At 44.2% G+C, this 113,107-nt stretch overlaps 3 protein-coding genes and 2 pseudogenes across 3 annotated transcripts in view; 4 read left to right on the forward strand and 1 right to left on the reverse strand.

Moving 5' to 3' along the window:
* LOC129520787 (cytochrome P450 4X1) overlaps nucleotides 1-18,204 on the reverse strand; it is a 37,564-nt gene extending 19,360 nt beyond the window's left edge. The window contains exons 1-6 of the mRNA XM_055341991.1: nucleotides 18,028-18,204; nucleotides 9,421-9,562; nucleotides 7,479-7,523; nucleotides 5,981-6,108; nucleotides 3,675-3,802; nucleotides 3,436-3,590 (exon numbers count right to left, since the gene is read on the reverse strand). Of these exons, the coding sequence (XP_055197966.1) occupies nucleotides 3,436-3,590; nucleotides 3,675-3,802; nucleotides 5,981-6,108; nucleotides 7,479-7,523; nucleotides 9,421-9,562; nucleotides 18,028-18,204 (775 nt within the window). The remainder of the gene's footprint in view (nucleotides 1-3,435; nucleotides 3,591-3,674; nucleotides 3,803-5,980; nucleotides 6,109-7,478; nucleotides 7,524-9,420; nucleotides 9,563-18,027) is intronic.
* A 2,902-nt stretch (nucleotides 18,205-21,106) lies between these two features.
* On the forward strand, nucleotides 21,107-28,911 carry LOC129520483 (cytochrome P450 4A12A-like). Its single transcript, XM_055341483.1, has 4 exons — nucleotides 21,107-21,146; nucleotides 26,064-26,128; nucleotides 26,267-26,343; nucleotides 28,743-28,911. The coding sequence occupies exons 1-4, from the start codon at nucleotides 21,107-21,109 to the stop codon at nucleotides 28,909-28,911; spliced, it is 351 nt and encodes a 116-aa protein (XP_055197458.1).
* Nucleotides 28,912-43,288: 14,377 nt separating this feature from the next.
* LOC129520755 (cytochrome P450 4A11-like) lies at nucleotides 43,289-67,221 on the forward strand (annotated as a pseudogene).
* Nucleotides 67,222-70,969: 3,748 nt separating this feature from the next.
* Nucleotides 70,970-94,957, forward strand: LOC129520757 (cytochrome P450 4A6-like). The gene is made up of 12 exons (XM_055341950.1): nucleotides 70,970-71,210; nucleotides 74,400-74,541; nucleotides 75,383-75,427; nucleotides 82,865-82,992; nucleotides 83,965-84,089; nucleotides 84,442-84,596; nucleotides 85,040-85,146; nucleotides 85,236-85,426; nucleotides 85,522-85,655; nucleotides 87,346-87,410; nucleotides 87,551-87,627; nucleotides 89,850-94,957. Exons 1-12 carry the CDS (start codon nucleotides 71,016-71,018, stop codon nucleotides 90,016-90,018), a joined length of 1,533 nt encoding a protein of 510 aa, XP_055197925.1. The 5' UTR covers nucleotides 70,970-71,015; the 3' UTR covers nucleotides 90,019-94,957.
* A 79-nt stretch (nucleotides 94,958-95,036) lies between these two features.
* On the forward strand, nucleotides 95,037-112,673 carry LOC129520758 (cytochrome P450 4A11-like; annotated as a pseudogene).
* The last annotated feature ends 434 nt before the right edge of the window (nucleotides 112,674-113,107 follow it).

The raw sequence follows: 113,107 nt of genomic DNA on the forward strand, positions 1-113,107 counted from the left end.
TTCATCAATGTCGAGACACATTCAGTTGCTACAACTATCAGAGTCATACTGGCATCGAGTGGGTAGGTGTCAGGGATGCAGCTAAGCATCCTACAAGACACAGGACAGCTCCCCACACAACAAAGGCTTATGCAACCCAAACTGTCATTAGAGCAAGGGTTGGCATACCCTAGAAGAGGGGGAAGGCTATTAACTACTATTTAAAGTCCAGATGCAATAAAAAATTTCATAAATTTGATGACATAAAAATAAAAATTTTGAAAAAGTTTTATTTTGAACAAATTTAAATTTTCCCCAGTACTTTGCATTTTGTTTTTTTAATCATCATTATGTAATATAAAAAAATAGTAAAGAATTTTTTCACCAAGTACATTGTAGATGCCCCCAGATACATTCTAATGAACCATACAAATTTAGCATTTTCTGTGTGGGCAATGATATGGACAAGTCTGGAACTACTGCTGTATATAATGCCAATCTATGTCTTAAATGGTTAAACTAACCTGCTTCTCTGAGTCTACTCCTTATAATATCTACATTCCTGTGTGTCTGTGTGTGACTGTGCATGTGTCAGTGTGTGTTGCAAATTTCCTTGAGGCAAATATATTCGCTAAAGTAAATATATATGTGTGTGTATACATACATATATATATTTTTTTTGAGAGAGAGAGAGAGAGAGAGAGCAAGCATGAGCAAGCAGGAAGGGCATAGGGAGAGAGAGAGGCATGCTCCCTTCAGAGCATGGAGCCCGAAGCAAGGCTCATGGGATCATGACCTGAGCTGAAGGCAGACACTTAACCGATTGAGCCAACCAAGTGTCCTAAAGTAACTATTTTTATTTTTAACACTTATTCAGTGCCAGGTATTGTCCTAAGCCCTTTTTGTATCCCAACATATTTAATCATCACTGCAAACCTAGAAGATAGCTCCTTTTAATCCCCATTTTACAGATGACACTGAGACAAAGCAGTGAATAATATGCCAAAATCACACTGCTAGTAAGTAGTAGAGCCAAGGAAGGTTTATTAACTACTTGATAAATATTCTCTATTATGATGTTGATGAAAAGTAATGTTGAATTGCTTAAAAAGCTTAATCTATTTCAACTTTTATGTTTATGTTTTGCCAAAACTCTCTTTGAATGAAGCTTCTTTTTTTTTTTAAGATTTTATTTTTAAGTAATCTCTACAACCAACCGACATGGGGCTCAAACTCATAACACTAAGGCCGACTGAACTACTGACTGAACCAGCCAGGTGCCCCAAATGAAACTTCTTTTTTAATTTATTTTTTTATTGTAGTAAGATGAGATTGGGCACATTCAGGATGGTGTGGCCATGGACTGTTTTATTTATTTATTTTTTAATTGTAGTAAAAACTCTTAACCTGAGATCTACCTACTTAACAAACTTTTACATGCCCAATACAGTACTGTTAACTTACAGGCAGATCTCTAGAACTTCTTATCCTGTGTAACTGAAAGTTTATCCCCACTGAAAAACTCTCCATTTCCCCCTTCTTTTGAATGCATATCCGTGCTCACTCTGCTCTGCTCCTACATTCATTTCTATATTGTGTGAGTGTTTTTAGTTTGTCATTATTCCTTTATTACTGCAAACACTGTGCAAAGAGCCACATGCCCTGTATGCTTTGAGATATTAAATGTCCCCTTGTTATATTTGTATTATTAACAATTGTACATAATGACCAAGGTGTAGCTAACTTCTGACAGGACTACTACTATGGATGTAGCAAATTCTTTTTTTTAAAGATTTTGTTTATTTGTTTATGGTGAAAGAGAGTGGTCTAGTTTCATTCTTCTGCACGTGGATGTCCAATTTTCCCAGCACCATTTATTGAAGAGACTGTCTTTCTTCCAGTGGATCGTCTTTCCTACACAAAGATAAACTCAAAATGGATGAAAGATCTAAATGTGAGACAAGATTCCATCAAAATCCTAGAGGAGAACACAGGCAATACCCTTTTTGAACTCAGCCACAGTAACTTCTTGCAAGATACATCCACGAAGGCAAAAGAAACAAAAGCAAAAATGAACTATTGGGACTTCATCAAGAAAAGAAGCTTTTGCACAGCAAAGGATACAGTCAACAAAACTAAAAGACAACCTACAGAATGGGAGAAGATAGTTGCAAATGACGTATCAGATAAAGGGCTAGTTTCCAAGATCTATAAAGAACTTATTCAACTCAACAGCAAAGATACAAACAATCCAATCATGAAATGGGCAAAAGACATGAAGAGAAATCTCACAGAGGAAGACATAGACATGGCCAATATACACATGAGAAAATGCTCTGCATCACTTGCCATCAGGGAAATACAAATCAAAACCACAATGAGATCCCACCTCACACCAGTGAGAATGGGGAAAATTAACAAGGCAGGAAACCACAAATGTTGGAGAGGATGCGGAGAAAAGGGAAGCCTCTTACACTGTTGGTGGGAATGTGAACTGGTGCAGCCACTCTGGAAAACTGTGTGGAGGTTCCTCAAAGAATTAAAAATAGACCTGCCCTACGACCCAGCAATTGCACTGTTAGGGATTTACCCCAAAGATTCAGATGCAATGAAACGCCGGGACACCTGCACCCCGATGTTTCTAGCAGCCATGTCCACAATAGCTAAACTATGGAAGGAGCCTCGGTGCCCATCGAAAGATGAATGGATAAAGAAGATGTGGTTTATGTATACAATGGAATATTACTCAGCCATTAGAAACGACAAATACCCACCATTTGCTTCAACGTGGATGGAACTGGAGGGTATTATGCTGAGTGAAGTAAGTCAATCGGAGAAGGACAAACATTATATGTTCTCATTCATTTGGGGAATATAAATAATAGTGAAAGGAAATATAAGGGAAGGGAGAAGAAATGTGTGGGAAATATCAGAAAGGGAGACAGAACATAAAGACTCCTAACTCTGGGAAACGAACTAGGGGTGGTGGAAGGGGAGGAGGGCGGGGGGTGGGGGTGAACGTGTGACAGGCACTGAGGGGGGCACTTGACGGGATGAGCACTGGGTGTTATTCTGTATGTTGGCAAATTGAACACCAATAAAAAATAAATTTATTATAAAAAATGATTTTATTTATTTGTGTGTGTGAGAGAGAGAGGCAGAGACACAGGCAGAGGGAGAAGCAGGCTCCATGCAGGGAGCCTGATGTGGGACTGGATCCCGGGACTCCAGGATCATGCCCTGGACTGAAGGCAGTGCTAAACTACTGAGCCACCCGGGCTGCCCTAGCAAATTCTTCTAAAGCAGCATTGTCTCTATAACTCCATTAAGAACAAGAATGTTTTCTTTTCTCACAATGAAGCCTATTCTTTTTTTTTTTTGAAGCCTATTCTTCTGGACAGACACAACACAATTATGACCGCATATGGATGCGGGCCACCCAAATGCAAGAAGTACCTGTGTACTGGTGGAGAATTTTGACCAGCTCCTGTAAGCGATGGCCCTGAGGGCTGAATTTGAAAATTATGTCCTGGTGATGTAAGAAACTGTACAAGCGGTAAAAGATTATTTTGCTGGCTTCAAACGTTGTTTTAACATAAAGATCATGGGTGCTAGGAGAGAAAGAAGGGATAATATGTCAATGAATGACTTAGAGGATAGCCAATAGGTGTCTTTCTTGCTTTCCTGTCACTGACCTGCTTATCTGGCAGTTGGTCTCCTGGCTGAAAGCGCATTTCATCAGTACATCCAAGGTCATCAGGTTGATGTGCTCAAAGACCTCCACAACTGTGTCCTGAGTGCCACAAATCTTCTCCCACTTACCCTGGCATAGGAGGTCAAGATCAACAACATCACCATCATCAAAATGCCTTTACCTGAAAGCTCCTCTCTGACTCTGCTCTTAGGACATAAGGTAGAGAGCCCTGACCTAGAAGAAGCCATCGTTATATATGTAAATTAATCAAGTGGCATGAAGAGGGGAAAACTGCACCCAGCTGGGTGAGAAAGAGCATGGAGCAACCCAGGTTTCTGGAAAATGGCTGAGTTAAGTATCTTCGGCCTTTCGGTTATTATCATAACTCTGCTTTACAGCAGATCAGAGTCCCAGTAAAACAGACCTATAATTACAGAGGGTCTCTCCAAGGCTTCTTCCATCTTCAGTCCCCAAATTGCAAGACAATCCACCCTATCACTACTGCCAACCACCATAGCCACATTTAAAATAAACTTGGAACATTGTAAAACACATTTTCAATTCCGGGGCTCCTGGGTGGCTCAATCGGTTAAGCATCTGACTCTTGATTTCAGCTAAACTCAGGATCTCAGGGTTGTGAGATAGAGCCCCTGACGTGGGACGTGTTGGGTGTGGAGCCTGCTTAAGATTAGCTCTCTCCCTCTCCCTCTCCCCTGCCCCTCCCCCCCTTCTTACAGACCAAAAACAAAACCCAAAGACATTTTCAATTCAGAAGTGGAGGACAGAGAGAAGCTATGAAAGGAGCAGTTTCGGGGAGTGACTCCCAGTCAAGTGCTCCTTCTGTCCACTTCCCCCCCCCCCAAGTGACCTACTTACACTACATCCGAGATGTTTTGTGGCTGAAACTGCCATATATGAAAATGTATTTGTCATAATAGGCATTCATTGTGTAAAACACAAATAAATCTGAATGGTTAAAGTCAGAGCAACCTACATTTGTTGAACACCTACGCCATAGCTAGGGGGTGCTATGGATTTGCAGGTCTGGATGGGGGTGGGGTGGAAGGCAGAGATTTTTTTTTTAAAGCCTTTACTCAAATGTCAATTGTTCATTCAATTGTTTTCATCTTTAATTATATAAGTTTAACTGAGTAAAAAAAAGTAAATTTAGAAGAAATGAGAGCAAAGGGGAAGCTCAAGGCTGGAGGCACTTCTGCATAGTTCAGCAGAGGGAGGAACTATGGATGGGGTCTCAGGCACAGATGGGACAGAGAAACAAGGAAGACAGAAGTGGTTTTATTGAAACAGAGTTAAACCCAGTACCATCACTGGCTAATTTGCAATTGTGCACAAAACTGCACAGAATGGAAATAGCATGCTCCCTGCCGGGCCCCCTAGCCTGCCCTCTGGTTTGCTGCCAAGAATGAGACAGGGGTATTTTCACCTCAACAAGGGCAACTGATGTTAAATCCACTTCTGTGAGAACCCAGTTAATCAGCTGGTAACAGCAGGTCTTTCTTGGGAAAAGGGATGAGTTTACAGATGAAGGTGGAGGGAAACTTTGACTTTGTGGGGTTTGAAGTTTATATTAAAACTTCTATTAATGAGTTACTTGTCTGATTTTTAAACAAGTACAAATTTAAAAAATTTAAATATGTCATGTACAAGTGAAGTTTTGGAATGGAACTCATTTATAAATCATGCCCATGGGAATATTCTTCTGCCAGCATCTTCCTGGCTCTTTGAAAAGGCTCAAATCAGCTCCTAATGATCCTCCTACTATCCACTAGAGGAAACTCACATCTGCGACTTTAATGTAGACACTTAGCCTTTCTAGGGTCTTTGTAACCATCAGGCAAGTTCATCCTAACTTCCACACCTTTGTTCATGTTAACTCACTCTGCCTAGAATTCCCTCATCTGTATTATCCACATAATCAAGTCTTGTTCATACTTCCTGGCAAATCTGAGTCCCCTCTGCATCTGAAGCTACTATAGCTGTTCCTGGTTCCATCACTTGTCAGTTATAGCACTTACCATCTGAATCTCACTACTTGGTACTTGGTTTACTGCCATAGGGTCTCAAAATATATCCAAGTCATATGACCAGATCTTCATCATTTTTTATCACCCAAAGAACCAAAGCAAAGGCTTACACAGACACCTCTTGCTCAGCTGGTAATTGTACATTGGCTAATTTCTAGGAGCCATCCTCCTTTGACTTTCACTACCCACTACAGATGTGAAATACATCCCTTTTTGGAAACATTCTGGAACACATCAGAGCACTCTTTTCCCCTTCACTTACCAGCATTATATTCACAGAATGGGCCATCACCTTGATGTATGATTTCAAGATGTTAACATTGAACCCAGGAGTTAGTAGGTAGCGGTGCTGGAACCATTTGGATCCTTCCAGACTCACTAGTCCGTTTCCTTGAGAAATAAAAGGGATAAAACCTCATGCCACTTTATTAGATGAGATGACAAAGGAGAGGTGAGAAACACAACATCATGGGCTGACCATGGCACACAGGTAGTTATAATAGAGTGGAAATCAGAGCAGGGCTCATATATTAAGTTGGAAGTTAGTTTTGATGCTTACATCTGGGATGGATGTATTCCACACTGTGAGGAAGACACACCAAGTTTTGCAGCCTGATGAGTATGCCGATCCTGAAATCACCAGCTACTGTCTCTGTAGTAACTGAATAAGTTACCTAACCTTTCCAAGGTTTGGCTTTCTCAATGATGAAGTGTGATAATAAGCATCTACTTTACTGTGTTGCTGTGAAGATTAAATGAAAGTGTATATATGAGGCAAATAGCATGGCCTGTAACTTGATGTAGAAACACAACAAATATTCATCTCTCTTGACTCCAAACCAACCCATAAACTATGCTGTGAATACAAAATTTACAAGGAACTAGACCCGAGTATTTACTCTGTCCCCAAATGTCTCGTCTTCGAGCCCTAGTCTGTGCTTTACACCCATAAATGATATGAAGTGGAAACTCTCAGGAAGGCCAATGCTTCACAACCTTTTGTTGCAAGAAAGGTCATTAAAGATTTGGTTTTAAAATGACCGTAAAGTTTATTAATATGTAATTTCCATCATTCATTGAGTGCTTACATGTCAGGCTTGTGACACATGGTCCAGCACTGGTACAATGCCAGCCATTATACTAAGTGTGGGAAATATGGGCTTCACTTAATTCTCACAATGGCCCAGAGATGTAATGCTTATTGGATGATTTCCCCCAAATCACATTCAATTAGTCAGTGGGAGGCAGTGTTCAAATCCAAGTAGCTCTGAACCCCAAACCTACAATTTTTTCATTTAATTCCTTCTTTGTCTAACATAAATACCAATTACATGACTAAAAGTCTTAATTTATCTGCTAATGGAATACTACAAACAATACTTCAGAGCAAAACTACACTGGTTTTCAAATGGAAATAAAGGAACTCCAAAAAGAAAGGGGAAGAACCAAGAAAACAAGAGGGAAGAAAGGATAAAATAAAGGATATAGATGTGAGGCTACAGTTTTAAAGACAGAGATGGGATGGATTCACACACATGTGCCATAAGAATGAGACTTTGGGGAGAGAAATGGACAAAGAGGGCTCCTGAGAAGTTGTGCTGTGTTGGCTTAGCACTCACTCTTGATCTTCCCCCTAGAAAACTTGCAGTATAGATTTATCACTCTCTTAATGCTTTCGAGCATTCTGATTTGTTTCTTGGAATGCTCTGCTATAGCAAGGGGACCTCAGTGTGTCACCCTGCTCTGTTGTACATACATACCAAGACATGGAATCAAGAACTTGTACAGGTTCTTGGACTTGGGATCTGCAGAGTCAAGCAGAAGAAACAAATGACAACATTAGAAATTACCAAAGTTGGTGAAGTTTCTTTAAACTTGCCTGCACTAACCATAAATAACAAAAAATGAGCCCAGGACTCACCCCCTATAGCCTTGGTAGGCCTAGGAAAACTACAAGTCTCGGTTGAGAAACCAGAGAATAACAAACCCCAGGAGGCAGACAGGTACACATACCCAGATTTTCCCCTTGCTTACACTTTCTCCAACAGAAGTAGAGATTGCCTAAGGGTTACCAAGTTTCCAGAACAGGATTTCGGACAGTATATTATATCCTTTTTGGAAAGTAGGTTAGTGATTAGAGTAGGGGCTGGCAAACCACAGAGAATGGGGGACAAATGCTTCTTGGGGTTCTTGTGAACTCTAACGTGGAGGTATTTTACAGTTCTTGTCCTTTAAAGGGTAAGCAGGAAACAAATTAGGGCTGGGGGCATGGGGAACATGGAGACTTTTAGGGAAAAGCTGTTTTCCTTTATCAGGTTTTACTGAAAGTAACAGAGACAGTGGACAGGGAAAAAAGATTAGAATATAAGATTGTATTTAAAACTAAGTTAGTTAAAACATAGATGATGGAGCAAAAACCAGATATTTTAAATTTGTGCTATGAGATGATCCACCATGGATGCCTTGAAAAAGGCTTGGATGGGGGAATTAGATGACTTGTCCATGCCCTAAAAGGAAACACAGGTGAGAAGTATGCAGAAAGCAAAAAATAAATAAATAAAATTTGGACCACAGTCAAGAGGTTATACTGGTAAATTAATGATCTAGCAGTCAGGTATATGTACTGAACCAACAGAGGCAGAGCTACTTCTGAATTCTTGAAAGACTTATGCTCAAACAGGGGGCTGGGGGTGGGAGGTATTGCTGATGTGAAGTCACAAAACCAAGAGGCAAAAGAAGTCCTTGGTGATCTGTTGGTGCCAACTGGGCTTTAAGATATACCCTCAAGGGCCCATGGGAGTCTGAGCTGGACAAAGGACTGGGTGGGGTGGGAGGAGTGGGAATCTCTTTCAGGGTTGGTCAGAAACTCCTCCTCACTTTCTCCAGGTCTCTCTCTCTCTCTCTCTCTCTAAGATTTTATTTATTCATGAGAGACACACAGAGAGAGGCAGAGACATAGGCAGAGGGAGAAGCAGGCTCCTCGCAAGAAGCCCGATGCAAGACTCGATCCTGGACCCCGGGATCAAGATCAAGACCTGAGCCACTGAGCCACTCAGGCGTCCTCTTTTCTTTTCTTTTCTTTTCTTTTCTTTTCTTTTCTTTTCTTTTCTTTTCTTTTCTTTTCTTTTCTTTTCTTTCTTTTCTTTTCTTTCTTTTCTTTTTTTCTTTTCTTTTCTTTTCTTTTCTTTCCTTTTCTTTCTCTTTCTTTCTTTCTCTTTCCTTCTTTCTTTCTTTCTTTCTTTCTTTCTTTCTTTCTTTCTTTCTTTCCTTCCTTCCTTCCTTCCTTCCTTCCTTCCTTCCTTCCTTCCTTCCTTCCTCCTTCCTTCCTTCCTTCCTTCCTTCCTTCCTTCCTTCCTTCCTTCTTTCTTTCTTTCTTTCTTTCTTTCTTTCTTTCTTTCTTTCTTTCTTTTTCTTTCTTCTTTTATTCCAGTATAGTGAACACAGTGTTATATTAGTTTCAGGTGTACAGTGTAGTGATTCAACACTACCATACATCACCCAGTGCTCATCACAAGTGGCCTCCTTCATTCCCATCACCTATTTCTCCCATCCCCCTCCCCTCTGGAAATCATCAGTGTGTCTCTAGGTCTCTTAAAGGCCAAATACTAATCTTTGCTTCAGGATTTCTTTAGAATCCTGCCTGTGAGTTTTGCATATCACTCTTAGGAGGATTAGGTTCATGAGATTCATCCCTTTTCTTACCTGTTCTGCCCAGAAATGTCTTTGCGTAGTCTGGGTCGTAGATATAGAAAAATGCCTGAAAAGGCCCAACCCAGTAAGGAAAGGCACAAGGGTATTTTTCAACAAGCTCCTCAAGTTTCTCTATTTTACCATCCTGAAGTAACTGCAGTGAAAAAAGAGTGAAGGAAGTTAGAGGAACCAGACAGTCTGGACTCAACCCTCTTACAGAGGCAAGCTGATCTAGGGCCTGGATAAGGTCACACAAACATGCATTCCTTGGCATTTCCAAGCTTGGAGTATAATTTTTAAATATATTAATTAATTAATTAATTAATTAATGAGAGAACTGGGGGGAGAGGCAGAGGGGGAGGGAGAAGGAGAAAATCTCAAGCAGACTTCCCCCTTAGCATGGAGCCCAATGCAGGGCTTTTTCTCACAACCCTGACATCATGATCTGAATTAAAACCAAGAATCAGGGCAGCCCCGGTGCGCAGCGGTTTAGCGCCGCCTGCAGCCCAGGGTGTGATCCTGGAGACCCTGGATTGAGTCCCACGTGGGGCTCTCTGCATTCTCCCTCTGCCTGTGTCTCTGCCTCTCTCTCTCTCTCTCTGTCTCTATGAATAAATAAATAAAATCTTAAAAAAAAACAAGAATCAGACACTTAGCTGACCATGACATGCCGGTGCCCCAGAATATACTTTTCTAATGAAGGTCAGGGCATTTATCTTCTCAATGTAAATGTATGTTGTATCTCCAGAACAAGCCCCTGTCAAATGTCGAATGACATCTATGGTGAACTGTTTTCCCAACTGAGAAGGTGAAGAGAATCTCATCTGCATCATCTGCTAACATCTCACATTTTGATTAGGAGTGGAGTCAAAGCTGAGAAAGATTTTTTTCCTATGGGAAGCTAATTGGTGATAGGCTGAACATGACCCATGATCCAGTTCACAATTTCCTCTCCCTTTTCCTTTCTCTAATCATTGAGGAGTGATTTTTTTCTTGTGACTTCATAGTAAAAGCTCCTCCCTAAAAACCCACCCACTCCATCTATGAAGAAAATCTCATTCTCTTCCCTTACTACTTGGAGGCTCATTTTGAAGTTTGAAGCAATGTTTAAGTAAAAAACTCCCAGCTTCTAACATTTATAAATCAGAGTATAAATGCCATAATCACAGATGAACTTTTTACTTGATAAGTAGTTTACTAATGGCTCATTTAAAAAATTCCTCTAAATCACTGACAAGAAGATTCATTTATATCCATTTATTATATAAAGTGGGAGTGTGTGTGCACCTGTATGTGTGTGTCTGTGCATGCTCAGCGACACATGATTGTGGGGGTCCTGACTTGCAAAGAAACCCTAAGGCTGGCAAACTCTTCTTTGTGTGACCAATCATACAGAGTTTGCCATGGTATTGCTTGTACCCTCAGAAAAGATGGAAAACTCTGGCTCCCAATTTCCTCTGTTATCAACCAGCATTTTTATCCCATGAAATGTTCCCTGGAAAGTTGAGGGCCCCTAGGAGGTTGAGATTCTTAAAATCTAGCTCCTGAAATGGTACAGACTCATTTTTGCTAACGTTCCCACAATCAAGCCAGTGACAAGCACCCACTGACAATGCAAATGATGTTTTGCAACAAAGCAAAGGTTCCTTCATTAATTCATTTGTAAACAATAGACAAATGATTATTTATTAAGTGCCTACTATATATGCCAGGCAATAGAGATGTAGGGAAATATAAGACAGTTAAGGTCTTTGCCCTCATGGAAATTATAGCCTAATATGAGGATTATTTATTTAGGTTGGAAATTGTCATGGACACCCTCAGCCACAAGCATGTGGTTATACTTTGAGTAACTTCTGTCTCAGCAAAAAGAAGAGAAAGCCATTGTGAGTCGCACAATATATGAATTCATATTTCTTCATCCACAGTAGTATCTTAATATATTTGAAAATACGTCTTATACATATTTAGGAAGTATTGTTTAGAAATATTCAGAAAGTGCTTAGTCCCCAGACAAATAATAATAGCTAACACTTACAAAGCACTATTATGAACTAGGTGCTGCCAAGATCATGCTTTCCATGATGTATATTGTTTAATCTTTATACCAGGAACCCTATGAAGCAGATATGATTAGAATTTACATTTTACAGATGAGGAAACTGAGTCTCAGGGAGGTTAAGGAAAATAGTTTCAGCTGTTCTTTGTGACTGAGTGACGAATTGTCAAAAGAAACATAAAGGGTAGGGGCACGTGGGTGGCTCAGTTGGTTAAGTGTCTTTGGTTCAGGTCATGATCTCAGGATCCTGGGATTGTGCCCTGAGTCAGACTCTGTGCTTAACATGGAGTCTGCTTGTCCCTCTCTGCCCCTCCAGCTGCCTGTTCATGCTTTCTCTCTCTCTCTCTCAAATAAATAAATAAAATCTTTTAAAAAGAAACGTAAAAAGTACAAAAAAAGATAAATAAGCAGGGTTGGTAATATTAGCCAGCTTGATATATCAGCCATCGCTCATCTGCAAAACTCTGATAGGGGCCTCTCTAAAATACACAAAAAATAATTTAGTGATAGTCAAGATGACTATGGACTTTAAAACATTATGAATGCAATAAACAATCTGAATGAAAATAAAACCATTCTGTTTACAACAATATCAGAAAGAACAAAACATTCAGAAACAAAAAGAGACAAATATAAGACTTATATTCTGAAAACTACAAAACATTGTTGAAAGAAATTTTTAAAAACCTTAAGTAAATGTAAAGATATCCCATGTTTATGAATCAGAAGACTTAATATTGCTAAAATGACAATAATTCCCAAATTGATCTACAAATTCAATGTAATCCTGCAGAATCACACCTGGCTTCTTTGTAGATGACATTCTCAAGCTGATCCTAAAACTTATATGGAAACCAGAGGTATCCAGAATAGCCTAAATAATCTTGAAAAAAAATAGGAGGATTCATGCTTTCTGATTTCAAAACTTACTATAAAGCAAAGTAAGACAGTGTGGTATTGGCATAAGGGTAGACACATAGATCAATAGAATAGAATTGAGAATCCAAAAATAAAGTTCATGTTTATAGTCAACTGATAGTAGTGTTTTTTGTTCTAATGAGGTGGTTCTTGGTGGGCCCTTGGATGGGGGCTGGTCACCAGAAAGACCAAGCCATAATTAGAAGCTTGGGATTTTCAACCCCATTTCCCATTCTCCAGAGATAGAGAGGGATTGACAATGGGGTTAATGTTCAATCATGCCTATATGAGGAAGACTTTGTAAGAATTCCAAAAGTACAGGGTTTGGAGACCTTCTAGTTTGGTGAACATGTGGAGGTACTGGTAGAGTGATGCATCTGGAGAGGGCATGGGCGCTCTGTGCCCCTTCCCAGATAACTTACCCTGTGCATCACTTCCAACTGCATGCTCATCTGTATCCTTTATCCTAACCACTTTTAATAAACTGGTAAACAGTAAATTAACTGTGTTCCTGAATTCTGTGAGCTAATCCCACATATTAACCAAACCCAAGGAGGAGGTTATGGGAATCTCCAACTTACAGGTGATTGAACATAGTAACAACTTGGACTTATCATTGGCACCTGAAGTGGGGAGGGGATAGTCCTGTGAGGCTGGATTCTTAATCTGTGGGATTTGATGATTTCTCTGGGTAGACAGTCAGAATTTCATTAAGTTGTAGGACACTCAGTACCACAAAATTGCTTGGTTGCAGGGGCACTCACCCAACATCTGGTGTCAAAAGTGTTTTGAGTATGGCCATAATGTGAGAGAAAAGGGGAAACACAGGAGGAAGAATGGGTTTTTCCCACTCAGGTGCCAAAACAATACAGTGGGGTGGGGGGAAAGAATAGTCTTTTCAACGAATGGTGCTGGGATATAACTAGATATCCACAAAGAATAAAATAAAGTTAGACCCTTACTTTATACAATATGCAACAATTAACTTAAAGAATCAAATATCTAAACAAAAGAGGTAAAAGTATAAAACTCTTAGAAGAAAACACAAGGAATTAACCTTAGACTCAATAGTCAGTTGCATTTCTACACTAAAACCAGCTGCATTTCTAACAAACAATCTGAAAAGAAAATAATGAAAACAAGTCCATTTACCATACATGAAAAAGAATAAAATATTTAGGATGTGAAACCAAGTATTGGAAAACCAAGTATTCCCAACCAACAAGGTGAAAGACTTGCACAGTGAGAGCTAAACATTTCTAAAGAACTTTAAAAAGACATAAATAAATGGAAACACATCTCATATTCATGGATTGGGAGATTTATTATTTTTAAAAAGATTTATTTATTTATTTATTTATTTATTTATTTATTCATGAGAGACACACAGAGAGAGGCAGAGACATAGGCAGAGGGAGGGGCAGGCTCCCAGGGAGCCTGAGGCAGGCCCAGTCCTAGGACCCCAAGATCACAACCTAAGCCAAAGGCACACGCTCAACCACTGAGCCACCCAGGCGTCCTTGGAAGATTTATTATTGTTAAGATGTAAGTACTACCCTAAGTGATCTACAATTCAATGTAATCCTTACCAAAATCCCACTGATGTTTTCTGTAGAAATAGAAAAATCATCCTAAAATTTATATAGAATATCAAGGGACCTTGAGTAGCCAAAACAGTCTTAAATTACAAAGAAGCAAAACTGAAGGACTCACATTTCTTGATTTCAAAACTTATTACAGAGCTACAGTAATCAAAACAGTGTGATTCTGGCACAGAAATAGATATATATATAGGCTAATGGAATAAAATAGAAAGCCTAGAAATAAATCCTCAAATATCTGGTCAAGTGATGTTCGACAAAGGTGCCAGGACCATTCAATGGGAAAATGATAGTTTTTCAACAAATGTTGCTGGGAAAACTGGATATCCACATGCCACAGAATAAAGTTGGGCCCTTCCTTACCAAAACGCCATATACAAAAATTAACTGAAACTGGTTCAAAGACCTAAATATAAGACCTAAACCTGTAAAACTCTTAGAAGAAAACATAGGGCATAGGACACCTGGGTGGCTCAGCGGTTAAGTGTCTGCCTTTGGCTCAGGGAGTGATAGTGGAGTCCTGGGATCAAGTCCCACATTGGGCTCCCTGCATGGAGCCTGCTTCTCCCTCTGCATGTGTCCCTGCCTCTCTCTCTCTCTGTGTGTCTCTCATGAATAAATAAACAAAATCTTAAAAAACAAAAAAGGAAAAAACAAGGCAAATTCTCCACAGCATTGGATCTGGCAATGACTTCTTCAATATGACACAAAAGGCACAGGAAAAAAAATATAGAAATTGGACATTATGAAAATTAAAAATTTTTGTTCATGAAAAGAAAAGACAGTATAACAGAATAAAAATTGAAAAACACAGAATGGGAGAAATATTTGCAAATAATATATCTGATAAGTGGGATTCCACTTATTCAGAACAAATAGAGATCTTAAACTCAACAACAAAAAACAAACAACCTGATCCAAAATGAGTAGAAGAGTTAACTAGACACTTCTCCAAAAAAGATATACAAATGGCATTGAGCAGATGAAAAGACGCTTAAGGGATGCTTCAGTGGCTCAATGGTTGAATGTCTGTCTGCCGTAGGCTTGAGTTGTGATCCAGGGGTCCTGGGTCCAAGTCCAGCATCAGGCTCCCCACAGGAGCCTTTTCTTCTTCTGCCTATGTTTCTGTCTCTGTGTCTCTCATGAATGAATGAATGAATAATTAAATAAATAAATAAATAAAATCTTAAAAAAAGGGAAAAGATGCTTAACATCACTAATCATTAGGGAAATGCAAATCACACCCATTAGGATAACTACCATCAGGAAAAAAAAAACCCAAAACAGAAAACAAATGTTAGTAAGAATGTGGAGAGATTGGAATCTCTGTGCACTTCTGGTGGAAGTGTAAAATGGTACTGCCACTATGGAAAACAGTGTGGCTGTTCCTCAAAAAATTAAAAATGGAATTACTATATGATCCAGCAATTCCATTTCTGGGTACTTATCCAAAAGAATTGAAAGTAAGGTGTTGTACACCCATGTTCACAATAGCTAAAATGTAGAAACCACCCATGTATCCACTGATGGATGAATAGATAAATAAAATGAAGTATATAGGGCCAGTGAAATATTATTCAGTTTTTAAAAGAAAGGAAATTCTAACATATGCTACAGAATGGATGAATCCTGAGGACATTACGTTAAGTGAAATAAGCTAGTCACAAAAAAGATAAATACTACACGATTCCACTTATACAAAATACTAGTAGTCAAAATTGTAGAGTAGTCAGAATTACAGAGACAGAAAATAGAGTGGTGGTTCCTGGGGGCTGGGGAGATAAAGAAATGGGGGACTATTGTTTACTGGGTATATATTCTTTTTTTTTTTTATTTATGATAGTCATACAGAGAGAGAGAGAGAGAGGCAGAGACATAGGCAGAGGGAGAAGCAGGCTCCATGCACCGGGAGCCCGACGTGGGATTTGATCCCGGGTCTCCAGGATCGCGCCCTGGGCCAAAGGCAGGCGCCAAACTGCTGCACCACCCAGGGATCCCCTGTTTACTGGGTATAGAGTTTCAGTTTAACAAGCTGAAAAGAGTTATGAAGTTGGATGGTGTTGATGACTGCACAACATTATGAATGTATGTAACATCACTGACTTGTACACTTTTAAAAATGTTTAAGATGGTAAATTTTATGTTATGGGCATTTTACTACAGTAATGATGTTGGGAAAAAAATCAGAAATGTGTCAGAATTTTCAACAGTCACCTTGAAAGCTAGAAGACGATGGAATGTTGTCTTCAAAATTCTGAGAGAAAATTATTTCCAAAGTCTAATTCTATACCTAGCCAAACTATCAACTAAGTTATGAATTTTAACAGACATTTTCAGCCATTTGAGAGCTCAAAGAATTCACCCGACATTCCTCCACTCAATCTCAAGAAGCTACCCATAAAAATAATAAAATAAATCAGAAAAAAGATATACTATCCAGGAAACAGAAGATATGACACAGAATAGCACATTATCTGTGTACCGGGCCTAGAGAGCAACCAGTCCAGGTTAGAATGGGAGGAGAAGTCTTTGGGAGAAATGCCTCCAGAAAAGTATATGGACTGATAGATTGTTTGATATCTTTCAGTATTTGAAAATGTTGTTGAGATGTGTTTGACAGATTAAAAACATTTGGGAAAAAAATAGTGATAGATTTTGAAAAACTAAGCATACGAGAAAAGGACATTAATAACAACATGAGAGAAGAAAGTTCTATGAGAGAAGGAACAAAATCAACCATTGGATCAGTGGTAAGTAAGCATTTACATAATCAAAATAATATAAGTACTAATTTTTCTCTTTAACCAAAAAATACCATGTAACTATATTGGGACAGTAAAAGATGAGGTATAAGTGATTATTCATCATAAAGTAGTTAATAAAAGGATATCTAAAATTATTAAATTAAGAAATGCAACATAGTAATATTTTACCAATAAGGATTGAAAGAAACATGTAAAACAGTTGAGAGTGGTTGCTTTTGGAAAGAAGGATTAAGGGGAGGTGGGCGGGGGGTGGGGGTGACTAGGTGACGGGTACTGAGGTGGGCACTTGACAGGATGAGCACTGGGTGTTATTCTATATGTTGGCAAATTGAACACCAATAAAAATAAATTTATATTTTTTTAAAAAAAGAGTGGAGCTGAAAGATCATGCAGCAGCTCTGCAGGGGACACCCTCCCCACCTCAACCATCCTTTAAAATTCTGCCCAGACTTTCACAGACTTTCCTTCCTCCCCTAGATAGAGACACCCACTTCCTTCCAAGATCCCCTTGTCCCTAGGTCTCTATCAAAGCACTCATTACCCTGTATCTGTATCTTCTCTTTGTAGTCTAAGTACGCATCTGCCTTGGGCTTCTGAAGGTAGGTACTAGTCTGCTCTCTGCAATTCCAGCATCCACCACACAATTCCACTCAAAGCTGGCTGAATGAATAAAACAAGTAATCAGGGGTGAGCATGGATGTGGAGAACAGGAGGAACAGAAGGTAAAGGTCTCCCTTTTACACGTTGCAATTTGCCATCATTTTTTGAGTGGGTGGTGGGGGCTGCTCTCTACTTCACAAGAATCTTGGGAAAAGTTCATTTTCTCTGGTGGTAACACACTAAGGGTGGCAACTAACTGTGTTCGATTTTGCATATTTTCTGCAAGTAATAAGCACTATTTAGAATAACGTAACTATCTTTTAGCGATCCGTGTGGAAGGTTTTTCAAGATGCAGTACACAAATGCAAGAGCTCGGTGAAGCAGCTAGACCCAGCCCTGAGTTACAGCACGCTCTTTTTCTGTGCTCACTCTGCATAGGCCGTCCCAGCCCCCCAGGCTTCCTCTCCAGAGGCTCCGGGCTGGTTGCCTTTTCCCTGCAGCGCTGTGATGGAGCAAGCCCAGAGTTCATGGAAAGATGCCCAGAGCCCCAGGCTGGGCCAGAGAGGTAAGTGCAGGATGCAACGCTGAGAGGGAAGGGAGGAGACAGCCCGCCCCACCGCCCGCCCGCCCGCCGGTCTCCTCGGCAGCATCCTTCTCCGCCCCTCCCTTCCGATACCTTCTGGTGCCCGTAGAACCAGTGGGTGGGGGGCGCGGGGAAGGGGCACAGGTCTCGCAGCAGCCGCAGCCTCCGCAGGTAGAGCTTGATGGCCTGCAGCAGCCCCAGGGCCAGGCAGAAGGCGAAGGCCAGGTACAAGGGCCGCGCCCAGCGCGTCTCGATCCAGGACGACTCCATCCCTGTGCACCAGGCAGGGCGCGCGTGAACTCGGGGCCCGGGAGGGGGGAGCCCTCTGCGCTCGCCGCCGGGAGAGGTCCCCAGCCCACGGCGACTCCGTGCCCTCAACAAGCTCCTTCCTCCCCGGGAGGAGGGAGAGCTCTGGGAGGGACAGCTCGGGCTTGGCCAGCGGAGGCAGGCACGAGTTCCCGGGTTTCTAACCCTTTATCTTTAAAAAAAATTTTTTTTTAATTTCTTTTTATTGGAGTTCAATTTGCCAACATATAGCATAACACCCAGTGCTCATCCCATCTAACCCTTTATCAGTAGAGAGCAATCTTCATTCAGGGCGACTTCTTAATGCCCCTCTGGAATGTCACACTTCAGCTGTGACAGTTTTCAATCATGGGAAGTCAGAATTTAGGTGTTGAAATAATTCCAAGGCCGAGGCCATTGTCTTTCTTCGTTGCCACAAATAAATGGTAAACTGCTATGTTTAAAAAAAAAAGACCAATAAAGAATAAAGTTATTATTAAAAAAAAGAACAAAATAAAACATCCCCAAACTAAAAATCTCCCCTGCTCTGAAATTTTGTCAAAACTCATGGGGATCTTGGGGCTGGGGATGGATATGTGTAGTTATTATACTCATATATGGCTTGTCCGGTGGTGTGCTGGTAAATGTTCAACAATTGGTCCTCACTTGGATTTCTAGCATTTGCCAATGTCCATCATGTACTATTTTAAACTGCAGAAGACACTACAGATACAATCAGGGCCCACTACATAATTTGGATCCCAGTGCAAGAAAAAATGTGGGATCCCTTGTTAAAAAGTTATTAACAATTTCAAGGTGATGACGGTAGAGCATTAAACCAAGCATATGCCCTTCTGAGTATGGGGCCTTGTTCCGGGCCCATGAAGCCATCCCTGGATACAAGGGACATAAATAGCCTTGAGAACATAGATAATAGGAAAATGTAGTAAGATAATTAGAAAGTAATGTGGTTTAGGTATTTATTACCTAAGAGGTGGTGAACTAGGATCCAACAGATCTGACTTCCCAAGCTGCTATTCCCCATTCCCAGCCTTCCTTATAGGCATTCCCAAAATTCATTCATTCATTCTTTCATTTATTTATGCTAAGAAAGGCACATGTTAGCTGTTGGATTTACAGCCTTGAACAATAAACTCAATCTCTGCTACAACTCCCTATTTTCTTCCCTGTCACTGCCCCCAATACTCAAGCCCCCACCCCAGTCTCCATTGCCAGGTTTTTTGCTAAGTTAATAATTAAGACAGACTCCATTGGTGATAACTTCATATGGACTAAGTACCAACCCCTGGAATGTTCCACTATGTCCCACACATTAAATGTTACAGCTCCCTCTTCCCCAGACCTTGCCTTCTCCTGCCTATCTCCATTCCTCAAGTAGAAGTTGTTATTTGACTGTGTCTCAGAATCTTCTGGTTTATACAGTCTCCTCTGGGTGACTCATAGCATTTTAGTTTCTTCAGATTCTTCCTCTGTACCCTGCCCCTTCCCCAAATCATGATAAATATATAATGGCTTTCACATAACCACATCATGGTGACCAGGCTGAGGACCTCAGACTCATGTTCTGCCTTGGGTCTAGCCAAGCTAGTCTTGGCTTCATGACATCTAGTCTGCTCTGGTCCTGGGGTCCTCTGGGCTGACTGACAAATAGTAGAGTGGAGTTCGTGAACTTCCAGTTAGTTGTCTCAGCAGGGTCGGGACCTGGGGACTAACCTAGTCTTATTCAGACTCTTGCTAAGGATGTAAATCCCTTCTGAGACGTGGCTGGTCCATCCACTGTATTCTGTATACTTCCTTGGAAAACAAATAATTTTGACACTTTTTGTACTATACCCAAGAGCTTAAGAGAGGCTTAAGGGTGCTAGCTCAAGTCTTCTCTCTGCTTCACTGCCATTTTCACTCTGGTTCCTCTCCAAAAGGAAGCAAAGCAAAATCTATCTAAATCTCTACTTCCAGAATTTTAGCCTAGAGGGAGAAAATCAGATGCTCTCCTGACCTCGGGCTTTACCACTTCTGCTAAAATTTACCCTGGTCCACGAGGCTGGAAGAGGTGGGCTTTTTCACAACTTCCACTTATAAGGTAGAAACTTCCTTATGATACAGTCTGTGTCCTCTCTACCCCTGATTGAGACTTAAAATCTACAGCCTACTCCAATAGGACATGCTAATGGGACATACAGGAAGTTAGAAAATTATTCTGGCCAAAGACTGGCTTTCAATACTAATTGCAACATGAAAATCCCACTTTGGAGACCAATAGCAGAACATGTATCCCTTCCTTCTTTTGGCAGACCTGTGCAAATGTCCATTGACTTGAATTTCCTTGGCTGGAGGACTGGGGATAGGGACACTGAAAAAGCCTAGAAACATGGTCAGCCCAGGTTAAGGAGTTCAGATTTTACAAAAAGTGATGGGAATCCACCAAAGGGACTTAAGATGGGACGTGACATAGGTAGTAGATCATAGCTATTTGGGAGATAATAATAGGCAAATATTTATTGGGTGCTTACTTAGTGTCAACTACTATTTTAAAATGATTTACATGTAGTAACTCATTTAGTACTCATAATAAAAATTTGAGGTAGCTATTACCATTATCCCTATTGTATATATATGGAAACTGACACACACAGAGATTATGAAGTTTGCCCAAGACATCAGAGGGTGAGAATGGGGATCAGGATTTAAATCTGGCCATTCTCAAGAATCCAGGTCCTAGGATCTTAACAAGGACAGGAATAAAGGATATGTGTATGGAGTGGGTGAAAGACTGGCACTAGAAGACCACTTCTGACACTTTTGCAATATTCAGATAAGGTGTGATAGTGGCCTGGCAAGGGGGAGTGCCATGGAACAGAGAGGCAGAATGAGTGGGAGAATATTGGAGAGTGTTTTTGATGGAGTTGGTAATCAGATGTGCACCCAGTAGGGAAGAAATCTAGGATGATCCCTGTGTTTCTCCACATTGAGATAGAGCAAGAAGAATCACTCTTTTCTCTTGCTCTGCCTCCAGCCCCCTTCCATGTGTCTTCTGTTCTTCTTGAACCTGCCCTTAGGACTTACCTCCTCAGGAATGCTTCTCTAACCATCCAGCCCTTTGGGAATCTATCCTATGAACAATCGAAGCACTCATTTTCATACCTCTCATTTGATACTTCATTTATTCATATTTTCATTTATGACTCATTCCATAGTTAGCAATTCTATGCACCTTCATTATATATCTCTTTTCATGTTTGACTTATCTTCCTGGAAACTCCATGATGGTGCAAACATTTCCTCTCCTCATCTCTTAGATTCCTTTGGAGCCCAGCTCTGAGCTAGGCACATAGTAGATGCTTTACTAATAGTTATTTAATATGCTTTAGAAATAGCTATTCACTTGAACTGGACAAACTTTTTGAGGGCTTTTAGGAATGAGCAGAATGAGGAATGTAAAATGTAGGTATATGACCTACACAAGAGGACAACAAAGAAACGGAGACATCCTAGGTCAAGGGATTTGTCTCCTAAGACAATAACCATCAGGCACGGTGTGGGAAGGGAGGTGAAGAGAAGAAGAATGAAGTAAAATGACAGCTGTTTTCATAGTGGGGAAAACACTCCCTTAGTGTTCCTAAGGGAGATAGTGCTGATAAAGAGGAAGAATAGAAGGTGCTGAGAGAAGGGCATTGAGAGAAAAAATAGGGCCAGGGGATGAGTAAGTTGTTGAATAGAAGGAATGAGCTGGATGGGGTAGGGCATAGAAACCTCATAGATGTCAAGTCCCAGACAGCTTTATGAAAAATTTGAGACTATGCAGTGATCTCTTCAGTCTGTTTTTGACAGCACGTAAGTTACAATTTTGAAGACATCCAGCTGGGAAGACCAACGCATTAGAGGCATAGGAGGCAGGATGGGGGGGGGGGGCGTGGGCAGCTTACATCTCTGATGCCAGATAACCTCAATTTTCTCAGAGTATTCTGAGGCATCTTCTGCCCTGGCAGGGGCAGAGAGGACTGAGTGCCTGAGCAGGGCAGGGATTTGGAGCAGCTGCTGTGGTGATGCTGAGGGCATCGGCAAGCAGTTGTTAAGTGGAATTTACATAGCAGGTTCATGCAGAGGGCCCAGGACACATGATTCCATTATGTATTTTCTCCCACAACAGTCCAGAATAAGAGAATGGAAATATTCAGAAAGGAAGCATAGAGCCAGTCTCTATCTTCATTGCTGCATCCTGTACATCAGCCAGTGCTGGGCAATGCCAGGATACAAAGATGGATCGAGTGTACACCTCTTCCTGGGACAGCTCACAGCCTTGGGGAGGGGACAGATATAGTACAATGGATAGCTGATATGACTGGAAGGATCTTTATGGATTATCTCGACCTCATCTAGTCTTATGAATAAAGAAATTAAGTAAAAAAAAAAGCAGCTTTTCCTGAGCCCCTTTCTCCAGGCTGAGAATTCCAAGATTTTCTCTCCTTTCATCTTTGCTGCCTGTGTGCCACACCAGTTGTGTTGATCTCTCCACCTCTTCACTCCTTCAGATGACACAACCAGTGAGTCAGGAAACCATTGATTGTGTCTAGCAGTGTTGGTGTGTTACCTTAAGTGATTTGAATATTTTAAAAACTGAGTCTAGAGCTGTGAGCTTCCAGAGGAGGAAAAGGAGCAAGCAGAGAGATTCGGAGGGACATGAGGAGCACCAGGTGTTGTGGGATACAAGGAGACAATGCTGAAATACTTTATTTTTTTTATGATAGTCACACAGAGAGAGAGAGGGGCAGAGACATAGGCAGAGAGAGAAGCAGGCTCCATGCACCGGGAGCCTGACATGGGATTCGATCCCGGGTCTCCAGGATCGCGCCCTGGGCCAAAGGCAGGCGTCAAACCGCTACGCCACCCAGGGATCCCTGAAATACTTTAAATGATAGCCAGATGTTGAGTGGTCTTGAGACAAGGATCGAGTTTGAAATGTGTTTCTTGGAATCAGTGACATGGAAGTCAGCTATAACCATAGAAAGAGTTGTTAAAGTAAAGTGATGGATATCCATTGGAAGAAAGACAGTCTCTTCAATAAATGGTGCTGGGAAAATTGGACATCCACATGCAGAAGAATGAAACTAGACCACTCACTTTCACAATACACAAAGATAAACTCAAAATGGATGAAAGATCTAAATGTGAGGCAAGATTCCATCAAAATCCTAGAGGAGAACTCAGGCAACACCCTTTTTGAACTCAGCCACAGTAACTTCTTGCAAGATACATCCATGAAGGCAAAAGAAACAAAAGCAAAAATGAACTATTGGGACTTCATCAAGAAAAGAAGCTTTTGCACAGCAAAGGATACAGTCAACAAAACTAAAAGACAACCTACAGAATGGGAGAAGATAGTTGCAAATGACGTATCAGATAAAGGGCTAGTTTCCAAGATCTATAAAGAACTTATTCAACTCAACAGCAAAGATACAAACAATCCAATCATGAAATTGGCAAGAGACATGAAGAGAAATCTCACAGAGGAAGACATAGACATGGTCAACACGCACATGAGAAAATGCTCTGCATCACTTGCCATCAGGGAAATACAAATCAAAACCACAGTGAGATCCCACCTCACACCAGTGAGAATGGGGAAAATTAACAAGGCAGGAAACCACAAATGTTGGAGAGGATGCGGAGAAAAGGGAACCCTCTTACACTGTTGGTGGGAATGTGAACTGGTGCAGCCACTCTGGAAAACTGTGTGGAGGTTCCTCAAAGAATTAAAAATAGACCTGCCCTACGACCCAGCAATTGCACTGTTAGGGATTTACCCCAAAGATTCAGATGCAATGAAACGCCGGGACACCTGCACTCCGATGTTTCTAGCAGCCATGTCCACAATAGCCAAACTATGGAAGGAGCCTCGGTGCCCATCGAAAGATGAATGGATAAAGAAGATGTGGTTTATGTATACAATGGAATATTACTCAGCCATTAGAAATGACAAATACCCACCATTTTCTTCAACGTGGATGGAACTGGAGGGTATTATGCTGAGTGAAGTAAGTCAATCGGAGAAGGACAGTGTATGTTCTCATTCATTTGGGGAATATGAATAATAGTGAAAGGGAATATAAGGGAAGGGAGAAGAAATGTGTGGGAAATATCAGAAAGGGAGACAGAACATAAAGACTCTTAACTCTGGGAAATGAACTAGGGGTGGTGGAGGGGGAGGAGGGCGGGGAGTGGGGGTGAATGGGTGACGGGCACTGAGGGGGACACTTGTCGGGATGAGCACTGGGTGTTATTCTGTATGTTGGCAAATTGAACACCAATAAAAAATAAATTTATTATTAAAAAAAAGAAATAGTGAAAGGGATTATAGAAGATGGAAGGAAAATGAGAGGGAAGAATTAGAAAGGGAGAGAAAATATGAGAGATTCCTAACTCTGGGAAACAAACAAGGGGTAGTGGAAGGCGAGATGGGCGGGGGGATGGGGTGACTGAGTTTCAGGCACTGAGGAAGGCACTTGACAGGAGGAGCAGTGGGTGTCATATGTTGGCAAATAGAGCTTCATTAAAAATATATTAATAAAATAAAATAAATGGGAGTTCCCCTTTGTACCTAGAGAGAATATTCTCTATCTGTTCATTCTCCACATAACATGAATATGTGTCTCGATTCTTAGATGTCGAAGGAATAGAATCCTAAGTTCTCTCCTTATCCACGACAAACATTCAAACCCCAAGGGTTCCATCATTTTATGATGCTATATTATTCCCATTGATGGCACTGACATTTTGTAATTTTAAGCTATCTACTCCTATTCCCAACTCCAAGAACATAACTCCTGCAGGATTTCTGTCTTTATTGATACTCCTTTTGGATATCATCCGGATTTGATGTAATGATAAGATAACTCCTTGTTGACAACTGCAAAAAAATATATACCGGCCAGTTAAAATAATGACTCTGGGGCCCTACGTGGCTCAGCACTGGTGTGTATGTCTTGGCTTAGGTCATGATCCTGGGATTCTGGGATGGGGCTCCCTGCTCAGTGGGGAGTCTGCTTTTCCCCCTGCCACTCCCCTGGTCATGGGCTCTCTCACTTTCTCAAGGAAATACAGAAACATTTTGTATAAAAATAATGATGACTCAGTACATTGCACCTTCTCTACAAGGAGATGTTGGCTTCAGGAAGAGGCTCAGAAATACCATACAATTCTAATTCCCAAGATTTGATCGCTAGAGAGGGAGAGCCCTGGAGCAGGGAGAGTTCTTCTTTCACCCTTACGGGGTTGAGTACATCAAGTATATCAGGAAACCCACTCTCATTCTTCAGATGGCCCACTCCCAGGGAGCCCTCAGGTTGATGGAGAGAGCAGCTGGTGACCACATCTGAGGTCCCTGCCATGGTCTAGTCTACCTTTTAGCTCACCTCTGCTCTGAATCCCAGCCCTGCCACATCCCAGTCATAGGCAAGTTGCTCAGCCTCTCTGAGGCTTAGGTGCTCAGGTGAACAACGGGCATTGGGCCTTCCTTGGAGGGTTGTTGTGAGATGGATTAGTCAATGCATATTCCCCTAGGGCTCATGGATAGTACTTGGTAAACGTGAGTTGTCCCTTGAGCTGCTCTCTAACATAAGCCTCCAGTTCTTTCTGCTTCTCACCCTGGTCTGGATATCTACTAATCTGGTCACATGTGCTGTGCCATGTCTGCCTCACCTCTCCTGCTACACTATCATTCCCCTCAGAGTGATGAGAAGCGACTCTCATAGCAGCTGCCAAGCTGTGTGAGCAAACACCTGGCCCCGCAGGCAGGTATGGCCATTCTTCCCTCTTCTGCCCCACAGGATTCTTAGTCTTGCTCTCCTTTTATGCCCTTCACCACAACCCAAATGTGTGGCCAAACCCAGAGGTATGATGGCCTTGGGAGGATGGTATGGGGGAATCTCTGCATGCCAATCCTTCCTCCTGTTCCATTTCTGGGTGTGTCATGAGATTGAGAGGAAGAAGGAGCTGGCCACACCACCCTGAACCTGGGGTTGCTGTACAGGTGTTTGACCCTTCCCGCTTTGCACCAGATGCCTCTCGACACAGCCATGCTGTCCTGCCCTTCTCAGGAGGATCAAGGTGAGGCACTTGTACTGGGATGGGAGGAGGGGCTGTTTACTAGGGACATTCCTGTTGTTTGTCACTTCCTACATTTCCATGGGTGTTGCAGATATGCCCTGACATGTTGGTGTGCTGGGAAAGAGGTGTGTGTCTCTATGCACGATAGAAATTTGGTAATCACTGCAGGCTATGGAAACTTTGACCCATTTGTCTCACTCAGTCTCCAGCCACAGTTCAGTGTCAGTGGCTATTCAATGGCTCTAGGCATTCTTGTTATTTCTTCACTTTATGAGAGTGACTTTAGTACTGGATATTGTCACATGTAGTTTTCAAGTGTTGTCAAAGTCAAATCAGGGTATAATAAAAAGATTTCTTTTGCACACATTCTCAAACCAGCCCCTCTCTCCACTCAACCCTCACACTGCACCGATGCCTAGGTGCATGTGTTTCCATCCTCAGCTGCCTCACGTCTGAAATATTTAAGCCTACAGAGGAAAATATCCTGCGATCTCTTAAGGGCCTCAGAAGTATTCAACTTGTGTCTCCAGTATTTTAGCCTCTATTCAAAAGAATTTTGGACTGCATGGAAATGATCATGAATACTTGACAGTTTTCTCCGTTGTGAAATCAGTACATACTGGGCTCTACATACCTGAATATTACACTTTGAGTCCAATTATCCAATAAGCAAGTATATAAAATGAGGATATTAAATGGCTTTTGAGAGAAAATCCACAGTTTTGTATATGTACATGACAAGTGGCATTTGAAAGTTCATGGCATATGAAATAGAAAGGACACTTGAAATGGCTGTTCAGCTGCATGACTATCCTCCTGAGTGAAGTCCTCCTGGGCTGCTGAAATTGTCCTATAAATCATATATAGTAACTTCTGTAAACTTTTTAAGTAGTTATTAGAAAAATGCATTTTAGCAAATATATGAATCTTCAGTCCTTCTGAACTAAGTGAATCTACTCTCCAGAATAGGCTTTAAGCAAACTATTCTCCAGATACTGGGCCAGGATTTGGTTTCCTCCTGGGATTACCTCCTTCCTCCTAGACATTGGTGCAAGTCATGTGGTTGTCACTAGAGATAGGAGAGGGGTAGACAGCTCAATTCCTAGCTCAGAACTAATGGAGACTTCTGTTTATTCCTTTCTGCTTTCCTATTCAATTCGGTAAACCTCATTCAATATCTAAGAATAATTATTAAGCCGAACTCTGTGCCAAGTCTATGCTATGAGATGGGAAACTGCCCTTGATTCAGGGAGTTCTCAGTCAAGAAATAAATGCCTCTACTCAAAAGACACATCATGCATTCATTCTTTCTTGCCCTCACTCATTTACTAATTGACCCTACAGCAGGACGTTCCATGTTTCTGGCACTGTCCTGTACTGGAAAGTGACGTGTCCTTGAGTAAAATACCATGTGATTCAGGGTCCAGGAATGAAGAGGCACAGCCAATGGTGGGTGGGTTGTGTGTGGGGTGGCTGAAGGCAGAGTTGGCATTGCCCTTAGCCTTGGGTATTTGGCGGGCAGAGGTGGAGAGAGGGCATTCTCTTGGATATCCTCAACAGGAGCTGGGCTGGGAGACAGAACTGGATAGGTGACCTGTGAATGTGTCAACAACCCAGAGAGGGCTTTGATGTTCGCTGAGCCCTATGGGCATGCTTACCTGTGATGGAGGACATGGGGGGTTCTGAGTATAGGAGGGTGGGGTATCAGGAGAGGGACCAGAGGCAGGAGACAGAAAAGTCCAGTTGAGCAGCAGCTGAGGGATGATAGGCAGGACACTTCTGCAGTAGAATTGGAAGGCAACAGCAGCTGGTTGAATGAGGGGCTGATGGGCAGGTAGGAGTCTGGACCCAAACTGGGAGGCAGATGGTGCAGCAGCTTGAGCATCCCTAAGGCTCTGCGCCTGCAGGGAGCTTCCCTGTTGGCATCCTGACTTCCTTACCCGACTCCATCTTGTCATTTCTATGAGAATCTGGATCCCCGTGTGCCCGCGGGATATGGTTAGGACCTGAAGTGTGGCCCAGCCCACCCCCTCTGGTGCCCTGGCCTGGCCTCCACATTGTGAAACCAGAAATGGCTGATTCAGAGAGCAAAGAACCTAATGATTAACTGTTGTAGTGATCACTTGACTTGGCTCTGAGGCTCAAAGTGTTGACCCTCCTGTAACAGGGTTTCAGGCCTGCTGAGAGCAGAGGTAAGAGGAGGAGCTAATCCTGAGGAGTGTAGACTTTTGTCAGAGGTCAAGGGGAGAGTGTTAACAAAGCAAGGCTTGGGGTAGAGATGTGCATGTGTCCTGAGGGAAGGGGATCAGGGCTGGGCCCATGCAGGCTGGCCCTGAAGGGACTGTTCCTGGCAGGGGCTTTGAGGCCACTCCTCATTTCCTTTTCCCTCACTGAACCAGGAACTGCATCGGGCAGCACTTTGCCATGAACGAGTTGAAGGTGGCTGTGGCCCTGACCCTGCTTCGCTTTGAGCTGGCACCAGATCCCTTCAGGATCCCTGTTCCTACTCCAAGAATTGTGTTGATGTCCAAGAATGGGATCCACCTGCATCTCAGGAAGCTCCTCTAACACTTGTGGGGACAAGGATGAGCCCCCAGGGCCTCCTGCCTGCCATTCTGTCTTCCTGTCAGTCTCTCCTCTCTGCTGGCTTCTGCTCACTTCCTGCTTTCCTCTGCCCACCTGCCAGCCTTCCTGCTCTCCTGCTCTCCTGCTCTTGCACATGAGATTGTGTTTCTGTGTCTCACCCTTTTCCATGATTCCTTCTTGTTTGTCTGTTGCCTTTCTCCTAATGAGCTGTCGCTCTGACTGTCCACATAAATCGTCATGGCTGATTATTTTTCAGGCTCTGAAAGTGTGTCCTCTCCCTGTTGTTGTTTCTGGCTGCTGCTCCACTGTCCCTATAATGTTTTCTCTTACTGCTTTACCGTATTACACAAACTTAGTTCTTTCAAAGAGCACAAAGGGATAATCTTGTGTTTTAGGAGTCATAAATCTGAAATGAGTCACTGGGTCGCAACGAAGGCAAGTAGATAATCTAAGGGATAATCTCTTCTCTTGTATTTTCCACCTTCTCAGAATCCACTCTTAAGGCTATTCAATGAGGGGACTAGGCCTCCTGATTTCTCATGGAAATATCCTTTTCTTTAATTCTGCTGAGTCAGATGTTAACCATACCTGTCAAATTTTTAGTGCAACATCTAGAGTTTTGTTTAATTGAACAAGGGTACTCCAGCCAATCCAAGTGCACCCGTAATGCGAGACATGTCAGTCCCCCTTTTGTCCTCTTGGCATTCACACTTTCCCTTACACCATACTTTGTCTCCAACCAAGTAAAATAAAGTCATGCTCTACCAGCTCAGCTGCCTATGACTGAACCTGTGTAGTCCCTTTTCCCCAAAAACAAAGCCCAAGTTTTTGGAAGGTCTTCTCTCTTCTCCCCAAAATGCTGTAACCTAAGTGCTATGACAAAAAGTTAACTACTAGTTTTACGTGTTACATTTGATGTGCAGGTTATAAAACAAGGAAGGAAAAAATCAGACCCACATACCTACACATGCATAATCATACTCATAACAAGTAAGGGAAAATGCTAGAAAGCATTACACTCCTTATTTCTATAACATGTGACATAGCCATCATTAGCATTTAAAAAATTTTTTTATTGCAGTTCAATTTGCCAACATATAACATAACACCCAGGGCTCATCCTACCTAGTGCCCCCTTCGGTGCCAATCACCCAGTCACCACAACTCCCTACCCATTTCCCTTCCACTACCACTTGTTCATTTCCCAGGGATAGGTGTCTCTCATGTTCTGTCTCCTTCACTGATATTTTCACTCATTTTCTCTTTTTTCCCCTTTATTCCCTTTCACTACTTTTTATATTTCCAAAATGAATGAGACCATATAATGTTTGTCCTTCTCCGATTGACTTACTTCACTCAGCATAATACCCTCCAGTTCCATCCACGTCGAAGCAAATGGTGGGTATTTGTCATTTCTAATGGCTGAGTAATATTCCATTGTATACATAAACCACATCTTCTTTATCCACTCATCTTTCGATGGGCACCGAGGCTCCTTCCACAGTTTGGCTATTGTGGACATTGCTGCTAGAAACATCGGGGTGCAGGAGTCCCAGCGTTTCATTGCATCTGTATCTTTGGGGTAAATCCCCAACAGTGCAATTGCTGGGTCGTAGGGCAGGTCTATTTTTAACTCTTTGAGGAACCTCCACACAGTTTTCCAGAGTGGCTGCACCAGTTCACATTCCCACCAACAGTGTAAGAGGGTTCCCTTTTCTCCGCATCCTCTCCAACATTTGTGGTTTCCTGCCTTAATTTTCCCCATTCTCACTGGTGTGAGGTGGGATCTCACTGTGGTTTTGATTTGTATTTCCCTGATGGCAAGTGATGCAGAGCATTTTCTCATGTGTATGTTGGCCATGTCTATGTCTTCCTCTGTGAGATTTCTCTTCATGTCTCTTGCTAATTTCATGATTGGATTGTTTGTTTCTTTGCTGTTGAGTTGAATAAGTTCTTTATAGATCTTGGATCCTAGCCCTTTATCTGATAGGTCATTTGCAAATATCTTCTCCCATTCTGTAGGTTGTCTTTTAGTTTTGTTGACTGTTTCTTTTGCTGTACAAAAGCTGCTTATCTTGCTGAAGTCCCAATAATTCATTTTTGCTTTTTTTTCTCTTACCTTCATGGATGTATCTTGCAAGAAGTTGCTGTGGCCCAGTTCAAAAAGGGTGTTGCCTGTGTTCTCCTCTAGGAATTTGATGGGTTCTTGTCTCACATTAGATCTTTCATCCATTTTGAGTTTATCTTTGTGTCTGGTCCAGTTTCATTCTTCTGCATGTAGCTGTCCAATGTTCCCAGCACTATTTATTGAAAAGACTGTCTTTTTTCCAGTGGATAGTCTTTCCTGCTTTGTCAAATATTAGTTGACCATAGAGTTGAGGGCCGGCCCACTTCTGGATTCTCTATTCTATTCCATTGATCTATGTGTCTGTTTTTGTGCCAGTACCACACTGTCTTGATGACCACCGCTTTGTAGTACAACCTGACATCTGGCATTGTGGTTCCCCCATTCTCTGGTTTTCTTTTTTTAAAATTCCCCTGGATATTCGGGGTCTTTTCTGATTCCACACAAATCTTAAGATGATTTGCTTGAAATCTCTTAAGAAAGTCTACTTTGATAGGGATTGCATTAAATGTGTAAATTGCCCTGGGTAGCATTGACATTTTCACAATATTAATTCTTCAAATCCATGAGCATGAAATATTTTTCCATCTCTTTGTGGCTTCCTCAATTTCTCTCAGATGTATTCTGTAGCTTTTAGGGTGTATATTCTTTACCTCTTTGGTTAGATTTATTCCTAGGTATCCTATGCTTTTGGGTGCAATTGTAAATGGGATTGACTCCTTAATTTCTCTTTCTTCAGTCTCATTGTCAATGTATAGAAATAGGCATTGATTTTGTATCCTGACACACTGCCAAATTGCTGTATGAGTTCTAGCAATCTTGGGGTGGGGTCTTTTGGGTTTTCTATATACAGTATCATGTCATCTGCGAAGAGGGAGAGTTTGACTTCTTCTTTGCCAATTTGAATGCCTTTTATTTCTTTTTGCTGCCTGATTGCTGAGGTTAGGACTTCCAGTACTATGTTGAATGGCAGTGGTGATTGTGGACACCCCTGTCGTGTTCCTGATCTTAGGGGAAATGCTCTCAGTGTTTCCCTATTGAGAATGATATTTGCTGTGGGCTTTTCGTAGGTGCCTTTATGAAGCTGAGGAAAGTTCCTTCTATCCCTACACTCTGAAGAGTTTTGATCAGGAATGGATGCTGTAGTCTGTCAAATGCTTTCTCTGCATCTATTGAGAGGATCATATGGTTCTTGTTTTTTCTCTTGTTGATATGATCTATCACATTGATTGCCTTATGAGCATTGAACCATCCTTGCATCCTGGGGATAAATCCCACTTGGTCATGGTGAATAATCTTAATGTACTGTTGGATCCTATTGGCTAGTATCTTGTTGAGAATTTTTGCATCCATGTTCATCAGGGATATTGGTCTATAATTCTCCTTTTTGGTAGGGTCTTGGTGGTTTTGGAATTAAGGTGATGCCGGCCTCATAGAACGAATTTGGAAGTATTCCATCTCTTTCTATCTTTCTGAACAGCTTTAGTAGAATAGGTAAGGTTTCTTCTTTAAACGTTTGATAGAATTCCCCAGGGAAGCCATCTGGCCCTGGACTTTTGTGTCTTGGGAGGTTTTTGAGGACTGCTTCAATTTGCACCCTGGTTATCGGCCTGTTCAGGTTTTCTATATCTTCCTGTTCCAGTTTTGGTAGTTTGTGATTTTTCAGAAATGTGTGCATTTCTTCTAGATTGCCTAATTTGTTGGCGTATAGTTGCTCATAATGTGTTTTTAAAATCATTTGTATTTCCTTGGTGTTGGTAGTGATCTCTCCTTTCTCATTCATGATTTTATTAATTTGAGTATTTTCTCTTTTTTTTTTTTTAAGGCTGGCTAGTGGTTTCTCTCTCTTATTCTTTCAAAGAACCAACTTCTGGTTTGTTGATCTGTTCTATAGTTCTTCTGGTCTCCATTTCATTGAGTTCTGCTATATCCTTGTTAAGTCTCTTCTGCTTGGCATAGGTTTTATTTGGTGTTCTTTCTCCGGTTCCTTTAGGTGCAAGGTTAGCTTGTATATTTGAGTTTTTTTTCCAATATTTGGATGGATTCTTGTGTTGTGATGTATTTATTTCCTTCTTAGGACTGCTTTTAGTGTATCCCAAGATTTTGAATGGTTGTATCTTCATTCTCATTAGTTTCCATGAGTCTTTTTAATTCTCTAATTTCCTGGTTGACCCTTTCATTTTTTAGCAGGATGCTCTTTAACCTCCATGTGTTTGAATTTCTTCCAAATTTCTTCTAATGATTTAGTTCTAGTTTCAAAGCATTATGGTATAAAAATATGAAGGGGACAATCCCAATCCTTTGGTATTGGTTGAGACCTGATTTGTGACCCAGTATGTGGTCTATTCTAGAGAAAGTTCCACGTGTACTTGAGAAGAATGTGCATTCAGTTGCGTTCAGATGTAAAGTTCTGTAAATATCCGTGAAATCCATCTGGTCTAGTGTATCATTTAAAGCTCTTGTTTCTTTGGAGATGTTGTGCTTAGAACATCTCTCATTTGAGAAAGCGCCATGTTGGAGTCTCCCAGTGTTAGCATATTATTATCTAAGTATGTCTTAACTTTGGTTATTAATCTATTAATGTACTTGGCAGCTCTCACATTAGGGGCATAAATAGTCATGATTGTTAGGTCCTCTTGTTGTATAGATCCTTTAGGTATGATATAGTGTCTCTCTTCATCTTTACTACAGTCTTTGGGACGCACTTTAGTGTACCTGATATGAGGATTACTACCCCTACTTTCTTTTGTGGACCATTTGCATGGTAAATGGTTCTTCAACCTTTCATTTTCAGGCTGTAGGTGTCCTTAGGTCTAAAATGAGTCTCTTGTAGACAGCAAATAGATGGGTCTTGCTTTTTTATCCAGTCTGAAACCCTGCGCATTTTGATGGGATCATTTAGCCCATTCACATGTAGAGTTACTATTGAAACATATGAATTTGGTGTCATCATAATACCTAGTCAGTCCCTTTTTTTGTAGATTGTTTCTTTGGACCCCCTCTTTATTTTACAGGGTCCCCCTTAATATTTCTTGCAAGACTGGTTTGGTGGTCACATATTCTTTCAGTTTCTGCCTATCTTGGAAGCTTTTTATCTCTCCTTCTATTCTGAATGAGAGCCTTGCTGGATAGAGTATTCTTGGCCGTATGTTCTTCTCATTTAGGACCCTGAATATATCCTGCCAGTCCTTTCTGTCCTGTCAGGGCTCTGTGGAGAGGTCTGCTATAAACCTAATACTTCTCTCCATAAAGTTTATGGAGTTCTTGTCTCTTGCTGCTTTAAGGATCTTCTCTTTATCTTTGGACTTTGCAAGTTTCACTATTAAATTTTGGGGTGTTGTACGGTTTTTTTTTATTTTTAAGGGGGATCTCTCTATCTCCTGGAAAAGCACCAATTGAAGAAAACCACAGTCAATTTAGGGAACTTGTTTGGATTCTGTTTATGTTAAAAACATTCTTGGTACCAAAATTTATCTTAATCAGCATTCTTCCAGAAAAACAAAACCATTAGAATGGAAGCTTCTCCAATGTCAGAGTTAAAAAAAATAAAGGAACAAACAACAGAATCAGAAGTACAATGTATCTGAGCTCCAATTTCTGACGACCCAGTAGCTTTCTTATGTTCTCCCTGTGTTCTTACTGAGGAGCTGAAGTAAGAAAGGGCACTAGGGGACCAAGTAGTGCAGTTTATGAGATCCCTGACTGAGTGAGGTCACAGCAGGGAAGGAAAGGGGAGGGAAGGGTCATGTTCAGGAAGCACCAATGTTTTGGGAAGTGTCAGGCAAGGAAGGTCGGTGCCCACTCAGCAATCCACGGGAGGAAGAAATTAAACACACTTGGGGTCACGGTATTTGTAGAGAAAAGATGATCAGGTCATGCACAGACTGAGAGGTTCGCAGAGGAGGCTTGCAAATAAATAGGATATGCATGGACCTCAGCTCCCCAAGCTCGAGATGCAGGCCCCAGGACTCCTTCCCACATGGTGCCTGAGCATTTTGCTCTCAAGAAGCCCTACCATCTCCTGGGAATGCTGACACCCTCAGCTGTACCAAACTTTAGAGAAGTCAGGCTCACAGATGTTTAGGAAGCCGAGGAAGGGTCCAAACCAGAGAGGGTGGGCATAAGGGAACTGGTGGCCCAGGACCCAACTTTGTCCAGGCTCCCTGTCTACTGCCTCAGAAATGTGAGTGAATGCAAGGCCCCTCCGGAGCCTACTGTAGCAGCCAGGCCCTAAGTCCTTGGCCCCGGGAAAGAAGGGGCTACCCAGGTAGATCCTTGGAAAGTCCTCCTCTCCTCATCCAGCCCCTCCTAGACAGTCATGGTCCTAGTCCCCTCTCCAGTCCCAGAGCTACCACTCTAAGCCCAAGCCACCCTCTTCCTGCACCTATATGAGCTCAATAACCTGCTTCCACAGGTTACTGTCATCAACCCTCCATCTATCCTGCTCTCACAAAGAGATGTCTTTCTATGCTGTAAAGCTGTTTTCCAGAGAGAGAGACAGAGAGAGAGAGAGAGAGAGAGAACATCAGCTTGCCGTGCAATGCAGAAATATGGTCAGTTGGGCCCCTGTTATGTCGTTGGACTCAGTTTTGAGGACCCACTATGTGCAGGACATTATCTAGATGTCTTGGGTCATGAGACATACCTGGCCCTACCCCTTTATTCTATGGGGCTGACCAATGCAACTAAACAATGAAGGAACATGAACGCGAACTTGTTGTGGCCTGTTAATGGTACCAGGAAAGCATCCAGGAATAAAAATACGCATATCCCTTTAAAATATCCCAACTCCCCTGGAACCTGGTCTTTTGAGACAGTGATCCTATGATCCTATTCTCCTGCCCTATTGTTTGTCAATCAGTAGGACTGGGGTCTTTCTATGTTTTTGTGATTGTGGACATTGTTGCTATAAACATTGGAATGAATGCATGTGCCCCTTCAAATCACTGTGCTGGTTTCCTTTGTGTAAAAACCTAGTAGTGCAATTGCTGGATTGTAGGTCGCTCCGTTTTCACTTTCTGAGGAACTTCTATATTGTTTCCACAGCGGCTGCACCAGTTTGCATTCCCACCAACAGTGTGAAACAGTGAGCCTCTTTCTGCATCCTCACCAGCATTTTTTGTTTTCTGAGTTGTTAATTTTAGCCATTCTGACTGGTGTGAGGTGGTTTTGACTTGTATTTCCCTGACGCTGAGTGGTGTTGAGCATTTTTTCATGGTCTGTTGGTCATTTGTATGTCTTCCTTGGAGAAATGTCTGCTCGTGCCTTCTGCCTCTTCCTTGACTGGATTTTTGTTTTGGGGGTATTGAGTTTGATAAGTTTTTAAAAATTTTTATTTATTTTAATTTTTTGTCAGAAAAAACCATAATTTGGTTTTGTAAAAATATATTTTGGATAAGAGCCCTTTACCTGATAAGACATAAGCTAATAACCTTCTCTCATTCCATCAGATGCCTTTTAGTTTTGTTGATCATGTCCTGTGCTGTGCAGAAGCTTTCTGATCTTGATGAGGTCCCAGTAGATACTTGCATCTGGAGGCATGTCTAAAAAGAAGTAGCTGTGTCTGAGGTCCAAAGGGTTGCTGCCTGTTTTCTCTTCTAGGCTTTTGATGGTTCCCTGTCTTACATTTAAGTCTTTCAACCATTTTGAATTTCTTTCTGTGTATGGTGTAAGAAAGCGGTCCAGTGTCTTTCTTCTGCATATCACTGTCCAGTTATGCCAACACCATGGTATAACTGGTATAATATCTTTGTTGAAGAGATTGTCTCTTTCCCACTGATATTCTTTCCTGCTTTGTCAAAGATTAGTTGGCCATATCGTGTGGGTTCATTTCTGGGTTCTTTATTCTGTTCCATTGGCCTCTGTGTCTGTTTTTGTGCCAGTGTCCTATCCTGTTGATGATTATAGCTGTGTAATACAGCTTGAAGTCTGGGATTGTGATGCCCCCTGCTTTGCTCTCTTTTTCAACATTACCTTGGCCTTTTCTGATTCGATATAAATTTTAGTGTTGTTTTTTCTAGCTATGTGAGAAATTCTGGTGGTATTTTGATAGAGATTGCACTCCATTTCTTTGTGTCTTCATCAATTTCTTTCATAAGTGTTCTATAATTTTACCTTTTACCTCTTTGGTTAGGTTTATTCCTAGGGATCTTACAATTTTTGGTGCAATTGTAAATAGGATCAATTCCTTGATTTCTCTTCCTGCAGCTTCATTATTGGTGTAGAGAAATGCAACAGATTTCTGTATGTTGATTTTATATCTTGCAACTTTGGTGAATTCATGTACCAGTTCTCATAATTTTTTGGTGGAGAGCATCATGTTATCTATCAAGAGTAAAAGTTTCAGTTCTTCCTTGCTGATGTGGATGCCTTTTATTTCTTTTTGTTGTCTGATGCCCGAGGCCAGGAATTCCAGTATTATATTGAACAATAGTGGTGAGAGTTAACATCCCTGTATGTTCCTGACCTTAGGGGAAAAGCTCTCAGTTTTTCCCCATTGAGGATGATATTAGTTGTGGGTCTTTGGTATATGGCCTTTATGATGTTGAGCTATGTTCCTTCTATCCCTATTTTTGTCAAATGCTTTTTCTGCATCCGTTGAGAGGATCATATGGTTCTTATATTTCTTTTATTAATGTGGTGTATCACGTTGATTGATCTGTGGATATTGAACTACTCTGGAGTCCAGGAATAAAACCGACTTGATCATGTCAATAATTCTTTTAATGTACTGCTAATTTGAGTTGGTAGTAACTTGTTGAGAATTTTTGTAGTTGTGTTCATCAGGGATAGTGGTCTTGTAATTCTCCTTTCTAGTGGGGTCTTTGTCTGGCTTTGGAATAAAAGTAATGTTGGCCTCAGAGAATGGGTTGGAAATTTTCCTTCTGTTTCTGTTTTGTGGAACAGTTTCAGAAGAATAGGTGTTCCCTCTACTTTACATATTGGTAGATTTGCCCTGGAAAGCTCTCTGGCCCCAAGCGCTTGTTTATTGGAAGATTTTTGATTACTGGTTCAATTTCTTCACTGGTTATGGGTCTGTTCAAATTATCTGTTTCTTCCTGTTTCGGTTGTGGTAGTTTATATGTATATGTGCTAGTATGCTTCTAGTCATTTATCCATTTCTTCCACATTGCCCAAATTGCTGGCATAGAGTTGCTCATAATCTTCCCTGATAAGTGTATTCCTGTGGTATTGGTTAGGATCTCTCTTCTTTCATTTGTGATTTTATTTATCCAGGTCCTTTCTCTTTTCTGTTTGTTAGGTCTGGGTAGCAGTTCATCAGTTTTGTTAATTCTTTAAAAGAACCAGCTCCGAGTTTCATTGATCTATTCTACTGTATTTTTTAAAAAAATATTTCTGTATCATTTATTTCTGCTTTAATCTGTATCATTTCCCTTCTTCTGCTTGTTTTGGGCTTTATTTGCTGTTTATTCTGCAACTCCTTTGGGTATAAGGTTAATTGTGTATTTGAAATACTTTTTGTTTCTCAAGGAAGGCCTGGGTTGCTATATACTTCCCCTCTTATGACCACCTTCACTGCACCCCCATAGTTTTGGACTGCCATTGTTTTCATTTTCATTTGCTTTCATACATATTTTTTTCTTCTTTAATTTTGTGGTTAATCTGTTCATTTTTTTAATAATAAATTTATTTTTTATTGGTGTTCGATTTACCAACATACAGAATAACACCCAGTGCTCATCCTGTCAAATGCCCACCTCAGTGCCCACCACCCAGTCACCCCCACCCCTGCCGACCTCCCCTTCCACCACCCCCAGTTCGTTTCACAGAGATAGGAGTCTATGTCCTGTCTCCCTTTCTGATATTTCCCACTCATTTTTTCTCCTATCCCCTTTATTCCCTTTCACTATTATTTATATTCCCCAAATGAATGAGACCATATAATGTTTGTCCATCTCCGATTGACTTATTTCACTCAGCATAATTCCCTAAAGTTCCATCCACATCGAAGCAAATGGTGGGTATTTGTCATTTCTTTTTTTTAATATTTCTTCTTCTTCTATTATTATTATTATTATTATTATTATTATTAATGATAGTCACAGAGAGAGAGAGAGGCAGAGACACAGGCAGAGGGAGAAGCAGGCTCCAGGCACCGGGAGCCCGATGTGGGATTCGATCCCGGGTCTCCAGGATCGCGCCCTGGGCCAAAGGCAGGCGCCAAAACTTTGCCCCAACCAGGGATCCCAGTATTTGTCATTTCTAATGGCTGAGTAATACTCCGTTGTATACATAAACCACATCTTCTTTATCCATTCATTTTTCAATGGACACCGAGGCTCTTTCCACAGTTTGGCTATTGTGGACATTGCTGCTAGAAACATCGGGGTGCAGGTGTCCCGGCATTTCATTGCATCTGTATCTTTGGGGTAAATCCCCAGCATGCACATTAGCTTTTTGATAGTTTTTATACATTTTTTCTATGGCATGAGGGAAAAATAACCAAAGCTCATCATGTACAGTTCTTACATGTTTTTTGATTTTGTGAACAGTATACTACATCCTTCTGTTTCAACAGAAATACATTGCAATAAACTGCTTGCCCTTAAGTTTATAGTCCCAAATTTTTCTTGTGCTTGGCTTCAAGTTTCATAGCATTGAAACTAGTGGCTGGAAAATATGCATGGTATCATCTCACTCCTTTTGTTTTGTTTTTATAAATTTATTTTTTATTGATGTTCAATTTGCCAACATTTAGAATAACACCCAGTGCTCATCCCATCAAGATCTCACTCTTTTTGTAGAGGTGGAGGCCTGATATGTGACCCAGTGTCTAATCTATTCTAGATAATGTTCCATGCTCACTCAAAAATAATCTGTATTCTGCTGCTTTAGGATGAAAAGTCTGATGACAACTGACCCAGTATGTCATTCAAAGCCACTGTTTCCTTGTTGACAATGTTTAGATGACCTGTCCATTACTGTGAGTGGGGTGTTAAAGTCTCCTACTTTTATTGTATCTTTATCCTTGAGTTTCTTTAGTTTGTGATTAAATTTATATATTTGGCTGCTCCCAAGTGGGGGACATAAATATTCACAAGTATCGGATTTTTTGTTGGATAGACCCCTTTATTATGATATAGTGCCCTTCTTCATCTCTTATTAAACCTCTTTGGTTTAAAATCTAGTTTGTCTGATATAAGTATGGCTACTCCTGCTTCCTTTTGTTGTCCATTAGCATGATAAATGGTTTTCCATTCCCTCACTTTTGATCTGGAGGTGTCTTTTTTTAAAATGTATTTATTTATTTTTTATTATTTTTGTATTTATTTATGATAGTCACACAGAGAGAGAGAGGTAGAGACACAGGCAGAGGGAGAAGCAGGCTCCATGCACCGGGAGCCCGATGTGGGATTTGATCCCGGGTCTCCAGGATCGTGCCTTGGGCCAAAGGCAGGCACCAAACCGCTGCGCCACCCAGGGATCCCCTGGAGGTGTCTTTGAGTCTAAAATGAGTCTCTTGTAAGCAGCATATCCATGGATCTTGTTTTTTGTTTTTTATCTATTCTGGTATCCTTCGTCTTTTGACTGGAGCATTTAGTCCATTTACATACAGACCAATTATTGGTAAGTTTGAATTTAGTGCCATTATATTACTTGAAAGTCGCTGTTCCTGTAGATCGCCAATTTTCTTTCTGCTTTTTTTGGTTTTGGTCTCTCTTTGCTGCTCCAATGGTCTCCCTTAATGTTTCTTGTGGGGTAGTTTAGTTAAAGTCCATGAACTCCTTTTGTTTTTTGCTTGTCTTGTAAACTCTTTATCTCTCCTTCTATTCTGAATGACAGCCTTGTGGGATAAAATATTCCTGGCTACTTACTCTCCCCCTTTGGCATGTTAAATATATCATACCATTCTCTTCTGGCCTGCCAAATTTCTGTGGATAGATCTGCTGCTAACCTTATGTTGTCTGCCTCTATAGGTTAAGTACCCTTTGTCCCTAGCCGATTTCAGAATTGCCTCTTTATTTTGTATTTTCTAAGTTTCACTGTGTTGGTGTTGACCTGTTTTTGTTGATTTTGAAGGTAGTTCCCTATGCTTCTTGGACTTGAATACCTGTTTCCTTCCCCAGATTAGGAAGTTCTCAGCTGTGAGCTGTTCAAATTATCCTCTGCTTCTTTTTCCTGCTCTTCTCTTCTGTGACTCCTATGATATGAATAGTATTGTGCTTTATGAAATCGCTGAGTTCCATAAGTCTACCTTCATGATCTAATAATTTGCTCTATTCTCTCCAGCTTCATTCTTTTCCATAATTTATCTTCTATATTGCCTATTTTTACCCTTCAAGGTACAAGGGGCAGTGTTGGGTGTAAGCACCTCTGCCTCCAGTGGAGGCACGATATTTCTCTCTGAAGTCTGACTATGTTGGTGGGCTGGAGTGTGGGGAGTTGAGGTGGGGTGAGGGGAATAGTGATGTCACCCCACTCACTGGTTTGGAGGAGGTGGTATTGCACCCACTCCTGTCCAAGAAGCCCTCACAGAAAGCAAATAATCTCCCCTCCTCTGTCCCAGGTCTATATCAGATCCTTGCCCTCACTCCATCTGTGATCGGGTTGTGGATACACCTGGTGCCAGAGTTCTCTATTTTATCTCAAGCACATGGATGGGATTAGAATATCCAAATCTTAAAAGACCTGGACCATCCTGGACCCACTCCCTTCCCAAAGACGGGAGTCTCACCACCTTGAGAATTAAGATTTTTTTTTTAAAAAATCTGTTTTTAGGGTTGGTTGGGGAAAACTTACCAAGCTCCTCACTCACTGCATAGAATATGGTAAGTGGTCACTAAATACTAGCTATGACCAAGCATTAGGCACTCAGTTCTATAGAGGTAACCAAGGACCCAGGGAGGAAAACATGGAGTTACACTCAGAATTGCAACCCAGATGGTCGCACGTCCAAGCACTTCTACAAATCCCCTCATGTGCTAGGTTCAAAGCTGGTGATGGGCCATGTGAGGGAAAGAGTTAGGCTCCAGAATCTCTGATCTGAGGCCAGAGAGGGTGGGAAAGTATCTACAGAACTCAGGAATATTGAGAGGCATGGGTAAAGTGGTTATGGCTCCCTGGGTTTGGAGAAGAGCCAAGGATTAAGGGGAAAAAAGAAAGAACTCTGACCACACAGGTTGTGTAATGCATCTCCTATCACAAGGTCAGCCACAGGAGGAGGGCATAGGAGTAATAAGGTAGATAGTGAGGAACAGGGCAGAAGAGGGAGGCCCCTCAAATGTGCCTTCCAAAGTACTCCTCATGAAAACATCTTGGTCTCCATTTGAGTAATGGGCTTGGAGTGGGTTTGGGGGGAGAAAACCAGGAACAAAGTGAAGGTGAGAAATTAAACTGTCCTCCTCAGATGCACATTCACACGATCTCTATGAGCTGTAGCCCCCCCACCCCCACCCCCGCCCCTGTCTCCCGAGGACTCTCCAACCTGATGAACTCTTACCCTTCAGGGTCCCATCCTTGTTTGTAGTTTTCTCCTTCCCTGGATGGGCCCAGCTCACTATTCACTCTTTCAGTACAGGCCTTACCAAGTTTTCCTGTACTGCCTTAGTTTTCTGTCTTTACCACCCAGAGCGTGAGCTCAGGAAGCATTTGCTGAGTGCATCAGTGACTGACTCAATGAGCATTCCTGGGAGGAACTTGGCAAAGGAATGTTTACTCCCCTTACAGAAGGAGAATCTGAGGCACAGAGAGTGTGATTGCCTGGCTTTGTATGTCCTGAGCGAGCCCTGAGGCTGGGCCTCCTGAGTGTGAGGCCAGTGCTCTGCCTGCCAGCACAGTCAGCCCAGGACACAAGTGAATGGTGGCCTGGACAAGTGTGGGGAACAGTGCAGAGGCAGCTGGGGCCGAAAGTTTGGAGGCCCCCTGATTCTAATCTCAGTTGGCCCTCTCAAAGTCAATTTTCCTCTGGCCACATCCCTATAAGTGTTCTTTTCCCAGAAATGGGATAATCATCAACCCAAGCACACCTCCTGAACATTTGGTAAACTAGGCTGTACATTTTTTGCAGTCACGGTTCATGTCTGTTTTGTTGGCCACTGTGGCCTGGCACGTAGCACACTGTTGGGCACAAAGTAGGTGCTCCTGAAATAATTGATGAATAACAGGGATAAGGGCAAAGGGGAATGTGCCTGGGCATTATCACTGTCTGTTCAGAAGGTTTCCTTCCTACCGATTCCTAAGGTGCATCCTCTCAGTTAATGAACTCTGGAATCCCAGTCTAAGCTCTGCCCTCGTGCTTCACTTCCCCTCCAGATGGGCAGGGCCATCCTCCCCTGATGGACTAGGCCGGGTGCTCAGAGGATTTCAGCAACACTCAGGGAGAGTCAGTGACCCAGCAGCACCTGAACATGAGTGTCTCTGTACTGAGCCTCACCAGACCCCTGGACACTGTGTCTGGGCTCCTGCAGCTGGCTTCCCTGCTAGGCCTGGCTCTGCTGCTGCTCAAGGCAGCACAACTCTACCAGCGCAGGCAATGGATGCTCAAAGCTATTCAGCAGTTCCCGTCCCCGCCTTCCCACTGGTTCTTCGGGCACAAGCAGGAGGTAGGAAGGGGCTGAACTGGGGAGAGGGAAGGCAGGGTGGGCCAGGGCTCTGGAAGCATCAACCCAGTCAGAAGATTCAACCCACGGAGACCCCTTGTGTGATCAGGACATGGGCCTTGGCAAACACCCAACTTACCTGCCAGTTCTTGGCTCCTCACCCCAATTCCAGGAGCTCCCCAACTTGAAGGTAGCCTGTGCTGGAGCCCTCAGGCCCATCTGACCCTCCTTCCTTAGAGAGATGTTCAGGTGATGGTGCAGCCCTGAACCTTGAGATGAGTGGCTGTTCCTTCCTAAGTCTTCCCCCTCCAGGCTGAGCAGTCCCAGCTCTTTTCTCAGACACACATCCTGATGCTTCCCTGCCCCAGCCATTAAACCCCATCCTCTCGTCCTGGCCCTGGCTGGCCTGGGAATACACAGCAGTGTGTTCATGGGCTACGGAGAGAGTGGACAGGATTCAGGTGTGAGGTCACAGGAAAATAGGCTCACTTGCTGGACTGGGGGGTGATGTCTGTCAGGTGCAGGGACCAACTGGTTAGGTTTGCCCAAGACTATGGGATGTTCCAGACTGGTGACTTCAGGGCTAAAACCCCAGTAAGTCATTGGAACACATGACAGAAGGTTGCCAGATTGGGGCAAGGAAAGAGTATTGACAGTGAGTTGCACCAGTAACCGAATCGGTTTCCCCTCCAGTTGTTCCCCCAAATCCTGGTACTGTGAACTCCTTGGGCTGAGGATGCCACCCCCTTCCAGCACCACAGTGACCACCACAGAGCTGATCCCCAAGGGATGCCTGACCAGGCGATGCAGTGAAGAGGAAGGAGCAGCTAGTGGTTGCATGGAGACAGTGCCTACCCTCCAGCTCTGTCAGTACTGGTCCCCCAGAGGGGGCACCAGCAAGGGGGGAGGGCAAATGAGGAGGGGCTGTCTAGCGCTGTGTGAACTCAGGTAGGAGGAGGTGTTATAGAGGAGGAGGCCAAGCAATTACAAAAAAGCCAAAGACAGAAACTTCATGTCAGCCATAGGGAGACAGCCAAGGGCCACTTTCTTCCCACAAACTGTTGCTTGATAGATTTCCAGAGTCTATGTCCATTTTGAGAAACTGTGAACTTTTGTCACAACTCTGAGTTAGGATTTGATCCTATCATGAATAAAATTTCCTCCACTGCCGTTCCCATTCAAGGATGGTATAGAGAGTCAGTAAGCAGACAAGTTCACTTAGGTAACTCATGTAACTGAGCTTCGGCCAGCTGAACACATAGTGCAGCCATATTTTCCTGCTTCTGCAAATCTGAGACTTTCTTTACTCGGTACCTCTGTTACTCGATAAGCCAGGAGTAGATTGCCACATGTAGTAGGTTAAAGCTAATCTTTCAGGGGATCCCTGGGTGGCGCAGCGGTTTGGCGCCTGCCTTTGGCCCAAGGCATGATCCTGGAGACCCGGGATCAAATCCCACATCGGGCTCCCGGTGCATGGAGCCTGCTTCTCCCTCTGCCTATGTCTCTGCCTCTCTCTCTCTGTGTGTGTGTGTGTGACTATCATAAATAAATAAAAAAAATTTTTTTAAAAAGCTAATCTTTCAGGCCAGGTGACAAGTGATAAGTGGGACAGGGAAGCATGTGGGCTCAGAGCCAAGGTACTTAGATTCTATCCCAGCTCTGCCACGTACTTCAAATGAACTTGCTCTGTGCCTCTGTTTCCTCATCTGCAAAATGAGGATCATGATGAGGAGTATAGCCTCATGGGAGTTTTACTAATCTCTGAATGTTGCCTGGCACAGATAAAGATCACAGTTACACTCTAATTTATAAAACTTGAAGGTCATAGTAATGCTCATGAAGGACAAACATGTTCGTAGGTTAGCAAACTTGCTGCAGTAACTAGGGCTGAAATTGGTCAGAATTATGAAAGAGGAGCACTTCTTTCACAGTGTGTGAAATCCAGGACCCTACAGTCCTACTTGACCTCGGGTCGTCCCTTCTGCCTCAGGCAGACCCCAGGCCAGCACAGCCCACAGCCTCTGAAGATGGAGTGCCTGTGCTGCCTCTTTATTTCTGTCCACTGTCTCTCCTGGTTTCTCTTTGGGACATTTTTGGTGGCCCCACTTCCAGAAGGAGCCAGGTGGGAGCAGCTATAATGGAGCATTGCCTGCATGACTGGCCACAGCCTGAAAAAAGTCCAGTGGACACCGGGTATTTGCCTACAGGGTTACCATGGGCACACTTGTCTACCAGAGTCTCACCGGGCCCTGACCAGCCCTGTTCAGGCTGAGATGGAAGTCCCAAGAAATTTTCTGGAGGGCCATCAGATCAGTGGGGGGTCAGAGTGACCCAGAAAGAGGAAGAGCCAATCAGAGCACCGTTTAGCTCCATCGCGACCCCAGAAGAACTATTGACACTCCCCAGGAGCAGGAGTTTCTGGAAGCTTGAAGAGTAAGCAATCAGAAAGAAGGCAGGCAACTCTGCTGAAACAGGATCCCCCAGAGGCCTCTGCTAAACAGGCTTGAGGGGATCCTGGAGGATGAGGTAACATAACTTTGACATAAGAGGCTCCCACTAGGGGCAACTGCGTGGCTTAGTGGTTCAACCACTAAGTCTACCTTTGGCTCAGGTCGAGATCCCCGGGTCCTGGGATTCAGGCCCGCATCAGGCTTCCTATGGGGTCTGTCTTTCTCTGCCCGTGTCTCTGCGTCTCTCTCTGTTTGCTCAGGAATAAATAAATGACTCTTTATATATAGGCTCCCACTAGGGAGTCCCTGCACTGCATCCAAGGAGAAGGGTGGTCCCAGTGATGGAAATGACCTGGGGGCTCAGAGTACCTCCTCAAGTGACTGGAGAACACTACTCAGTGTATGGCCCAAGGATGTCCCCCTCCTCCACTCCCACTAGAACATAAGTTCCATGAATCTGGATCCTGATCAGAGCTAGCTCATCAGACAGTTCCAAACTCCTAACTGCTGCCAATATCCAGAACTCTCTCCATGGGGCCATCCTGTCCTCCACCACCACTCCAAGCTATGGACCTAATGAGGAAGCAAGGTAGTATTGAGTTGTATTTCTCTGGTACAGTTCCTAACGTGTCAGGAGCTGCAAGAGCTGAAGAAAAGGACAGAGAAATACCCTTGTGCCAGTCCTCGTTGGCTATGGGGAAGCAAAGTTATCCTCATAGTCTATGACCCAGACTACATGAAGATGATCCTGGGGTGATCAGGTGAGAGCTAAACTTCTCCTCATTCGGAGTGGCCCTTCCCTCTTAGATGCATTCCTGGTGCACTGTGACAGTCCAGGAGGGACTGTTGCCTCAGTCCATCAATATCTGACCCTCTACCTGTGATCTTTCCAGCCTAAGAGCTAGGGCAGGGCCAAATACAATTAGTCAATTGGAACGCTCAAACATCTGTGATAATTACCACTTTCTTTCTCTCTCTTGTTTCTTTCTGTTTCTTTCTGTTTCTTTCCTTTGCTGCTTTCCCCTTATTCCTTCTTACCATTCTCTCCTCTATGTGTCTATCTTTATTCACCACAGTGGTGTGATCCTACACTGAAGCCAAATTCCTATCCATGATGCCTGGGGTGGATCCCCAGGCCCAAGCCATTGCCTCAGCTGGGATATAGGAACTGAGCCCTGATTTTAAAAAATCACCATAATACTGGCATTCTATGTGCACTGAGGACAGAAGCTAAATTTCTTACTGAATCAAATTTCTGTTCCGTATGGCTTTGCTATGGGACACTTATTCTTCAATTCTGTGCCCACAATGTCTATCAGAAAGAAAAAGAGTCAGGGTTAGGCGGCAAGTGGGAGGTGGCTGGACACAAACTGCCAGCTGACAAGCATTGGCAAGGGATGGGGGCCAAAGGTCTATATCATAGCTGACTTTGGGGCCAGCCTGAATTCCTTGGTTACCTCCAGTTTGCTGTCATATCCTTCTTCATTTCAGACCCAAAATCTGAGGGTGCCTACAGATTCATGGCTCCCTGGATAGGTAAGTATGTCTAACTAGGACTATGGTCCACCGTCTGCTTAGGTTTGTTACCAACTAAACATTTGGCCCAGAAACAAGATGAGACCAGCACCACAGTGACTCCACTAAACTCTGAATTGAGCCCCCTTATCTCCTGATAAAACCCTCACCCCCTCCGAATGGTGGTGGAGCCCTCCTGTAGCTCAGCTTCTCCCACATTGCTTCTCAGCCCTCACCAACAAACTCAGCTGACTTCTGACAGAAGTCCTTGTACGACCCATCCCCTGCTCTGTTTCAACCTCCATGTCACAGCTGTCATAACCACTTCTGGCCTGAGGCTTTGGGAAGTCCCCTTCTTGACATGCACTGGCCTTTCCTGCTTTGCCAAGGGTGCCCTTCTTCTGACACCCTGTGTTCCTCCCAAATTGTCCCAGGATAACTCGGGCAAGGTTCCTTCCCACCCAACTCCCAAACACACTGTGGTCCAGGGTATGGTTTGCTCCTGCTGAATGGAGAGACATGGTTCCAGCACCGACGGATGCTGACCCCAGCCTTCCACTATGACATCCTGAAGCCCTATGTGAGACTCATGGCTGACTCTGTCCAAGTGATGCTGGTAAGTCGAACCCTACCTCACCTGCACACTCACACCCACAGCACAGTTCACAAAGTCCATTCTCAGACAGCTGTGTCCTTCAGAAATGCATTAGTGTGGCCCTTGGAATCACACACTTACACCCTGCAATGAGACATAGCCCCAGGAGTGTGGACAGGACTGGAAAGCACCCTGGCACCCACTTTCATCCACTCTTTGCTCCCTGCCCACAGGAGAGAGAAACACGGTGGAGGCAGGGTCCCTTCTCTCCCACTTGCATGTCCTTGGCTTGGATAGGAAGAGTAGTCAATACCCCAGGAAAATAGGACAAGCTGCCCCTGGCTAGCCTGGGAAGAAGCAGCTTCAGTGGCAGGGGGGACAATGCAGGATGTCACTCAGGTGTGCTCTGGTGTGGGATTGAAAGCATCTATTATTTTAGGATTTATTTATTTATTCAGGAGAGACACAGACTGAGAGAGAGAGAGAGGCAGAGACATAGGCAGAGGGAGAAGCAGGCTCGTCACAGGGAGCTTGATGTGGGATTGGATCCTGGATCGCAGGATCATGACCTGAGCCGAAGGCTGTCCCTCAACCACTGTGTGACCCAGCCGCCCCTGGATTGTCGGGTTGGATTTTAGCTGCTCCATGGAGGGAAATGGAGACCAGGTCTCAACCCCCAGGACTGGGTCCTGCCAGAATATCAACTCTGAGCATGACCCTATTGCTGACTCACTGTACTCAGCTGACATTTGCTGAACAAGAGGAACTGGCATCCCTGATACTCCTTTCTTAGGAACCCCTGTACTAGCCCCTTAACCTTTCTCTTGCCTTGACCCTTGTTCCTTAAATTGGAACTTCATTTATTTCTGTGTAGGTCAGTCCCAGGGCAGAAAAGATTCCCCTTTATATTCTGAGAAACAGTGTTTCTCTTCTATTTTGTTTCAATTTTTGGTCTGCTAAAAGGTGGTTATCATCATAATTTATACTGAAGTCAGCCTCTAGAGATCATTCTTTTTTTAAAATTATTTTTATTGGAGTTAAATTTGCCAACATGTAGCATAACACCCAGTTCTCATCCCACCAAGTCCCCCCCTCAGTATTTATCACCCAGTTACCCCAACCCCCCGCCCACCTCCCCTTCTACTACCCCTTGTTCATTTCCCAGAGTTAGGGGTCTTTCATGTTTTGTCACCCTCAATGATATTTTCACTCATTTTCTCTCCTTTCCTTTTATTCCCTTTCACTAATTTTTATATTCCCCAAATGAATGAGATCATAGATCATTCTAAATAAAATAAAGAGACATGACAAGTGAATGTGGTACTTGATCTTGTACGGATACTATACTTGAGGGGAAAAAATGCTATATAGGACATTATTAGGTGAACTGATAACATTGGAAAGGACTGTATTAAAGTATATCAATGTAATATATATCCCTGTTCTTAGTAAATACACATCTGGGTGTTTGGGGATAAACAGGGCCATGAAATATGTAATTTACCTTTAAATAGTTCAGAAAAGAATTATGTGTTTATGTATACATATGCCCATACACACACAGAGCATGTAAACACAAATGATAAAGAGAACGGGCAAAATGTTAGCAAAAGGTGAATCGAAAGAAATGGTATGTAGATATTCTTTTTACTGCTTTTGCTTGCAACTTAAAAAAATTTGAAATAAAAAAAACAGTTTCTGAGAAAGTACTCAACATATCACAAATATTCAGCTCTATGGTCCTAAATCGATGAAACACAACTGCTTTAGAAAGTGAGGACATGTCATAAGAGTATGTGGAGAAGCAGAGAGAGAGCCTAGCCTCGTCATCCGGGGCCTTCCAGAGCTGTAGAGAAGGATCAATGTGTCGCCTCTACACAGGACAAGTGGGAGGAACTCCTCAGCTAGAACTCACATCTGGAGATCTTTGAACACGTCTCCTTGATGACCTTGGACACTATTATGAAGTGTGCCTTCAGCTACCAGGGCAACCACCAGGCAGACAGGTCAGTTAAATGCTTAAGGCCGGGTCCTATTTCCTACCAACTGGTGTGGAATCATCTGGAGGCAGTTCCAGTAGTTGTGATGTTTACCAACCCAAAGAGTCACATTCTGCAGAGCCCCAGTCTGACAGTCAAATTCACCCCACACCAAACCTACATTAGGCACAGACCCTGATCCTTGCCTCAGGGAGAAGCGCGGCTGCCCAAGTCCCTCATAAATGGTTGGAGGTTTCCAGGGCACAAGACAGAAATGTCAGACGCCTAGGTCACCTGCACCAATGACTGAGGAAACCTCCACCCACAGCCCACTCCATTCCAGTTCAGATGCCTCCCTCCAACTCGAGCCCTCTGCACCATCCTCCTTCATGAACTCCCAGTCCTACATTCAGGCCATTAAAGATCTGAACTACCTGGTGTATTCCTGGGTGAGGAATGTTTTCTACCAGAAAGACATCTTCTACTGGCTGACCTCGAAGGCCGCAGGAACCACAAGCCCTCCAGCTTGCCCATCAACACACAGGTTGGACTCTGCCCTCTGGGCACCTCCCTTCCTTCATTAGGCACATCCCAAAGGGATAGGCCCTGACCGTTAGACAGAGGCCTGCCCCTCACTGCCCCTCCAGAACCTGGGACAAACCCACTCTGGGTTTCCCCCCGGTGTAACTGTCAGGGTGCCCGGTTCTTGCAGGAAGCTACATGCGTCACAACAGGGGTGAAGGTTGAATGAGCCCCCCTGCCAGCCACATACAAGTAGAGCCTCCTTGGGCTGTGCTGTTGAGGGGAGCACTGACATGCAAATACCTGGTGCTAGAGCTCTCACCCTGGCATGCACACCCATTGCCAAACTCCTCCTGATCCCCCTGGCACCGTGACTGTGGCACAGGGGACAGGTGGGCTAAATGGCTGGCTATGCCTGGGCACTCAGAGCTCTCAACTCTGCCTGGGAACACTGTTTGGGCAGACCGAGTGATCAAGCTGAGGAAGGCTCAGCTACAGGAGGAGGGAGAGCTGGAGAAGGTCAGGAACAAGAGGCACTTGGACTTCCCGGACATCCTCCTCTTAGCCAAAGTGAGTGTGGCAGGGGAGGCCTGAGCATTTGCCCACAGGTGGGGAGCAAGGGTGAAGACTCAAAGTCTGCCCTCTCTGGGTCTTCCCAGATGGAGAATAGGAGGGGCTTGTCTGACAAGGACCTCCGTGCAGAAGTGGACACGTTCATGTTTGAGGGGCATGACACCACAGCAAGCGGCATCTCCTGGACCCTCTATACTTTGGCCACACACCCCGAGCATCAGCAGAGGTGCCGGGAGGAGATCCAGAGCCTTTTGGGGGATGGTGCCTCTATCACCTGGTGAGTGTTCATGAGACGGGAGGGCCCTGATAGGGTCCTGCTTCCTCAATTAGGGAATACACTGGTTGCCAGGGCCTTGTCTGCCCTTCAAGGTAGCTTTGTTTTAGGGAGCACCAGGACGAGATGCTCTACACCACCATGTGCATCAAGGAGGCACTGCGACTCTATCCACCAGTTCCAAGTGTTGGGAGAGCTCAGCAAGCCCATCACCTTCCCTGATGGACGCTCCTTGCCCAGAGGTATGGCCTTCACCACTCTCACTCTGTAAGCAGTCCTGTGGGATGCATGGGAGGTCTGAATCCACATGTCCTGGGGCAGTTCTAATGTTTGCCGCCTCATTTTATCTACAAAAAGTGGGGATGAGGTTGTAGTTTGGATGAGGTTTGGAATGCTTGTCACGGAGTCTGGCCACATTCAATGTATATAATAAATAGTCAAAGGGATTATAGGGGAATGGAAGGAAAATGAGAGTGAAGAATTAGAGAGGGAGACAAAACATAAGAGACTCCTAACTCTGGGAAAGAAACAAGGGGTAGTGGAAGGGGGGATGGGGTGACTGGGTGACGGGCACTGTGAGGGCACTTGATAGGAGGAGCAGAGGGTGTCATACTATATGTTGGCAAATCGAACTTCAATTAAAAGAGTAATTGAAAAATAAAATAAATGGGAGTTCCCCTTCGTACCTAGAGAGAACATTCTCCACCTGTTCATTCTCCACATAACATGAAAAGTGTGTCTGGATTTTTAGATGTCGAAGGGATAGAATCCTAAGTTTCTTTCTTTTTTTTCTGGCTTATTTTTTTTAAATGGAGTTCAATTTGCCAACATATAGCAAAACACCCAGTGCTCATCCCATCAAGTGCCACCCTCAGTGCCCGTCACCCAGCCACCCCACCCCCAGCCCACTCCCTTTCCACCACCCATGTTCGATTCCCAGACTTAGGAGTCTCTCATGTTCTGTCTCCCTTTCTGATATTTCCCACTCATGTTTTTCTCCTTTCTCCTTTATTTTTTTAAAAATATATTTTTATTGGTATTCAATTGTCAACATATAGAATAACACCCAGTGCTCATCCCATCAAGTGCCCACCTCAGTGCCCGTCACTTAGTCACCTCCAACCCCCTCCGACCTCCCCTTCCACCACCCCTAGTTCATTTCCCAGAGTTAGGAGTCTTTCATGTTCTGTCTCCCTTTCTGATATTTCCCACTTATTTTATCTCCTTTCCCCTTTATTCCCTTTCATTATTATTTATATTCCCCAAATGAATGAGACCATATAATGTTTGTCCTTCTCCAATTGACTTATTTCACTCAGCATTATACCCTCCAGTTCCAACCACGACAGGGCAAATGGTGGGTATTTGTCATTTCTAATGGCTGAGGAATATTCCATTGTATACATAGACCACATCTTCTTTATCCATTCATCCTTCGATGGACACCGAGGCTCCTTCCACAGTCTGGCTATTGTGGACATTGCTGCTGGAAACATCGGGGTGCAGGTGTCCCGGTGTTTCATTGCATCTGTATCTCTGGGGTAAATCCCCAGCAATGCAATTGCTAGATCATAGGGCAGGTCTATTTTTAACTCTTTGAGGAACCTCCACACAGTTTTCCAGAGTGGCTGCACCAGTTCACATTCCCACCAACAGTGTAAGAGGGTTCCCCTTTCTCTACATCTTCTCCAACATTTTTGGTTTCCTGCCTTGTTAATTTTCCCCATGCTCACTGGTGTGAGGTGGGATCTCATTGTGGTTTTGATTTGTATTTCCCTGATGGCAAGTGATGCAGAGCATTTTCTCATGTGCATGTTGGCCATGTCTATATCTTCCTCTGTGAGATTTCTGTTCATGTCTTTTGCCCATTTCATGATTGGATCGTTTGTTTCTTTGCTGTTGAATTTAATAAGTTCCTTATAGATCTCAGATACTAGCCCTTTATCTGATACGTCATTTGCAAATATCTTCTCCCATTCTGTAGCTTGTCCTTTAATTTTGTTGACTGTTTCTTTTGCTGTGCAAAAGCTTCTTACCTTGCTGAAGTCCCAATAGTTCATTTTTGCTTTTTTTCTCTTCCCTTCATGGATGTATCTTGCAAGAAGTTACTTGGCCGAGTTCAAAAAGGGTGTTGCCTGTGTTCTCCTCTAGGATTTTGATGGAATCTTGTCTCACATTTAGATCTTTCATCCATTTTGAGTTTATCTTTGTGTATGGTGCAAGAGAGTGGTCTAGTTTCATTCTTCTGCATGTGGATGTCCAATTTTCCCAGCACCATTTATTGAAGAGACTGGCTTTCTTCCAGTGGAGAGTCTTTCCTCCTTTGTCGAATATTAGCTGACCATAAAGTTGAGGGTCCACTTCTGGATTCTCTGCTCTGTTCCATTGATCTATGTGTCTGTTTTTGTGCCAGTACCACACCGTCTTGATGACCACAGCTTTGTAGTACAACCTGAAATCTGGCATTGTGATGCCCCAGATATAGTTTTCTTTTTTAAAATTCCCCTGGCTATTCAGGGTCTTTTCTGATTCCACACAAATCTTAAGATGATTTGTTAGAACTCTCTGAAGAAAGTCCATGGTATTTTGATAGGGATTGCATTAAACGTGTAAATTGCCCAGGTAGCATTGATATTTTCACAATACTAATTCTTCCAATCCATGAGCATGGAATATTTCCATCTCTTTGTGGCTTCCTCAATTTCTTTCAGAAGTGTTCTGTAGTTTTTAGGGTATAGATCTTTTACCTCTTTGGTTAGGTTTATTCCTAGGTATCTTACGCTTTTGGGTGCAACTGTAAATGTGATTGACTCCTTAATTTCTCTTTCTTCAGTCTCATTGTTAGTGTATAGAAATGTGACTGACTTCTGGGCATTGATTTTGTATCCTGCCACACTACCAAATTGCTGTATGAGTTCTAGCAATCTTGGGGTGGAGGCTTTTGGGTTTTCTATGTAGAGTATCATGTCATCTGCGAAGAGGGAGAGTTTGACTTCCTCTTTGCCAATTTGAATGCCTTTTATTTCTTTGTGTTGCCTGATTGCTGAGGCTAGGACTTCTAGTACTCTGATGAATACCAGTGGTGAGAGTTGACATCCCTGTCTTGTTTCTGATCTTTGAGGAAAGGCTCCCAGTTTCCCCATTGAGAATGATATTCCTGTGGGCTTTTCGTAGATGGCTTTTAAGATGCTGAGGCATGTTCCCTCTATCCCTACACTCTGAAGAGTTTTGATCAGGAATGGATGCTGTATTTTCTCAAATGCTTTCTCTGCATCTATTGAGAGGATCATACAGTCCTTGTTTTTTCTCTTGCTGATATGATGGATCACATTGATTGCTTTACGAGTGTTGAATCAGCCTTGCATCCTGGGGATAAATCCCACTTGGTCAAGGTGAATAATCTTCTTATTGTACTGTTGGATCCTATTGGCTAGTATCTTGTTGAGAATTTTTGCATCCATGTTCATCAGGGATATTGGTCTGTAATTCTCCTTTTTGGTGGGGTCTTGGTCAGGTTTTGGAATTAAGGTGATGCTGGCCTCATAGAACAAATTTGGAAGTATTCCATATCTTTCTATCTTTCTGAAAGCTTTAGTAGAATAGGTATGGTTTCTTTTTTTTAATTTTATAAATTAATTTTATTGGTGTTCAATTTACCAACATACAGAATAACACCCAGTGCCCATCCCGTCAAGTGTACCCCTCAGTGCCCGTCACCCATTCACCCCCACCCTCCGCCCTCCTCCCCCTCCACCACCCCTAGTTCATTTCCCAGAGTTAGAAGTCTTTATGTTCTGTCTCCCTTTCTGATATTTCTCACACATTTCTTCTCCCTTCCCTTATATTCCCTTTCACTATTATTCATATTCCCCAAATGAATGAGAACATACACTGTCCTTCTCCGGTTACTGTGGCCAAGTTCAAAAAGGGTGTTGCCTGAGTTCTCCTCTGGGATTTTGATGGAATCTTGTCTCACATTTAGATCTTTCATCTATTTTGAGTTTATCTTTGTGTATGGTGCAAGAGAGTGGTCCAGTTTCATTCTTCTGCATGTGGATGTCCAATTTTCCCAGCACCATTTATTGAAGAGACTGGCTTTCTTCCAGTGGATCGTCTTTCCTCCTTTATCGTATATTAGTTGACCATAAAGTTCAGGGTCCACTTCTGAGTTCTCTATTCTGTTCCATTGATCTATGTGTCTGTTTTTGTGCCAGTACCACACTGTCTTGATGAACACAGCTTTGTAGTACAAACTGAAATCTGGCATTGTGATGCCCCCAGATATGGTTTTCTTTTTTAAAATTCCCCTGGCTGTTTGGGGTCTTTTCTGATTCCACACAAATCTTAAAATAATTTGTTCTAAGTCTCTGAAGAAAGTCCATGGTATTTTGATAGGGATTGCATTATACGTGTAAATTGCCCTGGGTAACATTGACATTTTCACAATATTAATTCTGCCAATCCATGAGCATGGAATATTTTTCCATCTCTTTGTGTCTTCCTCAATTTCTTTCAGAAGTGTTCTATAGTTTTTAGGGTATATTTTGAGAACCATTTGAATGGTAAGTGGTTCTCCAACCTTTTATTTTCAGGTTGTAGGTGTCCTTCTGTCTAAAATGAGTCTCTTGTAGACAGCAAATAAATGGGTCCTGCTTTTTTATCCAGTCTGAAACCCTGCGCCTTTTGATGGGGTCATTAAGCCCATTCACGTTCAGAGTTACTATTGACAGATACGAGTTTAGTGTCATCATGATATCTATTTAGTCCTTGTTTTTGTGGATTGTTCCACTGAACTTTTTCTTAAAGGGGAGTTTTAAGAGTCCCCCTTAAAATTTCTTGCAGAGCTGGTTTGGAGGTCACATATTCTTTCAGTTCCTGCCTGTCTTGGAAGCTCTTTATCTCTCCTTCCATTTTGAATGAGAGCCTTGCTGGATAAAGTATTCTTGGTTGCATGTTCTTCTCATTTAGGACCCTGAATATATCCTGCCAGCCCTTTCTGGCCTGCCACGTCTCTGTGGAGAGGTCTGCTGTTACCCTAATATTCCTCCCCATGAAAGTCAGGGACTTCTTGTCTCTTGCTGCCCTAAGGATCTTCTCTTTATCTTTGGAATTTGCAAGCTTCACTATTAAATGTCGAGGTGTTGAACGGTTTTTATTGATTTTAGGGGGGGATCTCTCTATTTCCTGGATCTGAATGCCTATTTCCCTTCCCAGATTGGGAAAGTTTTCAGCTAGGATTTGTTCAAATACATATTCTGGCCCTCTGTCCCTTTCGGCGCCCTCGGGAACCCCAATTAAGCGTAGGTTTTTCTTCCTTAGGTTGTCATTTATTTCCCTTTATCTGTCTTCATGGTCCCTTAATTGATTGTCTCTTTTTTCCTCAGTTTCCCTCTTTGCCATTAACTTGTCTTCTATGTCACTCACTCGTTCTTCCACCTCGTTAACCCTCGTCGTTAGGACTTCTAGTTTAGATTGCATCTCATTCAATTGATTTTTAATTTCTGCCTGATTGGATCTAAATTCTGCAGTCATGAAGTCTCGTGAGTCCTTAATGCTTTTTTCTAGAGCCACCAGTAGCTGTAGAATAGTGCTTCTGAATTGGCTTTCTGACATTGAAGTGTAATCCAGATTTTGTAACTCTGTGGGAGAGAGGGCTGTTTCTGATTCTTTCTTTTGAGGTGAGGTTTTCCTTCTAGTCATTTTGCTCAGTGCAGAGTGGCCAAAAACAAGTTGTATTGGAACACGGGGGAGTATCACTGGTCCGTCTAGCTGGTCTTCTGGGGGAGGGGCCTGCTGTGCTGATTTTCAGGTGTTAGCACTTGGGGGAGCTGCTCTGCCCCTGCCTGCTGCCGGGCTCAGCGGGGGTTGTTTACCCCGTGGGGCCCCAGGAGGAACAGCCACAGTTGCTATGGCAACTCTGGAAGCCTGGATTTAGCCTCCGCAGGAACTACGGGGCTCGGGGCTCTCGGTTCTCCGTCTGCAGGGCCTGGAGGCTCCGGGGCGGGGCCGCTGATCTGCTCAGCTCGGGGCAGGAGCGTCCTTGCTGTCCTGGGCCCTCCCGGCCTCTGCCTGTCCCGGAGGGAGGCCGGATCCTGGGCTGTGTCCCGGCGCCCTGTGCTCCGGGGCCTGTGCTGTTGGATTCGCGCTCCGGCCCTGCAGCCCTCTCCCTGGAGCCGCGCCCGAGTCCCTCCGAGCTGCTCCGGTCCCGCCGTGCGCGCTGCAGCCCTTAGGGAGCTCGGCGCACTCTCCCGGGGCGCAGGTGTCTGTTAGTGTCCCAGGGAGCCTGAGGGCATCCCCGCTCTCCTGGGTCCTGCTCTAACTCCCTGTGAGCCCCTTTCCGCCCGCCCGGGAAGGTTGGTGCAGCTCCTGCTCCTCCGGGACGGGGCTCTCCTGTCCTGGGGACACTCGCCCCAGCCTCAGCCCGGCTCCTCGCGGGGCCCCTCCCCCTCGGAGGCCTTTTGTTTCTTTATTTCTTTTCCCCCGTCTTCCTACCTTGATAGAAGCGCGAACTCTTCTCACTGTAGCATTCCAGCTGGTCTTTAAATCTCAGGCCGAATTCCGGTATGGTTTCTTCTTTAAACGTTTGATAGAATTCCCCAGGGAAGCCATCTGGCCCTGGACTTTTGTGTCTTGGGAGGTTTTTGAGGACTGCTTCAATTTGCACCCTGGTTATCGGCCTGTTCAGGTTTTCTATTTCTTCCTATTCCAGTTTTGGTAGTTTGTGATTTTTCAGAAATGCGTCCATTTCTTCTAGATTGCCTAATTTGTTCGCGTATAGCTGCTCATAATGTGTTTTTAAAATCGTTTGTATTTCCTTGGTGTTGGTGGTGATCTCTCCTTTCTCATTCATGATTTTATTAATTTGAGTCTTCTCTCTCTTCTTTTTAATAATACTCGCTAATGGTTTATCTACCTTATTAATTCTTTCAAAGGACCAACTCCTGGTTTTGTTGATCTGTTCCACAGTATTCATCTCGATTTTGTTGAGTTCTGCTTGAATCTTTATTAACTCTCTTCTTCTGCTGGGTGTAGGATCTATTTGTTGTTTTTTCTCTAGCTCCTTTATGTGTAAGGTTAGCTTTTGTATTCGAGTTCTTTCCAGTTTTTGGATGGATGCTTCTTTTGCGATGTATTTCCCCCTTAGGACTGCTTTTGCTGCATCCCAAAGATTTTGAACGGTTGTATCTTCATTCTCATCATTTCCATGAAACTTTTTAATTCTTCCTTAATTTCATGGTTGACCCTTTCATCTTTTAGCAGGATGGTCCTTAACCTCCACGTGTTTGAGGTCCTTCCAAACTTCTTGTTGTGATTTAGTTCTAATTTCAAGGCGTTATGGTCTGAGAATACACAGGGGACGATCCCAATCTTTTGGTATCGGTTCAGACCTGATTTGTGACCTAGTATATGGTCTATTCTGGAGAAAGTTCCATGTGCACTTGAGAAGAATGTGTAGTCAGTTGAGTTTGGATGTAAAGTTCTGTAGATATCTGTGAAATCCATCTGGTCCAGTGTATCATTTAAGGCTCTTGTTTCTTTGGAGATGTTGTGCTTAGAAGACCTTTCAAGTATAGAAAGAGCTAGATTGAAGTCACCAAGTATAAGTGTATTATTATCTAAGTATGTCTTAACTTTGGTTATTAATTGATTGATATATCTGGCAACTCCCACATTCGGGGCATATATATTGAGGATTGTTAAGTCCTCTTGTTGGATAGATCCTTTAAGTATGATATAGTGTCCCTCTTCATCTCTCACTGTAGTGGTCTTCGGGGTAATTTTAGTTTATCTGATATAAGGATGGCTACCCCTGCTTTCTTTTGAGGACCATTTGAATGGTAAATGGTTCTCCAACCTTTTATTTTCAGGCTGTAGGTGTCCTTCTGTCTAAAATGAGTCTCTTGTAGACAGCAAATAGATGGGTCCTGCTTTTTTATCCAGTCTGAAACCCTGCGCCTTTTGATGGGGTCATTAAGCCCGTTCACATTCAGAGTTACTATTGAAAGATATGAGTTTTGTGTCATCATGATATCTATTCAGGCCTTGTTTTTGTGGATTGTTCCACTGAACTTCTTCTTAAAGGGGAATTTTAAGAGTCCCCCTTAAAATTTCTTGCAGAGCTGGTTTGGAGGTCACATATTCTTTCAGTTCCTGCCTGTCTTGGAAGCTCTTTATCTCTCCTTCCATTTTGAATGAGAGCCTTGCTGGATAGAGTATTCTTGGTTGCATGTTCTTCTCATTTAGGACCCTGAATATATCCTGCCAGTCCTTTCTGGCCTGCCACGTCTCAGTGGAGAGGTCTGCTGTTACCCTAATACTCCTCCCCATGAAAGTCAGGGATTTCTTGTCTCTTGCTGCTTTAAGGATCTTCTCTTTATCTTTGGGATTTGCGAGCTTAACTATTAAATGTTGAGGTGTTGAACGGTTTTTATTGATTTTAGGGGGGGGATCTCTCTATTTCCTGGATCTGAATGCCTGTTTCCTTTCCCAGATTAGGAACGTTTTCAGCCATGATTTGTTCAAATACATATTCTGGCCCTCTGTCCCTTTCGGCACCCTCGGGAATCCCAATTAAACGTAGGTTTTTCTTCCTCAGGCTGTCGTTTATTTCCCTTATTCTATCTTCATGGTCTTTTGTTTGTCTCTTTTTTCCTCAGTTTCCCTCTTTGCCATCAACTTGTCCTCTCTGTCACTCACTCGTTCTTCCACCTCGTTAGCCCTCATCGTTAGGACTTCTAGTTTGGATTGCATCTCATTCAACTGATTTTTATTTCTGCCTGATTGGATCTAAATTCTGCAGTCATGAAGTCTCTTGAGTCCTTTATGCTTTTTTCTAGAGCCACCAGTAGCTGTATAATAGTGCTTCTGAACTGGCTTTCTGACATTGAATTGTAATCCAGATTTTGTAACTCTGTGGGAGAGAGGACTGTTTCCGATTGTTCTTTTGAGGTGAGGTTTTCCTTCTAGTCATTTTGCTCAGTGCAGAGTGGCCAAAAACAAGTTGTATTGGGAAAATGAGAAAAAGAGAGGAGAGAAAGAAGGAAAGAAAAGAGAAAAAGAAAAAAGAAAAAAGGAAGAAAAGAAAGAGAAAAAAGAAAGAGAGAGAAAAAAGAAAAAAATGGTTGGGGGAAGCAAACAGAAAAATAAATAAATAAATAAATAAATAAACAAACAAACAAACAAATAAATAAATAAATAAATAAATAAATGGGAGTATCCTCTGATTCTGTATAGTGTAAGTCCCTCGACTTCCCCTGGAACTTTCCAGTGCTGCTTGGTCAATAACTTGCTTTTCCCCTGTCCGTCTAGCTAGTCTTCTGGGGGAGGGGCCTGCTGTGCTGATTTTCAGGTGTTAGCACTTGGGGAAGCCGTTCAGCCCCCTGCATGGTGCAGGGCTCAGTGAAAGATATTTAAGCTGTTTATCCGGTGAGGCCACTGTGAGGCTCAGTGGGGGTTGTTTACCCTGTGAGGCCCCAGGAGCAACAGCCACAGTGGCATCGGCCAATTTTGGAGCCCTGGATTCAGCTCCCGCAGTAACTACGGAGCTCTCAGTGCAGGGGCCTGGAGGCCGGGGGCGGGGGGGGGGGGGCTGCTAATCTGCTCAGCTCGGTGCTGGAGCGTCCTTGCTGTCCTAGACCCTCTGCGCCTCTGCTTGTCCCGGGGGTAGGCCGGATCCTGGGCTGTGTCCCCGGCGCCCAGTCCTCCCGGGCCTGCGCTGTTGGATTCGCGCTCTTGCCGCGCAGCCCCCTCTGCGCGGAGCCTTCGCCCGAGCCCCTCTGAGCTGCTTTGGGGCTGCGCAGCCCCCTCCACACGGAGCCTCTTCCTCTGCCCAAGGCCCTCTGAGCTGCTCCCGGAGCCGCGCAGCCCCTCTGCGCGGAGCCTCCACCTCTGCCACCTCGGAGCTGCTCCCGGGTCCAGCGGCGCGCTGCAGCCCTTTAGGGAGCTCAGCCCGGGGTGTGGCGCGCTCTCCCTGGGGCGCAGGTGTCTGTTAGTGTCCCAGGGAGCCCGAGGGCATCTCCGCCCTCCTGGGTCCTGCTCTAACTCCCTGCGGGCCCCTTTCCCTCCGGGAAGGTTGGTGCAGCTCCTGCTTCTCAAGGCGGGGCTCTCCTGTCCTGGGGGCACTTGCCGTGGCCTTAGCCTGGTTCCTCGCGGGGCCACTCCCCCTTGATGCCTTTTGTTTCTTTATTTCTTCCCCCCCCCCCCCCCCCGTCTTCTACCTTGATAGAAGCGTGAACTCTTCTCACTGTAGCATTCCAGCTGTTCTCTCTTAAAATCTCAGGCCAAATTCGTAGATTTTCAGGATGGTTTGAAGGTTATCTAGGTAATTTGGTGGGGACAGGTGACTTGGGGACACTACTCTTCCGCCATCGTGCCCCTCCCTGCGGGTTCCATCATTTTATGATGCTATATTATTCTCATCGATGGCACTGACATTTTGTGAGTTTAAGCTATATATATCCTATTCCTTACTGCAGCAACACAACTCCAAGGATTTCTGTCTTCATTGATACCCCTTTTGGATATCATCAAGATTTGATGTAATGATAGGATAACTCCTTGATGACAACTGCAAAAAACTATATACCTGCCAGTTAAAATAATGACTCCGGGGCCCTAAGTGGCTCAGCACTGGTGTGTATGTCTTGGCTTAGGTCATGATCCTGGGATCCTGGGATGGGGCTCCCTGCTCAGTGGGGAGTCTGCTTTTCCCTCTGACACTCCCCTGGTCATGGTCTCTCTCACTTTCTCAAGGAAATACAGAAACATTCTATATAAAAATAATGATGACTCAGTGCATTGCACCTTCTCTATAAGAGATGTTGCCTTCAGGAAAGGGCTTCAGAAATAGCATACAATTCTAATTCCCAAGATTTGATCGCTAGAGAGGGAGAGCCCTGGGGCAGGGAGAGTTCTTCTTTCACCCTTACGTGGTTGAATACATCAAGCATATCAGGAAACCCACTCTCATTCTTCAGATGGCCCACTCCCAGGGAGCCCTCAGGTTGATGGAGAGAGCAGCTGGTGACCACATCTGAGGTCCCTGCCGTGGTCTAGTCTACCTTTTAGCTCACCTCTGCTCTGAATCCAGCCCTGCCACATCCCAGCTGGGTGGTCATAGGCAGTTGCTCAGCCTCTCTGAGACTTAGGTGCTCATGTGAACAATGGGGATTGGGCCTTCCTTGGAGGGTTGTTGTGAGATGGATTAGTCAATGCATATTCCCCTAGGGCTCATGGATGGTACTTGGTAAATGTGAGTTGTCCCTTGAGCTGCTCTCTAACATATGCCTCCAGTTCTTTCTGCTTCTCACCCTGGTCTGGATATCTACTAATCTGGCCACATGTGCTGTGCCATGTCTGCCTCACCTCTCCTGCTACACTATCATTCCCCTCAGAGTGATGAGAAGCGACTCTCATAGCAGCTGCCAAGTGGTGTGGGCAAGCACCTGGCCCCGCAGGCAGGTATGACCATTCTTCTCTCTTCTGCCCCACAGGATTCTTAGTCTCGCTCTCCTTTTATGCCCTTCACCACAACCCGAATGTGTGGCCAAACCCAGAGGTATGATGGCCTTGGGAGGATGGTATGGGGAATCTCTGCATGCCAATCCTTCCTCCCATTCCATTTCTGGGTGTGTCCTGAGGTTGAGAGGAAGGAGAAGCTAGACCACACCTATCCTGGCCCTTGGGTTCCTCTGCAGGTGTTTGACCCTTCCCGCTTTGCACCAGATGCCTCTCGACACAGCCATGCTTTCCTGCCCTTCTCTGGAAGATCGAGGTGAGGCACTTGTACTGGGATAGGAGGAGGGGCTGTTTACTAGGGACATTCAGATGTTTGTCACTTCCTACATTTCCATGGGTGTTGCAGATATGCCCTGACATGTTGGTGTGCTGGGAAAGAGGTGTGTGTCTCTATGCACGAAAGAAATTTGGTAATCACTGCAGGCTATGGAAAGTTTGATTCATTGCTCACTCAGTCTCCAGCCACAATTCAGTGTCAGTGTTGATTCAATGGCTCAAGGATCCTTGAGATTTCTTCACTTTATGAGGATGAGTTTACAGAATTGGACATTGTCATATGTAGTTTTCAAGTGTGTCAATGTCAAGTCAGGATGGAATAAAAATATTTCTTTTGCATACATTCTCAGACCAGTCCCTGTCCCCACTCAACCCCCACACTGCACCATTGCCTGGTGCATGTTTCCATCTTCAGCTGCCTGCACGTCTGAAATATTTCAGCCTACAGAGGAAAATATCCTTTAATTTCTTAAGGGCTACAGAAGTATTCCACTTTTGAACACTTCAACTTGTGACTCTAGTATTTTTGCATCTATGCAAAAGAATTTTGGACTGCATGGAAATGGTCATGAACACTTGACAGTTTTCTCCATTGTCAAATCATTACATATGATCTGGGCTCTACATATCTGAATATTACACTTTGAGTCCAATCCTCCAATGAGCAAGTATATAAAATGAGGACATTATGTGGCTTTTGAGTGAAAATCCACGGTTTTGTACATGTACATTAGAGGTGGCATTTGAAAGTTTCCTGGCATGTAAAATAGCACACTTGAAATGGCTGTGCAGCTGCATGATTATTCTCCTGAGTGAAATCCTCCTGGCTGCTGAAATTGTCCTATAAATCATATATAGTATCTTCTGTAAACTTTTTAAGTAGTTATTAGAAAAATGCATTTTAGCAAATATATGAATCTTCAATCCTTCAGAACTAAGTGAATGCACTCTCACAGAATAGGCTTTAAGCAAACTATTCTCCAGATATTGGCTCCAGGATTTGGTTTCCTCCTGGGATTGATTCCTTCCTGGTAGACATTGGTGCAAGTCATGTGGCTGCCACAAGAGACAGGAGAGGGATAGACAGCTCAATTCCTAGCTTAGAACTAATGGAGACTTCTGTTTATTCCTTTCTGCTTTCCTATTCAATTCAATAAACCTCACTCAATGTCTAAGACTAATTATTAAGCCTGACTCTGTGCCAAGCCTATGCTATGAGATGGGAAACTGCCCTTGTTTCAGGGAGTTCTGAATCAAGAACTGCATGCGTCTACTCAAAGGAGACATCAGGCATTCATTCTTTCTTGCCTTAACTCGTTTACTAATTGACCCTACAGTAGGAAGTTCCATGTTTCTGGCACTGTCCTGTACTGGTAAGTGACATGTCCTTGATTAAAATACCATGTGATTCAGGGTCCAGGAATGAAGAGGCACAGCCAATGGGCGGTGGATTGTGTGTGGGGGCTGAGGGCAGACTGGGATTGCCCTTAGCCTTGGTCATTTGGAGACAGAGGTGGAGAGAGGGCATTATCTTGGATCTCCTCAGCAGGTGCTGGGCTGGGAGACATAGCTGGATAGGTGCAGGTGAGTGTGCCAACAACCCAGAGAGGGCTTTGATGCCAGGCTGAGCCATGTGGATATGCTTACCTGTGATGGAAGACGTGGGAGGTTCTGAGTATGAGAGGGGGGTGAATCAGGAGAGGGACCAGAGGCAGGAGACAGAAAAGTCCAAGTGAAGTGGCAATGAGGGATGATAGGCAGGGACACTTCTGCTATAGAATTGGAATGGGACAGCAGCTAGTTGAATGAGGGGCCCAAGGGAAGGTAGGAGTCTGGACCCAAACTGGAAGGCAGATGGTACAGCAGCTTGAGCATCCCTAAGGCTCTGCCCCTACAGAAAGCTTCCATGTTGGCATCCTGACTTCCTTACCCAACTCCATCTTGTCATTTCTATGAGGTTCTGGGGCCCTGTGTGCCCCCCAAATACGGTTAGGACCGGAAGTGTGGCCCAGCCCAACCTCTCTGGTGCCCTGGCCTGGCCTCCACATTGTGAAACCAGAAATGGCTGGTACAGAGAGCAAAGAACCTAATGATTAACTGTTGTAGTGATCACTTGACTTGGCTCTGAGGTTCAAAGTGTTGACCCTCCTGTAACAGGGTTTCAGGCTTGCTGAGAGCAGAGGTAAGAGGAGGAGCTAATCCTGAGGAGTGTAGACTTTTGTCAGAGGTCAAGGGGAGAGTGTTATCAAAGCAAGGCTTGGGGTAGAGATGTGCATGTGTCCTGAGGGAAGGGGATCAGGGCAGGGCCCATGCAGGCTGGCCCTGAAGGGACTGCTCCTGGCAGGGGCTTTGAGGCCTCTCCTCATTTCCTTTTCCCTCCCTGACCCCGGAACTGCATCGGGCAGCACTTTGCCATGAACGAGTTGAAGGTGGCTGTGGCCCTGACCCTGCTCCGCTTTGAGCTGGCACCAGATCCCTTCAGGATCCCTGTCCCCACTCCAAGAATTGTGTTGATGTCCAAGAATGGAATCCACCTGCATCTCAGGAAGCTCCTCTAACCCTTGTGTGGAAAATGATGAGCCCCAAGGGCCTCCTGCCTGCCATTCTGTCTTCCTGTCAGTCTCTCCTCTCTGCTGGCTTCTGCTCACTTCCTGCTTCCTGTCTGCCCACCTGCCAGTCTTCCTGCTCTCCTGCTCTTGCACATGAGACTGTCTGTGCTTCACTGTCTCACCCTTTTCCAAGATTCCTTCTTGTTTGTCTGTTGCCTTTCTCCTACTGAGCTGTCGCCCTGACTGTCCACATAAATCAACATGGCTCTTGTTTCTTGTTTTTCAGGCCGTGTGCCCTCTCCCTGTCGTTGTTTCATGTTGCCTGCTTCTCTGTCCTTATAATGTTTTCTCTTGCTGCTTTACCATATTACACAGACTTAGTTCCTTCAACGAGCAAAAATTGATAATCTTGTGTTTTAGGAGATCAGGAATCTGAAATGAGTCTCACTGTGTCACAACGAAGGCATGTAGATGCTCTAAGGTATAATGTCTTCTCTTGCATTTTCCACCTTCTCAGAGTCTACTCTTAAGGCTATTCAATGAGGGGACTAGGCCTCCTCATTTCTCATGGAAATATCCTTTTCTTCAGTTCAACTGAGTCAGATGTTAACCATACCTGTCAAATTTTTAGTGCAACATCTAGACTTTTAATTAAACAAGGGTACTCCAGCTAATCCAAGTGCACCTGTAAAGCTAGACATGTCAGTCCCCCTTTTGTCCACTTGGCATTCACACATTCCCTTACACCATACTTCGTCTCTAACTAAGTAAAATAAAGTCATGCTTCCACCAACTCAGCTCCGTATGATTGAAACTGTGAGGTCCCTTTTCCCCAACAACAAAGCCTAAGTTTTTGGAAGGTTTTCTCTCTTCTCCCCCAAAATGCTGTAACCTAAATGCTATGGCACACAGTTAAGTATTAGTATTACGTGTTACATTTGACGTGCAGGTTATAAGGAAGGAAGGAAAAATCTGACCCACATGCACATGCATAATCATACTCGTAACAAGTAAAGGGAAAATGCTAGAAAGCATTACACTCCTTATTTCTCTAACTTGTGACATAGCCATCGTTAGCATTTATAACACACGTCTTCCTTATCCATTTCAGTTTCTTTGCCCTCCGAAAGCACCTCAGCCAGTTTTGGTTTGTTTTTGTTTTTGTTTTGTTTTGTTCTTTGAGTTGTGTGATGACCCAAACCTTTACTCTTGAAGGTTCTGGGTCATTACCAATCTTTCCTCACCTGGCCTGTGGCATTATTCTCTAAATGACACGGCATGTGCAGTGAAACGCCGGGACACCTGCATCCTGATGTTTATAGCAGCAATGTCCACAATAGCCAAACTGTGGAAAGAGCCTCAGTGTCCATCGAAAGATGAATGGATAAAGAAGATGTGGTCTATGTATACAATGGAATTTACTCAGCCATTAGAAACAACAAATACCCATCATTTGCTTCGACGTGGATGGAACTGGAGGGTATCATGCTGAGTGAAATAAGTCAATTGGAGAAGGACAAACATTATATGGTCTCATTCATTTGGGGAATATAAAAAATAGTGAAAGGGAATAAAGGGAAATGAGAAAAAATGAGTGGGAAATATCAGAAAGGGAGACAGAACATGAGAGACTCCTAACTCTGGGAAACGAACTAGGGGTGGTAGAAAGGGAGGTGGGCAGGGGGTGGGGGGGACTGGGTGATGGGCACTGAGGGGGGCACTTGATGGAATGAGCACTGGGTGTTATTATATATGTTGGCAAATTGAACACCAATAAAAATAAATTTATAAAAAATAAAAAATAAATTAATAGTAAAAAAAATTTTAAAAAATGATGTGGCATTGTAGTTCTTTTTTTTTTATAAATTAATTTTTATTGGTGTTCAATTTACCAACATACAGAATAACACCCAGTGCTCATCCCGTCAAGTGTCCCCCTCTGTGCCCGTCACCCATTCACCCCCACCCCCCGCCCTCCTCCCCTTCCACCACCCCTAGTTCATTTCCCAGAGTTAGAAGTCTTTATGTTCTGTGTCCCTTTCTGATATCTCCCAAGAGATGCTCTATGTACTTCCTACACTGCAAGTAACTCTTGTTTTTCTTGCATTTGTTTCCTAGGAAACTGCCAATTTCCCTGTTGGTAATCATGATCAGTCTAGTATAGTAACTCCTGATGAATCATACCCATGAGTAGCCCAATGCAGCCTGAAATTATATTCATGTAGTCATTCTTGTGTCTCCTGATGGAAGCACTTCTGCCTTTGAAAGTAAGACCAGTAGCACTAAGGACCATAAGGTTGCAGTGAAAATTCCCTCAAGTTTTGCTAATCTGATCACTAGGGATAATCATGAGTGTTGCCATTCCTATTTCCATCCCTGAATCCTGGATGGGTGAATCCTGGCTATGGAAGAAATAGCACCATATATTGTACAGTGATTTAAAGCATATACAGCATCCTGGAGAGCCTTCCTTCAACCGTGTAAGTTATTGCCACCTCGCTGCTGGCGTATACCCAAACCTACACTGAGGTTATTTCTCTGGATCTGGAATGCATAACTATAATGGATATGCCATCTCCAGCTGGCTAAAAAGACTCGGTAGCATAGAGGGGTTTGACGGCATCAGCTCCATGGGGATCTTCCCATATGTCCCTATTCCAATAGTCAGGCTCCCATTTTTCAGTGTCCTCATTGTAAAGGATGACAGGCTGTACCTTATGGAATTCACTTTCCTGATAGTACATACACAGGCAGGGTAATCCTGGGTTTTGTTTAATAAATCTGAGCCTGTGGCTACATGTCAGGATGATCTTCAATGCAGATGTTGATTCTCAGGTCACTTATTGTCCTTTTTAAAGATTTTATTCATTTATTCATGAGAGATACATACAGAAAGAGGCAGAGACATAGGCAGAGGGAGAGGAAAGCTTCTTACAGGGAGCTTGATGTGGGATGCCATACCTGAACTAGGATCACGACCTGAACCGAAGGTAGACTCCACCACTGAGCCACCCAGTCATCCCTTGGGTCAGTTATTTCTTTTTTGGTCAGAGAATTTTAATCCTCCACATTACTCTTTCCTTTTCCCACTATCTCCAGTACAACATGGATATCCAGTCAACCTTCTTATGCTCCTTAGTTTGACTAAAATGTTTTAAGGCATCAAATACATACTGACCAGAACCTTCCCTTTAACAAGTCTCTGATTACCAGTATCACTGGTGATGTCCTGTGTATTGCAGCATCAGGCCCTGGGCTACCAGTGTCCTCTTTACCTTTGGGAGTTGGAGTCATCAGTGTCTTTCCAACTAATCCTCTTGAAGCACCAATTCAAGAAATCCAGAGTCAATTCAGGGAAATCATTAGGAAACTGTTTCTCATAGAACCATTCCTGGTACCAATATTTATCTTAGTCAGAGTTCTACCAGAAAAAGAAAACCATTAGCAAAGAAGCTTCCTTGGGGTCAAGAAAAAAAAAAAAGAAAGGAACAACCTGAGAGACCCAGAAGTACAATGTATCTGAGCTCCAATTTCTGACCACCCAGTAGCTTTCTTATGTTCTCCCTGTGTTCTTACTGAGCAGCTGAAGTAAGAAAGGGGACAAGGGGACCAGGAAGTGCTCATTCCAAGTTGATGGGATGCCTGACTGAGGGAGGTCACAGCAGGGAAGGAAAGGGCAGGGAAGGGTCATGTTCAGGCAGCACCAATGGTCTGGGAAGTGTCGGGCAAGGAAGGTCAGTGCCCACTCTGCAATCCATGGGAGGAAGAAATTAAACACACTTGGGGTCATGGGATTTGTAGAGGAAATATGATCAGGTCATGCACAGCCTGGGAAGTTCCCAGAGGAGGCTTGCAGATAAATAGAACATGCATGGACCTCAGCTCCCCAAGCTCGACGCAAGCCCCAGTACTCCTTTCCACATGGTGCCTGAGCTCTTTGCTCTCAGGAAGCCCTACCCTCTCCTGGAATCCTGACACCCTCAGCTGTACCAAACTTTAGAGAAGTCAGGCTCACAGATGTTCAGGAAGCCAGGGAACAGTACAAACCAGAATGGGTGGCATAATGGAACTGGTGGCCCAGGACACAACTTTGTCCAGGCTCCCTGTCTACTGCCTCAGAAATGTGAGTGAATGCCAGGCCCCTCCGGAGCCCACTGTACCAGCCAGGCCCTAAGTCCCTGGGCCCGGGAGAGAAGGGGCTACCCAGGCAGATCCTCAGAAAGTCCTCCTGTCCTCTTCCAGCCCCCCTTAGACAGTCATGGTCTTAGTCCCCTCTCCAGTACCAGCCCACTATTCACTGTTTCAGTACAGGCTTTACCAAGTTTTCCTGTACTGCCTTAGTTTTCTGCCTTGACCTCCCAGAGCGTGAGCTCAGGAAGCATTTGCTGAGTGCATCAGTGACTGACTCAATGAGCATTCCTGGGAGGAACGTGGCAAAGGAACGCTTACCCCCATTACAGAAGGAAAATCTGAGGCACAGAGAGTGTGATTGCCTGGCTTCGTATGTCCTGAGTGAACCCTGAGGCTGGGCCTCCTGAGTGTGAGGCCAGTGCTCTGCCTGCAAACACAGTCAGCCCAGGACACAAGTGAATGATGGACTGGACAAGTGTGGGGAACAGTGCAGAGGCAGTTGGGGCAGACAGTATGGAGGCCCCCTGATTCTAATCTTTGTTGGCCCTCTCAAAGGCTATTTTCCTCTGGCCACATCATGTTTGCTCCCCGTAAGTGTTCTTTTCTCAGAAATGGGATAATCATCAACCCAAGCACACCTCCTGAACATTTGGTATACTAGGCTGTACATTTTTTGCAGTCACGCTTCATGTCTGTTTTGCTGGCCACTGTGGCCAGGCACGTAGCTCACCGCCAGGCACAAAGTAGGTGCTCCTGAAATAATTGATGAATAATGGGGAGAAGGGCAAAGGGGAATGTGCCTGGGCATTATCACTGTCTGTTCAGAAGGTTTCCTTCCTACGGATTGTTAAGGTGCATCCTCTCAGTTAATGAACTCTGGAATCCCAGTCTAAGCTCTGCCCTCACCCTTTGCTCCCCCTCCAGGTGGGCAGGGCCATCCTCCCCTGATTGGCTAGGCCAGGTGCTCAGGGGATTTCAGCAACACTCAGGGAGAGTTAGTGACGCAGCAGCCCCTGAACCATGAGTGTCTCTGTACTGAGCCTCACAAGACCCCTGGACACTGTGTCTGGGCTCCTGCAGGTGGCCTCCCTGCTAGGCCTGGCTCTGCTGCTGCTCAAGGCAGCACAACTCTACCAGCGCAGGCAGTGGCTGCTCAAAGCTGTCCAGCAGTTCCCGTCTCCTCCTTCCCACTGGTTCTTTGGGCACAAGCAGGAGGTAGGAAGGGGCTGGACTGGGGAGAGGGGAGGGCAGGGCAGGCTGGGGCTCTGGGAGCATCATCCCATTCAGTAAATCCATCCCACAGAGGCTTCTTGTGTGACCAGGGCATGGGCTTCGGGAAAACCCAACTTACCTGCCAGTTCTTGGCTCCTCACCCCAGTCCTGGAACTCCCCAACTTAAAAGTAGCCTGTGCTGGAGCCATCAAGCCAGTCTGACCCTCCTTCCTTAGGGAGATTTCCAGGATCTGGTACAGCCCTGAGCCTTGAAGACAGTGGCTATTCCTTTGAGTCTTCCCCCTCCAGGCTGAGCAGCCCGAGCTCTTCTCTCAGACACACTTCCTGATGCTTCCCTACCCCAGCCATTCTATCCCATCCTCTCGACCTGGCCCTGGCCGGCCTGGGAACACACACAGCAGTACAATCATGGGCAAGGGAGAGAGTAAACAGGAATCAGGTGTGAGGTCACAGGAAAATAGGCTTACCTGCCAGATGGGGGGGTGATGTCTGTCAGGTGCAGGGACCAACTGGTTAGGTTTCCTCAAGAATATGGGAAGTTCCAGATGATGACTTCAGGGCTAAAACTTCAACAAGCAGATGGCACACATGAGAGGAGGGTGCCAGATTGAGGCAGGGAAAGAGTTTTGACAGTGAGTTGCACCATTAACAGAATCAGTTTCCATCCCAGTTCTTTCCCAAACCCTGGTACTGTGAACTCCTTGGGCTGAGGATGCCACCCCCCTTCCAGCACCACAGTGACCACCACAGAGCTGATCCCCAAGGGATGCCTGACCAGGCGATGTAGTGAAGAGGAAGGAGCAGCTAGTGGTTGCATGGAGACAGTGCCTACCCTCCAGCTCTGTCAGTACTGGTCCCATAGAGGGGGCACCGGCAACGGGGAAGGGCACGTGAGGAGAGGCTGTCTAGTGGTGTGTGGAATGAAGTAACAGGAGATGTTGCAGAGGAGGCGGCTAAGCAATTACAAAAAAGTGAAGCCAAAGACAGAAACTTCATGTCAGCCACTGGGAGACAGCCAAAAGCCACTTTCTTCCCAAAAACTGTTGCTTGAATGATTTCCAGCGTCTTTGTCCATTTTGAGAAATTTGCACTTTTGTCACAACTCTGAGTTAGGATTCAATTGAACAACCACTAAAATTTCCTCCACTGCCGTTCCCATTCAATGGATGGTATGGAGTCAGTAAGCAGACAAGTTCACTTAGGTAACTCATGTTACTCAGCTTCAGCCAGCTGAACACATAGTGCAGCGAAATTTACCTGCTCTAGCAAATCTGACTTTCTGTACCTCTGTTATTGGCTAAGCCAGGAGTAGATTGCCACATGTATTAGGTTAAAGTTAATCTTTCAGGCCAGATGACAAGTGATAAGTGGGACATGGAAGCATGTGGGCTCAGAACCAAGGTATCTAGATTGTATCCAGCTCTGCCACTTACTTCAAATGAACTTGCTCTGTGCCTCTGATTCCTCATCTGCAAAATGAGGATCATGATGAGGAGTATAGCCTCATGGGAGTTTTACTAATCTCTGAATGTTGCCTGGCACAGATAAAGATCACAGTTACACTCTAATTTATAAAACTTGAAGGTCATAGTAATGTTCATGAAGGACAAACATGTTCGTAGGTTAGCAAACTTGCTGCAGTAACTAGGGCTGAAATCGGTCAAAATTATGAAAGAGGAGCACTTCTTTCACAGTCTGCGAAATCCAAGACCCACCAGTCCTTTCTGACCCTGGGTCGTCCCTTCTGCCTCAGGCAGACTCCAGGCCAGGACAGCCCATAGCCCCTGACAATGGAGTGTCTGTGCTGCCCCTTTATTTCTGTTCACTGTCTCTCCTGGTTTCTCTTTGGGGCATTTTTGGCGGCCCCACTTCCAGAAGGAGCCAGGTGGGAGCAGCTATAATGGAGCATTGCCTGCATGAGTGGCCACAGTGGACACCGGGTATTTGCCTACAGGGTTACCATGGGCACACTTGTCTACCAGAGTCTCACCTAGCTTGGGCCAGCCCAGTTCAGGCTGAGATGGAAGTCCCAAGAGGTTTTCTGGAGGGCTGTCAGATCAGTGGGGGTCAGAGTGACCCAGAAAGAGGAAGAGCCAAGCAGAGCACCGTTTAGCTCCATCGGGACCCCAGAGGAGCTATTGACACTCCTCAGGAGCAGGAGTTTCTGGAAGCTTGAAGAGTAAGCAATCAGAAAGAAGGCAGGCAACTCTGCTGAAACAGGATCCCTCAGAGACTTCTCCTAAACAGTCTTGAGAAAGGAGAAAAATAAGTGGGAAATATCAGAAAGGGAGACAGAACATGAAAGACTCCTAACTCTGGGAAACGAACTAGGGGTGGTATAAGGGGAGGTGGGCAGGCGGTGGGGGTGACTGGGTGGCGGGCACTGAGGTGGGCACTTGATGGGATGAGCACCGGATGTTATTCTATATGTTGACAAATTGAACACCAATAAAAAATAAATTTATTAAATAAAAAATAAAAAAATAAAAAATAATAAAAAAAATTTAAAAAATTACCAAAGGATGAATATCAGCCCATCAAACATAAGAGCACAATCTATTATAAAAAATAATGGACAGGGATTAAAAACAAACGTGGAAAAAATAGTCTTGAGGGGATCCTGTAGGATGAGGTAACATAACTTTGACATAAGAGGCTCCCACTAGGGGCACCTGCGTGGCTGAGTGGTTGAGAATCTGCATTTGGCTCAGGTTGTGATCCCCGGGTCCTGGGATTCAGGCCTGCATCAGGCTGCCTATAGGGACTGTTTCTCTCTGCCTGTGTCTCTGCCTCTCTCTCTGTTTTCTCAGGAATAAATAAATGACTCTTTATATATAGGCTCCCACTAGGGAGTCCCTGCACTGCATCCAAGGAGAAGGGTGGTCCCAGTGATGGAAATGACCTGGGAGCACAGAGTAGCCTCCTCAAGTGACTGGAGGACACTACTCAGTGTATGGGCCAAGGATGTCCCCCACCTCCACTCCCACTAGAACATAAGTTCTATGAATCTGGATCCTTATCAGAGCTAGCTCATCAGACAGTTCCAAACTCCTAATCACTGCCAATATGCAGAACTGTGTCCATAGGGCCATCCTGCCTTCCATCACCACTCCAAGCTAGGGACCTAATGAGGAACCAAGGTTGTATTGGTTTGTCTTTCCTTTGGTACAGTTCCAAACGGGTCAGGAGCTGCAAGTGCTTCAGAAATGGACAGAGAAATACCCTTGTGCCAGTCCTCGTTGGCTATGGGGAAGCAGAGTTAGCCTCGTAGTCTATGACCCAGACTACATGAAGATGATCCTGGGGCGATCAGGTGAGAGTTAAACTTCTCCTCTGTTGGAGTAGCCCTTCCCTCTTGGTTACATTCCTAGGGGCACTGTGACATTCCAGCGGAGACTGCTGGCAAAGCCATCAATATTTGACCCTCGAGGTATCATCCTCCCAGCCTAAGCAAGCAGAGGGCCAAATGCAGTTACTCAATTGGAATGCTTAAACATCTGTGAATAATTACCTATTTCTCATCTCTCTGATTTCTTTCTCAGTCCTCTACTTTTCTCTTCATTTCTTTCCACTTCCTTCCATCCTTCCTTATTTCCTTCTTTTCTCCTCTGTTTCTTTCTCCTTTTTCTAAACAGGAATTTATTTATTGCCTAGGTATACATGAAATAGATCAATAAGTATTTATCCATTGTATTTTCAGTAAATGGACACATCTCCTATGTTTCTATCTTCCTACCACAGTATTGTTATTCAATTATTCCTAGAACTGAAGACAATTTCCTAACCATGATGGCTTGGGTAAACACCGCTGGACCCCCATTGGGTCATGGGAAGGCTGAGCCACCAGTAAAAAAACCAATTAGCTTCTGTTTTTTTTATTGGCAGTGAAGAAAAAAGCTAAATTTCATGCACCTTCATACTCCATAGTGCTCTTCTGTGGGACACTGAGTCTGCCATCCTGAGTCCAAACTGATTATCAGGAAAGAAAAAGAGCCTGGGTTAGGAGGGAAGTGGGAGGTGGCTTGACACAAACTGCCAGCTGAGGATTATCGACAAGGGTTGGAGGGTAAAGGTGTGGACAACGGCTGTCTCCTGGGGACAGACTGACTTTGTTGGTCACCTCCAGTTTGCTGTCATGCCTTTCCTCCTTTCAGACCCAAAAGCTGGTGGTTCCTACACATTCATCACTCCATGGATAGGTAAGTACCTTAAACTAGGACTGTGGTCCACCTTCTGCTTAGGTTTGCCACCAACCATCCATTTGGCCCAGAATAACAAGAGGAGACCAGCACCACAGTGACTACACTAAACTCTGAATTAAGCCCCATTTTCTTCTTCTTTTTTTTTTTTGTATATCTTTTATTGGAGTTAGATTTGCCAACATATAGCATAACACCCAGTGCTTATCCCATCAAGTGCCCCCCTCAGTGCCCGTTATCCAGTCACCCCATCCCTCTGCCCACCTCCCTATCAACCACCCCTTGTTCATTTCCCAGAGTTAGGAGTCTCTCATGTTCTGTCTCCCTCACTGACATTTCCCATTCATTTTCTCTCCTTTCCCCTTTATTCCCTTTCACTAATTTTTATATTCCCCAAATGAATGAGATCATATAATGTTTGTCGTTCTCCGATTGACTTACTTCACTCAGCATAATACCCTCCAGTTCCATCCACGTCGAAGCAAATGGGGGGTGTCGTTTCTAATGGCTGAGTAATATTCCATTGTGTACATATACCACAGCTTCTCTATCCATTCATCTATGATGGACACCGAGGCTCCCTGCAAATTTGGTTATTGTGGACATTGCTGCTAGAAACATCGGGGTGCAGGTGTCCTGCCATTTCACTGCATCTGTATCTTTGGGGTAAATCTGCAGTGCAGATTTAGTTTTACAGAGTGGCTCTACCAGTTCACATTCCCACCAACAGTGCAAGAGGGTTCCCCTTTCTCCACATCCTCTCCAACATTTGTTGTTTCCTATCTTGTTAATATTCCCCATTCTTACTGGCGTGAAGTGGTATCTCGTTGTGGTTTTGATTTGTATTTCCCTGATGGCAAGTGATGTGGAGCATTTTCTCATGTGCTGTTGGCGATCTCTATGTCTTCCTCTGTGAGATTTCTGTTCATGTCTTTTGCTCATTTCATGATTGGATTGCTTGTTTCTTTACTGTTGAGTTTAATAAGCTCTTTATAGATCTTGGATACTAGCCCTTTATTTGATATCTTGCAAATATCTTCTCCCATTCTGTAGGTTGTCTTTTAGTTTTGTTTACTGTATCCTTTGCTGTGCAGAAGCTTCTTCTCTTGATGAAGTCCCAATAGTTCATTTTTGCTTCTGTTTCCCTTGCCTTCGTGATGTAACTTGCAAGAAGTTGCTGTGGCCAAGTTCAAAACGGGTGTTGCCTGTGTTCTCTTCTAGGATTCTGATGGATTCTTATCTCACATTTAGATCTTTCATCCATTTTGAGTTTATCTTTGTGTCTGGTGTAAGAGAGTGGTCTAGTTTCATTCTTCTATATGTGGCTGACCAATGTGCCCAGCATCATTATTGAAGAGACTGTCTTTTTCCAGTGGATAGTCTTTCCTGCTTTGTCAAATATTAGTTGGCCATAGAGTTAAGAGCCAACTTCTGGATTCTCTATCCTATTCCATTGATCTATGTGTCTGTTTTTGTGCCAGTACCACACCATCTTGATGACCACAGCTTTGTAGCAAAACCTGACATCTGGCATTGTGATGCCCCCGGCTCTGGTTTTCTTTTTAATATTCCCCTGGCTATTCGAGGTCTTTTCTGATTCCACACAAATCTTAAGATAATTTGTTCCAACTCTGTGAAGAAAGCCCATGGTATTTTGATAGGGATTGCATTAAATGTGTAAAGTGCCCTAGGTAGCATTGAAATTTTCACAATATTAATTCTTCCAATCCATGAGCATGGAATATTTTTCCATCTCTTTGTGGCTTCCTCAATCTCTTTCGGAAGTGTTCTGTAGTTTTTAGGGTATAGATCCTTTACCTCTTTGGTTAGGTTTATTCCTAGGTTTCTTATGCTTTTGGGTGCAATTGTAAATGGGATTGACTCCTTAATTTCTCTTTCTTCAGTCTCATTGTTAGTGTATAGAACTGCCACAGATTTCTGGGCATTTATTTTGTATTCTGCCACACTGCTGAATTGCTGTATGAGTTCTAGCAATCTTGGGGTGGAGTCTTTTGGGTTTTCTATGTACAGCATCATGTCATCTGCGAAGAGGGAGAGTTTGACTTCTTCTTTGCCAATTTGAATGCCTTTTATTTCTTTTTGTTGTCTGATTGCTGAGGCTAGGACTTCTAGTACTATGTTGAATAGCAGTGGTGAGAGTGGACATCCCTGTCGTGTTCCTGATCTTAGGGGAAAAGCTCCCAGTGCTTCCCCATTGAGAATGATATTTGCTGTGGGCTTTTCGTAGATGGCTTAAGATGCTGAGGAATGTTCCCTCTATCCCTACACTCTGAAGAGTTTTGATCAGGAACGGATGCTGTATTTTGTCAAATGCTTTCACTGCATCTATTGAGAGGATCATATGGTTCTTGTTTTTTCTCTTGTTGATATGATCTATCACATTGATTGTTTTACGAGTGTTGAACCAGCCTTGCATCCCGGGGATAAATCCCACTTGGTCATGATGGATAATCTTCTTAATGTATTGTTGGATCCTATTGGCTAGTATCTTGTTGAGAATTTTTGCATCCATATTCATCAGGGATATTGGTGTATAATTCTCCTTTTTGGTGGGGTCTTTGTCTGGTTTTGGAATTAAGGTGATGCTGGCCTCATAGAATGAGTTTGGAAGTACTCCATCCCTTTCTGTCTTTCGGAAGCTTTAGTAGAATAGGTATAGTTTCTTCTTTAAACGTTTGATAGAATTCCCCTGGGAAGCCATCTGGCCCTGGACTCTTGTGTCTTGGGAGGTTTTTGATGACTTCTTCAATTTCCTCCCTGGTTATCGGCTTGTTCAGGTTTTCTATTTCTTCCTGTTCCAGTTTTGGTAGTTTGTGATTTTACAGAAATGCATCCATTTCTTCTAGATTGCCTAATTTATTGGCGTATAGCTGCTCATAATGTGTTTTTAAAATCGTTTGTAGGGGATCCCTGGGTGGCGCAGCGGTTTGGCGCCTGCCTTTGGCCCAGGGCGCGATCCTGGAGACCCGGGATCGAATCCCACATCAGGCTCCCGGTGCATGGAGCCTGCTTCTCCCTCTGCCTGTGTCTCTGCCTCTCTCTCTCTCTCTCTCTCTCTCTCTCTCTCTCTCTGTGACTATCATAAATAAATTTTAAAAAAAATTAAAAAAAAATATTTAAAAAAAATAAAATAAAATCGTTTGTATTTCCTTGGTATTGCTGGTGATTCCCCCTTTTTTATTTGTGATTTTATTCATTTGAGTCTTTTCTCTTTGTTTTTAATAAGGCTGGCTGATGGTTTCTCTCTCTTCTTAATTCTTTCAAAGAACCAACTCCTGGTTTTGTTGATCTGTTCTGCAGTTCTTCTGGTCTCCATTTCATTGAGTTCTGCTCCAATCCTTATTAACTCTCTTCTGCTGCTTGGTTTAGGTTCTATTTGCTATTCTTTCTCCAGTTCCTTTAGATGCAAGGTTAGCTTGTGTATTTGAGTTTTTTCCAGTTTTTGGAGGGATTCTGATACTCTGATGTATTTCCCTCTTGGGACTGCTTTTACTCTATCCCAAAGATTTTGAATGGTTGTATCTTCATTCTCATTAGTTTCCATGAATCTTTCTAATTCTCTAATTTCCTGGTTGACCCTTTCATTTTTTTTTAAATTTTTATTTATTTATGATAGTCACACACACACACAGAGAGAGAGAGGGGGGGGGGCAGAGACACAGGCAGAGGGAGATGCAGGCTCCATGCACCGGGAGCCCAACGTGGGATTCGATCCTGGGTCTCCAGGATCACGCCCTGGGCCAAAGGCAGGCGCCAAACCGCGGCGCCACTCAGGGATCGCGACCCTTTCATTTTTTATCAGGATGCTCTTTAACCCCACATGTTGAGTTTCTTCCAAATTTCTTCTTGTGATTTGAGTTCAAGTTTCAAAGCATTATGGCCTGAAAATATGCAAGGGACAGTCTCAATCTTTTGGTATCGGTTGAGACCTGATTTGTGACCCAGTATGTGGTCTATTCTGGAGAAAGTTCCATGTGCACTTGAGAAGAATGTGTATTCAGTTGCATTTGGATGTAAAGTTCTGTAAATATCTGTGAAATTCTGGAACAAAGTCCTTGAGAACGGCATGTGGGTCAGCTGGCCAGACATGGATGTAGTGGACCCAGGGAGTAATCCCGTCGACCTTGAGAGTGGTGGGAGTGGTCAGGATCACGATGTAAGGTCCCTTCCAAGGAGGTTGAAGTGTCTGGTGTTGGTATCTCTGCATGTACACCCAGTCACCTGGCCGATATCGATGGGGGTCCAGGGGTGGCCCAGTCTCATAGAGGGCCCTCAGCTTAGGCCACACCTGCTCATGGGTTCGTCGTAATATTTGGAGGGAGAAAAGAAGTTGGTGATCATCAAATTCAGCAAACACCTCGGGTTTTAAATTGGGGATAATAGGTGGAGGAAGACTGAACATGATCTCTAGGGAGTCAGTCCCATCTTATATGGGGAGTTCCTCACCCTATATATGGCGAAGGGGAGGAGAGTCACCCAGTCCCCACCAGTCTCCAGGGCTAATTTAGTTAAGGTCTCCTTTAATGTTCTGTTCATCCTCTCTACCTGTCCTGAGCTCTGGGGCCTATATGCACAATGTAATTTCCAATCTGCCCCAAGTACTAGTGCCACTCCCCGTGTTACCTTAGAAAGCCAACCAGACAAGGACAATCCCCTAAAGCTAAGTGTGCGAGTTCTCACTTATTTCCCACCTCCAAGACTCCCTAGTGTGAGGTTGTCCTTCAAAATAAATGGGGATTAGACTTAGTCTTCTTACAACAAAAGGGGGGAGGTATGTGCTGCCTTAAATGCAGGGTGTTGCTTCTTTGCTGGAATGTAAATGGGAGCGAGAACAGCAAAAAGGTTGGTTAGAATCCTGGTTTAATCATTCCACCTGGCTCACTCTGAGAGCAACCTGGACCCATGATTGGGTGCTTCCTTAGGTTCCTTTGAGAGGGGGAAATGTGGAGGCTGAAAAAATTAAGGCCATTCCACTTTAAGTTCAGCGTTAGCACAAGTACAGTCATCCCAGGCCCCTGTGAATAAGAGCTGAACTTTACCTTACTTCAGTTACAGGAAGAAAACAGCTTACAGCTTAACGTCCTAGAAAGCCCCATACTGGGATAAAAACAGAGCCTAAGCCAAGGGCAGGAAGCCCCATATTAGAATAAGAACAGAGCTCAATGCCCTTGAAGGCCCCATATCAAAATGTAAACAGAACTTGAGGAATTGCTCCACCCCTTTTAGAGGTCCCCTAGACCAGCCCTTAAAACTAAGCTGAAACCCACCTTGGGGTCCAAGTCCCTGCTCCGCTGTGTCAGGTACACTTGGACCCAAGCTCGAGCTTGTAAATAAACCCTCTTGTGTTTGCATCGGAAAAAATAAATAAATAAATAAATAAATAAATAAATAAATAAATACCTGTGAAATCCATCTGGTCCAGTGTATCATTTAAAGCTCTTGTTTCTTTGGAGATGTTGTGCTTAGAAACCTGTCTTTTGCAGAAAGCACCATGTTGAAGTCTCCCAGTATTAGTGTATTATTATCTAAGTATGTCTTAACTTTGGTTATTAATTGATTGATGTACTTGGCAGCTCCCACATTAAGGGTATAAATAGTCATGATTGTTAGGTCGTCTTGTTGGATAAACCCTTTAAGTATGATATAGTGTCCCTCTTCATCTCTTACGACAGTCTTTGTGATAAACTTTAATTTATCTCATATAAGGATTGCTACCCCTGTTTTCTTTTGAGGATCATTTGAATGATAAATGGTTCTCCCTCCAATCTTTCGTTTTCAGGCTGTGGGTGCCCTTAGGTCTAAAATGAGTCTGTTGTAGACAGCAAATAGATGGGTCTTACTTTTTTATCCAGCTGAAACCCTGAGCCTTATGATGGGATCATTTAGCCCATTCACATGTAGAGTTACTATTGAAACATATGAATTTAGTCTCATCATAATACCTAGTCCCTGTTTTGTAGATTGTTTCTTTGGGCTTTCTCTTTCTTTTACAGGGCCCCCCTTAATATTTCTTGTAAGACTGGCTTGGTGGTCACATATTCTTTCAGTTTCTGCCTATCTTGGAAGCTCTTTATCTCTCCTTCTATTCTGAATGAGAGCCTTGCTGGATAAAGTATTCTTGGTTGCATGTTCTTCTCATTTAGGAACCTGAATATATCCTGCCAGTCCTTTCTGGCCTGCCAGGCCTCTGTGAAGAGGTGTGCTGTTAATCTAATAATTCTCCCCATATAAGTTACGGATCTCTTGTCTCTTGCTGCTTAAGGATTTTGTCTTTATCTTTGGAATTTGCAAGATTCACTATTAAATGTAGGGGTGTTGAATGGTTTTTATTGATTTTAGGGGAGGACCTCTCTATCTCCTGGATCTGAATGCCTATTTCCCTCCCCAAGTTAGGGAAGTTTTCAGCTATGATTTGTTCAAATACACTTTCTGATCCTCTGTCCATTTCGGCACCCTCTGGAACCCCAATTAAACATAGACTTTTCCTTCTGAGGCTGTCATTTATTTCCCTTAACTTTCTTCATGGCCTTTTAATTGTTTTTCTCTTTTTTCTTCAGCTTCTTTCCTTGCCATCCACTTGTCTTCTATGTCATTCACTCATTCTTCTACCTCAGTAACCTTCCCCTTAGGACCTCCAGTTTAGATTGCATCTCATTTAATTGATTTTTAATTTCAGCCTCATTAGAACTAAATTCTGCAGTCACGAAGTCCCTTGAATCCTTTATGTTTTTTTCCAGAGCCACCAGTAGCTTTATAATTGTGCTTCTCAATTAGCTTTCTGACATTGAATTGTAATTCAAATTCTGTAACTCTCTGGCAGAGAGTACTGTTTCTGATTCTTTCTTTTCTGGTGAGTTCTTCTTTCTAGTCATTTTCCTCAGTGCAGAGTGCCTAAAAATTAATTGTACGTGTTAGAAGCCCGAACGCTTCTCTCTGTAGCATTCCATCTATTCTCTCTTTAAATCTCATGTCGAATTCGTAGATTTCAGGATGATTTGAAGGTTATCTAGGTAGGTTGGTCGGGACAGGTGACTCGGGGATTCTACTCCACCAACATCTTGCCCTGCCCCTGCTCGTTTTCTGATAAAACCCTCACCCCATCTAAATGGTGGTGGAGCCCTCCTGTAGCTCAGCTTCTCCCACATTACTTCTCAGGACTCACCATTGAACTCAGCCTGACTTTTTACTGAAATCCTTGTAAAACCTATTCACTGCTCTGTTTATACCTCCATCTCACAGCTGTCATAACCACTTCCTGGCCACAGGCTTTAGAAAGTCCCCTTCTTGACATGCACTCGCCATTCCTGTTTTGCCAAGGATGCCCTTCTTTTCACACCCTGGGTTCCTCCCAAATTGTCCCTGGATAACTCAAGGAAGGCCCCTTCCCACCCACCCCCCTAACACACTGTGGTCCAGGGTATGGTTTGCTCATGCTGAATGGAGAGACATGGTTCCAGCACCGGCGGATGCTGACCCCAGCCTTCCACTATGACATCCTGAAGCCTTACGTGAGACTCATGGCTGACTCTGTCCAAGTGATGCTGGTAAGTCGAACCCTACCTCACCTGCACACTCACACCCACAGCACAGTTCACAAAGTCCATTCTCAGATAGCTGTGTTCTTCAGAAATCCATTAGCATGGCCTCTGGAATCATACACTTACACCCTGCAATGAGACACAGCTCCCGGAAGGCAGAAGGCACAGGAAAGCACCCAGGCACCCACTTTCATCCACTCTTTGTTCACTGCCCACAGGAGAAAGAAACAAGGTGGATACAGGGTTTCCTCTCCTCACACTTGCATGACTTTGGCTTGGAAAGGAAGAGTAGTCAATATCTATGGACAATAGGACAAGCTGCCCCTGGCTGGCCTGGGCAGTAGCAGCTTCAGTGGCAGCAGGGACATCCCAGGATGTCACTCAGTGGGTTCTGTGGTGGGATTGAAGGCTTCTGCATGGATCTTAGCCATTCCATGGAGGGAAATGGAGACCAGGTCTCAACCCCCAAGGTTGGGTCCACCAGAACACCACCCCTGAGCATGACCCTATTGCTCACTCACTGTACTCAGCTGACATTTGCTGAACAAGAGGAATTGACATCCTAAATACTCCTTTCTTAGGAACCCGTGTACTGGCACCTTAATATTTTTTTGGCCAGGACACTTGTTCCCTAAATTGAGACCTTATATTTCTCTATGTAGGTCAGTCCCAGGTCAGAAAAGATTCCCCCTTTATCTCCTGAGCAACAATGTTTCCAGTTGGCTAAAAGGTGATTTTCGCCATACCTTATCCTGAAGTCAGCCTCAAGAGTTCATTCTAAATAAAATAACAACAGTTTCTGAGAAAATACTCAACATATCATAAATATTCGGATCTATGGTCCTAAATCGATGAAACACAACTGCTCAGAAAGAGAGGATACGACATCAGAATCTGTGGTGAAGCATAGAGAGCCTAGCCTCGTGACCCTGGACGTTCCAGAGGAATAGAGAAGGATCAATGTGTCCCTCTACACAGGACAAGTGGGAGGAACTCCTCACCCAGGACTCACATCTGGAGATCTTTGAACATGTCTCCTTGATGACCTTGGACACTATTATGAAGTGTGCCTTCAGCTACCAGGGCAACCACCAGGCAGACAGGTCAGTGAAATGCATAGCAGCAGGGTCCTATTTCCTGCCAACTGGTGTGGACTAATCGGGAGGCAGTTCGAGCAACCCAAAGAGCAGCATTCTGCAGAGAGCCCCAGTCTGACACAGTCAAATTCAGCCCTACCAAACCTGCATTAGGCACTGACCCTGATCCCTGCCTCAGGAAGAAGCCTGGCTGCCCAAGTCCCTCATAAATGCCTTGGTCTCTGGGGCATAAGACAGAAATGTCAGATGCTTAGGGTCACCTGCACCAATTCCTGAGGAAACCTCCACCCACAGCCCCACTCCACTCCAGTTCAGATGCCTCCCTCCACCTAGTCCCTTCTGCCTCATCCCCCTTCAGGAACTCCCAGGCCTACATTCAGGCCATTCGAGATCTGAACAACCTGGTGTTTGCCCGGGTGAGAAATGTTTTCTACCAGAAAGACATCTTCTACTGGCTGACCTCTGAAGGCCGCAGGAACCACAAGGCCCGCCAGATTGCCCATAAACACACAGGTTGGACTCTGCCCTCTGGGAACCTCCCCTCCTTCATTAGGTACTACCCAAAAGGATTGGCTCTGACCCCTCAGGCAGAGGCCTGCCCCTCAGTGCCCCTCCAGAAACTGGGACAAACCCACTGGGATTTTCCCCTGGTGCACCTGTTAGGGCACCCGGTGTTTGCAGGAAGTTACATGCGTTACAACATGGGTGAAAGTTGAATGAGACCCCCTGCCAGTCACATACAAGCAGAGTCTCTTTGGGCTGTGCTGTTGAAGGGAGGGCTGACATGAAAATACCTGATGCTAGAGCTCTCACTCTGGCATGCACACCCATTGCCAAACTCCTCCTGAACCCCCTCGCACCATGAATGGGGCACAGAGGGCAGGTGGGCTATGTGGCTGGCTATATGCCTGGGCACTCAGAGCTCTCAACTCCGCCTGGGAACACTGTTTGGGCAGACCGAGTGATCAAGCTGAGGAAGGCTCAGCTACAGGACGAGGGAGAGCTGGAGAAGGTCAGGAACAAGAGGCACTTGGACTTCCTGGACATCCTCCTCTTTGCCAAAGTGAGTGTGGCTGGGGAGGCCTGAGCATTTGCCTACAGGTGGGGAGCAAGGGTGCAAACTCAGTCTCCCCTGTCTCTGGGTCTTCCCAGATGGAGAATGGGAGGGGCTTGTCTGACAAGGACCTCCGTGCAGAAGTGGACACGTTCATGTTTGAGGGGCATGACACCACAGCCAGTGGCATCTCCTGGATCCTCTATGCTCTGGCCACACACCCCGAGCATCAGCAGAGGTGCCGGGAGGAGATCCAGAGCCTTCTGGGGGATGGTACCTCCATCACCTGGTGAGTGCTCATGAGACAGGAGGGCCCTCCATCCTCAACTAGAGGACATCCTGGTTGCCAGGGCCTATCCCGCACTTCAAGGCAGCTTTCTTTAGGGAGCACCTGGACCAGATGCCCTACACCACCATGTGCATCAAAGAGGCATTGCGACACTATCCACCAGTTCCAGGTGTTGGCAGAGAGCTCAGCAAGCCCATCACCTTCCCTGATGGACGCTCCTTGCCCAAAGGTATGGCCTTCACTACTCTCACTCTGTTAGCACTCAGTGGGGACACATGGGAGGTGTGAAATCCACATGTCCTGGGGCAGCTCTGAAGCTCTGTGGCCCCATTTTTTTCCACAGTAAGTGGGAACGAGGTTGTAGTTGGGATGTAGGATGCTTGTAACAGAATCAGGCCACATTCAAAGTTATATAAGAAATAGTGAAAGAGATTATAGGGGAATGGAAGGAAAATGCGAGGGAAGAATTAGAAAGGGAGAGAAAATATGAGAGACTCATAACTGGGAAATAAACAAGGGGTAGTGGAAGGGGAGGTGGGCAGCTGGATGGGGTGACTGGGTGAAGGGCACTGAGGAGGGCACTTGACAGGAGGAGCACTGAGTGTCATACTATATGTTGGCAAATCGTACTTCAATGAAAAAAGTACTAAAAAATAAAATAAATGGGAGTTCCCCTTTGTTCCCGAGAGAGAATATGCTCTGTTTTTTTTTTCTGCACATAACATGAAAAGTGTATCTCAATTCTTAGACATAGAAGGAATCGAATCCTAAGTTTCTATCCTCATCCACAACAAACATTCAATCTCCAAGGGCTCCATCATTTTATGACGCTATATTATTCTCATCGATGGCACTGACATTTTGTGAGTTTAAGCTATATATATATCCTATTCCTGACTCCAGCAACACAACTCCTGGGGATTTCTGTCTTCACTGATACCCCTTTTGGATATCATCCAGATTTTATGTAATTATAGGACAACAACTTGATGACAAATGCAAGAAACTATATACCTGCCAGTTAAAATAATGACTCACGGGCCCTAAGTGGCTCAGCATTGGTGTATATGTCTTGGCTTAGGTCATGATCCTGAGATCCTGGGATGGGGCTCCCTGCTCAGTGAGGAGGCTGCTTTTCCCTCTGACACATCCATGGTCATGCACTCTCTCACTCTCTCAAATAAATGCAGAAACATTTTGTATAAAAATAGTGATGACTCAGTACATTGCACATTCTCTACAAGAGATGTTGGCTTCAGGAAGGGGCTTCAGAAATAGCATACAATTCTAATTCCCAAGATTTGATAGCTAAAGAGGGAGAGCCCTGGGGAAGGCAGAGTTCTTCCACACTTACGGGGTTGAGTGCATCAAGCATATCAGGAAACCGACTCTCATTCTTCAGATGGCCCACTCCCAGGGAGCCCTCAGGTTGACAGAGAGAGCAGCTGGTGACCACATCTGAGGTCCCTGCCATGGTCTAGTCTACCTTTTAGCTCACCTCTGCTCTGAATCCCAACCCTGCCACATCCCAGCTGGGTGGTCTAAGGCAGTTGCTCTGCCTCTCTGAGGCTTAGGTGCTCAGGTGAACAATGGGGATTGGGCCTTCCTTGGAGGGTTGTTGTGAGATGGATTAGTCAATGCATATTCCCCAAGGGCTCATGGATGGTACTTGGTAAACCCGAGTTGTCCCTTGAGCTGCTCTCTAACATAAGCCTCCGGTTCTTTCTGCTTCTCACCCTGGTCTGGATATCTACTAATCTGGCCACATGTGCTGTGCCATGTCTGCCCCACCTCTCCTGCTACACTATAATTTTCCTCAGAGTGATGAGAAGTGACTCTCATAGCAGCTGCCAAGCTGTGTGAGCAAACACCTGGCCCCGCAGGCAGGTATGACCATTCTTCTCTCTTTTGCTCCACAGGATTCTTAGTCTTGCTCTCCTTTTATGCTCTTCACCACAACCCGAATGTGTGGCCAAACCCAGAGGTATGATGGCCTTGGGAGGATGGTATGGGGGAATCTCTGCACGTCAATCCTTCCTCCCATTCCATTTCTGGGTGTGTCCTGAGGTTGAGAGGAAGGAGAAGCTAGACCACACCTATCCCGGCCCTGGGGTTCCTCTGCAGGTGTTTGACCCTTCCCGCTTTGCACCAGATGCCTCTCGACACAGCCATGCTTTCCTGCCCTTCTCAGGAGGATCAAGGTGAGGCACTTGTACTGGGATGGGAGGAGGGGCTGTTTACTAGGAACATTCCTGATGTTTGTCACTTCCTACATTTACATGGGTGTTGCAGATATGCCCTGACATGTTGATGTGCTGGGAAAGAGGTGTGTGTCTCTATGTATGAAAGAAATTTGGTAATCACTGCAGGCTATGGAAACTTTGACCCATTTGTCTCACTCAGTCTCCAGCCACAATTCAGTGTCAGTGGCTATTCAATGGCTCAAGCATTCTTGTGATTTCTTCACTTTATGAGGATGACTTTACAGTATTGGACATTCTCACGTGTAGTTTTTAACTGTTGTCAGTTAGACGTCAGGATGGAATCAAAAGATTTCTTTTGCACACATTCTTAAACAAGCCCCTCTCCCCACTCAACCCTCACACTGCACCGATGCCTAGGGACGTGAGTTTCCACCTCAGCTGCCTGCACGTCTGAAATATTTAAGCCTACAGAGGAAAATTTCCTGCGATCTCTTAAGGGCCTCAGAAGTATTCAACTTGTGACTCTAGTATTTCTAGAAAATCCACGGTTTTTTATATGTACATGAGAGGTGGCATTTGAAAGTTAATGGCATATGAAATAGAAAGCACACTTGAAATGGCTGTTCAGGTGCATGACAATTCTCCTGTGTGAAATCCTCTTGGGCTGCTGAAATTGTCCTACAAATCGTAACTTCTGTAAACTTTTTAAGTAGTTATTCATAAAATGCAGTTTAGCAAATACAAAAATTTTCAACCTTCGAACTAAGTGAATCCACTCTCTAGAATGGGACTTAAGCAAACTATTCTCCAGATACTGGCTCCAGGATTTGGTAACTCCCTGGGATTGATTCCTTCCTGGTAGACATTGGTGCAAGACATGTGGATGCCAGTAGAGACAGGAGAGGTGTAGACAGCTCAATTCCTAGCTCAGAACTAATGGGGACTTTTGTTTATTCCTTTCTGCTTTCCTATTCAATTCAATAAACCTCATGCAATGTCTAAGACTAATTATTAAGCCTGACTCTGTGCCAAGGCTATGCTATGAGGTGGGATACTGTCCTTGCCTCAGGGAATTTGCAGTCAAGAAATCGATGCCTCTACTCAAAAGACACATCATCCATTCATTCTTTCTTTCCCTCACTCATTTACTAATTGACCCCACAGTAGGAAGTTCCGTGTTTCTGGCACAGTACTCCTGTATGTGAAAGTGACATGCTCTTGAGTAAAGTACCATGTGATTCAGGGTCCAGGACTGAAGAGGCACAGCCAGTGGGGGGGGGGGGAAGGGGGCGCTGAGGGCAGACTGTCATTGCCCTTAGCCTTGGGCATTTGGCAGACAGAGGTGGAGGGAGGGCATTATCTGGGATAATCTCAGCAGTAAGTGAACTGATATACCAGCTGGACAGGTGACAGGTGACTGTGCAAACAACCCAGAGAGGGCTTTGCTGCTAGGATGAGCCATGTGGACATGCTTACCTGTGATGGAAGACGTGGGAGGTTCTGAGTATGGGAGGGTGGGGCATCAGGAGATGGACCCGAGGGAGGAGACAGAGAAGTCCAGGTGAAGTGGCAGCTGAGGGATGATAGGCAGGGACCCTTCTGCAGTAGAATTAGAGATGACAGCAGCTGGTTGAATGAGGGGCCGAGGGGAAGGCAGGAGTCTGGACCCAAACTGAGAGGCAGATGGTGCAGCAGCTTGAGCATCCCTAGAGCTCTGCCCCTGCAGGAAGCTTCCCTGTTGGCCATCCTGACTTCCTTACCCAACTCTATCTTGTCATTTCTATGAGGATCTGGATCCCTGTGTGCTCATGTGATATGGTTAGGACCTGAAGTATGGCCCAGCCCAACCCCTCTGGTGCCCTGGTCTGGCTCCACATTGTGAAACTAGAAATGGCTGGTGCAGAGAGCAAAGAACCTAATGATTAACTGTTGTAGTGATCACTTGATTTTGCTCTGAGTCCCAAAGTGTTGATGCTTCTGTAACAGGATTTAAGGCCTGCTGAGAGCAGAGGTAAGAGGAGGAGCTAATTCTGAAAGAGTTTAGGCTTTTGGTAGAGGTCAAGGGGAGAGTGTTAACAAAGCAAGGCTTGGGGTAGAGATGTGCATGTGTCCTGAGGGGAAGGGATCAGGGCTGGGCCCATGCAGGCTGGCCCTGAAGGGACTGTTCCTGGCAGGGGCTTTGAGGCCACTCCTCACTTGCTTTTCCCTCCCTGACCCAGGAACTGCATCGGGCAGCACTTTGCCATGAACGAGTTGAAGGTGGCGGTGGCCCTGACCCTGCTCCGCTTTGAGCTGGCACCAGATCCCTTCAAGATCCCTGTTCCAACTCCAAGAATTGTATTGATGTCCAAGAATGGGATCCACCTGCATCTCAGGAAGCTCCTCTAACCCTTGTGGGGACAAAGATGAGCCCCGAGGGCCTCCTGCCTCCCATTCTGTCTTCCTGTCAGTCTCTCCTGTCTGCTGGCTTCTGCTCACTTCCTGCTTCCCCTCTGTCCACCTGCCAGCCTTCCTGCTCTCTTGCTCTTGCCCATCAGACTGTCTGTGCTTCTCTGTCTCACCTTTTCCAAGATTCCTTCGTGTTTGTCTGTTATTATTCTCCTAACGAGGTGTCACTCTGACTGCCGATGCAAATTGTGATTTCTTGCCTGTCCTTCAGGCTGTCTGTTATCTCCCTGTCATAGTTCCTTGCCGCCTACTTGTCTGTTCCTATAAAGTTTTCTCTTACTTCTTAACCAAGTTATACAATCGTAGTTCCTTTAAAGAGCACAAATTGATAATCTTGTGTTTTAGGAGATCAGAAATCTGAAATGAGTCTCACTGGGTAGCAATGAAGGCATGTAGATGCTCTAAAGGATAATGTCTTCTCTTGCATTTTCCACCTTCTCAGAATTCACTCTTAAGGCTATCAATCAGGCTAATCAGTAAGGCTAAGCGTCCTGATTTATCATGGAAATAGTCTTTTCTTCAATTCAACTGAGTCAGATGTTAACCATAACTATCAAATTTTTAGTGTAACATCTAGACTTTTGTTTAATTAAACAAGGGTACTCCAGCCAATCCAAGTGCACCCATAAAGCAAGACATGTCAGTCCACGTTTGGTGCACTTGGCATTCACACATTCCCTTACACCATACTTCCTCCCTAACTAAGTAAAATAAAGTCATGCTTCTGCCAACTCAGCTCCCTATGATTGAAGCTGTGTAGTCCCTTCTCCCCAACAACAAAGGCCAAGTTTTTTGAGGGTTTCTCTCTTTTCCCCCAAACGCTGTAACCTAAATGCTATGACACAAACTTTACTAGTTTTACATGTTACGTTTTACATGTAACACTTTTTACATGTGCAGGTTATAAGACAAGGAAGGAAAAATCTGACGCACATATGTACATAATCATACTCATAACAAATAAGGGGAAAATGCTAGAAACCATTACACTCCCTATTTCTATAACCTGTGACATAGCCATCATTAGCATTTAAAACACCCTTATTCCATTACCCATTTCAGAGTTTATTTGCCCTCTAAAAGCACCTCAGCCAGTTTTGGGGGTTTTTCTTGCCTTGTACAATGACCCAAATCTTCACTCTTGAGGGTTCTGGGTCATTACCAACCTTTCCTCAACTGGCCTGTGGCATTTTCCCCTTTAATGACAGGGCATGGTAGGTCTAAGAGATGCTGTAGTACTTTCTTCACTCCAAGTAACTCCTTTGTTTTTGTTGCCTTTGTTGCCTAGAAACTGCCACTTTCCCAGTTGGTAATCATGATCAGTCTAGTACAGTCATTCCTCCTGATTCAGACCCATGAGGAGCCCAATGTGGCCAGCAAGTTTATTCATGTAGTCACTCTTGTGTCTCCTGGTGGAAGCACTCCTGCCTTTGGAAGTAAGACCAGTAGGACAATGGAGCATAAGGTTGCAGTAAAAATTCCCCCAAATTTTTGTAATCAGATTGATAGAGGTAATCATGAGTGGTGCCATTCCCATTTCCATCCCTGAATCCTGGATGGTTGAGCCCTGGTTATGGACGAAAAGAACCATATATTGTACATTGATTTAAAGCAGATAGAGCCTACTGGAGAGCCTTCCTTCAACCCTGTAAGTTATTGCCACCTCGCTGCTGCTGTATACCCAAACCTACCCTGAGGTTATTTCTCTGGATCTGGAATGCATAACTGTAATGGATATACCATCCCCAACTGACTACAAAGACTCGGTAGCATAGAGGGGTTCGATGGCACCGGTTCCATGGGGATCTTCCCATATGTTCCTATTTCAATGGTCAGGCTCCCATTTCTCAGTGTTCTCATTGTAAAGGATGACAGGCTGTAACTTATGGAATTCATTTTCCTTTTAGTTCATACACAGGCAGGATGATCCCTGGGTTTTGTTTAATAAATCTGAGCCCTACCTAAAGCCTGTGGCTATATGTCGGGATGATCTTCAATGCAGACATAGAAGCTTCAATCAGTGATTTCTTTCTTTGGTCAGAGAATTGGGTTTTTTTTCAGATTATTTTTATTTATTCGTGAAATACTCACAAAGATAGAGGCAGAGACATAGACAGGGGAGAACCAGGCTCCATGCAGGGAGCCCGATGGGTGACTGGATCTTGGGACTCCAAGGTCACGCTCTGAGCTGAAGGCAGACGCTCAACCACTGAGCCACCCATGTGACACTCATTCTGAGAATTTTAATCCTCCACATTACTCTTTCCTTTTCCCACTCTCCCCAGTACAACATGGATATCCAGTCACTCTTCTTATGCTCCTTAGTTTAACTAAAATGTTTTAAGGCGTCAAATACATACTGACCAGAACCTTCCCTTTAACAAGTCTGTGATTAGCATTATCACTGATGATGTCCTGTGTACTGCAACATCAGACCCAGGGCTACCAGTGTCCTCTTTACCTTTGGCAGTTAGAGTCATCAGTGTCTTTCCAACTAATCCTCTTGAAGCACCAATTCAAGAAACCCAGAGTCAATTCAGGGAACTCATTATCATTCCGCCTCTCTTAGAACCATTATTGGTATCATAATTTATCTTAGTCAACGATCAACCAGAAAAAGAAAACAATTAGAAAAGAAGCTTCCCCGGGGTCAGAAAAAAAAAAAAGAACAATGGGACAAACCCAGAAATACAATGTATCTGAGCTCCAATTTGTGACCACCCAATAGCTTTCTTTTTTTTTTTTAATTTTTTATTTATTTATTTATGATAGTCACACAGAGAGAGAGAGAGGCAGAGACATAGGCAGAGGGAGAAGCAGGCTCCATGCACCGGGAGCCCGACGTGGGACTCCATCCCGGGTCTCCAGGATCGCGCTCTGGGCCAAAGGCAGGCGCCAAACCGCTGCGCCACCCAGAGATCCCCACCCAATAGCTTTCTTATGTTCTCCCTGTGTTCTCACTGAGCAGCTTAAGTAAAAAAGGGGACAAGGGGACCAGGCAGTGCAGTTGATGGGATGCCTGACTGAGGTCACAGCAGGGAAGGAAAGGGCAGGGAAGGGTCATGTTCAGGCAGCACCAATGGTCTGGGAAGTGTCGGGCAAGGTAAGTCGGTGCCCACTCAGCAATCCACGGGAGGAAGAAATTAAACACACTTGGTGTCATGGGATTTGTAGAGGAAAGATGATAAGGTCATGCACAGACTGAGAGGTTCCCAGAAGAGGCTGGCAGATAGATAGGACATGCACGGACCTCAGCTCCCCAAGCTCGAGTTGTAGGCCCCAGGACTCCTTCCCACATGGTGCCTGAGCTCTTTGCTCTCAGGAAGCCCTATACTCTCCTGGGAATGCTGTCACCCCCAGCTGTACCAAACTTTAGAGAAGTCACGCTCACAGATGTTCAGGAAGTCGAGGAACAGTCCAAACCAGAGTGGGTGGCATAATGGAACTGGTGACCCTGGACCCAACTTTGTCCAGGCTCCCTGTCTACTGCCTCAGAAATGTGAGTGAATGCCAGGCCCCTCCGGAGCCCACTGTGCCAGCCAGGCTCTAAGTCCCTGGGCCCGGGAGAGAAGGGGCTACCCAGGTAGATCCTCGCAAAGTCCTCCTGTCCTCTTCCAGCCCCTCGTAGACAGTCATGGTCTTAGTCTCCTGTCCAGTCCCAGAGCTACCACTCTAAGCCCAAGCAACCCTCTTCCTGCACCTACGTGAGTTCGATAACCTGCTTCCACAGGTTCCTGTCATCAACCCTCAATCTATCCTGCCCTCACAGAGAGATGTCTTTCTATGCTGTAAAGCTGTTTTCCTGAGAGAGAGAGAGAGAGAGAGAGAGAGAGAGAGAACATCAGCTTGTCATGCTATGTAGAAATCTACTCAGTTGGGCCCCTGTTATGTATTGGACTGTTTTTGAGGACCTACTATGTGCAGGACATTGTCTAGATGTCTCAGGTCATGAGACAGACCTGATCCTACCCTTTATTCTATGGGGCAGACCAACACAACTAAACAATTAAGAAACATGAACGCGAGCGTGTTGTGGCCCGTTAATGGTACCAAGAAGCATCCAGGAATAAAAATACCTATTTCCCTTTAAAATGAGGCAACTCAAACTGAACCTAGTCTCTCTGAGATGGTGGTCAATGGGTCCAATGTGATCCTGTTTTTCTCCTCCATTTGTTTGTCAATCAGTAAGACTGCACCGAGTGCCACAAATCGGCACAGCCCTATGTCACATGCTTTAGAAGCATAAGGGTACAGGTTGCCCTGTTAGAACCTTCAACAGCTCTTTGGTTGGGCTGTCTGGATCCCAGATGAATGGGAAAGATGTTACTAGTTAATCAATGTTGACCATGCCAGTTGGAGAGGATGTGGAGAAAGGGGAACCCTCTTGCACTGTTGGTGGGAATGGTACAGCCACTCGTGCAGTCTCTCTGGAAAATTGTGTGGAGGTTCCTCAAAAAGTTGAAAATAGTTCTGCCCTACAACCCACAATTGCACTGCTGGGGATTTACCCCAAAGATACAGACGCAATGAAACGATGAACAGTTTCACCCCGATGTTTATAGCAGCCGTGTCCACTATAGCCAAACTGTGGAAGGAACCTAGGTGTCCATCGAAGGATGAATAGATCAAGAAGATGTGTTCTATGTATACAAAGGAATATTAGCCATTAGAAATGACAAATACCCACCATTTGCTTCGACGTGGATGATACTGGAGGGTATTATGTTGAGTGAAATAAGTCAATCTGAGAACAACAAACATTATATGGTCTCATTCATTTGGGGAATATAAAAATTAATGAAAGAGAATAAAGGAAAAGGAGAGGAAAGAGTGAATATATCAGTGAGGTTGGCAAAATATGAGAGACACCTAACTCTGGGAAATGAACAAGGGGTAGTGGAAAGGGGGTGGGTGGGGGGTTGGGGTGACTGGGTGATGGGCACTAGGGGTGCACTTGGCAGGATGAGCACTGGGTGTTATGCTATATGTTGGCAAATTGAACTCCAAAAAAAAAAAAAAAAAAACAGAAGAAGAAGAAGAAAGAAAAAAAAAAAAGAAAGAAATAGCCTCCTGGCCTCAGGAAAAAAAAAATGTATATCTCAGAAAAAAAAAATGTTGACCATGCCAGCACAATTTAGTGAGACTTAAGCTCAGACTCTACAGACAGTTCTGCATTCTGCTTTCATCACTTCATTGTAAGCTCTACTCACATCATACAAAATTCTCAATGACTGTGAAATCTAGCTACATGGTATTCTCCACACTTGCTCACAAAAAATTCCCTGCATAGTGAGGCTTGTATTTATGGTGATATGTGGGATTGATCCCCAAAGCATGCTTCTGCACCACGGTCAGGGATCAAACAGAAGAAACATAAAATGCCCTGCAACTATGGGAGATAGCATGTGTGCACTGGAGCCTGGTTTTGAGCAAATGGTTCACAGTAATGCCTCTGGGGCCATACCGCCTGAGTCTGAATGCTGTCTCCACCTCTTGCCAGTAGAGTGGCCCTGGGCAGGCAGCTAAGCACTTTGTGCCTTACTTTTGCCACTTAGACTACAGGTTTCTTTGTTTTTTATTTGACATTTTTTACTTTAAATTGCTGTTAGTTAACATCTAGTGTATATGTTTTCCAGAGTACAATTTAGTGATTTATCAATTACATTAACACCCAGTCCTCATTACATCAAGTGCACCTTCTTCATGCCCATCACCCAATATTCCCATCCTCACACACCTCCCCTCCAGGTACCCTCTGTTTGTTTCCTATAGTTAGGCTCTTAAGGTTTGCCTCCCTCTTTGTTTTTATCTTCTTTTATTTTCCTTCCCTTCCCTATGCTCATCTGTTTTGTTTCTTAACAAAAAACATATATGTGAGTGAAATCACATGTTTTTTTTAATCTTTCTCTGACACATTTCACTTAGCTTAATGCCCACTAGTTCCATCCATTTCCTTACAAAGGACAAGACTTCATTCTTTTGGATGGATGAGTAATATTCCATTCTGTGAATTTATACCACTTCTTTATGTATCTGTCAATGGACATCTGGGGTCTTTCTATGTTTTGGTGATTGTGGACATTGTTGCTATAAACATTGGAATGAATGCATGTGCCCCTTCAAATCACCGTGCTGGTTTCCTTTGTGTAAAAACCTCGTAGTGCAATTGCTGGATTGTAGGTAGCTCCATTTTCACTTTCTGAGGAACTTCTATACTGTTTCCACAGCGGCTGCACCAGTTTGCATTCCCACCAACAGTGTGAAACAGTGAGCCTCTTTCTGCATCCTCACCAGCATCTATTGTTTTCTGAGTTGTTAATTTTAGCCATTCTGACTGGTGCGAGGTGGTTTTGACTTCTATTTCCCTGACGCTGAGTGGTGTTGAGCATTTTTTCATGGTCTGTTGGTCATTTGTATGTCTTCCTTGGAGAAATGTCTGCTCGTGCCTTCTGCCTCCTCCTTGACTGGATTTTTTGTTTTTGGGGTAATGAGTTTGATAAGTTTTTTAAAATTTTTATTTATTTTAATTTTTGCCAGAAAAAAATAATTTGGTTTTGTAAAAATAGATTTTGGATAGTAGCCCTTTATCTGATAAGACATTAGGTAATACCTAATACCTTCTCCCATTCCATCAGTTGCCTTTTAATTTTGTTGATCATGTCCTGTACTGTGCAGAAGCTTTCTGATCTTGATGAGGTCCCAATAGATACTTGCATCTGGAGGCATGTCTAAAAAGAAGTAGCTGTGTCTGAGGTCCAAAGGGTTGCTGCCTGTTTTCTCTTCTAGGCTTTTGATGGTTCCCTGTCTTACATTTAAGTCTTTCAACCATTTTGAATTTCTTTCTGTGTATGGTGTAAGAAAGTGGTCCAGTTTCTTTCTTCTGCATATCACTGTTCAGTTATGCCAACACCATTTGTTGAAGAGATTGTCTTTTTCCTACTGGATATTCTTTCCTGCTTTGTCGAAGATTAGTTTGCCATATTGTGTGGGTTCATTTCTGGGTTCTTTATTCTGTTCCATTGGACTCTGTGTCTGTTTTTGTGCCAGTGCCTATTGTGTTGATGATCATAGCTTTGTAATACAGCTTGAAGTCTGGGATTGCAATGCCCCCTGCTTTGCTCTCTTTTTCAACATTACTTTGGCCTTTTCTGATTTGATACAAATTTTAGTGTTGTTTGTTCTAGCTATGTGAAAAATTCTGGTGGTATTTTGATAGAGATTGCACTCCATTTCTTTGTGTCTTCTTCAATTTCTTTCGTAAGTGTTCTATAGTTTTCAGCAGGGACCTTTTACCTCTTTGGTTAGGTTTATTCCTAGGGATCTTACAATTTTTGGTGCAATTGTAAATGGGATCAATTCCTTCATTTCTCTTTCTGCAGCTTCATTATTGGTATATAGAAATGCAACAGAGGTACAAACAGAAGTACATTGATTTTATATCTTGCAACTTTGCCTAATTCATATACCAGTTCTAGTAATTTTTTGGTGGAGTCTTTCCAGTTTTCTACATAGAGCATCATGTCATCTACAAAGAGCAAAAGTTTCCCTTCTTCCTTACCGATGTGGATGCCTTTTATTTCTTTTTATTGTCTAATGCCCGAGGCCAGGAATTCCAGTATTATATTGAACAATAGTCGTGAGAGTCAACATCCCTGTATGTTCCTGACCTTAGGGGAAAAGCTCTCAGTTTTTCCCCATTGAGGTTGATATTAGTTGTGGGTCTTTCGTATATGGCCTTTATGATGTTGAGCTATGTATGTTCCTTCTATCCCTATTTTTGTCAAATGCTTTTTCTGCATCCGTTGAGAGGATCATATGGTTCTTATCCTTTCTTTTATTAATGTGGTGTATCACATTGATTGATCCGTGGATATTGAACCACTCTGGAGTCCAGGAATAAAACCCACTTGATCATGTCAATAATTCTTTTAACGTACTGTTAATTTAATTTGCTAGTAACTTGTTGAGAATTTTTGTAGTTGTGTTCGTCAGGGATAGTGGTCTTGTAATTCTCCTTTCTAGTGGGGTCTTTGGCTTTGGAATAAAAGTAATGTTGGCCTCAGAGAATGGGTTGGAAATTTTCCTTCTGTTTCTGTTTTGTGGAACAGTTTCAGAAGAATAGGTGTTTCTTCTTCTTTACATGTTGGTAGAATTGCCCTGGGAAGCTCTCTCCGTCCCCGAGCTCTTGTTTATTGGAAGATTTTTGATAACTGGTTCAATTTCTTCACTGGTTATGGGTCTGTTCAAATTATCTGTTTCTTCCTGTTTCGGTTGTGGTTGTTTATATGTATATGTGTTAGTATGCTTCTAGGCATTTATCCATTTCTTCCACATTGCCCAAATTGCTAGCATAGAGTTGCTCATAATCTTCCCTGATAAGTGTATTCCTGTGGTATTGGTTAGGATCCCTCTTCTTTCTTTTGTGATTTTATTTATCCAGGTCCTTTCTCTTCTCTGTTTATTAGGTCTGGGTAGCAGTTCATCAGTTCTGTTAATTCTTTAAAAGAACCAGCTTACAGTTTCATTGATCTGTTGTACTGTGTTTTTTAAAAAAATATTTCTGAAAAAAAGAAAAAATATTTCTGTATCATTTATTTCTGCTTTAATCTGTATCATTTCCCTTCTTCTGCTGGTTTTGGGCGTTATTTGCTGTTTATTCCCCCAACTCCTTTGGGTATAAGGTTAATTGTGTATTTGAGATACTTTTTGTTTCCCAAGGAAGGCCTGGATTGCTATATACTTCCCCTCTTATGACCACGTTCGCTGCATCCCAAAGTTTTGCACTGTCGTTTTTATTTTCATTTACTTCCATGCATATTTTTTTCTTCTTTAATTTTGTGGTTAATCTATTCATTGTTGTGTAGGATGTTCTTTAACCTCCATGTATCTGTGGTCCCTCCAAATGTTTTCCTTCTTTTTCATCACATCCTAGATTTATTACAACTGACCTGCTGGCAAAAGGATAGAACTGTTACATAAAGACTTCAATTCCATGTATGTATCTTGACTACGGGAGGAATTCAAAAAGAATACAGGGTAAAATATTCCAAAGCTCCAAGGAGCAGTTATGACACTGAGCTCCATTTTTTGGGTCAAACAAGGCAATATCCCTGCACATTAGCTTTTCGATAGTTTTTATACATTTTTTCTATGGCATAAGGGAAAAATAACCAAAGCTCATCATGTACAGTTCTTACATGTTTTCTGATTTTGTGAACAGTATACTACACCTTTCTGTTTCAATAGAAATACATTGTAATAAACTCCTTGCCCTTAAATCTATAGTTCCGAATTTTTCTTGTGCTTGACTTCAAGTTTCATAGCATTGGAAACTAGTGGCTGGAAAATATGCATGGTAGCATCTCACTCCTTTTGTTTTGTTTTGTTTTGTTTTATAGATTTATTTTCTATTGGTGTTCAATTTGCCAACATAAAGAATAACACCCAGTGCTCATCCCATCAAGATCTCACTCCTTTTGTATAGGTTGAGGCCTGATTTGTGACCCAGTGTGTAATCTATTCTGGAGAATGTTCCATACTCACTCAAAAATAATCTGCATTCTGCTGCTTTAGGATGAAAAGGTCTGATGATAACTGGCCTGGTATGTCATTCAAAGCCATTGTTTCCTTGTCGATGGTGTTTAGATGACCTGTTCGTTACTGTGAGTGGGGTGTTAAAGTCTCCTACTTTTATTGTATCTTTATCCTTGAGTTTCTTTAGTTTGTGATTAATTGATTTATATATTTGGCTGCTCCCAAGTGGGGGACATAAATATTCACAAGTATCGGATTTTTTGTTGGATAGACCCCTTTATTATGATATAGTGCCCTTCTTCATCTCTTATTAAACCTCTTTGGTTTAAAATCTAGTTTGTCTGATATAAGTATGGCTACTCTTGCTTCTTTTTGATGTCCATTAGCATGGTAAATGGTTTTCCATTCCCTCACTTTTGATCTGGAGGTGTATTTGAATCTAAAGTGAGTCTCCTATAAGCAGCATATCCATGGATCTTGTCATTTTTTTAATGTATTCTGGTATCCTTCGTCTTTTGACTGGAGCATTTAGTCCATTTACATTCAGAGTAATTATTGGTAAGTTTGCATTTAGTGCCATTATATTACCTGTAAAGTCACTATTCCTGTAGATCGCCAATTTCCTTTCTGCTTTTTTTGGTTTGGTCTCTCTTTGCTCCTCCAATGGTCCCCCTTAATGTTTCTTGTGGGGGTGGTTTAGTTAAAGTCCATGAACTCCTTTTGTTTTGGCTTGTCTTGTAAACTCTTTATCTCTCCTTCTATTCTGAATGACAGCCTTGTGGGATAAAATATTCCTGGCTACTTACTCTCCCCCTTTGGCATGTTAAATATATCATACCATTCTCTTCTGGCCTGCCAAATTTCTGTGGATAGATCTGCTGCTAACCTTATGTTGTCTGCCCCTATAGGTTAAGTACCCTTTGTCCCTAGCCGATTTCAGAATTGCCTCTTTATTTTGTATTTGCTAAGTTTCACTGTGATATGTGTTGGTGTTGACTTGTTTTTGTTGATTTTGAAGGTAGTTCCCTATGCTTCTTGGACTTGAATACCTGTTTCCTTCCCCAGATTAGGAAGTTCTCAGCTGTGAGCTGTTCAAATTATCCTCTGCCCCCTTTTCCTGCTTTTCCCTTCTGTGACTCCTATGATATAAATATTATTGTGCTTTATGAAATCGCTGAGTTCCATAAGTCTACGTTGATGATCTAATAATTAGCTCTCTTCTCTCCAGCTTCATTCTTTTCCATAATTTATCTTCTATATCACCCATTTGTTCCTCTCCTTCTTTCACCCTCATTTTGATTACATCCAGTCAGTTTTGCATATCAGTTATAGTATTTTTCTATTTCATCCTGACTAGTATTTAGGTCCTCTATCTCTGCGGCAAGGGTTTCCCTGGTGTCTTGTATGCTTCTTTCAAGCCCAGATAGCATTCTCATGACTGTTGCTCTAAATTCTTCTTCAGTTATATTGCTTATAACTGTTTTGAGAAAATCCCTGGTTGCGATTTCTTCTTGACCTTTCCTTTGGGGGAGAATTCCTCTGCCTTGTCATTCGGCATGTTTTATGTTCCTATGAGTAATGCTATATTAAGAAGGGATCATACACTGTTCAGCACTTCAGGAAGTGTTCTGCTGTATGCTACGTGCACTCTGCTGTTAAATTTTGGCTCCTCTTTCCCACAGGTCAGTCCTCTGTAGAGTGTCACCTTGTTTGCAGTGGGGAGTATTTGTACATTAACTAGATGTGCTTTGATTTGTTTCTTAAAATAAGCCTACAGAAAAGAAATAGCAAAAAAGCCTGATCCACAAAAAAAGAGAAAGGAGAAAGAATGAAAACAAACAAAACACTGTAATCCCAATTCCAAAGGAAACAACAACAACCAAAAAGATGAAAGAAAAAGAAAAGAAAGAAAACCTGATCCTATTTACACCAGAACTGAAGTTGATACTTTGGAGCTCTCTATGGTCAGTAGACATGTCACATGCAGGGGGCCTATGTTGGTCTTCTGAGGGAGAGGCCCACTGTGCAGGCTCACAGTCAGCTGCCCTAGGTAACACGACCCTTCAAGGTCCAGGAGGCAGTGTTGGGCGCAAGCGCCTCTGCCTCCATTGGAGGCACGGTAGTTCTCTCTGAAGTCTGACCACGTTGGTGGGATGGGGGGTGGGAAGTTGAGGTGGGGAGGAGGAGAATAGTAATGTCACCCCACTCTCTGGTTTGGAGGAGATGATATTGCACCCACCGCTGTTCAAGAAGCCCTCACAGGAAACAAATAATCTCCCCTCCTGTGTCCCAGGTCTATATCAGATCCTTGCCCTCACTCCATCTGTGCTCAGGCTGTGGACACACCTGGTGCCAGAACTGTCCATTTTATGTCAGACCCATGGCCATAATTTAAATCTCCACATCATAAAGGACCTGGAACACCCTGGACCTACTCCCTTCCCAAAGAGGGGAGCCTCGCCACCTTGAGAATTAAGATTCTTTTAAAAATCTGTTCTTAGGTTGGTGTAGGAGAAAACATAGGGAGTTCCTTGCTCACTGTATAGAATATGATAACTGCTCACTAAATACCACTTATGACCAGCATTATTTAATCAGTTCTATAGAGGAAACCAAAGACTCATGGAGGAAAACATGGAGTGACACTCAGAATTGTAACCGAGAGGGTCCCACGTCCAACCTCTCTCCACAACTGCCCCCCCCCATGTGCTACACGCAGAGCTGGTGCTGGGCCATGTAAGGGAAGAGGATCCAGAGTCTCTGGTCTGAGGCCAGAGAGGGTGGGAAAGTATCCACGGAACTCAGGAAAGTTGAGAGGAATGGGTAAAGTGGTTACGTGTCCTGGGGTTTGGAGAAGAGCCAAGGATTAAGGGGAAAAAAGGAAAGAAATCTGACCACACAGGTTGTGTAATGCATCTCCTGTTGCAAGGTCAGCCACAGGAGGAGGGCATAGGAATAATAAGGTAGATAGTGAGAAACAGAGCAGAAGAGGGAGGCCCCTCAAATGCTGCCTTCCAAAGAACTCCTCATGAAAACATCTTGGTCTCCATTTTGAATTATGAACTTGGAGTGGGTTTGGAGGGAGAAAATCAGGAACAAAGTAAGGGTGTGAAGATAAATTGTTCTCCTCAAAAAAAAATTGTCCTCCTTAGATGCATATTCACATGATCTCCTTGAGCTGTAGCCCCCACCCGTCTCCCAAGCACTCTTCACCTGGTGAACTCCTACTCACCCTTCAGGGTCCTATTCTTGTTTGTTGTTTTATCCTTCCCTGGATGGGCCCAGTCCACTATTCACTGTTTCAGTACAGGCCTTACCAAGTTTTCCTGTACTGCCTTAGTTTTCTGCCTTTACCTCCCAGAGCGTGAGCTCAGGAAGCATTTGCTGAGTGCATCAGTGACTGACTGAATGAGCATTCCTGGAAGGAACTTGTCAAAGGAACGCTTACCCCCATTACAGAAGGAGAATCTGAGGCACAGAGAGTGTGATTGCCTGGCTTCATATGTCCTGAGCGAGCCCTGAGGTTCAGCCTCCTGAGTGTGAGGCCAGTGCTCTGCCTGCCGGCACAGTCAGCCCATGACACAAGTGAATGGTGGACTGGGACAAGTGTGGGGAACAGTGCAGAGGAGGCTGGGGCAGACAGTATGGAGGCCCCCGGATTATAATATCAGTTGGCCCTTCAAAGGCGATTTTCCTCTGGCCACATCACTTTAGCTCCCCGTAAGTGTTCTTTTCTCAGAAATGGGATAATCATTAACCCAAGCACACCCCCTGAACATTTGGTAAACTAGGCTGTACATTTTTTGCAGTCACAGTTCATGTCTTTTTGGCTGGCCACTGTGGCCTGGCGTGTAGCTCACCGCCAGGCACAGAATAGGTGCTCCTGAAATACTGATGAATAACGGGGATAAGGGCAAAGGGCAATGTGCCTGGGCATTATCACTGTCTGTTCAGGTTTCCTTCCTACCGATTCCTAAGGTGGATCCTCCAGGTAATAAACTCTGGAATCCCAATCTAAGCTCTGCCCCTGTGCTTCACTCCCCCTCCAGGTGAAGAGGGCATCCTCCCCTGATTGACTAGGCTGGGTGCTCAGGGGATTTCAGCAACACTCAGGGAGAGTCAGTGACCCAGTAGCCCCTGAACCATGAGTGTCTCTGTACTGAGCCTCACCAGACCCCTGGACACTGTGTCTGGGCTCCTGCAGGTGGCCTCCCTGCTAGGCCTGGCTCTGCTACTGCTCAAGGCAGCACAACTCTACCCACGCAGGCAGTGGCTGCTTAAAGCTGTCCAGCAGTTCCCATCTGCTGCTTCCCACTGGCTCTTCGGGCACAAGAAGGAGGTAGGAAGGGGCTGGACTGGGGAGAGGGAGGGCTGGGGGGGCTGGGGAAGGCAGAAACTGCCTACCCAACATCTGTTTGGTGCCAGTACTAGCTGTGTGGGAGGGGTGCCCAAGGCAAGGAGAAGCCCACCTATAGAGGGGCTCACCAATGGTTTATGGATTCAACAAGTAGTAGGAGTCAACTGGGGAGTTGTAGTCAACTGACTCAAGGAACCCAAGGACATCTTGATAAATGATGATTTGATGAATGAACAAAGCATGAGAAACGGCTTCTAATGTCCAATTTGGAGTTCCCAAATCTTCCGCAGATTCTTGGGCTTCCCTCTATCAGAGCATTAGTATCCTCTATTGTCAGGGCCTCTTAAATCTGTCAGTTAGCAAAATAAAATATATAAATTTAAATTTTAAAATACAATCCATTTTATGCTCCAAATAAGTAAAATTATATGGCAAAACTTCTTACCAAGTGATAAAATTGTCATAAATTTTTTATGCAAATGTTGCACTAATGACTTCCTGAAGTTTTGTACACCATGGAGTCAATCCCTGATAAGTTTCTGTAGGCAGTTGATTGTGAAGGCTGCTAATTCTACTCAACAATGGGACAGAATCTGACCTCTGGACAAACCTTGGACAGCCCAGAAAGTCTGTATCAGAGGCAACGTCATAAGAAACAGTTGTGAATACTTAGTTCTTCTGGTAGATCAAGAACTCTCCCCCTATGCCCATCCTGCCCTTTCCCCTGGCACTAGTCCTGGAACCAGAAGGTTCTATTGATTTATCTTTCTTTTGGTGACAGTTGCAAAAAGAAGACGAGCTGCAGCTGCTACTGAAATGGATAGAGGACTTCCCATGTGCATTTGCTCGCTGGATATGGGGCACAGAGGCAGAGATCCTGATCTATGACCCTGACTACATGAAACTGATCCTGGGGCGATCTGGTGAGAGGACACCCTCATACCTGTTGAAGCAGCTCTTCCCTCTTGGACACATGCCCAGGGTTCTGTGAAATTGCAAAAAACCATGAGAGGCTCAGCCCTCAATACCTGACCCTCTATTAACCATCCACCCCCCCACCCCTTGTCCCAGAAGCCAGATGAAGGCCAGATAATTCTTTAACTGAATGCTGAAAGAGCTGTGTTGGGCTGTTTTCTTTTCTTTTCCTTTACTTTCTTTTTTCCCTGGCTTCTTTTCTCTTTTCTAATCTTTTCTATTGTGTTCTGTTCCTTTTTTTCCTGTAATTTTCTTCTTCCTTCCTTGCTGCCTGCCAGCCTTCTTTACTTCCTTTCTTAACCAAACTGAGATGATTGCAGAACTGAAAGACAGCTTCTCATACAAGAGTGCTTGGATTTGGCGCTTCTAACTATTGCCTGTGCTGGGTAATGGGATGTCTGAGACTCAACAACTTATACAAGAAAACTCAGAAATTCTGTCTTTTTTGATGCTAAAAGGAGCTTCAGTGTCCATTGAAAGATGAATGGATAAAGAAGATGCGGTCTATATATACGATGGAATATTACTCAGCCATTAGAAACAACAAATACCCATCATTTGCTTCGACGTGGATGGAACTGGAGGGTATTATGCTGAGTGAAATAAGTCAATTGGAGAAGGACAAACATTATATGGTCTCATTCATTTGGGGAATATAAAAAATAGTGAAATGGAATAAAGGGGAAAGGAGAAAAATAAGTGGGAAATATCAGAAAGGGAGACAGAATATGAAAGACTCCTAACTCTGGGAAACAACTAGGGGTGGTGGAAGGGAAGGTGGGCGGGGGGTGGGGGTGACTGGGTGGTGGGCACTGAGGTGGGCACTTAATGGGATGAGCACTGGGTGTTATTCTGTATGTTGACAAATTGAAAACCAATAAAAAATAAATTTATTAAGAAAATAGTGAAAGGAAATAAAGGGGAAAGGAGAGAAAATGAGTGAAAATATTAGTGAGGATGACAAAATATGAGAGACACCCAATTCTGGGAAACGAACAAAGGGTAGTGGAAAGAGAGGTGGGTGGAGGGTTGGGGTGACTGGGTGATGGGCACTGAGGAGGGCACTTGGCAGATGAGCACTGGATGTTATGCTATATATTGGCAAATTGAACTCTAATAAAAAACTTTTTTAATAAAATAAAATAAAAATAAAACAAAACTTTTGTTTCTGTCCAATCCACCTACCTTGTCCAGTGAGGCTTTGTTGTGGGACATTGAGTTTGTCATCTTGAACCCACATTCACTATCAGGAAAGAAAAAGAGTCCATTTGAGAGGCAGGGGGAAGTGGCTTGACACAAAATGCCAGCTGACAAGCATCAGCAAGGGATGGGGGCCAAAGGTCTAGACCACAATTGCCTTTGGGGCCAGCCTGATTTCCTTGGTCACCACCAGTTTGCTGTCATGTCCTTCATACTTTCAGACCCAAAATCTGATGGCTCCTACAGACTCATGGCTCCCTGATAGGTAAGTATATCTAACTAGGACTATGGTCCACCATCTGCTTGGGTTTGCCAGCAACTATCCATTTGGCCCAGACTAACAAGAGGAGACCAGCAACGCAGTGACTCCACTCAACTCTGAATTGAGCCCCATTCTCTCCTTCTGATAAAACCCTCAACCCCTCCAAATGGTGGTGGAGCCCTCCTATAGCTCAGCTTCTCCCACATTGCTTCTCAGCCCTCACCAACAAATTCAGCGGACTACTGACGGAAGTCCTTGTGCGACCCATCCCCTGCTCTGTTTCAACCTCCATGTCACAGCTGTCATAACCACTTCCTGGCCTCAGGCTTTAGGAAGTTCCCTATGACATGCACTGGCTTTTCCTGCTTTGCCAAAAATGCCCTTCTTCTGACACCCTGGGTTCCACCCAAATTGTCCCTGGATAACTCGGGCAAGGTCCCTTCCCACCCACCCCCTAACACACTGTGGTCCAGGGTATGGTTTGCTCTTGCTGAATGGAGAGATATGGTTCCAGCACCGGCGGATGCTGACCCCAGCCTTCCACTATGACATCCTGAAGCCCTACATGAGACTCATGGCTGACTCTGTCCAAGTGATGCTGGCAAGTTGAACTCTATCTCACCTGCACACTCACACTCACAGCACAGTTCAAAAAGTCCATTCTCAGACAGCTGTGTCCTTCAGAAATCCATTAGCATGGCCCTTGGAATCACACACTTACACCCTGCAATGAGACATAGCCCCAGGAGTGTGGACGGGACTGGAAAGCACCCTGGCAACCACTTTCATCCACTCTTTGCTCCCTGCCCACAGGAGAGAGAAACATGGTGGAGATAGGGTCCCTTCTCCTCCCACTTGCATGTCTTTGGCTTGGATAGGAAGAGAAGTCAATACCCCTGGAGAATAGGACAAGCTGCCCCTGGCTGGCCTGGGAAGTAGCAGCTTCAGTGGCAGCAGGGACATCCCAGATGTCACTCAGGTGGGCTCTGGGGTGGGATTGAAGGCTTCTGCATGGGTCTTAGCCATTCCGTGGAGGGAAATGCAGACCAGGTCTCAACCCCCAGGGCTGGGTCCTCCCAGAACATCACCTCTGAGCATGACTGTATTGCTCACTCACTGTACTCAGTTAATATTTCCTGAACAAGAGGAATTGACATTCCAGATACTCCTTTCTTAGGAACTCCTGTAGTGACCTCTAGTCCTTTATCTTGTCTTGACACTTGTTCCCTAAACTGGGACTTCATCTATTGCTCTGTGTAGGTCAGTCCCAGGGCAGAAAAGATTCCCCCTTTATCTCCTGAGAAACAATTGTTCCAGTCTACTAAAAGGTGATTGCCGCCATAACTTATCCAAAAGTCAGCCTCAAGAGATCATTCTTAATAAAATAACAAAAGTTTCTGAGAAAATACTCAACAAATCACAAATATTCAGCTCTATGGTCCTAAATTGATGAAACACAACTGCTTTAGAAAATGAGGACATGATATCAGAATATGTGGAGAAGCAGAGAGAGAGCCTAGTCTCGTCAGCATGGGCCTTCTAGAGCTGTAGAGAAGGATCAATGTGTCCCTCTATACAGGACAAGTTGGAGGAACTTCACAGCCAGAACTCACATCTGGAGATCTTTGAACATGCCTCCTTGATGACCTTGGACACCATTATGAAGTGTGCCTTCAGCTACCAGGACAACCACCAGGCAGACAGGTCAGTGAAATGCTTAGCAACAGCGTCCTATTTACTACAAACTGGCGTGGACTCATCTGGAGGCAATACGGGTAGTTGGGATGTTTACCAACCCAAAGAACCACATTCTGCAGAGAGCCCCAGTCTGACACAGTCAAATTCAGCCCACGCCAAACCTGCATTAGGCACAGACCCTGATCCCCACCTTAGGGAGAAGCCTGGCTCCCCTAGTCCATGCCTTGGTCTCCAGGGCATAAGACAGAAATGTCAGATGCCTAGGGTCACCTGCACCAATGACTGAGAAACCTCCACCCACAGCCCCACTCCACTCAAGTTCAGATGCCTCCCTCCACCTAGTCCCTTCTGCACTTTCTGCAGTCCTTCTGCACCTGTTTCCCCGGGTGAGGAATGTTTTCTACCAGAAAGACATCTTCTACTGGCTGACTTCTGAAGTCCGCAGGAACCACAAGGCCTGCCGGCTTGCCCATGAACACACAGGTTGGACTCTGCCCACAGGACACCTCCCCTCCTTCATTAGGCACATCCCAAAGCAATGGGCTCTGACCCCTCAGGCAGAGGACTGCACCTCAGTGCCCCTCCAGAACCTGGGACAAACCCACTCTGGATCTCCACCTGGTGCACCTGTTAGGGTGCCAGGTAAAATGCAGGAAGCTACATGCATCACAACATGGGTGAAGGTTGAATGAGCCCCCCTGCCAGCCACATAAAAGCAGAGTCTCCTTGGGCTGTACTGTTGAGGGGAGCACTGACATGCAAATACCTGGTGCTAGAGCTCTCACCCTGGCATGCACACCATTGCTACACTCTTTCTGACCTCCCTGGCACCCTGACTCGGGCACAAGGGGCCGGTGGGCTACATGGCTGGCTATGTCTGGGCACCCAGAGCTCTAAACTCCACCTGGGAACACTGTTTGGCAAGACTGAGTGATCAAGCTGAGAAGGCTCACCTACAGGAGGAGGGAAAGCTGGAGAAGATCAGGAACAAGAGGCACTTGGACTTCCTGGACATCCTCCTCTTTGCCAAAGTGAGGTCATGGGAGGGGGGCACTGGGATGGGAGTGGCAGGGGAGGCCTGAGCATTTGCCCACCGGTGGGGAGCAAGGGTGCAAACTCAAAGTCTGCCCTCTCTCTGGGTCTTCCCAGATGGAGAATGGGAGGGGCTTGTCTGACAAGGACCTCCGTGCAGAAGTAGACACATTCATGTTTGAGGGGCATGACACCACAGCCAGTGGCATCTCCTGGATCCTCTATGCTCTGGCCACACACCCCGAGCATCAGCAGACATGCCGGGAGGAGATCCAGAGCCTTCTGAGAGATGGTGCCTCCATCACCTGGTGAGTGCTCATGAGACGGTAGGGCCCTACACCCTAACTAGAGGACACCCTGGTTGCCAGGGCCTATCCCGCACTTCAAGGCAGCTTTCTTTAGGGAGCACCTGGACCAGATGCCCTACACCACCATGTGCATCAAGGAGGCATTGCGACTCTATCCACCACTGACTGTTGGCAGAGAGCTCAGGAAGCCCATTACCTTCCCTGATGGACGCTCCTTGCCCAAAGGTATGGCCTTCACTACTCTCACTCTGTAAGCACTCAGTGCCGACATATGGGAGGTCTGAAATCCACATTTTTGGGTGAAGTGCACTGAGGAGGACACATGACAGGAGGATTACTGGGTGTCATACTATATGTTGGCAAATTGAACTTTAAAGAAAAAAGTACTAAAAAATAAAATAAACGGAAGTTCCCCTTTGTACCTAGGGAGAATAGGCTCTATTTCTGTTTTTTTCTGCACATAACATGAAAAGTGTATCTTGATTCTTAGATATTGAAGGAATAGAATCCTAAGTTTCTATCCTTATCCACAACAGACATTCATTCCCCGAGGGTTCCATCATTTTATGACACTATATTATTATCATCAATGGCACTGACATTTTGTGAGTTTAAGCTATATATATCCTATTCCTGACTCCAGGAACACAACTCCTGAAGGATTTCAGTCTTCGTTGATAACCTTTTGGATATCATCCAGATTTGATGTAATGATTGGATAGCTCCTTGATGACAAATACAAAAAAAAACTATATGCCTGTCCATTAAATTAATGACTCAGGAGCTGTAAGTGGCTCAGCTGTTGTGTATATGTCTGGGCTTATGTCATGATCCTGAGACCCTGGAATGGGGCTCCCTGCTCAGTGGGGAGTCTGCTTTTCCCTCTGACACTCCCCTGGTCATGCTCTTTCTCACTCTCTCAAGTAAATACAGAAACATTTTATATAAAAATATTTTTTTGTTTTTTTTTTTCAGCATTTATTTATTTTTTTTTTTTTTGGAGTTCAATTCGGCAACAGGTAGAATAACACCCAGTGCTCATCCCATCACGTGCCCCCGTCATTGCCCATCACCCAGTTACCCCCACCCCCTGACCACTCCCTTTCTACCACCCTTTGTTCGTTTCCCAGAGTTAGGAGTCTCTCATGTTCTGTCTCCCTTTCTGATATCTACCACTCATTTTTTTCTCCTTTCCCCTTTATTCCCTTTCACTATTTTTTATATTCCCCAAATGAAGGAGACCATATAATGATTGTCCTTCTCCGATTGGCTTATTTCACTCAGCATAATACCCTCCAGTTCCATCCACGTCAAAGCAAATGGTGTGTATTTGTCGTTTCTAATGGCTGAGTAATATTCCATTCTATACATAACCACATATTCTTTATCCATCATCTTTCGATGGACACCGAGTCTCCTTCCACAGTTTGGCTATTGTGGACATTGCTAGAAACATTGGGGTGCAGGTGTCCCGGCCTTTCATTGCATCTGTATCTTTGGGGTAAATCCCCAGCAGTACAATTGCTGGGTCTTAGGGCAGGTCTATTTTTAACTCTTTGAGGAACCTCCACCAGTTTTCCAGAGTTGCTGCACCAGTTCACATTCCCACCAACACTGCAAGAGCGTTCCCCTTTCTCCACATGCTCTCCAACATTTGTTGTTTACGGTCTTGTTAATTTTCCCCATTCTCACTGGTGTGAGGTAGGATCTCATTGTGGTTTTGATTTGTATTTCCCTGATGGCAAGTGATGCAGAGCATTTTCTCATGTACTTGTTTGCCACGTCTATGTCTTCCTCTGAGATTTCTGTTCATATCTTTTGCCCATTTCATGATTGGATTGTTTGTTTCTTTGCTGTTGAGTTTAATAAGTTCTTTATACATCTTGGATACTAGTCCTTTATCTGATACATCATTTGCAAATATCTTCTCCCATTCTGTAGGTTGTCTTTTAGTTTTGTTGACTGTTTCTTTTTTTTGTTGTTGTTTTTGACTGTTTCTTTTGCTGTGCAAAACCTTCTTATCTTCATGAAGTCCCAATAGTTCATTTTTGCTTTTTTTTTCCCTTCCTTCATGGATGTATCTTGCAAGAAGTTACTGTGGCCAAGTTTAAAAAGGGTGTTGCCTGTGTTCTCCTCTAGGATTTTGATTGACTCTTGTCTAATATTTAGATCTTTCATCCATTTTGAGTTTACCTTTGTATCTGTTGTAATAGAATGGTTTAAAAATAATCATGACTCAGTACATTGCACCTTCTCTACAAGGAGATGTTGGCTTCAGGAAGGGGCTTCAGAAATAGCATACAATTCTAATTCCCAAGATTTGATAGCTAGAGAGGGAGAGCACTGGGGCAGGGAGAGTTCTTCTTCCACCCTTATGGGGTTGAATGCATCAAGCATATGAGGGCACCCACTCTCATTCTTCAGATGACCCATTCCCAGGGAGCCCTCAGGTTGATGGAGAGAGCAGCTGGTGACCACATCTGAAGTCCCTGCCATGGTCTAGTCTACCTTTTAGCTCACCTCTGCTCTGAATCCCAGCCCTGTCACATCCCAGCTGGGTGGTCATAGGCAAGTTGCTCAGCCTCTCTGAGGCTTGGTGCTCACATGAACAATGGGCATTGGGCCTTCCTTGGAGGGTTGTTGTGAGATGGATTAGTCAATCAATGCATATTCCCCTAGGGCTCATGGATGGTACTTGGTAAACGTGAGTTGTCCCTTGAGCTCCTCTCTAACATAAGCCTCCGGTTCTTTCTGCTTCTCACCCTGGTCTGGGTCTACTAATCTGGGCACACATGCTGTGCCATGTCTGCCTCACCTCTCCTGCTACACTATCATTCCCCTCAGAGTGATGAGAAGCAGCTCTCATAGCAGCTGCCAAGTGGTGTGGGCAAGCACCTTGTCCCACAGGCAGGTATGACCATTCTTCTCTTTTGCTCCACAGGATTCTTAGTCTTGCTCTCCTTTTATGCTCTTCACCACAACCCAAATGTGTGGCCAAGCCCAGAGGTACGATGGCCTCGGAAGCCTGGGATGGGGGAATCCCTCTGCATGCCAATCCCTCCTCGGGTTCCATTTCTGGGTGTGTTCCGAGGTTGAGAGGAAGGAGGTCGTAGACCACATCTATCCTGACCCTGGGGTTTTTCTGCAGGTGTTTGACCCTTCCCGCTTTGCACCAGATGCCTCTCAACACAGCCATGCTTTCCTGCCCTTCTCAGGAAGATCAAGGTGAGGCACTTGTACTGGGATTGCAGGAGAGGGCTGTGTCCTAGCTACATTCCTAATGTTTGACTTCCTACATTTCCATGGGTGTTGCAGATATGCCCTGACATGTTGGTGTGCTGGGAAAGAGGTGCGTGTCTCTGTGCATGAAAGAAAGTGGTAATCAGCCAATAGAAACAACAAATACCCACCATTTACTTCGACGTAGATGGACCTGGAGGGTATTATGCTGAGTGAAATAAGTCAATTGGAGATGGAAAAACATTATACGGTCTCATTCATTTGGGGAATATAAAAAATAGTTAAAGGGAATAAAGTGGAAGGGAGAGAAAATGAGTGAAAATATCAGTGAGAGTCACAGAATATGAGAGACTCCTAACTCTGGGAAACCAACAAGGGGTTGTTGAAGGGGAGGTGGCTAGGGTCAGGGTGACTGGGTTATTG

The sequence above is a fragment of the Nyctereutes procyonoides genome, unplaced genomic scaffold (assembly GCF_905146905.1).
Source record: "Nyctereutes procyonoides isolate TBG_1078 unplaced genomic scaffold, NYPRO_anot_genome, whole genome shotgun sequence".
NCBI classification, from domain to species: Eukaryota; Metazoa; Chordata; class Mammalia; order Carnivora; family Canidae; genus Nyctereutes; species Nyctereutes procyonoides.

Bases quoted from the DNA above. Each gene is read 5' to 3' on its own strand.
- LOC129520757 (XM_055341950.1), top strand. From the start codon at position 71,016: ATGAGTGTCTCTGTACTGAGCCTCACAAGACCCCTGGACACTGTGTCT. The intron at 82,993-83,964 runs GTAAGTCGAACC...CCCTCTACACAG, and splicing joins ACTCTGTCCAAGTGATGCTG to GACAAGTGGGAGGAACTCCT. The intron at 87,411-87,550 runs GTATGATGGCCT...GTTCCTCTGCAG, and splicing joins ATGTGTGGCCAAACCCAGAG to GTGTTTGACCCTTCCCGCTT.
- LOC129520483 (XM_055341483.1), top strand. From the start codon at position 21,107: ATGAGTGGGAGAATATTGGAGAGTGTTTTTGATGGAGTTG. The intron at 21,147-26,063 runs GTAATCAGATGT...TCTGCCCCACAG, and splicing joins GAGTGTTTTTGATGGAGTTG to GATTCTTAGTCTTGCTCTCC. The intron at 26,344-28,742 runs GTGAGGCACTTG...TCACTGAACCAG, and splicing joins CCCTTCTCAGGAGGATCAAG to GAACTGCATCGGGCAGCACT.